The sequence below is a fragment of the Pseudonaja textilis genome, chromosome 6 (genome assembly GCF_049901715.1).
Source record: "Pseudonaja textilis isolate UNSWEBS1 chromosome 6, rPseTex1.2, whole genome shotgun sequence".
Taxonomy (NCBI): domain Eukaryota; kingdom Metazoa; phylum Chordata; class Lepidosauria; order Squamata; family Elapidae; genus Pseudonaja; species Pseudonaja textilis.
Genome location: NC_141995.1, coordinates 41,747,195 through 41,891,373, shown reverse-complemented (window position 1 = coordinate 41,891,373; position 144,179 = coordinate 41,747,195). Strand labels below are relative to the sequence as shown.

Sequence of the window (144,179 nt, the reverse complement as noted above, 5' to 3'; positions counted from 1 at the left end):
AGTGTATACATAGTTATGAATACATGAAATGGGTACATATAAGAAAAATAAAATAAAAATAAAAGAAACAATAGGACCAGGACGGTAGGCACGTTGGTGTGCTTATGCACGCCCCCTAGAGACCTCTTAGGAAAGGGGTGAGGTCAATAGTAGACAGTCTAAGGTTAAAGTTTTTGGGGTTTGGGGAAGAAACCTTATATGTTCCACCAAAGTTTCACCAGACCAGTGGTCCAGAAATTGGAGTTGTCTCATCACATTTATAATCTGGCCATGCTTCAATTTCATGGGGTTGGCTGGTACCTAGATGCTTTTTGGGGAAAGTGTCCACTGATTGGTAACGGCATGTGGTGTTGTTTTTGTAGTTCTGTTCATATCGGATTGCTTTGTCAATCTGATATGAATGGCTTGGATATTGCATCTGATTGGTTAAAATTGAACCAAATCCAACTATTCTCTTAATGGTGCCTTCATCTGAGTGCTGGTCTTCCAGGAATTCTCTGCCTTTTCTGCATTTGTTTGACTGTAGTTCTGTATTATCCCAGTCAAAGAGATAGTTCATTTGAGAAAAGTCATTGATTGCTGTGTCTTACTTTCTCCTTTTTTACCAGCTCGCAGTCCATAAAAAGACAGGTGATCTCGTCCCATGGCTATTAAGTTATACCTTTGAAGAGAAATTATAACAAAGATTTTTGGAAGTCCAAATATACAATTCATTCCCATCAATATGCTTGTTGTCACTTTCAAAGAATTCCAAAAAATTGGTGAAGTATGATTCATCTTTGCAGAATTCATGCTGACTTTCTTTCAGGAAAGTTTGTTTCTCTATAGTTAATTTTTTTTTAAAATTACTGTTTTCACTAATTTGCTCAGAGCAGAAATTAAGTTGGCCAGTCCCAATTGTCTGAATATTTTCCATAGCCATTACCATTTCATCAAACTTTTAAAAGAAGCTTTCAATTAAAGACTGTATGTTTCCAGTCTTTTCAGTCAGCTCTGTTTATTTGCAATTCAATCCACTGTTGCTATGTGTAAGTCAGTCAGGAAACAAAGAATACTAAAGCAAAATGAAGATATAAATTAAAGGAATAAGGAAGATATTTTCTGGTTATGCAGATCCAAAGTTAAAATAAAAATAAAAAGATAAGTTCCAAATATTTTACAAGTTAATACAGTACAAATACCCTGTGATGAAAATCTAGCATTGATGTAAATCAAATAAAAGCACTTTACCATCCAAGGACAGGCTATATTTCCATATGAAAAAGCAAAAGTTATTCAAAACAACAACATAAATCAAAAGGAAGAGGAAAAAAACAGTTAAAATGCAGCAAGGGGTTAAAGTACATCAGCATTCAAGCAGCCAATCAACTTCAAATTCAATAGTAAAAGTTCAAGAAATTCAAAAAGTGAAAGTTAATACTGAGGCATGCTTTGAAAATGAAAAGCTGAAAGGAACATGGATGCTCTACTTTCTGACAACTCCCAAAGGGGATTGGAATATTCAAGATTCCCGTTCCCAGATGGGTCCACGGCCATTCAAAAGGCATCTGGGTCATTCATAAATGCTCCTATTCTAATCCAGGGAGCAGCGCTGACAGAAAACCAGCTCTGACAGCAAAATCACAGTTAGCAGGAAAGAGAAAAATTCATACTGTTCAGCAGCCATCTTGGGTGCGCCCATGTCCAGAAAATTCTTCCTTTGTAAACAAAGGAGAATGTGTTGGTGCTAGTTGGTAATTTCCAATTTGCATTTATCTAAACATAGTAGTATTATGGTCACTCTTGCCTATTCATTATGCATGAAATCATTTTCACATAATTTTTATCAGCTTTTAATAAGTTTACATGAGTTTTGGTAACTTTTAAGGATCCAGTCTATTTCTGTAAATATTCTCCATGGTGAACTTGAATGGTATTCATTAAATCTTCAATTTTCTGATTTTTTTTTCAAGTCATTAGTTCTTGACAAATGAATGAGAGGTTCTATTTCTCCTTTTCAGGAAAAAAGAATAAACTTTGAGAGCTAGTGAAGTATAAGCTGCTTTTAATCTGTAAATACTATTGTACCACTGAGCCATAGAGAAGACAGTAGGGTTTCAGTTTCATTTGTGTTGTCATATTGATGGATTAGCAAATATTATTCATGGTTGCATGCCAAATGATGCCTTTTGAATTTGAGTCCAAGGAAAACAGCAGGAATTCCACCTGATGAAAGGCCTAAAGGAGTTGTTAATTCTGGCTATTTTAGAGAAGTAATGGGTGACGGCAAAACTGAAACATATCAAAATATGGAACCATTCCTTTCAAAATAGCTTGCCTATTAGATTGAGTGTGATGGAGGAAGTAAAAAAATGTGTTTAAAAAGTTTTCATTGCATCATGGACATCTCAGAACATTTCTGTAGATAAACCCTTTGAAAGACTGCTATATACAAAAGAAACTGAATAGTAATATGAATGGTAATTTACAGTACAGACAAAGAAACCTCCTCTCCCCAACTTGTTCCACAATTATTGAAACTTTCTTTCTGTAGTTTAGTAAGATAAATTAGTTCTTGGTAATTTCTATACAGCTTTATGATTAAATGCAGACCATGCTAAGCACATTTGCTGGCAAAATTGTAATGATAGTGCAAGGCTTTTTATTTTGACATTACAATTGCCATTTTTGATTAAAAACAATAAAAACGATTCCCTTTATAGAATAGCTTTTGTATAGTATTAAAAAGCAGTTGTGGGTCTTTATTAGTACTTGGATCCAAGCATGAGAGAAAGGGATTAACCATTTTCCCCTATGGCATTTTCTTGATCCAGTCCCTTAATCTCCAGCTGCTAATAGCAGCAGGGAGAAAACAATATAGGCACAATATGCCTCTCAGAACTGGAAGAAAAGAGGATAAGAATTCTTTTTTCTAAACTAGGGAAAGTTTCCCAGCCTCCTTTCCTCCTCCCCAATATCCTCTCTCACATAATTCAGGACAACCCCCTATGCACCGATCAGAATTTTCTGATCAAAGAAAGAAACAAAGGAAGAAAGATGATTACAGGAGAAGTGGATAGAAACTCTCTTCCTACCTATGTCAATTAATCCTTAATTAATGGGCTGCTATTAAGGTTTCAGGAAAATTCTATCTCCTAATTTGTCTTTCAACCAATGATGTGTTTTGTACCATAGAATGCATAATTTTTGCAGAATATTCTGTAATTGGTTTCGGAACAACAATAAGCTAAAGAAAATGACTGAGGAAATAGAAGTTCCTTCTCTAGTGCCTGCACTTAAAAGAACCAGGAGATGAGTAGCTGCTGAAGTTCAGTTGAGAGCTACAGAGTGCTGACCAATTGGCCCCCATCTTCACTCGAATCTTCAATAGATTACTAGAGATGTGCTATGTTCCTTCCTGCTCCAAATGCTCTACCATCATCCCAGTGCCAAAGAAGCCCTCCATCAAGGAACTGAATGACTACAGACCTGTTGCTCTAACATCTATAGTTATGAAAATCTTTGAAAGGCTTGTGCTGTCCCTCCTGAAAACCATCAGGGATCCGCTGTTAGATCCCATGCAGTTTGCATACTGAGCAAATAGATCGACAGATGATGCTGTTAACATGGCTCTTCATTACATCCTACAACACCTCGAATCTCCAAATACCTATGCAAGGGTCCTCTTTGTAGACTTCAGTTCAGCATTCAATACCATCATTCCAGACATTCTTCTAAGTAAATTAAACCAACTAGTGGTACCTGAACACACTTGTAAGTGGATCATAAGCTTCCTAACAGACAGGAAGCAGCAGGTGATGCTAGGCGGAATCACATCCGATACCTGTACAATCAGCACAGGGTGCCCCAAGGCTGTGTGCTAATGACTGCATCTCAAACGATCCATCTGTTAAAATATTGAAGTTGGTCTCATTCGAGACAACGATGAATCTGCATACAGACAGGAGGTTATACAACTTGCCTCGTGGTGCAACCAGAACAATCTGGAACTGAACACACTCAAAACCGTAGAAATGGTAGTAGACTTTAAAAGAAACCCTCCCATACTACCACCTCTTACAATACTAGACAACACATTATCAATAGTAGAGACCTTCAAATTTCTAGGTTCTACTATATCACATGACCTAAAATGGACACCTAACATCAAAAACATCATCAAAAAAGCACAACAAAGAATGTTCTTTCTGCACCAACTCAGAAAGCTCAAACTGCCCAAGGAGCTGCTGATACAGTTCTACAGAGGAATTATTGAGTCTATTATCTGCACCTCTATAACCATCTGGCTTGGTTCTGCAACCCAACAGGACAGGCACAGACTTCAGAGGATAATTAGGACTGCAGAAAAAACAATTACTACCCACCTGCCTTCAATTGAGGACCTGTATACTGCACGAGTCAAAAAGAGGGCTGTGAAAATATTTACAGTCCCCTCACATCCTGGACATAAATTGATTCAACTCCTTCCCTCAAAATGACACTATAGAGCACTGCACACTAGAACAACTAGACACAAGAACAGTTTTTTCCTGAAAGCTATCACTCTGCTAAACAAATAATTCCCTCAACACTGTTCAATTATTTACAAAGTGTACGCTACTATTACTGTTAATCTTCTCACCACTCCTTATCACCCATCCCCTCCCACTTGACTGTTTCCTAGTATGATTTGATTGTTGATTGTACCCTATGACTATCATTAAATGTTGTATGTTATGATTCTTGATTCTTAATGAATGTACCTTTTCTTTATGTATACTGAGTGTATTTACACCAAGACAAATTCCTTGTTTGTCCAATCACACTTGGCCAATAAAGTATTCCATTCTATTCTATTCAGAGCACAGTAATAACCACTATCACTCCCAAGTAGCATTGCTGTCTGTCCTTCCTGGGGCAGATGAACAAAGAGGTTATTGAGGTCAAATGTGATATACACTCTAGGTCTAAACCAACCAAATACAAAGCAGAGGTTTTACTTTTCAAAGATGACTGCTGGTCTTCCAAGGACAACCTGCAACTTTCCAGCAACTCTATTAGGCACCCAAAGATGCTTCATCACCTCAGTCTTTCTTCTGGCAGATTTCCAAACTAAGCACTAAGTGAGAGCTAGCCACATTTCAATTTCCAAGAATGTGTATGCAGCCCATATAAATGTGTATGCAGCCCATGTAAAGCCCAATTCCATATTTGGAAATAAAAGTAATGTTAGAGGGTGACACTTTTCTTGGCCTCATGCTTATTTCCATTCATTGTTTTGAACTAAAGGAATCTCAGAAACAAAATACAATTCAGGCATATTGCATAGATGCCTGCAGACTCCATTTTAGGGACACAGAATTTAGACTAAGCACTTGTCCAAGAAAGAAGAGAAGGGGGGAGAGAAGGAGGAGGAAGCAATCCAAGTATTTATCTTGCTTTACTTATGCTCTTCCATCTGTCTTCCAGAATTTTTTTTGTTTCATACAGTATCCTGCATTGCATTTAGAACATAGAACATGAGTGTCAAATTCAAATTCATTGAGGGCTGCATCAGCATTATAGTTGTCCTTAAAGAGCCAGTTGCATGTAAAACTATGACAACGCACAGTGGCAGGTGGGCATGGCTGGGTAGGCGTGGCTGGGTGGTCATACCTGGCTCTTTGTGATTAGGTGGGCATGGCTGAGTGAATGTGGCTGGAATGACACCGCTCACTGGGCACGGCTGACTCAGGACAGCAATAAGTTGCACTGGATAACTTGACATGGGAACAATCCACAAGCTCCTTGCCTCCCCAAACTGCTGGCAGCCAACCGTGTGCGCACACACAGACACACAGATACACACAGATACACACACACATGCACCGCATTTTAAATCTGGGGACTTTTATTCAGAGAAAGGAGAGGGCCTTCTCCCCAAGCCCAAGCATGATTGGCAGTGGTGGAATGTGTGTGTGTGTGTGTGTGTGTGTGCACAGCACACCAAAGGAGACTTTCTTCTCCCAATCCCAGACATTGCTGGCATTTCCCTGTCTGGTGCCCTGTCCGGTGCCCCCTCCCAGCAGGCGGAAGATGACATTGCTGCATATGGAAGTGTGGAGGAGAAAGTTTGCATGAAGCAGTTTCCTCCGAGTCCAACTTCTTCCTTTGACAGATCTCTGGAGAGAAAGAGGAGGAGGCTGGAGAGCAGAGCTCCCTAGTCCTCCACGCGGGAGGTTGGCCCTTCTCAAAAGGACAACCCAGTTTCCAATAGTGTGTGGGAAGGATGATAGCTTGTTGGGGTAGTGTCCTTAACGCAGCGTCCACCATCCCCTCCTCCACTCCATATATCTGTCAAGGCAGAAGTTGGACTTGGAGGAAACGGCTTCCTGCAAACTTTCTCTCCATGCTTCCACCTGCAGCAGTGTTGCCTTCTGCTGCCTGTGGGGGGTCAGGTAAGGCTCGGAGGGGGAATCTGGTGGTCTCCAGTGGATGAAAGTGAGACCATGGCAAGCACCAAAGCCTTGTCCACCAGAGCAGCCTTGCCATTCCTCTCAGACCATGTAGAAGACCTCTGGACAACATCATGGGCTGCCCAGAACCCTGGGCAGCAGAAGGCAAATGCCCAGCCTGGACCTTGAGCTCCCAGGGCACCAGGATCCTGCAGCCCAGCCCAGCCCAGTCCCGCTTCCCCGAGGGGTGCCCTAATGCACTTATTTCCTCCTTGAGGTTGCTGCTGTGCTCGGTCTCTTGAGCCAGGTTGCTTGTGGTGGGTATGGTAGGGCAATGTGCATGGGTCAGAGGGAGGCCCACTCCCTCTCCATGTGAGCAGACCCAGCTTTGTAATCAAAGCATTTTCAATGATAGCTTGGGAGAACAACAGGAGAGGCTAGTAGGAGGGGAGAAGGGGGTGGCAAAAGGGCAGCAGGGCTGCTGGTCACCAAGTGCTAAGGCAGAACTTCCCTCAGACCCTCCCTCTCTCTCATTTCCACCTCCTTCCTTTCTCACCCTTACCCTCCCTCCTTCCTTCTGTCCCTCCTTCCTTCTTATTCCCATCTCCTTCCTTCCATCTTTCCTCCCCCCCCCCCTTCCCTCCCTCTGTGCTCAGGAAGAGATGAGGGGAAGGGGAGAGAGTGGCAGCACTGCCAGTGGCCATGGCTTTCCCACCAAAGGGTGGGAGGTGGGAGAGGGGCCATCCCAATAAAAGGGAAGTGCTCATGGGCTGCATGGACAACAGGCAAGGCTGTTGGAACTCTACTATGCACTGTTTTACAACAACTTCATGGCAGCTACCCGGGCCAGAACATGGTCAGCCTTGCCAGGGCTCCAGGGCTGTCCTGGAGACAGCGAGGGGCCAGCCCCTACTCCCTCTGCCCCAATCCATCCCTGGCCAGTTGGGTACTCCCTTAGGGAGCACCTACAGGAGGCCGTGAGCATGTGGGGTCTGGCATCCCTGGTGATTGTCTTGCTCTTGCTGCCTGCCGGCTGACCACATTTTGAGTGCTTCCCTTTCACCTAGGATACCAGCCAATGAGTAATCCGTTATTTTCCACACAATTATACTTCTTTCTAAAAACAAGCATTGGCTTTAAAAAAAAAAACTTGTATTTTAACAGGTCTCTATGAGGAAGCTAATTAAGTGTTTTCATGTTCGTCCCCAAACATGGGCTAAGACATAGGAACCTGAAGTGATTGGCAGGATTTAAAGTTGAAGAATTTTTGAAAGATGTAAGTTTTTAAAAAATTGTTTATACCAAAGTCTTTCTAAGATTATTTTAATGGTTGATCTTTCTGTCTATCATCTCTCTCCCCCCCTCTCTATCTATCTATCTATCTATCTATCTATCTATCTATCTATCTATCTATCTACCTACCTATCTATTTATTTGTTGTCTCCATCCCAAACCTTTTCAGTGATGTTACATAGTTTCTGGCCAAAATCCCTGAAGCCATCAGGAAGTTACAGAGCTGCTTCCAAATGAATATTGCTGCTCATCTTAGAGATGCAGCCAACATCAGTAGACAGAATGTGGGGGTGGGAGAGACATAATAGAAGTTTTTCAGGGTAAAAAGAGAAGATACATAGAATATAAGTGCATGAATAATTCCTGCCTGGGGTGGAGTAGGAAATTTACCTCAACTTTAAGTTAAAAGTTTATCTGAGGTCAAGGAATTTACTGCAGGACATTTGTCAGAAACTCCCACAAGCATCTCTTTTACAATAGTAAGATTCTATTTGCTCTCCCCAGTCAGCTGCTGAAGAAGCCATCTCCTTCTCCAGGTTGCAAGGCCAATATTTGACTAATTCTTGTAAGTATTTTGCCTTATTTTCTACAGATTGAAAGTATTCAATGATCATGAAGTCTATGTCTATGAAGCACGTGTTGGGTATTAATTTCTTTCCTGAAGAATGTATACCCTTTAAAATAAATGGTTTAGAATGACACAAAGAACAGCTCCGCTTCTGAAACCTAGGCTTAGTAGACTAGGCCATGCTTTCTTGTAGCTATGACAACACAACATTGCCTTTTCTTTTTCTTTTCAAGTTTCATTTCAATATTTTTCCTACCAGAACAAAACATTGCCTTGGTCCCTAGTACAATTACAAAAATGGAATGAAACAACTTTTAGGCAACTGTCCCAATAAGCATATATTAGTAGTAGTAGTAATAGAAGTTGTTTTGATAATATACTTTTCAATTAATCAATTAATTGAGGTGCCATCGGATTCAAAACCAACTCTGAGTAGCTCACAATATAATAAACTACAAAACCAAATATACAATGAAAGTAAAATACAAAACAAAGAAAGATTGCTCAATACAAAATTATTGACAAAAACACATCCAGAAAGAGGCTCCATTCATCTTAACACAAGATCTGGGACAACCTCAAGCAGGAGAACCAATACCATTGCAGACAAGTGACTGTCTAGTCTCTTCTTAAAAATTTCCAGTGATGGAGTGCTCACGATTTCTGAAGGCAAGCTGTTCCACTGGATAATTGTCCTCACTGTTAGGGAGTTTCTCCTTAATTCCAGGTTGCTTCTCTCTTTGGTTAGTTCCAACCATTGTTTCTTGTCCTGTCCTCTGGTGCTTTGGAGAATAATTTGACTCTCTCTTCTTTGTGGCAGCCCCTCAGATACTAGAATACTGCTATCACGTCACCCATACTTCTTTACTTTAGATTAGCCAAACCCAAAACTTGCAGCCATTCTTCATAAGGTCTAGTCTGCAAGCCCTTGATCATCTTAGTTGCTCTTCTTTGAACTTTTTCCCAAGTCTTTTTTGTAGTATGGTGACCAAAATTGGCTGCAGTGTTCTAGGTGTGGTCTTCCTAGGATTTTATAAAGTGGCACTAATATTTCATGTTATCTTGATTCTATGCCTCTGAATATACAATCCAGGATTGTATTAGCATTTTGGCTGCTCCTCCACACTGCAGGCTCATATTCAAGTGATCATCCACTAGGACTCCAAGGTCCCTCTCACAGTTACTGCTTTTGATCCAGGTCTCATATAACATGTACTTATACCTTTGAGTTTTCCTGCCTAAATGTGAAACTTTGCTTTTCTCCACATTAAAATTCATTTTGTTGGATAAGGGCCATTGGTCAAGTTTGTCAAGATCTTTTTGGATCCTGAACTTGTATTCTGGGGTGTTGGCTATTCCTGCCAGTTTAGTATCATCTGTGAATTTGATGAGTTCCCCTTCTATTCCATCATCTGTCAAGATAATGAAGAGTACTGGGCCTACGACAGAGCCTTGTGGTACCCCACTGCTTACTTCTCTCTATGTGGACATAGTACCATTAAGGACTACTTGTTGAGTCTGGTTTGTCAGCCAGCTACAAATCCATCTGGTGGTGATGTTGTATATTCCACATTTTTCTAGTTTACCAAGAAGTAGATTGTGGTCTACTTTTTTAAAAGCCTTACTGAAATCTAAGTATACTATGTCCAATAGCATTTCCCCAGTCTATTGATTTAGTGACTTTATCAAAGAATGAAATAAGATTGGTTTGACATGATCTGTTTTTAACAAACCCATCCTGACTACTGTTTGCTTTATAACTTTAACTTAATTTGCTTCTAGTTATTCACATATCTTTTTTTATTATCTTTTCCAGGATCTTCCCAGGTATTGATATTAGACTGATTGATCTGTAGTTTCCTGACTCTGTTTTTTTTATCTTTCTTAAACATGGAAACTACATCAGCCCTTTTCCAATTTTCAGGTACTTCCCTGGTGCTCCAGGATTTTGGAAGATATGGTACAGAGGTTCTGACATAACCTCTGCCAGCACCTTCAGAACTCTGGGATGTATTAATATGTTGAAAGAAACTTTTAAAATTACCTTTGACTTTTGTAACAAGCCTTAGTTCAATCTGAGCCTTTGCTTTCCTGACTTCATCTTTGTATGTTCTGGCTGTCTGCTGATAATCAGCCTTAATTATGTTTCCTTTTTTTCCATTTTTTGTGTTTGTCCTTTTTGTCTTTCAGTGTGTCAGAGAGATCTTTGTGCAGCCATCCTGGTTTCTTTTTGAATTTCTTGTTTTTCTCATTCAGTGGTATTGTCCTGGACTGGGCTTTTATGATCACATTTTTCAGAGTTTCCCATGCTTCTTGAGTTGTTTTCCCCTTTAGGATTTTCATCCATGGAATCTTTCCTACACTTTCTCTCAGTTTATTAAGATCAGCTCTTTTAAAGTTTAAGATACTGAGTCAGGTCCCATCCCTATAAGGATGCAGCCAGGTCCCATCCCTATAAGGATGCAGCCATTCTGGTGGTAAGGGGACCTGCTTTCTTTGTCTTGCTATCACTTTCCCTCAATAAAAGTTTCCTTTTAAAATACCAATTGTTTCAAGAGTTCCACTTTCTTGAGCCATGGTGGTACAGTGGTTAGAATACTGCAGGCTACTTCTATTGACTGCTGGATGCCTGCAATTTAGCAGATCAATTCTCACCAGGCTCAAGGTTGACTCAGGCTTCCATCCTTCTGAAGTGGGTAATATGAGGACCCAAAATTTGGAGGGCAATATGCTGTAAACCACTTAGAGAGAGTTGTAAAGCACTATAAAGCAGTATATAAATCTAAGTGCTATTGCTTTTGAGTGGAGAGGAGAGGCAAGGATTTACACACTGGTTGAATTTTTTTCTATTGCTTCTGTTTGCATTATATTGAATTCCAGTATGACACAGTCACTTTCACTCAAGGTTCCAGCAACTTCTACTTCCTCTATTACTTCTTTTCCATTAGTAAGAATTAGGTCCAGTATAGCTTTACTTCTAGTTCCCTACTCTAGCTTTTGGATGATAAAGTTTAGGAATCTGTTTGATCTCCCACTTGCTACAGAGTTGGTCTCCCAATTGATATCTGGATAGTTGAAGTACCCCATTACTATTGTAGTATGCTTCCTAATACATTTGTTAAGAGGTTGGCAAAGAGTTCGTCTATTTCTTCTGATTGATTGGGTGGCCTGTAATATACACTTATGGTAATGATCCCTGTAATCTGTGTGATGATGGAATGGGGTGGGATGCATAAGTTACCTCTTGGCAGCTATGAAGAAATTCTCTGCCACATGCCAGGCCTTAACAGTGTCATATTGTAGATATTTTCAAAACCCAAATAAATATTGATGAATTATATTTCTTGCATTTTTAAAACCAGCATTTATTGCACAAAATACTTCCTCAGGAAGATGGTGGACTGAAGATGTGTCCATGAATACAGAGCTGAAGATTACAGCTACAAAAAAGAGCCAAAGAGCAGATCAGCTTCTTTTGACCCTTTGTGGAGAAAGGGGGGATGTGAGATTGCCCATGTTGTTCTCCATACATTTGTTTCTTGTGAGAAGACTGCAAGGCAGCAGTTTTCACAGGGTGGAAACTTGGATATGAGGAAATTTACCATCTTTCCCCACCCGCAGACAGAGGTTTGAAAGGACACAAAGTTTGTACTTCCTTTGCTAATGACTTTAGGAAAGTGCCTATTAACTGCTTTACAGAAGTTTAAATGATATGGTTGGAAACAGCCTGACTGCTTTCAATCCTTAATATAAGAAAAAGAAACCATATCTTCATAAACTCTAAGGATTGAAAATACAGAGCAAGAAGAAAGACAAGGTTTTAGCTACAGAAAGTTTTAAATGGATTAAGAGCCCAGAAAATGTGGAAATATTTGAGTTTAAATATTAACTTTGAAATTATTTTTTTTATCAATTAAATGCATTTTGATGAATTTTCAACATTGGAGTTATAACAAAATGACCATTTGTGTATTCTTCTAAACAGTCTGTTCCCAGAATAAGATGTTAAATAAAAAAAATTGGTATAAAACTTATTTAACTTAAATATGGAGAACAATGAGAAAAATAATTTCTTACTGGATAAACATATATTTCCCTCCCTATCTCTATCATATCTACTGCTATTATCTCTATTATCATCTATCTATCAACTATCTGTCTGTCTGTCTGTCTATCTATCTATCTATCTATCTATCTATCTATCTATCTATCTATCTATCTATCATCTATATCTTTCATGTATCATCTATATACCAACTCATGAAATTTTAAAAATTAAGAATAAAATTAAAATACCAATCCTAGAGAGCAGTTGGAATAATTTCTTCTTGCTGAATTTACAAAAGAGGTTTGTTAAAGTTTTGAAGAAATTTGAGGCAAGAGTCAATAATTATTTACATTAATTAATGAAGAAGACTCATCTCATCTTCCTATATATCATATGAAAAAACATTTACAATATGAAATAATAAAGGAAAAAGATAGAGGACAGTAAATAGAACATAAAGACAATAATTGTAGATCCAGTCTGGACTGGCAATTATGGGATCCTTGACCCATGTCTAACCCACGTCTATAACTAAGCATAAGCTATTTATTTTGACTTTTGTTTTGCTTGATTTTTAACCACCTTTGGATAGTTTTGTTTACAATTCACTTGGGTGTCTTCTTTTGGTGAGATATTGGTTCCAAAATTGTTCATTTTGAAATTGTTCATTTTTGTTCATTTAAAATTTCTTCTATTCAACTAATATGTATGGGTACCTTATGGTACCTTACTGAAAGTTACAATTGAATCTGGTGAGAATTAGCATCCGCTTCAGTTAAGTTTATTTTGGCACCAAATTCAACAAAATATATGTCTATTTAATGATTGTCAGATGTGGAAAACCCAAATAATCAAAACTAATTAAACATTTTCCCAGTGCGTGTGTGTTTTTTTTCCTTTTAATACAATGATTACTAAAACTTGGACATTTGAAGCAAAGCCAATATAACAATTAAAAGTAATGGCAATACCAGGACCACATACTTCTTTTATATAAGGATTTAATTCTACAGTTTTCTTTCCTTGTGACTAATAGAGCAAAATATAAGTAGATACTTGAGAACGTGGATATTAAACAGAACATTCATGGAGAAAATGTGATTTCAGAGGAAAAAAAATATTTCCCTCAAATTATTTTGATATGGATTTTTCCTTAATATAGTTTCCCTGAAAAATAAAAAGAAGAAATGGAAGTCCATATAAGCAAGATGATTTGGGATGACATTTGGATTATGAAATGGAAGTAGAGCTAGGCTTTTAAAAATATGTTATTATCTTTTTATACAGAAGAGTCAACTGTTGATCAAGGAACTACTGTTGAAATCAGGTGTGTCCAGTCTTGGCAACTTTAAGACTTATGCACTTCAACTCCCAGAATTCCCCAGCCAGTCATGGAAGTTGAAATCCACAAGTCTTAAAATTGTCAGGGTTGGATATTCTTTGTTTAAATCATGACTGCAAAATGCTTCCATTGAAACCAGTTAAATGGAAACTGACAAACATTAAAATACACAGACATTCTCACAGGTTCTTTGCTTCTGAATAACTTCAATAATTGCTTCGAAGCCTGGTCTGAAATATCACTAAAATTTCTATTTCCCAGTAAAATGTTAATACTTTTTTTTGATAATTTCTGCTGATGACCATTACTAGATCAATAATGTTCCTGATTGTTAAAAACAACCCTAAATTTGTGAGACATACAAAAGTTGATCCAGCATCCCTTTTCTTTCCTTTAAGAGGAGCACAGTAGCTTATCTTATGTCTGAAGCAGCACATGGTGGGTGCAGATACTTCCCAAAAAGGCTACTTTGAAATATAATTAAAAAATCAAGCAGGGAAGATTTCCATTTGTTCTGTCTCACATCCAATATTCTAAAACATCAGAAAGCCTGTAGCATTTTTATAAATATACTTTTCATTTAAACAGTGATAAAAAAGGATTTGATATATATTTACTATGATTTAAAAGTACAGGGTAGGATAGCTGTATGTTAAATTATGCAAATATAATCTAACAAAAACAATAGTTTCAATTTCTGTTAGTAGAAATAGCTTAATTGCTATTGAAATTTCTGTGCTTTTCTTTTCCCCTTTTTCAATTTATTTGGCACAGCGTTTGCTGTCAAAGGCCCCTTGCCTAATCTTATTCTGTTCTTGCTGCTCCTGTACCGCTGAGCCAATATCCAAGGCCAGCAACAAGTTAATGATAACCAAAGACTGGCTCCCTCCCTCAGATCATCTACCAGCAGTTTGGCAGTTTGAGTCTCACCGGCTCAAGGTTATCTCAGCCTTCCATCCTTCCGAGATTGGTAAAATGAGGATCCAGATTATTGGGGGCAATAGACGACTCTGTAAATCGCTTAGAGAGAGTTGTAAAGAAATCGGATGGAAAAGTGAGCAAGCCAGCCTATCCTATGCAGTCAAATAGGCCACCTGCTCAAATCCTTTTATCATGGTTTACCAGGTAGTTATATTCTCTGATAGTCAATAGTTGCTGTTGTTTCCTTTTATAATCCATGAGCTATCCTTAATTTAGTATGTTATGCTGCACCCAACCACTGCACCTCTCAATAAGCATACTTTTAGTTTCTGTCCAGGCTGGCTGCTCCCTTGGTTTTCCACTCACTGTCCATCCTACTTTTTCTGTTTTTAAAAATATGTTTTAAGTCACAATATTTTGCTACATTATTTCTATGGAACTGAACTATTGGTTCTTTCTTGCTATAAGGTTACAGTGGACCTACAAAACGATTAGCTTAAAAAAACGTCAGATTAATTATAGGAGAATTGGAGGATGGCAGGATAGAAGGATGGATGGAGTCTGTATTAGTGTCAAAAAAGATCATTTGGGGATGGGATATGAAGGCATTCTTGTGTGCAACCCTCTATGAAAATAAAGGAGTGGCATGAAGAGTAGTGGGAAGGGAACAGTGACATAAACACAAATGGCAGTAGAATAATTCACACAGAAACCAGCAAATTCGGCTTCTCTTCCCTGCAACAGATGGAAAAAGCAAGAAGGAGGGCGATGACCAAATGGACTAGCCGTGAGCTGAACTGGACCAGTCCCTTTGTCAGTAAATTCACACCCGGGCTGCATATTCTCAGGTTGGTTTAAGAAATGAAAGAAGTAGCAGAAGAGACAAACAGAACTGCCTGGAACTTTGCAGCATGCTTTCTTTCTATCTGAACGTCCTAAAAGGATGGAAACACAAATAAGAATATATCTAGAAAATGAAAGACAAAGAAAAATCAAGGAAGTCACAGAAATGGTAGGGACTATATCAGAAAGACTAAAGTAGAGTTGAGATGAGATGACCAAAACAATAAAAATTGCTCTGATTTCTCTCTCTCATGAGAAATAAAAGGAAATGTTACAAGTATGTTGGGATGAAAAATATAATGGACACATCTGATGGTGAGAAGGCAGAATGTCTTATGTCTTATTTTATGTCTCAGGACAGAAAAGAAGAAGGTAAAAGGACATTTAGCTATTCAAATTAATTCAAGTTTTGAGGACCAGACGAATTACATTGGAGGGTATTGGAGATATTAGTGGAGGTGATTGTAGAACCATTGACTGTTATCTTTGAGAATTTCTGGACTACTGGCTATGTCCCCAGGGACTGGAGGAGAACATATCTTCCTATCTTCAAAAAGGAAAGGAGGATCTGGGAAATAGCAAGCCTGTCAGTTTGCTGTTTATGTTGGCATGTTGAGATTATGAAGCAATAAATTTCTTAGCACTAAGATGGAATGCAACAACTAACAATAATCAGTACAAGTGAAATGTGTTACAAATAAATAATCCTCCTCCTCCTCCTCCTCCCTCCTCTCCTCCTCCTCCTCCTCCTCCTCCTCCTCCTCCTCCTCCTCCTCCTCCTCCTCCTCCTTCTTCTTCTTCTTCTTCTTCTTCTTCTTTTCCCATTATAACATCTTTCATGATAATAACATTTGATCATATTATTTAGATTCATAACTGGATGAAAGACACTGGAGTATGTTCATAAGTATGTTCATAAAAGGCTCAATATCCAAAACATGCCACACTGTATTCTATGCTATTTACCTTTTACGTCAACATAAATTATCTTGATAAAGAGCTTTAGAGAGTGATATTTGGAGAATATGTAGAATAATATAAGAATATGAAAGGAGAAACAGAAATCGAACCCTTAACAAGGATCAAGAAAGGCTTGAAGAAACTTAACTGGAATGAAATTTATCAGGGAAAATATCTGGGAATAAGAAAGTAAATGCATAGCAGAAATGAGTAAATTGACATTAGCAATTAGAGAGCAAGAGGATAAAGAATATTACAAAATCTGGGATCTATTTTATCAATGGTTAGGTAAGAAAACAGAGAAGTAAAATGTGTTATAAAAAAGGAATGGCATAAAATGCAAGATAATATAATGTAATGATATTATACAATTGAATACAATGAAATGAATTGTATGTTCTCAGATTGGTTAAAACTGAGATCTTTTCGATAAGAACTATGTGAAATTGTAGTTGAGTCTAATAATTATATAATAATAATATAATACAATATAACATGTATAGTTGACTTATATAATATGAATGTATGTTTGGAAAGGTAAGACTGCTGATATTATGACATTGCACAAAAGAAATGTACCAACCGAAACGCTATATTTTGGAAGACGGTTTTATGTTGATGTTTTATATTTGTGTTTGTTAGTGTTTGTCTTAAAAAAAATAAAAAAAAACTTTTTTAAAAAAGAAAGTAAATGCATAAACATAGGTCCATATGAAAGTAATAGCAATAGCACTTGGGATTATATATGCTTCATAGTGCTTTACAACCCTCTCTAAGTGGTTTACAGAATCAGCCCCCAACAATCTTGGTCTTCATTTTACTGACTTCAGAAGGATGGAGCCTTGAATAAACTTTGAGCCTATCAGAATTGAACTCCTGGTAGTTGGCAGAATAAGGTTGCAATACTGCATTAACAATTAACCACTGTGCCACCACAGCTCTAAAAGAGACCATACTTCACAGTTGTATTTGTAAAATTGATCGAGCTGTTCTAGTATATCAGAAGCAGAACATGAAAAAACAATAATGACAATGCTGTAAAGGTAAAATGTTCTTTGGAGAACTTCAGGCAAAAACTGTATAATAAAATCCTTTAGCAGAGCCTGAAATGATTAGGGCGTTGGGCTAGATGACCTCTGAGATACCTTCAACTCTAGATAATAGAATAGAATAGAATGACAGAGTTGGAAGGGACATTGGCAGTCTTCAGCTCCAACTCCTGCCTAGGCAGGAAACCCTATACCACTTCAGACAAATATTATCTAACATCTTTTAAAAAAACTTCCAGTGTTGGAACATTTACAACTTCTGGAGGCAAGTTGTTCCCCTGATTAATTGTTCTAACCGTCAGGAAATTTCTCCTTAGTTCCGTTGCTTCTTTCCTTGATTAGTTTCCACCCATTGCTTCTTGCTTCTTCACACACACACACACCCAAACATAATATGCACATGTGTGTATTTGTATGTGTTTGTGTGCCTGTATATAGACATGTATTTCTATGTGAAATGTAGTAGAAAGTCTTGTCAAAAGCCTATCATAAGAATTATGGACAGATTGTTTCCCTTTTGCATATCTCTTTGGGACTTGAAACTTAATGTATTGTGTGAAACCAGCCAACTGTAATTGATTCAAAAGTCTATTATTTAAGCACACTCTGGCTTAGCAGAACATGAAAATTCAAACCAAGTAAATATAATACTATTGGACTGTATATTTTATTTTGTTTATTTCAAAATATTTACACTGACCTGTTTTTATTGCTATGTAACCAAATTGCCTACTTTCTGCCTGAATGTTTAGCTTTGGTTCCCACTAGATCATCTTGGGTTTCCTTGTCATTTTATAAACTACCACCCAGGAGCTTAAGTTATAAAAGGAATAATTCTTTAAGATAAGTTAAAAAGAAACAAAAGACATTCACAACTTAATATTTTTTGGCTCACTGCACAGTCCTTAGTGATGAGGCTAGCAGGAAACATAGGGAAAATAATACAAGGAAACCTTTTCATCAACACCCATCCCCAAAGCTACGTCTCATAGGTCTTTGTTTGGCTTTTTGAGGTGGACTCCTAACAACCCAGCCAATGTGGGAATTACTGATCAACCACTCAGCCAAATAATATTTTTATCATATTGACATAAGTATGCTAAGAACTGCCAAGCACACTTCAATTAAAATATAATTTTCCTTTTTCAGGAACTGGATGTTTATACGTAAGTTTCCTATCTCAGCATACCACAGGCTACATAGCATTCTCCTTTTTCTCCTTCTCCTTCTCCTCTTTATTCCTTTGAATTAATAAATACTTAACACTATGATTTATCCAATAGCATTTACTACATCATTAACTTATATTGCTCGTACAAAATATCCATTTATACTGAAGATAACAGACGATCAGTTTTAGGAGTTTGAAAAAATGGGGATGAAGTAAGTGTGTAGAAAGTAGAAGATTGGCAAAGATGCTGATTACTTTTGCAATCTCAAAGTGAATGAACCTTAACTTTAAAATATTTATAATGATTCTTCTAATTAGAAAGGAAATATAAAAATGATTCCAATTAACCTTAAGGGGTGTAAATCATTTTGTGTTCTTTGTTTAGATAGGAAATTACATGATAGGAGGGAGGCAGGATATCCTGTTCATCATACTTTCCTCTACAGTTATAAGCCCTAAATTTCTCATTTCTAAAAAAGCCTCTATTGAAACAGAAGGAGTTTTTTCTGTAAGAAATACTAAGTTGGGTTCTATAATACCATATAAGCAAATTTATATAGCCACCCCTCTCATGGCAGTGATTTCGGAATTCTAATTAGAAATATTAAAATATTGTAGTCTACCTGGCATTTTATTTTTTTAATTAATCAACCTGATCATAATAGTAAAGTAGGATTTTTTTTTTATTATGACTGTGTCCATGTGGCTCTTCTCAATCACAGCCAGCAAATTCTAAGGGTAATTCCTTCTCTTCAACAAGCATCACCTATTTTATTACCTATCTAGTCATCTGGCTTTTATAAATACTGGTTGAATATCTTTCTGAAATTCCCATAATAATGCTGTATACATTTCATTTCATACCAATTAGACCTACTTTTATAGACTAGTAATCTTCCTTTCTCCTTCTGTACTTAATTAAGAAAGAGACATGATTACATACAACTCTATTCTATTTAAATTCGATATTAGTATTCTTTCCGGATATGACTGTTAATACAAATTTTTACCAAATTCTACTCTTACATCTATACTAATCACAATTTTCATTTTATATTGCTAATAGATTTGAATCTGTTTGCTGAAATTTCTATGCTAGACAGTAGTATGAATTGAAGTTCTGTTTTAATTAATATTGCTCTAATATCAACATCAGAACAAGCTGAACAATTTATGATCTGGAATGATTTAGACCAGGCCTGAAGCAACCTGTCAGTCTTTTGATTAATCTTGAGGTTTATGCAGACTATAGTTATAATGCATATGAAGAACCATCACTATATCTGTGTTATTTAGGTAGTTCTAAATTTATTTATTAAAGAAAAATAAATAAAACAAGGTAGTTCTAGATGTCATAGTTATGTCACTGACACCCAGAGAAGGCTTATGCTAGCTGAAATGCTGGTTTTTTTTTTCAGCTGCTGCACACTCTGAAGATTTATTCGAGGCCCCTTAAGCTTCAGAATTTTTGACTATCCTCAGTATCCAGGACAACTAGACATCATAACATTTTGAAGAAAGTAAAATGGGCCTAATGATGAGAAGCCAATTGTCAGGATTTGATTGAAATACTAATTTATTCCAATCAGTATGTTTCCCTTCCAAAATTTGGATGATCTTCATGACTTAGATTTTGAACATCCCTTAGAAAGTTGGTGGTACCATCCCCTGGGGGACGGTGGGATGCCTTAGCAGGGTGCTAAGAGACAACGGGGCTGGCAGGGGGGCACTAAGAGGCTGCAGTGGGGTGCTGGAGGTGGGCCCCTCGCAGGGCACAATTCAGGGGTGGGATTCTACTGGTTCATTACCGTTCCTGGTAGTTTGGAGAACCAGTAAAATGGGCTCCTGGCTGGCCTTGCTCCTATCTGCCCGCTCCTCCATTCCCTGCCTAGTCAGTCCTTATTGCACATGCGTGACATCACATACTTACACAACAATTGATGATGGCCACAGCGGCACATTGGAGAAACAGAGCAAGCAAAGCTGGAAGTTGGTAACTTTTGCTGCAGAAAGCATCCAGGTGCCGTGTGTTTTTTTCGGTGCAGCTGGAGTCCAGCCGCACCAAAAAAACCCACGTGGTATCTGGAGGTTCTTTGCAGTGAAAATTACTGACCTCCGGCTTTGCTCTGCTTCTCCAATGTGCTGCCACCGCTGTGTCTAGGCATCGGCCATGCTGGCTTACCCCATTGACTGCTGCACTATTCCACTCGGACTTGCTTGGGCAAGTTCCTCTGGTGCAGCAGGCTCAATGGGGTGGACCTGCAGGGCCAGCGCCTAGAATGTGGCCACAGCAGTTTGTTGGAGAAGTAGAACAACAGCAAAAACATGCAGCGGCTGCAGGCATTTGTGACAAGGGCGACGTGGGCTGGCAGGGAGCCCAGCGACAACACTGGCTCAACCCTGGCTTTCCTTCCCTGGCAGCCAGCCATAGGAGGAAGGTAAAGTCATGGCCATGGGGTGACAAAAGAGGCAGTCATGGGGGAGGAAATGGGGAGATTAAGGGCCGGGGCCTCTGAAAGGGGAAATGGGGTGATGCAGGATTAGCCCAGGCCTTTGACAGATTAGGCCATGCCTGCATGGGCAGAAAATAGGTAGATAGGTTAAGGAAGGGATAGAGAGAGAGAGGAGGAAAGGAAGAGAGAGAACGAGAGAGAAAAGAGAGAGAGAGAAAGAGAGGGAAAGAGAGAAGGAACAGACAAGAAAGTAAAGAAAGAAAAAGGGAGAAAGGAAGAAAGGAGGGGGGATGGAAGTAAGGGGCAGAAAGAAAGAGAGAAGGGGAAAGAGAGAGAGAGAAAGAGAGAGAAAAGAGAGAGAGAAACAGAGAAGCAATGAGATAGAAAGAAAGAAAGGAAGAGGGATGGAGGAGAAAGTGAATGGATATGGAGGGAGGGAGAGAGAGAGAGAAAGAGAAAAAAGGGAAAGAGAGAGAAAGAGAGACAGAGAGAGAAGGAAGAGACAAGAAAGAAAAGAAAGAGAAAAGGGAAAGAAAAAGGGATAGAGAAAGGAAGAAAAAGGATAGACAAAGAAAGAGGGAGGATGGAAGGAAGGGACAGAAAGAAAGAGAAAGAAAGGAAAAAGAGAAAGAAAGAAAGAAAGAAAGAAAAGAAAGAAAGAAAGAAAGAAAGGAGGAGAAAACGAATGAGATATCTAGTCCACCTGCTCCAGCGGGGTTAGAAGTGTGTGTGTGTGTGTGTGTGTGTGTGTGCGCGCGCGCATGGCGGTCAAAAGTCCAAAAACAGGTCAAGTAGCTCTGGGGAGGTCAGTCATAAATGAGAACACTTACTATGCAACCTGCCATTAAGCGAGGACCACTTATATTTGGTTTGCCAGTCACCTGGCCATGCTCACCCAGTCACATGACCAGTAAACCACACCCACAAATTAGGCCATGCCCACAGAACCAGTTGTTAAGAAATTTGAATCCCACCCCTGGGTGGGGGGCACTGAGGATGAGTTTGTAGCACCAAGGGAGCGGTAGACTGAAAAAGTTTGGGAACCACTGCCTTAGAATATTCAACATTTGGCAGTCCAAGCTGATTTTTTTTGTGACTGAAGTACAATTTATGTAGAAAAACTTGAGTATTTTAAAAAAAATTATTCTGTATCACTCTTTGAGTTTTATTTCTGGTTCTTAAGATCATTCAAGCTTTTTTTTTAAGACTTAAGGGTCACAATACACACACACACACACACACACACATAAATCAACTGAAAATAGCATTAATTGCTCAAAGATAATTTTTCCATGAAATGCCAATCATGGCAAATCAAAGTAAATTAAATCTAGTTTATTTTTAAATAAGGATTTTGTTAAAGTTCTTACTGTTGCCTTGAAAATTCTCAAGGTTAGGAAGTGCTAGCCATTTTGTCCCAAGATAAATTTTGAAATCCTGCCACAAGATAACATACAAAATCAAAATGTACTTCCTTTCCATTTATGGATCTATTAACACTGAAATATTGCAAAAATAGTTGAGAGCTATTGTACATATAATGTCTGATTATATGCATGTTTCATTCACTCTTCATTGTCTCATTCTTTCAACTCTTACAATACATGTATGATACACTTGGAGAAAGTAATATATGTGGTTCCATTTTCCATTTCCACGGATCTCCTCAGAAGTAAACTCTATGAGTTCCTTATTACTTAATCTCAGAAAACTGGAGAATATTTTAAAGATCTGGTGAAAAGTGTTCTTCTGAATTATAAGATCTATGTTTCAACCGGGAAATGGCAATAGAAAAGATAATATAAACATATAACTAAATATAAGAAAAAGAAAAGTTGAGTCTGAAAATGGACTATATCTGGCTGTGGGTTGTGGGAAATACGTAAAAAAAGATTTCCCTGAGGTATTCCTCTTTGAAATGCAGGTGAAGAGTTGCTTGCAATGGTGCTGACTTTCCATTCTAAGCCCAACTTTCCTATCACATGACAATAAACCATGCTTTGCATATTTTGTCTATCTTGTTTACCTTTTGTTGGCTAAACAGTGACTTGAATTTAATAAGAATAGAGTGAGATTTGGTAGATTTAATTTTTAACATGTTTGAGGTTGCTATAAGATTGTGATGAAGCAATTAGGTACATACAGAAAAGTATTATTGTAAATATTAATGTACTTTAAAATGCTGCTAAAATGAAACTTTTGTTCAGTCACTGTTTCTTAATGTAAGTACTTAGATTCCTCTTTTTATTAAAAATGATTCTATTCCATTAATAATGACATTAATTTAATGTGAGATTTAAAATAATAAGATTCAATCAAAATAAAAAGTAAATGGATTTACATTATGGTTATTCTTATCATCTATTCACTTAGGCAAATTCTTTATTGAGGAATGTAGCTTTTTGTCTTTTGAACTGAGACTCCATTGTTAAGAAGCACATTTGGAAATGACAGAGATTAGCATTCCTTTCTTATTGTCAGTCTGCCCTAAGTATCATATCGTTACATCTTGAATTGTAGGAATCTAATGTCACTTTTTATCTTTCATAAGTTTATTATGGTTTAAAAAACTATATCATTTGTGTAATATGAAATCTACTCCTAACTGACTTATAATAGAATTCTCTTGTTTACAGTGGAAAGACAGTGTGGTGTAGTGATTAAGGCACAAGGATAGACATTGGGATACTGTGTGTTCATGTCTTACCATAGGCACAAAGCCAGCTGGCTGACCTTGGGCCAATCATTCTCTCTCTCAACCTAAGAAAACAGCTTCCAAAAATTTTGCCAAGAAAACTGCAGGGACTTGTCTAGGCAGTCACCAGGAGTCAACATTGATTTGAAGGCACACACACATTTATTGTAACTAGGCTGGTTGTTGTCTTCTCCACAGGCCAAATTATCTCTTGATCTTCAAATTAAGACAATCTTAAGTTTTATTTCCAGTTTAGAATCACCTGTATCTTTCTGATTATGTGACATTGGCTTCTTCTGAGAGATGATTTGCTTTGCTTTGTACTTCATTTGTTCATTGTTTCATCTGAGATTGGCATAAGGCTTTTCTCTTTAAGTTATGTGTCCCCCAATATCCAGCTTCTGGACATAAGCAAGTCTTCTCCTTTAAGGAAGATATGTCAATTGAGGGTCACAGAAACAAAGTTTTATAGGCAGGATAATGCTTCCTTGCTGAAGAGAAGGAGGAAAACACAACAAAATATTCATGTAGATTGCTGTTCACTAGGCTTAGGCTATAAATGCAGCACTGCAAGGACTCAGAATTGCTCAGATCAAGCCTGGCTGCCTTCATTGCAGAATAAGCCTATGTGCATTTTCAGAATTATCCACCCTGTCATTATAGCCAAGATGGTTAGAAATATTGGAGCTGCACTTGGTTGCCAAAGTAGAAATATGACATCACTTTGCAGTTTCAGTTGCTTTTACACTCAATCTAGCGAGGTGGTGAGGCGGCTCGGATATGTTATTATTTTACATATTGCAATCTCTCTCACAGTTACTTACAACAGCAATCTGGTATGGAAACATTTACAATTTATTTTAAGTGTGTGAGATAGTTCCTGCTAGGGCTCATAGTAGTTCAGCAGGCTGGGCATTGATTGGATGGCCTTTTTGGATTCTTTTCTAAGTCAGCAAGAGCAGCACTCATAGTGTTCTTCGAGACTCTACAGTGAAGACCATTAAAGCTAGTTTTTGAACAAAGTTATATTCGTTGTCTTTGACAATGAAATACTTGGGAGTTTATATATTTTATAATCTCTCAAGAATAAAAATGTTGGATTACACTGTGTGAATGTATTGTTTCATTAGGACAGACTTTATGGGAGCTAGAATAATAACTTTCTGGATTATTATTTTACAATTAATAAGTCAGTATCAAATGGAAAACAAAACAATAATTACAACTAAGATAGAAGGATAATATAGATTACACTAGGTGGTGCTGTAATCCTAATTGGAGTTTTGCAATTTGCAGTAATTGCAATGAGGAACATACTGAGTTTTTTTGAACATAAGAGAAAGCTCTTGGCTATATGAAGCAGAACTGGCTTCAAATAAAATATGTGCTTGATATCCTAATTTATTTAGTATATCAAAAAGAGTTTTGTAAAATTATAAATTGGAGAAAAAGCAGTACCATTTAATAATACTGATAATAATATTGATAAAAAGTGATAGTAAGCCTTATTACTACTATTAGTATTAGTATGTGTTAACTTGTTTCTTCTTTACTATGCTCATTACCTAAAGTAATTTTTTTTTATTATTGTAATTATTTAAAAAGCAGCCACAATTCAATAATGCATAATTTCTATAAACTTCTGAAAACCTCTTCTATAAACCTCTTCTATAAACTGAAAACTTCTATAAACCTCTTCCATAAACAATACTTGTGTAGTCTAATGTATACGACATTTTCAGGAAAGTAAAATAACACCTAATTTTAACAGTTGGAATAGCCCCCCAAATAACCTGAATAAGACCAAGATAATTTTATTAGATCTATCAATAATAGATTAACGATCCAGTTAATATGATAATTATAACTAAATGGAACCTTTATGATGCCATTCTGCCCACCAAATTCTGAGAAGATACATTATAATCCGCACATTATGTAGGACCTTAAAGACTGTTGGATATTGTTACGCTAAATGACACATTTATTTTTCAGCGGTCCCATTTTCAGTAGAAGAGCTCTGGTGGCACAGTGGTTAAAGTACAGCATTGCAGGCTAACTCTACCCACTAGAGTTTGATCCTGGCAGGTTTGAGGTCGACTCAATCTTCTATCCTTCTGAGGTCAGTAAAATGAGGACCTAGATTGTTGGGGGCAATATGCTGACTCTGGGTGTTTTTCATGGTTAAGTACTGGCTTTAGCACTAGATTGTACTCCTGGCAACTGATGTAATGATTACAGAGCAGTAGTAATGTGTGCCTGTCTTCCAAAGTCAGTTGTGTTATTAGCATTTAATCATGTGTAATAGAATTGTTGTTATCTGAATGAGATGCTACCAACTAACAGCACACTGAGAGCATGTAAATGCAGTTGTTAAAGTGTAGAATAGGAGGGAGAGGATTCCACTGTCCACTCTCACCCATAAAAGCTTACTGGATGAATTTCAAGAGTCACTTTCCCTCAGCCCAGCCTGCTTCACTGGATTGGTATTGTAAAGAAAAATAAGAGGAGTATATGGTACATTAACTAGATCTATAAATTAAAGGACGGCTATAGAACTTAGATGTTTCCTATTCACTTCAGATTTTATTCATTCAGTCAATCAATATTTAGGCAGATGTTTCAAAATGTTATTAGACCTAGCACCGTCTATTGTAAGAAACAGCTGAAAATCTTGTTTGTGCGCTTTTGGATTTTTTGACATATTGGAATGTCACTGAGTGTATTTCAGAGAAGAAAGAAAACTTCCATTTCAAATGAAAATTAGTTTCATGTTGCATTTTTCAGGCACTTATTCTAACTAAAGTATGGAGGAGGGAAATGAAAATTTTAAGCAATAATGTTTACAAGTTCAAAGTTACATTAGTTCAACTGCTTTGGCATATGCCACGTTTGCCTGTAAAGCCAGACATTTTGTTATTTCAGCAGGCGTTAAACATATAAATAAATTTCCACTGGGTTGGCATTTCCTTTTTTACTTCCTTGTTGCAGACAGATTGTTCCTTAACACTCTCTGGGGACTCCGAGGTTTCTCAGAATGACTAAAATGTTCAGAGGATTAGGATTCTCATGCCATTTTTACAAAAAATAAAAAATAAAAATCCAGCAAAGGATAGATTACAACACAACTTTGTGGTCAAGTGCATTCTCAGGTATAGGAAAGGCAGAGGTGGAATACATTTTAATTCTCTTTGGACTAACTTGTGAATTAATGAAAACAAGGAATAGCTGCTACTGCTGCTTTCCTGAAAAATTTCAAGTATACCACCAGACATGAGTCTCTTGGGAAAGATATATCCTAGTCAAAGATCTTTGTGGGAAACACTAACATTAAGAAAACAAGAACAGTGCTAGAGCTGCTTTATAAAGCTCTCAGTCTTAAATACAATGCCTTGAGCCCGATTTTCTACAGAAATTATCATTTAGCAATCTCTTTTTTCTGTTCTTTTCATTCCATACAATATTATATATGTACATCTATACTTTCTGCTCAGTTTTCATTGTTATGTAATTTTCAGCAGCTGAGAATATGATCAGCAATTGTTTTTCTTTTGCTATTTTGTATGTGAAACTACATATGTTTTTTCATACCAATTCCATTTACTATAGATTAGGGCAGACAACTTGGTGATTTCCAGATGATGTAAACTCCAATTTCCATAACCTATAAGCAATGTGGCTATAGATATGGTTACAGGTTATGACAGATATAGTTGATAATATTTTGAGGGGGCCAAGTTGCCATCCTTCTCAAGACCAAGTGATAACTATCTGGAATCCCAAGTATTGCTTTTATTTTTACTTAATTTGCTGCTCAACTCCCAAATTACTCTAGATGGCTTACAACTAAGAATCAAGACATATAAAACCAGATGAAATATACAATGGACAAAAAAACCAAAACCTAAGTATTCAGAACAAGATTAAAATAAACCAAGGGAATAGAAAAAAAAACCCAAGCAAAAAGAAGATTCCACAATCATCCTCTTGGCCTGAATAATTAGGTCTTCAATAGTTCCTGAGCAACATTAATAGTGGAAGCCACACAAATCTGTGAGGGGAGATCATGCAAAAGTAGGTCTTCAGGACCCTACCTAGGCCCTATAAGATGACATTCGATAATTAATGGGACCAGGAGTATGCCCATCCTGCTGGTTCATACTAGTCAAAAAAAATCTACTGGCGAGAGACAGTCCTTGTTGCAGCTATCAACAGTTTTCTGCACTGTTAGTTTTGAACTGGTATGCACAGTGGTATGGTAGGAATTTTGGGATTAAGTTCAAGATAGTTCCATAAAATGGCTGAAATTTGAAGCCACAAAAATGAAGTTAATGAAAAACCAAACTAGAGATAAAACTCTCTATAGCATCTTTATTCTGCTGGGATGCTTCTGTACACTCATTTTGGCTTTCTCAGGTAAGTGCATATGTTTTCAAGTAACGCACTCAGATGCTACAACTATTTGCTAAGAATGCTTTTCGTTTCTGGATGACAGTGGAATTTTGATTATTTCTTACCCAGGAGCCTGGCTGGTACCAAAGAAAGTTTCTTTTAGGCACATTGATGCTGAAAAGTGCCATTTTAGAATAATCAAGCTACATACCAAAGAACACCCAATTTATGGACATTATATGTATTATGGACATTAGAACAGGAAGTCATAATTTAACATTGTATTTCTGCAGAAAGAGAAGACGAGTGCAAAATTACCATTTCAGTTTCTTCTGTTTTCAAAAATAACAATTCAGTTCAATTCTGGGCAATGAGGGTCATATTAAACATTGCGCTGTTCCTTATTACTTTTTTTTTCAAATCAGAAATAAAGTTTTAATATGGATTTGAAGAAAGCAATGAGTGAGAAAAAGTGAAAAGAGGGACTTCTTAACAATTTGCCCCTCTTTGGTATTCTTTTTTTTTATAATTCATCTCCAGCTGCTCTTGTAAACTGGAGAAAGATAAATATATTTATGTGGTTTGAGTTTGTAGGTAGGAAAGCAACCAGCAAGCTTTTGAATAGAACAAAACCAGCAAGGCACTGGTTAAGCCACCAGTTTTCAAGAGTCTGCAGCTTAGAACTGCTATTCAATTATAAAACAAATAATGATATTTGTCTAATAAAGTGGATACATTTACCGTAGCATTAATCAGATACTGTAATAACAAACAATAGAATTAACTGTAATACAATAGCTCCTGGCAGCTCTCAACTCAATTATATATAAAATTTCTAACACATAAAAGTTTGTTTTAAGTTTTGTGATAATATTCACAGGATAGTTCGGAACTTTTTTGGGGTCAATAATTAGAGGGTTTTTTGTTACCTGTCAATTTAGAAATACGCTAGGTTACAAAGTTAAAAGCTGACTATTTGTTTACTAAGGAAAGCTGAAATTAATATTGTAAAACTGAGCTCTGAGTATATTGGCTTTACTAAAGTAAATAAACACACAGCTAGATTGAAATTTATACGTATATTAGGCCAAAGCAACCAGAACAGTTACCATCTTTCCTTAAGAAAAAATACTAGTAGAAACATTTTTGAATGCAGCCTGCAAAAGGTTAATTGATTAACCTTCTTAAAAAAGCTATCCTCTGCCATAGCCGAATCTCTAAGCATAATCTTTGAAAAATCCTTCAGGACCAGCTCCTTGCCAAAACTATGGTCACAAGCCACAGTCATCCCCATCTTCAAAAAGGGAGATCCCAGCCTAGTTGAAAATTACAGACCAATTTCTTTATGCTGCATCACCTGTAAAGTCATGGAATCGATTATTAACTATTATTCCTCCACTTAGAGACAATCAACCTACTCTCTAATAAACAATTTGGTTTTAGAAAAAAACTATCCTGTAATCTGCAACTCTTACACTGCAAAAACATAGAGACTACACAACTTGATCAGGACAAAGCAATAGACTTAATTGACATAGACTTCTGTAAATTCTAAAATCTTATGGTGTCTCTGGATACCTACATAACTGGATAGAAGCATTCCTGTCAAACAGGCAACAAATGGTCAAAATTGGGAGTGTCCTATCAAACTCTGTACCTGTCAACAGTGGTGTCCCCAAGGCAGTGTTCCAGGACCAGCTCTCTTCATACTCTACATAAATGACCTCTGTGATCATATTAAGAGCAACTGTGTTCTCTTTGCAGATGATGTAAAGCCATTCAACACCACGACAATACTGCTACCCTTCAAAAAGACCTCAACTATGTATCAGAATGGTCAAACAAATGGCAACTTCAAATCTCAACAAATAAATGCTCTGTCTTACATATTGGCAAAAAAAAATATCAGAAAATAAAATACAAGCTGAATAGTCAAGACTTTGTTGATGATCCAAACACTGTCAAGGACCTTGGAGTACTCATCTCTAATGAGCACACTGTAACTACATAGTCAAAAAGGTGTTAAGAGTTGTTAACCTAATCCTGCATAGCTTTTTCTCTGGTAATATCACACTACTAATTAGAGCATACAAAACATTTGCTAGACCAGTACTTGAATACAGCTCATCATTCTGGAACCCACATTACGTATCTGATATTAACACTGTTGAGAAAGTCCAGAAATATTTCATAAGAAGAGTTCTCCACTTCTCTACTCATTGCAGAATATCTTATGCCACCAGACTTGAAATTCTAGACCTAGAAAACCTTGAATTACGCCGTCTTCGGTCTGATCTAACTATAATATATAAAATCATACATTGCAATGTCCTACCTGTCAAGGAATACTTCAGCTTCAACCATAACAATACAAGAGCAAACAATAGATACAAACTTAAGGTTAATCGCACCAAACTTAATGGCAAGAAATACGACTTCAGCAACAGAGTGGTCAATGTCTGGAATACTCTACTTGACTATGTGGTTTCTTCCCCAAACCCCCAAAACTTTAACCTTAGACTGTCTACTATTGACCTCACCCCATTCCTAAGAGGTCTGTAGAGGGCGTGCATAATCGCACCAACGTGCCTACCGTCCCTGTCCTATTGTTTCTTTTTATTTTTCTTATAAGTATCCATTTCATGTATTGATAACTATGTTTATACTTATACCTGTTATCTCTTAATTGCTTGACAAAATAAAATAAATAAATACAAATAAAATAAATTGTACAAATATATACATTGTTGAAAGAACTGCATAAAATGCATCTGTATCTTGACTTGAACCAGTTCTTCCAAAACCTGTGGACAAAATCAACTTCTGGTATTTGTATGTTTCAGCAAGTAGAATTTGCTCTGTACTTTACTTTTTCTGTTTGGTGTAATATAGAGAACACTGAGATTGATGTAGAAAAGCTAGGATTCTCCATGACCTGATATAAACATTATATTCTCTATGAACAGATAAAGTAGCAGATTAAATCATTTTAGATATGCTGCTTACTTGCCATGTTTTTCACAATGAGCAGAACATCCAGAAATATGCAGAACCACTAAACAACTTTTCTTAGCCAATCTTAATTGATCTTCCTGCTTCCTGTTCCTGCTTTAGGGAAGAAATAGTCATCCAGGATTGGAATTTATGGTGCTTGAAGATTTCTCTAGAAAAATGGAGGCTAGACATCATTTGGATAATTACCAATTGCTCTGAATCACAATCAGATAACTGGTGATTTTCCTTCTGACATAATAATTGTTATTGCTGTATTCAAATACTTTGAATTAGTCATATACTTGGGGTCCAGTGCTGATACTTGCACAGAAATGTGGTATTTGCATTTGTACAGGTGGGGAGGAAAAAAAAAGCATATGGAAAATAATTGGAAATAAAAGAATAGGAGTAAAAATATTTTCATCATGAAAATGAGTTGGAACTGAGGCGTGAAAAGTATTTCAAATGCAAAGAAAAGGGAGGTCTAGTGCATAACCACCCTTCTATTCAAAAGATATTATGAGACAAATAAGTTGTGCTTGACTAATAGTATATACACAGTGTTTTCCACTTTGAAAATATGTTGTAATTGTGGCGCAGAAATAGGACTAATGGTCAGAACTGTCAAGCACTAGCTGAAGAGACACTGTTTATAGCAGTGTTTCTGAAAAGTGGAAACTTGAAGATGTGTGGACTTAACTTCAGCTGGGGAATTCTGAATTGTGAGTCAAAATTCACACATCTTAAAGTTTCCAGGTTCAAAAACACTGGCCTAGAGTATACAAAAGATACTGCTTTCTTTCTAAGACAAGAGGTACTATTTTTGTCTTAAATCAAAGTGCTATGACTATTATTTTGACCTCCTTCCAAAAATCTTTTCAGTTGCTCCTTTTAATTTGTCTCTGACAATAACCAGCCCCACCATTCCAATTTTAAGTACAGCAATAGTTGAATTCATGTCAAAAATTATGTGGTGAATAGCGGAAGAGATCTGGAGACCTTGTTTAGTATTGTTTTGACACTCAGCCTTTTTTATTACTCTGATCTTGGAATTCCGCTCTACAACCCGCATACATCGATCTCAGCACTTAAACCAAGCACACTTTAAGAATGTATGATGCCTTATCATATGAGAAAACATGCTTCTTCATATCTGAAGGCTTTCATTTTTTTTTTAAAGAAGAAAATGCATAAGCCAGTGGTCGAACCAGTCTTTTTAGAGTAACAATAACAAAAAAATAAAAACCAGTGAATTGTTTGCTGAAACTACAAAATGAACATGAAGTTGGCAGTTAATCTCAATATAGCATCTTAAAGAATGAGAAAATGAGGATATGATAATATCTGAATACCTGTACAGAATTTTTAATTAAAAGTCCATTTTGATCAGATTTACTGAGATTGGAACTTGGTTTTCTTAATTGATAGCAGCCAATCAAGCCATCAATGAGGGTTTATAATAGTAAGCATTCAGCTTTTATTAGTAATTCCCTCAAAGACACATTGAAACACCACACTAATTCCCTACTGCTGAGCATGGATAAGATTTAATGTCTTTTATATGAATATATAATAAGGCCTGACATACTTCGTTATGTTGGCTATTAGCTATACTTAAAAGAGCAGAGAAGGCCTGGTAAAAAATGTGCCATAAAAATGTGTATCTTTTGGAATCTTTGGTGGGAGGCTGTGATGTCCATACGGAAGAAACTGCGGCTTTTGTTTGAGGAGCCCCAGGTAGGCGGCACAATCACGGTAGAGCAGGCAGGACCCTGGACGCGGCCTGGCTGCCAAGCCCAAAAAAGTGCAACAAAGCAGGAGAGCCATGGGGAGCGAGTCCCAGGTGCTCGGGGACTCAGGCTGGAGGTCGGTGTGGTCTATGAGTGCCGATGCTGCCGGGTCGTATTAGGAGACTCTCTCCACATGTGCGTGCAGGAAGAGAAACTCTGGCTTTTTGTTTGCTTCAAGGTCACAAAAGATGTTGTTGTGGAAGACAATTTGATGGTCTGTGTTGAAAGAGACCTCATTGGTTGCACCTACAACACATTGTGTTGTCAGTCCTGTGAACTAGACATTGGCTTTATTCTCTATAGTTCAAAGTCACTGGCTTACCTGCCTGGCCTCTTCTGCCTTTTTAAGAACAACATCACATGTTACTTGCTACAAATTATCGCTACAATAGAAGCTTCAAAAGTAACCTGTCCTGTTGTGAGCCTAAAGGAACATGTATAAAAATTAAAAGAGAATCTTCTACAAGTTCATGTACTCATGGAATTGCTAATTAAGAAACTAGAAGAATTCAGTCAAAGGATTACATCCGAGAAGGAGATCTGTAAAGGAAGACTGTATGGACACACAAATAGAAAGTTGAACAGTTAACTTTTTAGAGTTGCCTATCTCAACTAATTGTTTTTATGTGTGTAATTGAAAATGTAAATTAATATTGCTTTAGACTGGCAAATTTTTCATACAAATTTGTTTTCTTTTCTATCATGCTCAAGGGCATATAGTGTTTGAGCATGAACAGCTATCCCAAATCATTTAACTCCTACATGTAAATATTTCTATATATTATCTAACCAAAATCTTTAAACATTGCATAACTATCATAAGATTGCATTGTGAACATATTGGAAACTAGATAGTCTACTTGAAAGAAATAAACATTTACTTTGTACATTCAAAAAATAAAAAATACAAAAAATGTATATCTTTTGTCATTTATGACCTTAGGGCAGCCGATGTGCAACATTCAAGAACTGATAAGGCTTTTTACCAAAAACTAATCCCTATCCTTGTAGACATCTTTAAGGTCCATGTTTCCATCTTTCCCATGTAGTTCTTCTATCATCATTGTAGCAATAAGGCTACAAATGCTATAAAATGTTGCTCATTTTACTGTCTTTGCAAGGTGCCCTTGAAGAATACCATGATTGTTTAAGCTGATTTCTATAGAATGCAAAAGATTCTATAGAACAGGACACAGAATTGTGCTTTTTAAAAAACCGTTTCAAAATATGCACTGGTCATAATTTGTTGTTACTGGTCTGCAACTTTTGTGATTAGAGCAGTTTTCATGAAATGAATTCTTCCATGTGGCATAATTACAGCTTTGGCTTTCTCATAATTAAAATATGGGTTGAATCTTGTGCATAACCTCAAATGAAAACAGAATGTTGGGCCTTGGTTGTTTCCTTAACCTACGTGTTTTATTAAATGATTACTGCTTTATGTCATATAAAAACTGAGAAGAAAGAAGTGAGATTATACAACCAAATTACTTTTGTCTAGTCTGCTCCATTTGGTTTTGGTTGATAAGCTGAAAATTGGTGTATGACTTCATATAAGGCAAGCTATCGGTGAGCTAAACATACATTAATGGATATGAGATTTAATTGTACACCTGTTAAAAAGCACACCATCCAATCAGGGACTTGCAGCTTTTAGACGGTGGGCAGGAGGAGGCGTTAGATAGAGATAACTAACATCCAAAATTACAATGAATTGGCCAAAATTTTACAAACCAAACTAAATTATCATGATTAAATAATTAGCAGTGAGATGACTTTGCTTAATAAAGAAATTAACAAGACCCTCAAGAGCAAGCTTCAAATACTGTAGCGTACATCAAAAACAGAAGATAGATTAAATTTGTTTTTTGTATGACTAAAACAAAATGGGATTTGAATTAAATCTTAAATATTTCCATTGATAAGAGCTGTTCATCATTAAAATATCTCTCAGGAAATTATGGTTTCTCGTCAATTAGCAAGGTTTGGGTGCTATGGTGGCACCTTATATTTTTAAGTATATTTGCCACAAATATATCTAGTTCAAGTATATTTATACTGCTATGTTCTCAGAGTCTTTCTTCAGTATTTTTTTTGTTATAACTGCCACATTTAGGACACACACACACCCAAGCCTCTTTTCCACCTTTAAAGTAGTGGTTAATGCACAAGACATCTGTATTCTTGGGTGCACAGAAAACAAAAAAGAGAGAAAAGATAGAAAGCGTACACAGAATAGGCTAAGTATGTAGTTAAGAAGTGTTGGAGTTGCATGCCATATTACAAATTGAGACTGCATCACATTTGTTATGATGGCACACTGTTAATTTGTAAAATGCTTCAGAAAGATTAAAGAAAAGATTAAAGAAAAATATGCTGTATTTATAAATGCATCAGCAAATTCAAGGTCATGATCTTTAACGTTAGTTTTCCCAACGTGCAATTAACCAAAGTACTAAAAGAAAATTCATTTTCTTTTGTTAAAACAGGATAAGTTTCATTGCATCTATATTTCTAAAATATCTTGAAAAATCTTGAAACAATAATGACAAAATATAAATCTAAACTTACTCTTAGTTATTTTCATTGATAAGTGAAGATCAGGTAGTTACATAACATTTGGCAGATACTTAGTTAAATTGAAGTCAATAGAAATAGCATGATTCAGAGAAAATGATATGAATTGTTCATAGAATCTGTATTATTGGTTTATTTTTAAGGACAGTTTTAAAACTTCATGATAATGTTAATATAGGTATTTAATATGTATACTGCATAAAATAATTCAAATATGGGCAGTATCTTTTTAAAATTCAATAACTGGTATGGATTGAGACTTAAGTCATGTCTTCTACAATTAAATTTCAAACATTACAGCAACAGCTGCACCAGAAGCAAAAGTATACAAATTGTGTAAAATTAAGGGCAAAACCTTAGAATGTCGTATGTTTTATGAGGGGTGCAAGTAGATTTAGAAGTTCTTGTTCATGGTACTAGCTGCTGCAAAAATTCATACATACATTACTCAGTTATGTGGAAATGGTAATTCAAAGATTATCTTTATATTCCAACGACTGGTGTACAAAACTGATATCGAACAGAAGACTAAACTATAGTGCAAAAGATTTAGAAATTATAATAGAAAAAAAGGTTATGTAACTAATTACTGAAGTACTCTGTTGCCAGAATTTAGGAAAAATGCACCCCTGTGACAGGCTTCTTTTTTTTGCTTTTTGTATAAAATTTTTATTAAAGAATTCTTTAATGTAATAAAAGCCCTGTAAAAAAATAAAAAGAAATAAAGAAAAAGAAAATAGAATCGGCAAAATAAAAGGAAAAGGAAGAAAAGGAAAAAATAAATATTGTAAAGAAGTGGCTTCTAATCTTCTTGACTGCTATTAAAATACATTTATATTTTCTCCTCTTTGTCTAAGGTAACATTTGTTACAGGGTTCTAGCTGTTCAGTTGTGCAGATTAGGAAAAAAAAAACCAAGGGAAAAATCTAGTTCACTGAACACTGAAGTGAAGGACATCTCTTCACTCCACACGATGATGAAAAAGCCTTTGAGAGCATTCCTAAAATTCAAGGCAAGCCAAATTTATCTATTTTATGAGTGGGAACCTATTTTCATTTAACTATATGACGATCATGTGCAATCTGATTGGCAGACAATTTTTAGCACAAACTGTTGCTGCACAACTGAAGAGTTCCCTGAGTAGGCCACGTTCTTTCTCTGTCTGAGTTCAGTCATATTGGTAATGTATCAGAAATGCAGACTTGTGCCACCATTTTTCTTATTTTAGTTATCACTCACTTTACTGCATAGGATATCTAAACAGGAATCTTAGAGAAGAACTTAGTGCTACATATTCACTTATAGTTTTTGGTTGCCACAATATAAAAAAGATTTTTTTTTGAGACTCTAGAAAGAGTGCAGGGAAGAGCAACAAAATCGATGAAGGTTTTGGAGGCTAAAACATATGAAGAACAGTTGTAGGTAATGGAAATGTCTAGTTCAGGGGTGTGAAATACAAGGGCCGCAGGGTTGTCCTGGAAAATGTAATGGGCCGGCCTGCGTCACTTTGCTCCAGTCTACCCTCATCGTTTCAGCCTGGTCTACCCAATGCAAACAAAGAGGGAAACATCGGGCCAGTGTGGCTTTGGCCCAGTCTATCCAGTGCGAAGAGGAAACATGTCAGCAGTTTGGGTGTGTGTGTGTGTCAAGCTGGCCACATCCACCCAGTTGGCCTTCTGAGGTCAACCACATCCTCAATGAAATTGAGTTTGACAGCCCTGGCCTAGTTTAATGAAAAGAAGGACTAGGAGTGATATACCAGTCTCCAAATATTTGAGGGGCTGCCTCAAAGTAGGGGGAAGGATCAACCTGTTTTCCAAAGCACCTGAAGGCAGAACAAAAAACAGTGGATGGAAACTAATCAAGGGCACAACCAACCTAGAACTAAGAACAACTTTCTTGACAGAACAATTAACCAATGGAATGGTTTGGCTCCAGAAGTTGTGGGTTTTCCATCACTGGAAGTTTTTAACCACTTGTCTGAAATGGTACATGATATCTGACTGAGCAGGGGCTGAACTAAAAGACCTCCAAGATTCCTTCCAACTCTGTTATTCTTTTACATCAATTATATTTAAACATGGTAACAAGACAGAATGCTGCATTTTCTCAAACAATATATAATACACTTCAATTTTATTTAAAACATGTTTTGCAAGATATAAAAATATTGATCACAGTGAAATTTAAAAATTGTTTCCGGTATAAAAAAAGGATTGCATACATTATCTTTAAAAGAAAATAAATTATGTAATCATTATCTTTTTTTAAAAAAAATCACAATGAAGAAAATTTAGTCTGCTTCATCACTGACAAATTATGATCTTCATAATGAAGAAAATCCCAGTTTTTTTTACAAAAATTACTTCCCATGTGTCTCAGAGTAAAAATGTGTCTGTTTCCAATAATGTTATAATGTCTCTTCTGCATTGTAAATCCACACGTTAGCAGTTTTTTTTAAAGTAGAAACAGGAAAAAATGTACATCAAATGACATTGTCTTTTCTAATTGATAAGTGGTAGTTTCCAGTATGTGGGTACACAGCGACAAACTTCTTCGCTATAATAGAATCCAGAATCGCAGCGTTTCTTTCGAACAGTACATGGTCGTCTGTAGCAACTGAGAGTAAACGGGAAAAAAAGGCATGTTGAAAAAAGGTATAATACAAGTTATACACATTTTAAAAATGGACAGAACTATTGAAAATAGTGAGTTGTAGATTTCAATTCATTTTGTTTTCAGGCATATGTTTTTATTTATTTTCTTTTGTACTGGGAATGCATATTGGCCTTTGCAATTTTGCATACAACCCAAAGTTATTTACTGTTTTAGCTCTGTATTAGTCATGGACATTGACACCCATTAGGTCACAATCACAATAATAGCCATGGGGGTGGGGTGGGGTTCAGTGATTTTCCTAGATCAGCCTTCTATTCTTCCTAAGAGGATGAGGAAACAGGGACAACACACTGATCTATAGCAAACTCATGCTCAGTGCCAGCATGGCACTGAACACGAGTGCTCTGCCGACTGTTGGATGGAGACATTGCTTTCATGTTTGCTTGTGCCTCTAGACTAGCCACTTCAGGGAACAGGACACAATATTCAGTGGATTTGTTATCTAGTTTGCAGATTCTCCCTTTTATTTCTCACAAGCAGAATACATTCCAAGGGCATTATTGCATCCCACAATTATTTATATCTGGAGCTGTTATTTTTATAGATACTTGATTTATATTTTGACTCTTTTTCCAAGGCAGTATGCAGGAGTTTCTCTTCATTTTTAAATTCACAGCAATCCTATAAATTAAGTTACTTGAAAGGACAGGACCTTTTCAAGGGCTGGATTCGCACAGAGGTTTAACCAAAGCAAGTAAAAGCATAGGACCTACATGCCAAAGTCAGATATTTTTTAATCTTGGTTAGTTTTTAATGGATAAGCACGTTATACAAATACAGAATATTTGGTCAGTATATGATTCAATGTACTGTGTAAATGTATTAATTCAGCAAATGTTAATATATATGGGAGGTAATTTATTAGTATTTATTAATGTTACACTTTCATTTAAGCATAAACCCTTAGTATTTTTTTACTCTCACTTATAAATGTTGAAAAATCAATCAAATCTTCCTGTATTAAACTGTACTGTAAGGTATTTCAGATAAAATGAAGGAATCCAATTTTAGCAATGTCCAAGTTGAACTCTATGAGAGGTATTTGAATTTTTTTGAAACAATACAGTATAAAATACTCTATATTAATAATTCAATCATTCATTTTTTTTAAAAAATTCCTCTTGCCGTGTTTGTTAAGTGACCATTCAAAGTTATAATGGCACTAAAAATGTGATATATGTCCAGTTGTTGCATTTACAACTTGCAGCATCCTATGGTCACATGATAAAAATTCAGGCACTTGGCAACAGGCATATTGCAGCATTCTGGAATCAGTCATGTGATCACCATTTGTAACCTCCCCAGATTGTTTTTGACAAGCAACGTTAATGGAGAAATTTGTATTCGCTTAATAATTGCCATGATTTTGTTTACAACCCTGGCAAAAGGCATAAAATTGGGCAGGAGTCACTTAACAACTATCTTGCTTAGGAATGGAAATTCTGGCTTCAGTTGTGATCATAAGTCAAGGACTACTTGTAGTAAGGTTGTAAGAAAGGAGCTGGATCACAGGTTGCTATGGTAGCTAAAAAAAACTCTGCTAACATTTCTTTCCCCAAGGAGCAGAGGATTCTGAGTGCTGACTCGTGCCACAGAAACATTATATGTATATGGGGACAAAAGCAGAGGCCACATATAAGTCACCATTTCTAATAACTGAGCAATATCAGAACTTTCAAAAATAATTATTAGTGTACCCCATTAATACTACCAATCCTAAATCATTATATCAGGTTATACAAAACAAATACTAATAAATATTGTTAAAATACATGTATACAGCGAATAATCATATTTATTTTCATTTTATGAGCTTTTATTTTCAGGATCTTATAGCCCAAATATTTCATTCTTAAAGAGAATGAGCTACCCTACCAATCTGAATTGTTTTATTTTCATGGAAATACCTAATTATAACATCTGGACAGAAGCCAATGCTACATATATATAGTTTGCTCACACAGATTTTTTTGTTTTATTAGAAGAACACTACATGTTCAAAGCTTATATATAGGGCAATCTGAAATGGAGATGAAAAGATAGTATTAATTTATAGTGTTATCATATACATTTATTAATTTTGGTCTAGAAAGTAATACGATATTTTACTAGCCAATAATTCATGCTTACAAGATAAATATTTTACATTGGTAGATAATTTTCTTCTAAAATGATTAGCATGATAATTTTGTAAGGCTGACTTTAAACCAAATTGACCTAACATAACCTGACACTGACAAAACCAAAAAGCCTCTGTTGTATAATGTAGACAAAGTTTAGTCTTTGGGTGTTTTAAACATTGGCAGTGAACCAAGAATGAAAAGTATATGCTTCAAGTTTCAACACAACTCTAGTTTAAATTCTTTTAATTTTGTTCTATTTTTATACAGCATAGTATTATAATGCTAATGGGCACGGCTCATAATGAATAACTCATTTATATCTTCCAGTTTGTAAATATTATTACTTTCATTCCGTGGTGGATAAAAAAAAAGTTGCTATTCTTCCTTTTGTTCCAAATTCATATCTGTATTTCCCTGTCTCATTAAACTTAATTCAGAATGCATCCTGTCAACAGAATTGGGATTTGACTCCAGTAACAAATACTATAACCCATATCTCAAGCAACAAAGATACTCCAGAAGGAAACCTTCTTTTCGGAATAAAAGATCCAGTGCAGATATGTTTGTCAAGTTCATTTCTTTTATCCTTCTCTCGAAGTTCAAACCACATGTTTTCCTTCTGGTTAATTAATTTTATTTGTTTACTTACATTGCAAAACATTATGATTTTTGACTATTTCATATTTGAAACATCACACTTTGATTTAAGACACTATTTCAAGTACAAAACACTTATTTTAACCTAGAAGCACTTATGAAATGATTTAAATATTATTTTTTGCATTCAAAACAACTGTTTTATACATATGAGATATTTTGTATCAAAAAGGGATCTTCACATTTCAAGTGGTTCCGATTCCATTAAGCTTCTACTTGTGCTTTAATTTTTACTGACAAATTTTAGAAGCACCACACAGTACTACGTGTTTCCATCTACCCCCTCCATTTTCTAAATTTTTAACATATTTTTGATGGGACAAATAATTGATAAATTATATGATGAATTTACAATACATTATTAATTTATGCAAGTTAGCAAATTCCTTTTAAATGGCATTTTAAATATAACTTATTATATTTCCATGTATATGTTAAACATTTCCTAGGAAGCAATGATAACCTCTAACTACATTCAGCTGGTCAAATATTTGCAGAGTTACCATGTGATTTAATACAGTATTCACTTATGAAATCTGTCTTTAACATAGAAATATCATAAATTTAAAGTAGCCATTACATTTTTTTCCAGTAAACTCTTACTTGCAGAGGTGATATTCAGCAGGTTCTGACCAGTTCTGGAGAACCGGTAGCAGAAATTTTGAGTAGTTCGGAGAACCAGCAAATACCACCTTCTGACTGGAGATTTTACAGTATCCTTCCCCTGCCACACCCACCAAGCCACGCCCACAGAACCGGTAGTAAAAAAATTGAATCCCACCACTGTCTTACTGAATTTCCTTTGCCTATTTATAAAGAGCTGCAAAATTATTGATTGTAGAATTTTAGAGATCCAGACATAATGAGTAACTGGAGGCAGGGAAATAAATCTCAGCAAAAATGAGACAAACTTTCGAAGACTTAATAATAAAGAGGAAACTTCAACAGTTTATACAGCCAATCTGTATTACTGAACATACATGGAAAATGATTCAGAAGAACTATTTTGGACCTTATGTAAGTGAAACGTCTCTCTGGATTCATGTACGAAGCCTGACCTTTTCAGAGACTTACTTGGAAAATTAATGAACAGCAGGGAAGTGGTGGGACTTACATGGGGTTTGAAGCAATTCTGGATTCTTTAGAAACTTGTACAACTCCACTACAGATGTAGTATGTGGAACAACATTATGTTATTATTATTTTTCTTATGACTTATCAGATTAATTAAATGTTATATAATGTTCAGAGTTTTTGGCTTTATATACACAGGTGGTATTCAGCATGTTCTGACCAGTTCTGGGGAAGCGGTACTGGAAATTTTGAGTAGTTCGTAGAACCGGCAAATACTACCTCTGACTGGCCCCAAACCCATCTATTCTCTGCTTCCCAAGTCCCAGCTGATCGGCTGGGTCTTCTTTTGTTGCCCTGCAAAGGAGAATAGATCTGAAAAGCAGGTTACTGAGGTGGGGAGGGAATGGGATTTTGCAGCAACCTTCCCCCAGGAGTGGGGTGGGAATGGGGATTTTGCAGTATTATCCCTCTAGGAGTGGGGTGGGAATGGAGATTTTACAGTATCCTTCCCCAGCCATGCCCACCAAGCCACGCTCACCACACCAGGCCACACCCACCCAGCCATGTTCACAGAACCTGTAGTAAATTTTTTTGAATCCCATCACTGTTTATAGCTGTACCTTATAGATATATGGACAGATTCTAGAAGAGGGTTGGACGATGCTAATATAATGACTTAAAGTATTGTATCTCTTTAAAAAGTCATTTTAATTTGGTGTCTGGATCTTTTTTCAGCATCAAAGTATATAAAATAGTATCAATATGATATGATATAATTCATTAATTAATCAACTGACCATATCAAATATGAACATCAGCCACAATAAAATGAGTCAAGAAAAGGTGGAGCGAAATGAAATAAAATAGCTTCAGTGAGATAAAATGCAGGTAGTCCTCAACTTACAGACTGTTTAAAGTTACAATGGCACTGAAAAAAATGACTTATGACTGTTTTTCACACAGTGCAACCATTGCAGCATTGCCATCATCACATGATCAGAATTCAGACACTTGGCAACTGACATTATATTTGTGACAGTTGCAATGTTCTGGGATCATGTGATCAACTTTTGTGACCTTCTGACAAGCAAAATCAATGGGGAAGCCGGATTCACTTAACAACTGAGTTACTAACTTAACAGCTGCAGTGATTCACTTAACAACCGTGGCAAGAAAGTTCGTAAAATGGGGCAAAATTCAATTAACAAATGTCTCATTTAATAAAATAAATTTTGGGCTCAATTGTGATCATAAGTCAAGAACCTTCTGTAGAATAAAATCTAGTAGCTAAGATAAAGATAAAAGAGTAAGATAAAATCTAGTAGCTAAGTTAAAATGATATCAGGCAAAAAGGGAAGAAAACAACATTACTGAATTACTGTACAAATTACTTCTGACAGGCTTGATAAAGAGTATCAAGCTCCTTACAAAAAAATTTTCAACAAAAATAACTATAAAGCAAACAGTCTTGAAGCAACAAACACACTTTAGGAGCTACCCAAATGAATTTGATTTAAAATGTTACATTATTTACAAAAACTGGTATATCTTCTAATATTTTTATAGGCGTTTAATGATGGCAGAGAGGACATATGACTCCTCCCCCAATAAAGAAAATTGTGTTCTGTGAAAACACATTGGTGTTCCATGTTTGCAGCGGGATTAAGGTTACATTAGAGCCAATTTGTTTTCAAAAAATCAACAGCGTTATGAGGAAATCACCAAAGAATGGGAAAGACACATGAGCTGTAATCATCTTGGTCTGGCCTGCCACATCTTGTGCAAAGACTTCTGTATAACCTGCCACACTAGCTTGACGAATTTATATGCTATACACAATTCTGAATCTCAAGTTACATCATGCCTTTGGAAATTTATAACAAAACTATCTGGCATAGATACAATCATTAAGTGTATATTAAAGGTCATGTTAAATGAGAAAAAAAATAAAACATGATGGATTAATGGTTCAGCCAGAACTTTTAATCCTGCAGTTTCATCTTATCCACAAGCACCATATAAGGATTGCTGTTCTCCTCTTAAGCTTTCTTCATTTTGAAACTCATCTTTAGGCAAGTTATTTTTGTTATTAATTATTTAATAACTATATATTTTCCACTTACCGATTTGCATAATTCAACAATACCTATCACTTGATAACAGCTATACATAGTAAGTATATTATCATATTGAAAGTTCAATTTATCCTATGTTTACTTCCTTGTAAACATCCTATATTTTATCCTTCATTTACTTCAAAGTCCACCTTCTTGTACAATAATCCCAATATAATCATAAGTATTGACAAATAATATATAACCAATGAACACATCATCTCTTTCTCTTTCACCATCTGCAAATTGTATGACATGTTTCATTCTGGGCTAGTGACACTATACATATATATGCACATATACATATACATATACATATACATATACATACATACATACATACATACATACACTACACACACACACACAAACACACACATAATGAAAATCAGGCAAACTATGTCGATAGATAGATAGATAGATAGATAGATAGATGATAGATAGATAGATAGATAGATAGATAGATAGATAGATAGATAGATAGATAGATAGATTTGATCTCTTTGAATCAGTACAACTCCTGGCAACTGCCTGGAATACCTGAAGTTTTCTTGGCAAGGTTTCTCCAAAGTGGTTTGCCATTGCTGGCTCCCTAGGGCTGAACATGTCTGACCTAACATCACCCAGCTGATTTGTGCCCAGTATGAATCTCACAGTCCTCCAGATTCTAACCTGATGCCTTAACCAATACACCAAACTGGTTCTCAAGCATCAGTTAGCTACCAGATATTTGAAAAGGAACAAGCTTAGAAAATACAAGAAAATGCAAGAAACTACACCCACTGTAACTCAAGCAGAATTATGTATCAAAGCTATAAAAATCTGTTGTTTTTTCTGGTTATATTGCTTACCTGCATGTTTGGTGATGAAATCTTTCTCCTTTTAAGAAGCATTTGTTTGGTGATTCTACACATTCACAAATACATTTTGTAGGGTTTAATGGCTGGTGTTTAGGGCATGTTCTTTTACACACACATTGGCACTTTTCTTCATCAAACTCTTTGTTGAGTCCACAAGAGCTGGGAAGCAGTTTATTTTTACATGTACATTGACATGATGTTCTGTCTAGTTCTTTGTGAATTCCACAGCTAGAAGGTGTCACTCCTCCCTTGCAGACACACTGACAGGTTTCTTCATCAAGTTCCTTGTTAGACCCACAGATATCATGGAATCCTTCAGCAGTATCTGAGCATTTGAAGTAAGAAAAATACGCTTCAGGCATTGCACAAGAGTAGAACACATATCTGTTAATTTTTGTAGCTAGTGGAAATTATTCATTTCTCCAATTCATTTCTATATCACTGTACTTATAACTATACAATATGAGTGAACAAATATTAATAGGTTGTTCCATAAAAATGAACTATAAAACTATAAAAAGATCTTGTGGGCATTTTTTTTTCTTTTCTATAAATTAAACTAAATAACTGTTTAGTTATTTAAACTAATAACTAAAGTAATCTTTTATTACATATTTCCTACCAGTATCTGGTGGATAGGAGGAGAAACTGAAGTCATGTTGTGCCAGACATCTGCATAAGTGATTATTCCAAATATGACTTTTTGGACAGGTTTTATTTGTTATTTGACACCTAAGAGTGAAACATAACATCAATATATATCAAAGATAATTTAACACAAGTGATAATACATATGTAACATAGGTGTTTCAGAAAACAAATAACATCTTTTATTGTATGTACACCAGCACATGTGGTGGAATATCCAGCTAGAGAGGGGGAGATGTGAAGAAGCTTTTGCACAGCAGAAAATGGTGCAGGCCTTACCTACTCCAAAGCCCTAAAGCCTTACTTGAGGCAGAAACCTGAAGCTAATCAACCAGTGGAACAGTTTGTCTTCAGAAGTTGTGGGTGCCTCATCGTTGGAGGCTTTTAAGAAGAGACTGGATAGCCATTTGTCTGAAATGGCATAAGAGTCCTGCTCGAGCAGGGAGTTCGACTAGGAGACTTGCAAGCTCCTTCCAACTTCGTTACTGTATTTCTGTTTGACTCTTATTAAGTCAATACAATATAATGAAGAATACAATCAGTCGGGCTAGAGCCTTGTTAAATAGGCATTGCAACGATAAAGTAACTTTGACCAATTCATAATGCAGGCCTGGTTCCTTGTGCCTGACCTGACGGTACATTCTGTTAAAAACTATTTTTCAAGCTAGAACAAATCTTTAATAATATATACCAAATCATGACCCCCAATTTATTTTAAACATATACTGTATTTTTCGCGCTATAAGACACAATTCCCCCCCCCTCAAAAAAGTAAGTGGAAATGTCTCTGCATCTTATACAGCAGATGTTGCCAAAGCCCCCTCCAAACCAGCCCCCACCCTTTGGCCTTTGCCTCCCAGCAATTTGCCTCCTTGCAACAAAGCCTGGTCAGCTTCAGCACAGCCTGATTTAGCACAAGTAGCTGATTGGTGGTTGCACTGGCCTCCTGGAATACTGCCAATCAGCTGTTCCAGGCAGTGGGGATTGCCACTGCCCATTGCTGCCATTGCTGCCCATTGCTACATCCCCGAACTGTGTGTCCCATTTTCCGCCTCTGTGTGCCCCATTTTCGGCCCATTTCAGCTGCCGCTGGTGGCGGTTATCCCTGCCGCCTGGAACGGGCCAAAAATGGGCCTTCCGGCGGCCGAAAATGGTGCACATGGAGGCAGCAATGGGCAGCGACCACTTTAGCTTGGAACAGCTGATCGATGGTATTCTGGAAGGTATCCAATCCAACTGTCAATCAGCTGCTCGTGCTAAATCAGGCTGTGTGAAGTTGACTAGGCTGTTTGCTGCAAGGAGGCAAATTGCTGGGAGGCAGAGGCAGATTTTTTTTCCTTGTTTTCCTCCCCAAAAGCTAGGTGCGTGTTATGGTCTGGAGTGTTTTATAGTGTTTTATAGTGCAAAAAATATGGTATTTACACATCTTGGTTTTGATCTTCAGAACACAATAGGAAAATTCATATTTTATTTAAAAATAGTTTTAAATAGTTGCAATTTCTTACTGTGCTTGTATCACTGGCAAGGAGCGTCGAATAATTGAATGAACTTGTCTGTAGACATCTAGTTTGGACATGCATCGGCAGGAAGTATGATTGGCAAAACTGATTGTTACAGGTTTGGGACCATGAGACAGGGGCACAGTTATTTCGAACAACTACGAAGAGCACAAAAAGAAAAAAAGTATAAGTTAAGACTATGGTAGTTAAGCTTTATTTTCCTTCTTTTTCCTTCACAGAGCTTTTTCAACAGTTAAAATGCTCAAAGCTAAATGGCTTCATCAATTAAAGTCTATTCCCCTCCACAAATTTTATACTTATTTGTTTTAACAGTTAACTCAATACATTGTGAATGAGCGGTATATTTTCCATGATTGAGATAATACAAGACTTTATGATTACAGGTTTTGAAAATGGGCAGAAAATTTATGTATATTTACAAAATACCAGTACATTTGTGTGCTTTGCTTATAAAATTCTTCTAAACAGTTTATAACCAAGAGGCATAGCCTTTTCAAGGGAGACCCCTAAAAGTTTCAAATAAATAGTAGGTAACATGATGAATAATTAATGTAGTCCTAATTTTTTTTTATTCTGATAAAATTTGTAATAAAAAATAAGATGTGCTGCATATTATAAGCCATTTTTCTTATATTTGGTCTCTATTTGGCACATGATGAAATGTATTTCTATTGAAAGTTCATTTATGTTGTAAAGCAACACTTCTAGCAGCTTGTATCAGTCAATGCAGTTCCTTTCTAATACATCAGCCAAAGGATTGCATATCTCTCTTAGAAATTTGAGTGCTATGCATGCAGCAACTGTTCCTTTTTCTTAACACAGCTGTCAGGAAGAGGAGTAAGAAACCTTTTCCCCAGTTTCCTCTATAAAATAAAAGAAGCCTAAATACTAAACAAATGCTGTGGTGATTAAGGTCCTGGTCTAGAAATCAAGACACCATGAGTTATAGTCTCTTCTTTGGCATGAAAGCCATCTGGGTAATTTTGGACCAATCACTCTCTCTTAGCCCAACAGGGTTCTGTTATGGGGAAAATAGGCTGAAGGAGGAGCATTAGGTATGTTCACTACCTTCAGTTACTTGTAAAGAAATGTAGGATAAAAATCCAATAAATAAATGAATATGAGAAGTGAGCAGGGGTTATATCAGGCAATGGATATCCCTGTGGGAAAAAAAAGAAAGCACATGAAAAAAGACATTGGAATGCTTGCACTATCTAATAAGATGCAGGAAATAGAAAACAAAAAAGTGTTAGAGCAGCCATATATTTAGCTACTTTCAATCTTGGTTTATAGCAAATCAATGTATTTGATGAAGATATATCATGCAGCAATCATAATATACAATGAGCGAAAACTTTATTACAGTATTTCATTGCTACATACAATTTTTGTTTGTGTAATGCCTGACAGATGAATATGTAAAATTATTACTGTATACTGAAAAGTTTTGTGCTGAAATTGATAAAAATATTCTTTCTAATAGCTCATTCAAACACATAAACTCATTTGTTAAAGTATGGTAAACTTTTAAATTCCAACAAAACCTACCAACTGGACTATTCATATATGCATACAGTAGATTAGGCTGAATAAGTCATGTGCATGGTGTGTGTGACAGAGAGAGAGAGAGAGAGAGAGAGAGAGAGATGGTCAGGGGTGGGATTATACCAGTTTGGGTGAACTGGATGTTAAATTTGCATCTGGTTCCCGAACCAGTATTTGAACCGACCAGCTTGCCCCTCCCGCCCCTCCTAGGAGTCTCCACGCAGCCCATTTTTGATGCAGGTAAGTACAGGGTCTGCATAGAGGCTCTGGGATGGGGAAAAACAGGTCTTCTGGAAGTCTGGAAATAGGCCTATTTCCAGCTTTCGGACGGCCTCCAGAGCCTGGGGGAGCCGGTTTTGCCCTTCCAGAAGCCCAGGGGAAGACTCTGGACCCTTGGGAAGGTGAAAAATGGCCCTCCAGGAAGTACTGGAAGTACCAAAATGGGCCTGTTTCTGGCTTCCAGAGAGGGCCTCCAGAGCCCAGGAGAGGCCATTTTCACCCTCCCAGAGGCTCAAGAAAGCCTCTGGACCCCTGGGAAGGCAAAAAATAGCCCTCCCGGAAATTCCAGTAGACCACACCCACCATGGCCACACCCACCCAGCAACTGGGCAGCGAACCGGTTGCTGGGATTTTTGAATCCCACCCCTGGAGTGGGGGTGGGGTGTATGCAGAATGCTTTCAGAATAATGGTCTTAGTAGTCAATAGTCTGAAAATAAGTTATTTTGATACATTGTGACTCCCAAATCAGGACAATTGTTTATGATCTTAGTAAAGAATACTATTGCTATGAAAATCACTCATTAAAAACCTGATTAAATAATTTATTCTTCATGAGAAATCAGCAACCAGTGTGTAGGACATAATTTCGGAAGCAGGGTGTTTTAAGGCATTTACTAGCTTTTTCTTAAAGGCCCCCAAATTATTACATCATTGACTAATGTGTGGCATATGACTTAGTGCCATTAAAAATTGTAGAAAAGCTGCATGTAAATCATTCTCAAAGTTACAAAAAGAAGGCAAGCTCCAAGTCAAGCAGATAAATAAATGTAACTAGTTAGATACTACTTGATTGAGGTGCGGTATTTCATAAGATATTTATTTTCTTTCTTTGTTTGATACATCATAAAATATGAATAATTTTTTAAAAACTGAAGATACTCTTTACATATATATTATACTATATTAAACCGGTCTTGTCTAGATTATTCTCCAAATCATGTCATAGCTTGCTGATATCATAAGAATGCTCTGATATCTAAATAATAGTATGATCTCAAATTTCTAATTATGTGTTTCTTTGGAATGAATACTTTATATATGTCTTCCTGTCTTCTTGCAATGTGTACCATAATGAAAATATTTTCCATCTGCTGACCTGCTACTGTGTCCTCATGAACTAGTGATCAGTATATTCAAAGAAATTCTGAGGTTTCTAGAATCCCAAAAGTCTATTAGAAAAGAGGGGAAAGGCCACTGAAAGAGATGCTATGATTCTCTCTACTATAACTGTCTGCTCAAAAAGAATGGGATTCCGGGAGCAATAGAATGGTTTGTCCTCACAGAAAGAAAGCTGGGTTTTTTGTGTGCATGACTCAATTATTTGTGCCAAAAGAAAGCAAACTGCAACAACAACAAAATTTTCTATCTGCTTTAAGTTTGAGCAGCAGCCCACTTGAGGGACTGTGATTAGTGAAGAAATTTTGTGCAAAATCAAATCATACATAAACAAAAAGGATATTTTTACATTTCTGATTCTATATACAGTAGTTTCCAGGAAATCACAGAAGCTACTGAAAAAGTTTAAACCAATCAAAATATGCAGAAATAATTGAATTAGAAGTGCAGGAAAGCAAACATGAAAGTGATTATTGATATATGGCTTGGCATCTCAAATACTGGCTGCAGATAATATTATATCCAAGGTAAATTAACAGGTGGTGCTATGAACTGTTTCCATAACTGAGGCGGCAACAGAATGAAACTGTTCAATGTAATTCACTGTATCAGGATTAAATCAGGGTTAATATAAAAGGAAAAACTATTTCTATGTATGTAAACATTATTCTTAATTTATATTTTTGGAGTGCACTCTTTCTTAGAGTCCTCACATCTTCTTAAAGTTCTTGGAAGTAAAAGATTATTATTCTTATCACTAATTAGATATTTTTGTTTGGGTGTTGTTTTTAAAAAGATGTTAAATCAATCCTAGGATTTAAATACCAAAACGATCAGTCATTGAGTATCGATAAGGTCTAGACTCAGAATGAGTTCATAAGCTCCGTTAGACTTTTGAGCCACAGATGTCCATTCTATCTTTTCATATGCTGTACTTAATCATTATATTTTTCTCATTTCCGTAGTTTATGCAGTTGATTATTGTCTATTTTACTGTTAACCCAAAGCAATTTGTGTTCTAGGGAAACTTTGTTACTATTTTATTTTAAAATATTGCATTTACTTTAAATTTATGCAAAAAAACAGTAGAGATCTAAATATTATGCAGTCAAAACAACTTACCGTTTTGCTGACGTAGCTTGTACTGATATTCATACACTGCAGCCCTTCACTATTGCAGCAACCTCCACATCTGTAGACGGATACACATGGAGGTTTAAAGAAGATGTTTGTTGTTGCTCCAGATTCTTTTCCCACATCTACAGTTACTTCACGTGGCATGCATTGAGTTTTTCTCCACTCATTATCAATACCTGCCAAGTCAGAAGCTTACAGTTTATAAAATAGTTCTTTTTAATAATATGCCTTTACAATTAATAATAATAATAATACTTTATTTGTGGTCACAGACCAAAACACAAGTACAACAAAAGAAGAACATGGGAAAATTAGTCATTAACAATTGGTCACCAAAAACTTGACTAAGGGGAATTACAGCATTCTCCTCTGATGGTTATAGCTCCCTCAAAATTTTTTGGAAACCTGACAAGTGATATATGAGGAGCCATACCCTAGACAATATAACAACAAATTACTAACGTTGTGTCTAGAAGGGTCTGTTTCAAGGAGAGACAGTAACTTAGATCTGCCTGTGTTATACATAGGACAATATAAAAGGACATACTCCACAGTTTCAACCTCAGCTCTGTCTCAGGGGCATAGCTGCTCGTAAATCGGGAGCCTCTTAAATCGCCCATCCAGTAGTGCTGAGGGCAAGACATTAAATTGAGCTAGGGAGAAAGCTCTTCTATACTTGGGAATAGTTAGAGTGTAAAAATAGGAAGCCATCCTCAGTCTGTAATTGTTAAATTGGCTGAAGATCAGAGGGGAGCAAGTTTTGTTAGCTCTGGCTCGTAGATATTGCAAGTCAATGTCCACAAACCATTGGACTACCCTAAATTGGGCATCCTTAAGGCCATAATCTCCCAGGGCATCCCCCGTAAAACCTAGCAGGTGTAATTTCTTCATCAGCTCCCTCTCCCAACAAGAAATATGAGAGTTAGCAAACGCCAGGGAGAGGTAGTACCAGGAACTGCCAGAAAGAGCACCCCAAACCACCATTTAAAGGTGTTAATCCACGCCATATATTCGACTGATCGAGTGCCCAGTTCCAGGTACATTGGAGCAAAACCAGCACAAGGAGGAAGACCCAGGAGTTTTCTAAGAAAGACAGCCTGGGTTCTTTCAATACAATCCCTGAAGCCCCGTATCCATATGGGAATTCCATGAAGAGTTTGAGCCAAAGTTTTGGCTTTGTAAATACGCAGAGCAGAAGGAATAAACTGGCCCCCTTGGGTATAAAAAAATCTTAAAATCTGCTGGTGACTACAGAAAGCCGAATTCAGCACCTGGGTTCGATGTCTAGTCCAAGCACTGGTGTTCTGAAATTGAATACCTGAATACTTAAAATGGAAAACCTGCTTAACAGCATTATCATTGATAGCCCAGTTATACACTTTCCGGGCTCTAGAGAACACCACTACTTTGATTTGTCATAATTAATGGACAAGTCGCTCTCAGCACAATAAGAGCCAAATGCAGAAAGTGATCTTTTCAGACCTGGCCTTGACAATGAAAGGAGGGCCGCATTGTCAGCATAAAAGAGAAGCGGGATCTTCGTAGTTGACAGCTTTGGGGCGTGGGACTCAATATGTCCAATGTGAAAGGCCAAGTCAGATAAGAATAAATTAAACAAAAGAGGAGCCAGAACACAACCCTGCCTTACTCTGTTCTTAATTGGGATAGAATTTGAAAGTTCTCCCTGCAAACCACACCTGACCTGACTAGAGGTCTGGTTGTACAAGGATCTAATTAGGAACAGAAGACGTCTATTGATAGAACTTTTGAGCAGTTTTGACCACAACAGTCCCTTAGGGACTGAGTCAAACGCTGACTTTAGGTCGATAAAAGCAGTAAAAAGTTTGCCACCTGGTATGGTAGTATATTTATCGGTGCGCTAAGACAAAGCAGTGGTCCAGTGTGGCATAGCCTGCTTTAAACCCAATCTCTTCAGCACCAATAATATTGGACTACTCAACCCAAGTGAGGAGTCTACGCTGGAGATATTTAGCATACAGTTTTCCAATGATGGAGAGCAGGCTTATGGGGTGATAGTTGGCTGGGTTGTTCCTATTTCCTCATTTAAAAACTGGAACAATAATTGCTAAGCTCTAGGAGGTAGGGATCCTGCCAGAGATATCGCTATGCATAAGGAGTCTTGCTAAGCGAGGAATCCACCACTCGGAATTGGATTTTAGCAAATCAGGGGGTATAGCATCAGGGCCAGGGGCTTTGCCTGACTTGAGTTCAGAGATAAGCTCGGTAATCTCAGCATGAGTCACGGGCTGCCAGTCAGGAACTGCAGGAGGCAGCTGTGGCCCAAGCATGGTCGAACTTGTTGATGCCTGGAAAATTGCCAAGAAATGGTTTTCCCAATCTCTGTTGGAAATACAGCAGAGTGGGAGTTCTTGATGACCCGGCAAGGAGCTGGCAACAATTTGCCAAAATAATTTTTTTCTCCACTCATTATCAATACCTGTCAAGTCAGAAGCTTACAGTTTATAAAATAGTTCTTTTTTAATAATTTAAATCAGAGTCATAATCAATCTTTGATTCATGGTGAAATCCAGACTTAATCCTGTTTAGGCAGATGTGTTTCAGAGAATAGAACAAATTAAGCAAGGTATCAGTGAGAGTATCTGCAGGATTCAGTCTGGGTTTCATCTAATTATTTATAGACATAGAGTTAAAAATGCTTATAACAATTCCTAAAATTATTTTATTCAAAGAATATTCTGCCCTTCTTATGGGAGATTTGCATCAGTGAATGGGTTTGTATCACACAAACCCCCCATAAGTAGGAAAAAATAATTTAACTTCTTTAAGTTAAAATTAGCATGTGATGTTGTAAGAAAGATAAAATATTTAGATAAGCTGTCTTATGCATCAGGTCATTATAGACCTGAAATGGTTGTGATGCCACTGCTGCTGGACTCTAGATGCAGCCTCAAAGTTTAATACTATTTGAGTAAATTAAATAACGCTTAATAATGAAACAGATATATGCCTGGGAAAACTGAAAACCTAAAAGTAGATATGGCAGAGTGTTATACATTTATTGGAGCTTAGCAGTGAGAATTCACAAATTATTCTGAAATAGCCAATGAAATGTTTCATCGTGTAGCATACTTCTTTTATTTTTAAATTGCTCTTTAATGAAGTTGTAAAATTGTTATAATTTCAAATGGGAAAATAGAAGTTGCTTACCTGAAACGTTCTAGAATTCAAAGCAAAATTGGTGTTTGTGTCATTAATTCAAAGAGATATAATTTTCTTTTGCAAGGACAGTATGCATATTTCCTACCTAGCTCCTTTGTGGATCTTATGACAAAGGAAGAAAGAAGATACCTCAAGCGGGAAAGGAGGACGGACTATGTGACTTCACAGATGGTCATCTGAAGAATTTCAGTTACAGATAAGCTATCTGTTTTTCTTCTTCATAGTCTCTGTGTAGGTACACATTTGGGAGACCAGAAATTAAACTGACAAACTACAAGCCAAATGCTAATGCAAATAGCATTTGCATAAATCTCCATAAAATCAGAATTGGGGGGTTGCTCTAAGTAGAGTCTTATATTTTCAGGAGACAAAATTAGAATAGAATTGCTATTAGTATGATTCTAAAGATCTAACTTCTATATCCAAATCAGACCAGTTGCTATACTTTTGTGGAAGGAAGGATAGATGGATTGATTTATTTTTGTAATGAAACATTTTTTAAAAAGTCCTGGAGAAATGAAGTTAAGACAGTGGGTTGCATATGAGGAACTTTAGCAAACATCTTACAACATTGAATTTGTAATAGTAGAAATTTCTGTTTAGCTAGTAGGTTATCATCTTCATAATCAACTTTTTTATTGAAAATAAAAGTAACATTTATTAATTGGACTTATTTCCTATTTCAGACTTCATCCATAGATGCTCTGTAGGCTAAGGATTTAAAATAATATAGTTTAGAAATAGTTCATGCAACCTATTTTAGATGCTCTTTATGAACAGCTGAGATTATGGGGAAATGATGTTTCCATCCTAGAAGAAATCTTAGTGAGTCTAATTTCTGTGATTTCTGAAATTTCCAGAAGAAAGCACATAGGTAAGATCAGTGATTACTATGAGTCTGCTTTTTGAACACATTTTAAAAGTGCAAATCTATTACATAATACAAATATATTATCTATTTTGAATAAAGAAGTAAAAGATAAGTACCTGATAAGTAAAATTATTGTCTAAAAGTGAATACCACAAGCACAAATACTAAATTCATTAATGTGGAATTTTCCCTAATAATATTTTCCATGGTGTCAACCAGATCTAACTAAGAAGGTACGTCCTGTTTCTCAAGGCAAGTATGAAAGAAGCCAAGTTGGAAAATGACCATATCTCCTTGGCTTGAGCTCTAGAAAGTTTCCAAATATTGTTCTAAACCCCATGTAAATGTACTTTGCACAGACTAAAAATAGGAAAAAAGAAAAAAAGACTAACCCAAACCGATCAAGTTAACAAAAACAGCACCAGAATGAAAGTACTTAAAGATGTGCTTATTTTCAGATAAACATTTCTTGTTGTTACTTTTGGTAACCCTAAAACTAGCCTGTCCTCAAATCAGGGGTATTCAATCCCTGATTTGCAATCCCCAATTTGTTCCTTTTTTGATAGCTTCATTAGAAACTGGAACTGTTAAATCTCTTGGATCAAAAGATTATTAAACTTATTAAAAGCGAAACTGCTTGTTAACACTGGTCTAAACTCTTCTCATTTCTCATGACTATACAATCTGTTAATTATGCCGAAGGAACTGGCATAGTTCTCTTTTTAGTTCTTAACTCTTAGCTTAGATACTCCCAGCGGTGGAATTCAAAAATCCCAGCAACCAGTTTGCTGTCCGGTTGCTGGGTAGGTGTGGCCATGGTGGGCGTGGCCTGTCAGAGCTTCCTGTTTCCATCTTCCGGCCAAAACAGCCTCCCCTGGCCTCTGGAGACTCCCCAGAAGCCAGAAACAGGCCAGTTTCCAGACTTCCAGAAGGTCAGGTTTTCCCTCTCTCAGAGCCTCTGCGCAGACCCTGCACTTATCTCCATTGAAAATGGGCCACATGTAGACTCCAGGGAGGGAGGGGCGGGGCCAGCCAGTTGGTTGAAATACCGGTTCTGCGAACCAGCTGTAACTTTCACATCTGGTTGGTCCAAACTGGTATAATCCAACCACTGGATGCTCCCTATATATCTTTTTGATATTTACCTACTTTGATTATTCTTGTCCTATAGTCCATTGACAGTCCAACCCAGGATACATTCATAACATACATATTTATATTTTAACATACTTTATCATAGTAAATTATGTTTAAAAACTATTAACATTTAAGTCATTAAAGCAGATGTATTATTCTGACCATGTTAAATCATATATGAATACACACACACACACACACACACACACACAATTTAAAAAGTATTTGAAAGAACACATGCATTTTTATATACAGATTTAAAAAACTCTGTAGACATTACATTACTTACTTTTTAAGATCTCTGTATTATAATGTGCTGCAGCAAATTTTATTGGATTTGAATCCCGTGTTCTTCCATCAAAGCTGGATTGTTCCCTGTGTGGCCAACCCCCTTTCCTCAGCTGGCATTTAAACATTTTCCAATATTCTGGATAAAGTACAGTCATGAGTTCATCCACACTTGATACTGATCGCAATTGCTCTTCCAACTCTTTATTTGCATAATTCTGGTAAAAAAAATAAAATTAAGAAAAAGCCAACTTAATGACTTGTATTTTTAGGGCAATATTGATAATATTAATCAAATTAATAGCTTAATTTACATAAAATAAAGTCATTCCTTTAAGGTTACATATTCAATGACAAAGAAAAACATTTATGTTATTAGTGTTATTATAAATTAACTGCCCTTTAAGATACGAATACAGACCACATATTAGATTTAGGCAAAAATAATAGTAGTGTTCCTCCTGTATATCTCAGGTTTCTTTTTGTTTTGTTCTGATGTTGAAAATTTATATGTGTTATTTACTGTGTATGAAATTCCAAACTATGTTATTCCAGTGGAAGGAATAACATTTACTGTAATAAAATGCGTCTAGCTTTTATGTTATTTAGACTTTTTTTAAACTGCTAACAATGCTTAGTCTTGTGTTGCTTCTGCTTCTGCGTCCTTGACTTATGACCACAATTGAGCCCAAATTTTCAGTTGCTAAGTGAGACATTTGTTAAGTGAGTTTTGCCCTATTTTACAACTTTCCTTGACACAGCCATTAAGTGAATCACTGGAGTTATTAATGTGGCAACATTAAGTGAATCTGGCTTTCCCATTGATTTTGTTTGTCAGAACATTTCAAAATATTATCACATAACCCCAGGACATTGCAAGTGTCCTAAATGTGACTCAGTTGCCAAAAATCTGATTTTTGATCATGTGACCATGGGGATGCTGCAATGGTCATACATGTGAAATATGGTTATAAGTCACTTTTTTCAGTGCCATTCAGGGGTGGGCTTCTGGGGGTTCACAGGGGTTCGGGAGAGCCCCTAGCTAAGATTCTGTGCAGTTTGGAGAACCCCCCAAATCCCACTCCTGGCTAGCCCTTACCACCCTGCCCCGTCCCTCCCAGTAGTCACCATGAAGCCTGTTTTGGCTGCAGGTAAGTGCAGGGCGTGTGTGGAGGCTCGGGGAAGGCGAAAAATGGGCCTCCCGGAAGTTCCAGAAGACTGGAAATGGGCCCATTTCCAGCTCCCAGAGAGCCTCTGGAGCCCAGGGAGTCTGTTTTCACCCTCCCGGAGGCTCGAGAAAAGCCTCCGGAGCCCCCCGCTGTGGTGCAGGAGGCCGACTAGGCCATGCCCACCCAGCGACCAGACAGAGAACCCTTTGCTAAAGTTTTTGAAGCCCATCCCTGGTGCCATTGTAACTTCAAACAGTAACCACACAAAATGTTGTAAGTCAAGGACTTCACACACACATACTCACATACACATACATTATGCATAACATAAAATATGTTACTTATACACGTTCAGGAGTCCTACTGACTCCTGAGAATGTATAAGTAACATATTAGTTGTGGTTTGTTTTTATCAATATAGAATGAACATTGTGAAGGTGCAAAATATATTTGAAGATGAAGAATACCTTTACATATTATGCTACAGGTTGAGGTCATTAATATTTTTATTTCATACCATATGGAAGCAAAGAAACAAAAGGGAAATTAATTATTTCAATGCCTCTTCTAGAATAAGTAAAGGAACTAATTGAAACTGCCTACTCTGAAATAACAGAGTGCTGAAATAACAGCTTCCTGCTGAGACTGGATGTTGCTTATATGCAGACAGATATAACAGTTCTCAAGGATATCAAAACCTTATTTGCTTTAGCAAGATTGGTAAGGAAGGAAGAAACAAAGGATCAGTTGGTGAAAAAAGGAAAAGAATCATTCACTGCACTTTGTCCTTCCATCAGTTAAAGACAAATTATTAAATTATTGTACATATTATTATTCATTGCTATAATAAAATGTAATAATTATATATTATTGTATGCATATGTCAAACAGAGATTGCCCGAGTCAACGGAAAAAGTCAAATGGGAAATTATCTGGAATGCTTGCATGGGCATAAGAAAGCAAAGTCTGACCCAGGGGCAAACCACCAGTCTGAGAAGGGGCGTTGGTTCTTACCTGATACGCTTCTTTTCGTAGAGCTGCAGAGAGTGTCCAGGTTGGGAGGTGCTCCAGTCTCAGCTCTCACAGGCTGAGCTTGAAATTGAGGAACACCTCTCACCATCACGTGGTCCTCTGGGCGCTCCCCAGTTTTGCGAAGACGAGAAGGAAGGCCCTGTTCTCATCCTAACTAAAGATTATTAGTTTGCTTGGTCGAACAGCGAGGTTCCCCACCAGACGGACTAATGGGTGGGGCTGGACACTCTCTGCAGCTCTACGAAAAGAAGCGTATCAGGTAAGAACCAATGCCCCTTTTCCATAGAGCTGCTCCGAGTGTCCAGGTTGGGACATACCAAAGCTTGGCGAGTCCTGCGGGCGGGCTCCCGTCTGGGACGGAACCTCCCCTGGAATCTCGAGGACCCGCTGAAGGACCCGCCTGTCAAAGGAAGCCTCGGCGGATGCAAAAACATCAATCTTATAATGCTCGACGAAGGAAGATGGAGTTGCCCAGGTGACAGCCCTATAGATGTCGAGTATAGAGGCTTGTGTGGCCCATGCGGCAGAAGTAGCCGCACTTCTAGTGGAGTGGACGGTGATGCCCATGGAAACGGGGAGGGGTTGTGCCTGGTAGGCTTTGGCGATGGCGGCCCTAATCCAGCGGCCCACGGTTGTGGGCGTCACCTTGTGACCGAGAGAAGCAGGATGGACGGACACAAAGAAGGCCTCTAACCTGCGAAGAGGCTGGGTGCGTTTGATATACACTCTCAAGGCACGCCTTACATCAAGGGAATGCCAATGTCTCTCCCTCTCTCGAGAGGGATTGGGGCCGAAGTTAGGTAGTATGAGCTCCTGAGCTCTGGGAAAGCTGAATTTATTTTAGGAAAGAAGGTGGGGTCGGGGCGGAGGATGACTCTATCAAAGTGAAAAACGCAAGATCCTGCTTAATGGAAAAAAGGCTGCCATCTCCGAGATCCGACAAGCGGATGTGATGGCCACAAGAAAAACAGTCCTGAGGGTGAGAAACTGTAAGGAAGCCTCCCTAGTAGGTTCAAAGGGGGGCTTGGTAAGAGCGACTAGGACCTTGTTGAGGTCCCAGGTCAGAAACGGTATATAATTGGAGGGAGCGGAGATTGGAAGCTCCCTTGAGGAAAGCCCGGACAAGGGGGTGATGGGAAGTGGAACCCCCAATGTCCGAAGAGACAACCGCTGCGAGGGCAGCGATTTGGCGCCTCAGGGAGTTGGTAGGCAGTCCCTTGTCAAGGCCCTCCTGAAGGAACTCCAGAATCTGAGCAATGGAGAGAGAAGGAGGGTTAATTTGGAACTTGAGGGCCCAGGCACGGAAGGCGACCCACTTAGCGTTGTATATACGGGTATCTATAACCTGGCTGAAACACTGTGCGCTTTTGAGTGGTTCCGCTCGACCCCCAGACGGCTGGTTGGGGCCATGGGGGGTTCGGATGTAGTAGAGGGCCCCGGGACAGGGGGCTCCTGTCTGGGAGGGTTCCCCAAGGAGGAGCCACCAAAAGGTTGCGGAAGATCGCGAACCAGGGGCGACGTAGCCAATAGGGGGTTACTAGGGAAATCTCTGCCTTTTCCGGAACCAACGTGTGTATCGCCCTGAGGATGATGGGAAGGGGAAGGAAGGCATAAAGGAACCCTGTGGCCTAAGGGCAACGGAGGGCATTGTGATTCCCCGCCCCTTGGAGGGGGGCGTCTGGGGAAGAATCTCGGTGGATGGGCGTTGAGGGAGGGTGCGCAGGGATACACCATGGGGAACCCGAAGATTGAAACTGCTTCCTTGAAGGGGAGGGGAGGAGGGGCCCTTCTGCTTGGGTCAGAATGGCCCTGTTGAACCAAGCTGCTTAGGTGTGCAATGTTCCCAATATGCGACCTGCCCTGATGTAGGCCAGATTCGGTTCCGCCCAACGGCAAAGGCGTTCGGCTTCCCTTATGAGCCCTGCTGACTGAGTGCCCTCTTGTCTGGGGATATGTCTGAGAGGACCAGAACGAGAGGTCCGCGTGCCTGGGGTAGAAGGCTGCGAAAAGGCCAGGTGCACAGCGAGGATCTCCAGCTAATCTATGGAGCAGGGTAGGTCTGTTGCCGACCATTTGCCCTGGGACAAGATGAGAGAAGCGAGAGCGTCCCAGCCGAGTAGCCTCGCGTCCGTGACGACGGATAGCCTGTCGGGTACCCTGAGGTAGAGACCCTTGTTGATAGCCGGCCCGGTCCATCAGGGGAGGGACATGAGGACTCTTAGAGGAACTCCGACCCGGAGTCGCAAGTTGTTCCTTTCTGACGTTGGTACGACAGCAGAGATCATTGTAGAGACCTGGTATGGAAAGGATCCAAGGGATAATACAGATATATGAAATAAGCTTCCCTAACAGCTTGGGCAAGCCTGAAGGGAAAATTGTTCCTGCCCTCCTAACCTGTAAGATTGGTGGATAGGAGACACCTGTCCGGAGACAGAGAAGCCGGTTCCCGGGCAGTGATATCACTGTCCCCAAGTGAAGGGCTCGAATGGGGAACGGAGGAAAAACCAAGGGAAGCGAAACATGAAGGGGGGGCGGTAGGGTTGGCCTCCTTTTTTTTTGTTTTTGTTTGGGGCAGCCGCCCAAGGGGCAGTTGCTTTATCGGGAACGACAGAACGGCCTGCTTCCGGATCCCCGGGAGGGCTGCTTGGATGAGGTACCTCTTCTGGGCCTGTCGGAGTCCGACCGGTCGAGAAGTGGAGGAAGCCTGTAGGAAGGGTATTGGTATCGGGGGAAAGGAGGAGGAACGGGAAGAACTTTGGCGAAAAGGGGGAGAGGGACCTCTGGAGTCAGTCCTCCGAGAAAGAGAGGGGAGGTACTTGCGCTTGTTAGGGGTCTCGGCCAGGAGTGGATCGAGAGCCGGTCCAAAAAGTTTCCCACCAGAAATGGGGGCTGAGGCTAGCTTAGCCTTGTTTTTGGCGTCCGCCTGCCAGTGGCGGAGCCAGAGCAGGCGGCGGGCGGTAACCTGGGACGAAATGGCCCTGGTAGAAAATTTTGCCGCTTGGAAAGTGGCGTCTGCCGAAAACTCGGCCGCGGCCGTGAGCTTAGCGATGTCCTGCTGGGCTCTGAGGTTGGTTGCGGGGACATGCTGTTTGAGCTGTTGGAGCCACTTGATAGAGGATCTAATGAAAAAGGACGTGGTAGTGGAAGCTCTGACTGCCCAAGCGTCAGAAAGGTGAGCGTGGCGCAGGGCCAGCTCAGCTCGTTTGTCCTCGGGCTTGAGTGCCTCGAGGGCATCACTAGGAGTTGAACGGGAGGCTAGGCCTACAATAGGCTCGTCCACAGGAGGGGGATCGAGCAAGAGGGAGAACTGCGGGTCAAGGTTGAAAAACCGCTTGTCCTGAGTGTTGGGAGGGGGCCCCGAGGAGGCTAGCTGCCTGGAGACCATGTCGGAGAAGATAGGTGGGACAGGGATCACATCAGTTTCCACCACGGGCTGGGAAAAAATGGAGTCGAGAGGTTCCCCCGAGGCCGCTGGCTTGGGTAGAGTGGGAGGGGTCAGGCCAGAGGTATTCTTGGCCTTGAATAGAAGAGACCTAAACAGGTGCGGCTTAAACAGCCCCACAAATGCGGGCTGGTCCGGAGTTAGGCCCTCGTCCTCCGACATGTCCCCCTCCAGTGGGTCTGCTCCCGAGAAGAGCTCATTGCGCATGATGGACCCCAAGTCGAGGTCTTCCTCGTCCCCAAAGAGAGCAGGTCCCCCGGGCTCCTGGGGCTCCATCTCCTCCATCCCCAAAGGCAAGGACAAATCCCTGTGGGATGCTACCTGACCGTGCGAGACCTCTGATCCGGAGAGCGATTGAAATGATGGAGCTTGAACCTCAGGGGCCGTGGGGCCGGACCGGCCATCTGCTGGAGCTCTTGCGCTATCCCTTGCCGGATGGCCAGCTCCATCCATTGTTTCAGGTTCTCAGGAATCTCCCCGTGGGGAGCAGATGAGGCTCCTCCGGGTGCAGGCCTGCAGCAGTGGGAGTAAAAGTGGCCTCAGGGGCCTGTCTAGGCTGAGAGGAAGAGGAAGGAGCAGGGGAGGAGGGGAGAGGAGGATGGGTGGAGGTTGAAGGAGTGGGGGTGGAAGGAGCCAGGGGCACAGAGCTTGACTCTCTGGACCGCCTGTCAATCTCCTTCTCAAGAGCCCTGTGCCGCCTGAGGGCATCCCTCTGGGAGGCTTTGGATACCTCCTGTGCCTGTTTGCGCAGGTGGTGAGATTTTGACTTGGCCTTCAAAGAAATGCCACAAGATGCATTGTCATCTGCCATCTGGAGAGAGAGAAAAAAGGAAATTTGAATTAATGTAAGACGGTTGGCACGTCTGGATGCGGCCTACGATGAGGCCGGGGATCCCAGCGCTCATTTCGCACCCCCCTTTTGATCAAAAAAATTTGTAAAAAAATTGTTGAGGAGCAGGGCCTAGCCCAGAAGCCAATCAGCCGGAAAGTGAACGCCAAGCAGCTACCCCTGCCGGGCGGACCGGGGGAGGGGGATGGCGGAGCTGCTACCTCGCCTTGCTGGGGGAGGCTGCGGAGCCAACAGACCCTTATCTCATGAGGAGGACCTCGACAGATTTTTTTTAAAAAAGGAAAAAAAGGTACAGATTGAGATGTGGGCAGTCCGAGGATCTGCCCAGAGAATCAGAAATAACGCGGCCTGTAGCTAGGCCTCTAGCAATGTCGGACGGCCCTGCGGCCACAAACAAGATGGCGGCGACTCCTGGGGGCACCCAAGATGGCGGACACCACGCGGCAGCCAAAATGGAGGCCGCGAATTATTGGAGGCAAAACCCAGCGGCGGTAGTCTCCCAGGAAGAAACTAGAAGGCCAGCAGGCAACAAAACCATTGGGAGAGACAGGGAAGCAAGCTTCCCTGGACTAAAAGGCGTTCGCGGGGGGGAAACGGCGATCAGACACAAGGCAGGCAAAAATGAAACAAAGCGGCTTTGCACGGAGCGAAAAGCGGCAGACGGAGGAGGGGGTGGGGGGGAGCAGCACTCGAAGCGCTGGAGTTTTTCCCCTGTAGAAAGCGAAATAAAGTATCCCCCCTAGAAGAGAAGACTCCCCAGGAGTTCAAACCTCGAATTCACTGCGCTGCTGAGGTAGGGTCCAATTTAAATGAAAGAATTCCGAAGAGAAAAACTGCTGAAATGTGCTGAACGACCAGGGTGAGAGAAAAAAACAGCCTGACTACCACGAGGCTGAGCTAAAAACTGGGGAGCGCCCAGAGGACCATGTGATGGTGAGAGGCGTTCCTCAATTTCAAGCTCAGCCTGTGAGAGCCGAGACTGGAGCACCTCCCAACCTGGACACTCGGAGCAGCTCTATGGAAAAGATTTCTGTATTATAGTTTTGAGTAATAAAATTGCTAACTGAACTTTTCATATGTGACTCTTATTGTTCACTCTTGACAACATGACCCATAACCGATATGATTATATTTTGGAAACAAGAATGCTGGCTGGAACTAAACTGTGTAGTAGCAATCTATATCACATTCTTAATTATACAGTAGTTATAATAATGTTCCATGTATTTAAATATATATATTTTCATTTATTTTGACACCATTACATTCCAATTGCTTTGCTAATAAATGATATAAAGCAAAACAAAACTTTATTTCAATGTAATCTTTTTAGAAAATAAAACGTTAAATAGAAAGTACAGGTTACTTTTTAACATTTGGAAGTAATTAAAAGTATAAATATGAAACCAGATGCTGATGCCAAGTACAGTTAAGAATTTAAAGTGGCAACAGAAATAAAAAAGAAATTGATAAATAAATAATAAAAAAGTTAGTCAATAAAAGAAGACTTAAGTTTACAACATTATACATTTCAGTCAAAGCAATCTGTACTGCTCAGAATGATTATTTATTTTGTAGAATTATGCATCTGAAGTGTTATTATCTGCAGATATAAACAATGATGGCAAGCAAATTAAGGCAAACATAGATTAGAAAGCTGAATTTATATGCCTTATACAAACTAGGCAGTAGCAGGCAGAAAGCCAAATTGTCTTATAACCACAATTCATTCTTCTACAAAGTTGCATGACATGGATTTCTGAACAACTATGAGTTCACATTTTTGCCTTGATCACATATGTTGTAAAATCTTTTGGCCAAAAAAGTTACTAAATGCAAGAGTAATCCCCCACACAAATAAAACTAAATATAGATAAAGAGAGTAAGAGGCAGAGCCTGTGCAAAACAATCATTTTATTTTTCTATGAACATTTCAAAGATAGCAAGACTCATAACTGGGAATGTTAGAGTTTTAAAGAGAAACAACGTAGAATTAAATTTTTAAGTTGGGGTTAATAGATTATTGCTAATAACATAAAGACAATAAACATTACAACAAACATAGGCAAGGATTTAATCTTTTGTCTTTTCTTTCAAAGACAGCCTTTTAGTATGCAAAACACTCACTTTTTTAATCTCAGTAACAGATTTAAGTATACTGGTAGCAATATCTAATCCTAACCCTGCCTGTCCATCCATCTGTCCATCTACGCATGCATGCATGCATCCATCCCCATCCATCCATATCTTAAACTATAGCTAATTAATCCAACAAAAAAGGCTATTCACTTAAGTGTCTGATCATACACTTCAGAATAATAATTTAGAACTGTTTCTGATAAAATGTTTTATTAACAAATTTATATCTACACTTGTACTCAGCAGTTTATTTTTTTCATTAAAAAATCGGTATTTATTTGAAGGGAAAATACCACTAGCCACTATTTCCATAGCACTTCTACAAAGTTGAGAGTCAAACATCTACTTGAATAAGAATTCTCCATGATAGACAATTGTTGTCTGAAGAATAACATATCCTTAATGAAGCAATTTGACAGTCTATATAACCCTAAATTACAAAGATTTGGTAATTTTGAAGTTGGGAGTTTTGAAAAAGTCACATACCATAATTTTATTAAATGAACAAATTCATATTCCAAATCAAACACACTTTTAAAAAACTGTCTACTTTTCTTCAAGAATAGCCATACTTGAGATCCTTAGTGTTCTGATCAATGATATTGAATGACACCTCCCTTCCTACTTGAGTCAGGAACTAAATGATTATTGGAATAACAATGTTCATTGTTTATTGTTTATTTATAAAGCAAACTATCTTGTTGAAGTTATTGTTTGTTCTTTTAAAGTGACATTTTTCAGAGATATGGGTGTTTGGTGATCCTGGCCAATATATTTTTTCTATCACCTTTGCAATTGTAGTAGAACTCCTAAAACATAATTCAAAATGTGCTACAAATTGTATAGAAGAAATTGAGTTGGGCCTGGAGGAGGCATTAAATATGGCTCATGTCCAAAGTCTAAAGTGCTTTTTGTTTTCTTTATCCATTTTAGAATTAAAATGCAACACAAGAACAAATGAAGATAAAGAATCCTTTGAGTCAAGCTCGATTCCTGAGGGTTTTAGAAACCTGCACCAACTGCTTCTAGGATGTTTTTTTTTTCAGGATTCCTTATCTACTGTATTGTTATTAATATCTAAAAATACTATCAAAATACAAAACAAGTTCTGTTGTTAGCTTTCATAAACTGTGATTAATTATAGTCAGCCCACATAAGAATAAAATACAATAGAAAAACACTAGTTGGTCCAGATGTCATGTGGTATGTATATAACAGGAAAGCCATAGTTATGATTGAAATGCAAAGTGTCCATTACTCAACCTACATGGCTGCTCTACATCTACAAATTACTGCATGGCCAGTCATGTTCCATGTTCCTAGAAAACATTGGAAGGGGGAGTGGATGGATGGAGAACAATCCAATTTTTGGATTTTACAACTTCGTTTAAACTGTTCATGGTGGGCCTGATGGCACTCTTTTCTACCAAACTGACCAAACTTGTATTACTCCTCAATCTGCTATGAAGGAGCAGCGAGATGGCAATTATACTCATTGAGAAAAACGCTGTCCTAGACAATTATCAAAATTGCTTTTTATGTATGACCAGGACAGTGATCACAAATCAGGAGTTTCATAATCTGAGATTATCTTCATGTTTGTGAGTTGATTTTCAGTTATGTGCTAGACATTCAAGACTAGAATGATCAAGGTATGATAAATCAATACTGGGAGGGACTTTCTGGTGAAATAACATTATTAAATTAGTAAAACAGGGCCTATAAGAATCTGAGAGAACTGCTGCAGTATTTCATGTTAATTGATGGCTGACTGGAAAATTGAGACATGGAGGAAGTCACAAAGGGAGAAAGTTTTACAGCCTTTTGTCACACTCACTTCTCTGCTTTCCTTTGCCTCCTTATAGAACGCTTGCAAATTGTCAGGCATCCAGGTAAGGCAGGCAGGAAACACAACAAAATGAACTAATTCTATTTTACTGCAAGGGTACATTAACAGACCCTTGCAAGCCTGAAAGTACAAACTTTCTCCTCACACACACACTTTTAATTGCCTGCTCGATTAGGGCAGCTTCTGAAGCTTCTTTCTCTAACTATTAAGACACTGGGGCTCCTGGTTTTCTTGTTTCGCTGTTTCCTAAGAAGCATCTCTTATTTTCATTCCCAAGTTCATCCATGCATTCTGTGGCATCAATAGACAAGGCAAAAAAGTCCTTGTCTGCAGTAGAAAAACGATGAAGTTAGGAACTTTGCTTTATGTTTTTACTGTGGAGTTCTTGGATACTTAGCTTTAGTTGATCTTGTTACTTATTCTTAGTGACCAAGATTGTTTTCGTTTCATCCCAGAGGTTACCAAAGGAAATAGAATGTTTTCAGTGCTATCCATAAAATATTTTAATAATAGAAGTATTCCAGATGTGCATGGATACACAACAATTTGGTGATACCAAACTCCTTTGCCAAGGTCTGTCATGTTTTCATCATCCATAATTGAATGGACAGGCAGATGGAGAAAATAAATGCATTACGCAACTAGTATTGCACTGCTATATCACTTATAACAATTAATGTATTGCCTTGCAATTTATTTTATAACAACTTGCTGCATTCCTCCAATAGCATGTCTTCCATTCAAGCATTCTATCATGAAACCTGCCTTTCAAAGGTCCTGAGTTCACTGTTCCTCGATTCTCTGACTTTCTCATAGTTCCATCTTAAAGAACAGTGGTTATATACCTCTATGAAGCTGACACATCTAGGCAAGATGGCATTAAGACTGCAAAGGTGGATTTAAGGTGGTTTTCTATCATTTCTTTTGCCAGTCTCCTGTCTATTCAAAAAGCTTAATAATATTTGATTCTTTTCTTGTTGGTTTGTTTGATATAAAGTGTGATACATTATTATTATTTATTAAATTTATTTGTAGTCCATCTTACTACAGGGTAATAGATAGAAACTCTATCAGATATTTAATATTCCATTGATTTACCATATAACATTGAGAGAATTTCTGAAGCCCTTGCTACTTCTGTTTCTTTACTGTGCCAGCTTCAAAGGATTTCTGCTTTTAATGCAAGAAAGTAACTAAAACAACAAAATCAGTCTACTAAAACTCTTACCACTTTTACTGTGCGTTCTGGAGTAAAATAAATTGCTGCGGTACATTTTAATTATCTAAAATAAACTCAATATTTTGAATAAAATTTAAGCCCAATTAGAAACAAAGTAATATTTTCTTCCTGTTGTATTACCTTATATGTATCTGATATTTGTCTTTTAAGTTAATGCTTTATTAAACAGCCACATTTGGTCTAGTATCTACACATTTAGAAACATAAAGTTAAATTAGCATGCAATTAAACTTGAAGAGAAATATATTTCAGTGTTGACTTTGCTTGAAGTAGCAATGAAGGACATAATATAATCAATACAACTGGCCTCTGAGAATAATGCATGAAAATTCTTGTGACTAATTTTGTAGGAACCAAGTGACTTGAATTTAAATATCTGTATTATATTAAACAAGGAATCAAAATGCACTGCTTACAAACATGAGGTTTTTAAAAGTTTCTAGCTGAGAGACTGCCTTGTCAATAGCATGAAAGAAAATGATTGACAAAAGCAAGACCCCAATTAAGGTGCTTCCTTCCACTTGTGGAGCTGTCCAAAGTATAATAATATTGGACGACATAAATGCAGCATAAAATTCCTTATGAACTTATGAATTCCTAATTCCTTATTCCTTATAAAATTCCTTATGATTCCTTGATTCCTTTGTCCTAGCCTACATACTTCTAAAATCATACCCTTATCTTTCTTGCAATGTTCTCAAAATGATGTTGCCACTAGTAGATATAATACTAATTCTTTCCATTAAAAGATTCTACCTACTTTCCCTTTTTAAAACATACATTAAATATACAGTACATATTATACTTTATGATCCCAACTCTCCAAAAAGAACAGTTACATTTTTGCCTATCACAGTGGTCCTTCAGTGCTAATGTCCTCTGTTGTTCTCCAAAGAACTCATGTTCTCCATCTGCTGAAAGTTATTGTCCACTCAATCCTTTTTTTCTCTATTTTCCTAATTAGAGGACATTCTTCTGTGCATTTTAAACAATATTTTTAAAATTATTTACACAAATTGAATTACTATATGCCATCCTACAAACAATAATCTAATACCTACTCTAAACAACCATCTTTAAACGCAATACTTCCTTGTTGAACAATTTAAATAGCTTGACATAGAATTGTTGTTTGATAAAACAATGTTTAAAATTGGATTGATCCATTTTTGATGGGTGATTATGCCACATGCCAGTCTCATCATGTCTTTCAAATTTACTGATTGGTTTATTTTTAATCAATTTATATGATGACTTTTTCCACATATATCTAAGAGCAGGATCCATGAAAATTTAATGTTTATTACAAAAGTTCGACAACTGAAATAACTGGATAGATGCAAGCATAGACACTTAAATACTATTCATGTTTTTGATACAAATATATTATGGAAGTGACAAATGTGAACAATCTCATTGGAATTTAATTCTTATAAATTGAGAATATGTGAAATAGTAAAACAGGAAGCACACAAACACAGGAAAATCTTTACTGGATGTACTAATATCTCGATTTATATATCAAAACTTACCCATTTTTCCTAGTTTTTGTTTTGTCCCATGAAGGTGCAGGGACCAAGAGAGCAGCAATTGTTAGATACTGAACCAGAGAATTATTCCAGTTATTTTATGGATCGAAAGCCAAAAAGTACTGTACTGGATAAGGGGTCAAGGGTATGAATCACTGCATCTAGGCAGCTTGATATATCCAAAAACTAGATCACATTAATATTTTTGAATATGGGAGTTCAATGTAGGATGAAATGAACATTGACTCTAATAACCATTTCAGTCTTTCATATTGACTTACATACAGTAGTCCACAGCAACCTACCTCTGTCAGGTTGAGCTGGAACTCAACATGGCTTTGAGTTTCAAGAAGGCTATTGTCTCAGATGCCTGACCCTATGATTAATTAGCCCTTCACTCAGTAGTGTGGCACTCCTTAGGCTTGGAACTGTTTGTCTAAGAATGTTGCAAGGCCTGATTCTACTTCAGCTTTTATCCCTAAATGAGCTGTGAGCTGAAACAGACATCTATTCTCATCTCATGATATCACCACATCCTCTTCTGAAAAAGAACCCAGGGCTAACATAACAGCTATGAATAGCATATTACCAACAATCTAAAATAATATTTTCTTTGTTATAGATAAGTTGTCAACATTATGACAGTGTTCTCTTTGTGTCAGAATAACATATATAGTATTTTAGATAATGACTCCAATGTTTTAAACATCATTCTCACAACAAATGACAGTTGCAACCATAGCATCTTCTATAAACAGTATTTTTTTTTCCGTTTAAGGAATTCAATTATTTTGATACTATATTTTTATTTTACAGACTGAAATAAGCAGAAGGAAATCTCCAGGGGGAGACCTAAAGTATTTTAGTGTTCGTTTAGTTATACAAATGGCACTTGTCCAGAATTTAAATTGGATTGTTCATGAGGTGATGTCTGATTATTATAGACCATAAACAATCAACAAGAATTTGCAAATGATATATTATTTTCCTAAATTTATTATCTAAGCATGTAGTGCTAAAAAAAATCTTAAGAGCCTCATTTGTATCACTGAAAATTCAGAAAACTTAAATCCTACATTTTGTAATAAATCACCCTTGCAGCAATTTTATGAAAAAAAAAAATCAGATTGTACAAATCTGCTACTATTGGACAAAATAGCTGCATGTGTGCTAAAAAAGCTCTTGATCTACTATTTTTCCAGTACCTAGAATGTAATAATTTTTAAATTTGTTTAGTTAATGGAGGCTTCAATAAAATTTGTGTGAATGTTGTTTTAGCAGAAAGCAATAAGTGAAATGAATAGATTAATTTATCTTGTCGGAGATTTTATCATGGGTTTAGCATCTTGATTTAACAAAGCAGCTAGACAACTGAACTTTAGATTTAGGGATATTTATTAAGTTTTGGGATAACAATTATTCTGGATTGTTTCCATGTCAGGAATTGTACTATGTCCAAGAATATTACTCAAAAGAGACTAAAGCTTCTGTCTGTATTCCAGGATATTTGCCTGGTTTTAATCTCCTGTGGCTTCATTTCAATCAAGTGTCTGTATATGTTCCAAATGAAGACGGAAAAGAATCAAATTCAAATCTGGGTCAAGCCTGATTCTGGAAAAGCCAGATTTATTTCAGAGGGTTTTATTAATAAACACCACTCATGTTTCTAATGGCCACAAAAGTAATCCTACCTTTCTTTTAAAAGTCTATAGAATTATAAATTGGTAATTAAAATATATTAAGATGGCATATTATCTCTATTTAGAAATATGAGTTTAGTTTTGTTTATGTGAAAACTAAGTCTATTTTTTTCCTTTCAGGAATTTTATTGAAATGTTTTTGATTGGAGATTTCACCAATATTACCAAATCTCTTTTGCCTTCTCAACTTCACATTATATTAATAACTTAAGATCTTATTTATCATTGTAACATCATTCCTAAATCAGTTTTCATGTTTGTAAACTTTCAATCAAACCATATAAAAATGTTTATACAGTGCTACAACATATGTTACATTTGTTATAAAATCCTATGTAGTTTGACTTCATCCAGGAATTTTGTGCATCTTTAATTGGCTTGATAAAAGGTATTACCTCAATACAGATTTACAGGTAGTTCTCGACTTATGACCACAATTGAGCCCAACATTTATGCTCCTAAGTGAGACATTCGTTAAATGAGTTTTGCCCCATTTTATAACCTATCTTGCCACATTTGTTAAGTGAAATACTGCCATTGTTAAGTTGGTAACACTTAAATGAATCCAGCTTCCCCATTGACTTTGCTCGTCAGAAGGTCACAAAAGATGATCACATGACTCCGGGACACTGCAACCGTCATAAATATGAGTCAATTGCCAAGCATCTGCATGTGACCACAGGATTACTGCAATGGTTGTGTGAAAAACGGTCATAAGTCACTTTTTTCAGTGCCATTATATCTTTGAACAGTCATTAAACAAACTGTTGTAAGTTGAGGACTACCTGTATTTAGTTTTCCAATTGTCTATTTCTGCATTAGATTAGATCTATTGGCTCAGATATAATTTAATTTACAGTTATTTTTATTTATTTATTTAATTCAGCAAATTTATTTAGCAGCACATCTCATACATATAATTGTGGCTCATAATTAATTAAAGCAAATATAAAAACAAAGAGCAATATAGCATTTTACAAATAAGAAAAAGAAAACAACATAAAATCGTATAATAAAACCATCAGTAAAAAACAGAAAACTCAGTCCACAATCCAGTTCATCAAAATAATCACTACTGTTCCTGAAGCAATGGCTCACTTGCTTTTATATTTACACCTTTATATACATATAATAAGGCACATTTAATTATACTCCTTCCATGCTACTTGGATTTTATTTTATCTATTTCTTGAAATCCATCCACAATTATTTGATTTCAAATTTCATATGACACACATGGACTTTAAAAAAACTAACATAAAAAGGAACAATAAGACCAAAACACAGAAATATACTCTTTATCTAACAGCAGCAGCAGCAGCAGCAACAACAACAACAAAAATTGCTTAATAAGTGATCAATACAACAGAAAAAAACTTTTGTGGGAAATCCAAACAAAATATAAGAGACCATATTTGCCAAAAGAAACCTTCTGCTTTTCCTCCAACATACTAATTTCATTATTGGTGTAATGCCAAAAGAACAAAAAAAATCCAATCTTTTCTCTCATATGAATTTTTAAAAACCTTTTAATTTTTAAAAATATTTTAAAGGATGTTTTTATAAATTTATTAATTCATAACAAGCACCTCAATAGCAGATATAATATGTAACTTAGATAATTAATTTTACAAAGTTTTTTAAAAAAACATAAACTTGGAAAAATGCAAAAAAAAAATCTGGAAAAACTCAATTAGAAATATCTACAGTGATATCAATTTGCTTAACTGAATTCAATTTTGTTCTGTACAGATATTATTCATATTAAGATATTAAAGTAATGTATGAGTATATTATACAAAGGTAATACATGAATAAATAATATACAGAATAACTTTTTGAAATTTATTTAACGTTCATATTGCTGGACTGCCAGAATGCTGTTAAAAATTAAAATCAAGGAAGTTCTATAATTCAGAAACAATTTATTTTCCCTTCCCCTAGTAGGACAGAAATACAGACATATTATCAAAACTACATTATTATTATGAAGAAAGCAGATTTTGATCAATCAGTCAATTTTGGCTTGTTTTATATAATTAGCTTATGTTTTTTGACAATTATGGATTGACATATATACCATGCCAGATGTCAAAAAATAATTCCTAAAGATTATGTAGTTGTTTCTTTTTTATTCCTTATGAAGCTTTGCTTTTAATTTGCAGCTCACACATTTTAGGCTTAGGCATATTAAATGAGATCTGGTGTAGTTTAGTGATTAATGCACTGAAGTATGAAAAGGAATGAAATGTAACCCACCCTAAAGTTGCAAAATGATTGCAATACCCCTGTGATATATTTTGAGCATTTGATAAAAATTCTGTATAACTATTTACAATAGTACTCTGCTTCAAGCACTAGCTACAAAACAAGTGCAATAAGCCATGTCAGGCAGTGTTTATTGATGTCAGAGGTCCAACCAGACCTTCATTTTCAGATTGTGAATAATTTATATATTGCAGAGAAGAAAACAAACAAAGTCTTGGCCTTGATGTATTATTATTCTATTGCCTTGGGTTTTTAAGAAGAATTCCTAATTTTGAAACAACTGACAACATGACATATAAGACAGGGGTGGAGTACAATTTAAAAGGATTTTTAAAAAATAAAATGTAGAAATCGTCACTTCAGAAATGGTCTGCTTATAGTCATTTTTACATCTGTAATGTGCCTTTCTGGTGCACTTGTGAATAGTGCTCCAAATTTAGTAATGTTATAAGTCATTATTGTAATCAGAATGCAAGAACTCGAACTGAGTGCCAGATCTATTAAAAAATAGCAATAACTGTTTAATAGACAATCAACTTTCCTTTCTTTCAGTAGTATAAGTGCTCTCCAAAAGGAAGGAAAGATTCCTAAACATTATTACAAAGGAATGGGGAGAGACAAGAAAAGAAATGTCTAAAGAAAAAAAGATTCCTTTTTAGATAAGAGAAGACATTGATTAAAATAGTTATGCTCAATTTTACATATAAAATACTGAAATAAAAATTTGGGTTTTTTTAATTCTAAAAATGTAGAGCTTGAAAAATTGCCAATACAGAGATGCTATTAGCCTTTCTATACAGGTAGTCCTTATTTAATGATTGGATCTTTAATGAGTGCAGTTATGACATTGATGAAAAAGTATTTTTAAGATCCATCATCACATTTACGATCTTCACAAGTGTGTAAAAAAAGGAAGATCAAGTTACTACTCCCAATTGTGGTAACTAAATGAGAGCTGCCTGTATTCCCTAAATTTAAAAAATAAAAAGAGGAAGAGGAAAGTATCAGGCCTATTAAATACTAGGACCCAAGAAGCAATGCACTTTTAAGGCAGGACATAAAAATATATTAATTTCAGAGAAATAATGATACAAGTTTTATAGATAGTGAAATATGTGGTATTAGCAAGAGAAAGAACAAGGAAGTGTGAAAAACCAAACCACAAGGATCATCTATCGGTGACATTTGCCAAGAAACCTAGTCTAGTTTGTAAAAAAACCACAAGCTAGGGAGTTTAGCAAGATGGGTTTGTGCCATCCAGCCATCCTAGCCTAGCAACAGGGGAGGGGGAAAGCTGTGTTTCAAGTAACCAATGAATGAATGACTGTGTTTTGCCCCTTCTGAAGAAGTATATAGGCAGTGCTGTTCTATAAGAAATTTGTTCAGAAGTGACTCTCACTAAAATACTCTGAACCTGTTTGCACAAATAAAACCAACTTATTTTTGGATTCCAAGGTCTGAGTCTTGTAATTTCCTGCAACACTTTCAATGTGCATGGAGGAACCCATGCAGAGTTGTAGTTATTTGAAGAGAATAAGATATGCTTTGTAATTGACAGTGGCACATATAACCATGAAAAAAACGATGCTATAAATACACATTCGATAAATACAAGAATGAGATACTTTCATTCCAATAGCATTTGTGTCTTTTCCTGCAATCTTAAGGAAAGAGATAGGAATGGGCGTTGGTAGAAGTTACCGTGAATGCTGCGAGAGAGCTCAGGATGGGTTGACTCCTTCCTATGACATCATAGCTGAGTCTGTACTAAGATATAAAAGCCAGTCCCCGGGAGAGACCCCAGGTTTGGCGAAGATACTTGACAGACTGAAAGGTGTCTGTGAAAGCCCCAAATAAATACAGAAATATGTCTTACCCTCTCCAGACAAATCAAGGGAGGGGCTGGGCTCTCTTGCAGCATAGATAGATGTTGGCATGCAAACACTTTTCTTGAATCGACTGGAAGCTTCTGGATGCCCTAAGCTCACAAGACTTCAGGCATCCATTCTCTGCAAAAATGGCGTTGATTCAAAGAAGCCCATAGGGCTTGAAGAGGACTTTGCCAAATACAAGAGCTCCCAGAGGGAGCATGTGTCACTCCGGGACTCTGTATTAGCCAGGAAAGGCCTTTCCTCAAGGCTTTTGCTGAAAAGAATGGAGTCCTCGGAGGGAGCACACATCACATTGGGACTGTTTTCACCGGAAAAGGCCTTTCCTCAAGGCCTTTGCCAAAGAGAATGGAGCCCCTAGAGCAGGGGTGGGATTCAAATTTTTTAACAACTGGTTCTGTGGGGGTGGCTTAGTTGGTGGGTGTAGCAGGGTGGTCATGTGACTGGCTGGGTGTGGCTTGGTGGTCATGTTATTGGCTGGGCATGGCCACCTCAATATCACTCACATCGAGGCACACATCTCCTTGGCTGGCCTTTCATGACTGTGGGGATGCTGCAACAGTCGCAAGTGTGAAAAATGGTCATAAGTCACTTTTTTCAGTGCCATTGTAACTTTAAATGGTCACTCCACACAAGCAAAGTACCAGCAAAGGAGAGGAAAAAAACTCCAGAGAAGTTCCTGAGACAGGAAGTCTAGTCCTGCCAAGAATGCAATAAGGGTTAATGGAGAGGCAGTTTCTTTAAGCAACACCAGAATGTTTCCTTCCTGCCTCCTTACAGGATTAGGCCAGTAATTTCTTCTAACAACTGGTTCTCCAAACTTCTTAGAATGTTAACAACCGGTTCTAGCGAATAGGTGCGAACTGGTAGAATACCATCTCTGCCCTGTAGGAAGCATGTGTCGCTCTGGGGCTCTGTTTTCACTAAGAAACACCTTTCCTCAAGGCTTTTGCTGAAGAAAATGCAGCCCCCAGAGCTTTTTGCAAACATGGCAAGAGGCTTTGCAAATGAAGGAAAAGCTTCAATATTTCAGGCATTCCATTTGCAAAGCCTTTTGCTGCAGATCTTCTCCAGGCCTCCATTTTTAGAGAAGAGGCCTAAAGTATTGTGAGATTACATGAGATCAGTAGCGTGAGATCTCGTCCTACTGATCTCGCATGATCGTGTAGTACTTTAGGCCTCTATTATTATCTCTATACACACCGAAGTCCTGAAGTACCAAAACAGGCCAAGAAAATGAAGGTTCTCTAGATCTTCACAAGTGCCTGTGGAGACCTGGTGCGGTGGGGTGTAATTAGGCAGGATGAATGTTGTAGAGCCACTGCGGTCGTTTATAATGGCGAACAACAGCTGTGGTGCTGCAACATTCATAATTTTGGCACTTGTTCGTAAATTCTAGGGGGTGCTTATTTTGTAACTTTGAATATTTGCTAAGGTTACGTTCATAGCTTGGGGATTACCTGTAAAAGATTCATGATAATTGAAATATCTTTTTAAAAAATATGGAAGCATTACAAATTTTTAATCTGAAGGACAGCCTTAGTTTAGTTTAGTTTAGTTTTACTTTATTGTCATTGCACCTCATACAATGAAATCAAACACCATCTTCAGTGAACATCTTATAGGTTTGCAGAGGATATATACGCGTATATCCTGTACACTATAGGATAAAAGTAGTTATATATTTAATGAAATGTTATTTCAGGAGTGAAAATGACAGTGTAAAATATTCATAGTTTTTCCAAACAATTCTATTTTCTTAATCCATTTTCTTTCTATAATTTCATGATTCAAACATCAACATTTGGAATATTCAAGAAGCTGTCTAACCAGAAGTGTTTTATTTTCTGCAAGGGGAAAAAAAAATCTTATCCTACGTCATTGTCTACCCAGATATAAAACTAAAACGAAGAGGAAAATCAAATATGTTCAAATATTTTTACTTGAATCAGTTGAAATAGAGAATATTTTTATTGAATATTGAAATCCTTGGTTGACACAAATCAAATAATTTATTGTCGAATAATCTATTTATAAATTTTCTTAAAATCTGAGAAGCATTTCAATAAAAAGCACATTGTTATAAAAACATTTTTGGGGAAAAACTGGTAAGGGCTCAAATATCTGTTTAAAATATTAAAAAAAATATTTCTCAAAAATGCAAAGAAAAAAATGTCAATTATTTATTAAAGTTATATATAAAACTTGCAATATCATAAATCTGACAAAAATATATATGCAGAGGAACTTAAAATGGTAATATTTTAAGATTACCAGTTTCAACATTAACTATTCAGTGTAAAAGAAGTAACATTTAGATCAGGCAACCCCACTAGAAAAGTTTATTTATTATGCTTTCACATGTGAAAAACTGAATAAAGTCTGTTAAAAAAAAAGTTTATTTATTAATGGATGTGTCAGATTTCAATCCCACCTTTTGCTCAGTGTGCAGGAACCATATTAAGTTTCTCTGTTCCAAAAAAATTGTTCCAATTTTTTCTATAAAACTGTTCCAATTTTAATACATGTGTTGCTGAAGTAAGTATTCAATGCAGTACTGTTGGGCTGTAGTGCAGATAAGAAGCCCAACTATGAGTAATAATTCTACCATTATTATACAGCTACATCAACAGCATCTTGCAAGTCTGAAAGTACAAATCTCCTGCTTTACAGTCTGAAAACTTAAACGGCATCCCTTCTGAGTCTCTTTCTCCACACATTATGCAACCGTGGGGCATGTTGTCTCTTATTCAAATATATCCTAGGCCAGGGGTCCCTAACCTGTGGACCATGAACTATTTGCAACTGGACAACTGGCCCATGTGACTGGCTGGCACTGACACACACAACCCTACTTGCAACACTGCTCACACAAATGAAGCTGTATGCACACATATACACTTGCCTGCCCCTCACAAACCATCCTCTTCCCCACTCTGCGCTAAAAACCTGCAGGGAATTTCATTTTGAAATATGAAAGTTATATTGGGATATATAGCATTTGTACTGGTTAATCTCTATTAGGTCCCTGCCATTTTGGTCCTTTATCATGCCGATGTTTGCAAGAAACATTCCCTTCATATCTCCAATTTTCTTGAAGAGATCTCTGGTCCTCCCTATTCTATTGTTTTCTTCTATTTCTTTGCACTGTTCATTTAAGAAGGCATTCTTATCTCTTCTAGCTAATCTCTGAAATCCTGCATTTAATTGGGTGTATCTTTCTCTTTCTCCCTTGCCTTTGGCTTCCTTTCTTTCCTCAGCTATTTGTAAAGCTTCCTCAGACAGCCATTTTGCTTTCCTGCATTTCTTTTTATTTGGGATGGTTTCAGTTGCTACCTCTTGTACAATGTTGTGAACCTCCGTCCATAGTTCTTCAGGCACTCTGTCTTTCAGATCTAATTCCTTAAATCTATTTGCCACCTCTACTGTATATTCATCATGGATATGATTTAGTTCATACCTGAGTGGCCCAGTGTTTTCCCTACTTTATTCAATTTAAGCCTAAATTTTGCAATGAGAAACTCATGATCTGAGCCACAGTCAGCTCCTGGTTTGTTTTTATTGACTGTTTAGAACTTCTCCATCTTTGGCTGCAGAGCACATAGTCAATCTGATTTCTGTGTTGACTGTATGGTGATGTCCATGTGTAAAGCCGTCTCTTGGGTTGTTGGAAAAGAGTATTTGCTATGACCATGGTTTCTCTTGACAAAATTCTATCAGCCTGTGCCCTGCTTCATTTTGTATACACATACCTACCTACAGTCAGGTAGGTAGGTGTGTGTGTACATGCATATATACATGCATACACACACGTGTATGTATATACACGCACTCTCTTTCTCTCTCTCACACACACACACATTTATACACCCACCCCTACTATGGCATAATAGAGCCAACATTTCAAATGGGCACAATTCCCCATATAATTTATAGGACAGGGCTACTGATTTACCCATTTCATCTAATAAAAGATTACCCTAAGGGTACATCATTTCTATTGCTGAAGCCCAAATCTGTGAACTCAGTTTAACATTTTAAAATTCCACTATCAGATGGTATTTTGCTAAGTTTTCTTGTTAGCATAAGCAGAGCACAACACTATGATGGTCAGGCTTAAACTTCTTTCTTCCACCACACATATTTTGCTAACAGTTTTAGAGAAAGCCAAAGTTGGTAACAATCACTGCATTACACAGCCTGGACAGGAAACCTTAGAACAATGTAGTAAAGATTCCTAAACTTAATCGAACAGTACAATTGTTCCAGCAAAAGTCATTATTTCAATAATATTAGATGTTATTTTTTCACTTTAACCCCTATTGGAATAAAACCAGTAACTTATTTTGATTATATATGTTACATTCCAGAATGATGATATTAAGATATGGTTTATTATGATATTATTTTTTATTATTATGATATTATGACAGAAATCAAAGATAAAGGCAAAATATCTGCTAAACATTTTAGCTAAAAACCTGCAGATTTCATTTTGAAATATGTTACAGTTATATTGGAACATATAGCATTTGTACTGGTTACAACATTTTTCTGCTACCATAAATATAGTACAAAACAAAACATATTTCAGTAAGAATAATCTTATGTAAAAACACCAAGACTTAAAAATTCAAAAAGAATATCTGTTATATCAGAATTTATGCACTGTCATATGATGGATTTATCTAAACACAAAATTTAAAGATGCATGTGTATGTAAATATATTCCTATAGGACACAGCTACTTTACAAAACATAGTTGGCATTTCCCAAAGCAAAAGAAAAAATAATAGAAAATATTTATTTTAGCAGGATACTGCAGGACTAGGAAAATATGAAACTAGTAGACCTTTTGATGATTTATGGCAGATTGGCAAGAATCTACTCTTTTAAAATTATATTGCTGAAATAAATACATTTGTGGCAACTGGAGCAGTCATATATGGAAAAGAACTATGAGTCCCAGTCAGGTTCTGATTCTCAAAATAAATTCCTATAATCCTTAACTTTAAATGAATGTTTTATGCACTAGGGACCAGTTGATCCTCACAGCTAAGAAAAAATAAAGTTGCATAAGTCTGTGCAAATCCTTTCAAAGAAGTGCTTTACAGGAATTTCAGCATGTGCAAAGTACTTTTCTTTGAATAATTTAAATAGTCATGTTTTTTTCTAGTTTCTTCAAAAGCTACTCACAAATCTCTATGATCTATGTAACTCTATAAAGTGAAATATACACACTAAATGTGCTATGGAAGTAGATACCAATCACAGCACAAATAAGGGAAGTTGAGATGAGCAACTACAAACAAAATATATTTAAATTAAAATGGATTCTAATTGGATCCATAATGTACTAGGCATAATGTAATTGGCCCAGCTTTTACTAAATGTGTTATGTAACACTCTTCTCTCTTCCCCATAGTGATTCAAAGCTTCAATTAACACAAACTACTGGCATTTATGAAACTTGGTGTTTGGTGAAGCAATAATTGTGAATTTGGCCAAAGTGGCTTGTTAAAATGAATAACATACATTTCTGTTCAATGTGTGATTTCAGCCTGAGATTATTCAATCCTTAGATGAACACAGAATCAAAGATGACAGAAAAGAAATAACTATGTTGTAAATATCAAACTTATTTTCTTGTTAAGAATAAACAAAAAAAAAGATGTAAAAGGTGAAGGAGATATTGTTTCTTTTTTAATTTCAGGAAAGCATATTGGGAAGAAAACCTTACTGGAATATTAAACAATAACACGTAGCTTGAAAAGGTTCAGCCAGATAATTATATTTTTGCATAATTTATCATTTTTGCATGCACTGGTGTGATATAGAGAGACTGACAAAATATTCACTGCTTAAATAGCACTGCACATATTACAATGCATTAGGATTTAATGAACGAATATACAGGCCTTCAGTTGGAATTGATAATTTCTAAACATCGCATATTATTTATGTAAAAATGTATACTATTCTTTTAACATGCATATTTCACTCAGGGAAGGTTAAAATCTATGAAATCAGAAGTGAAGTTACAAACTAAGAAGAAGTAATTTCAGTACACAAGAAAACAATCACAGTAAGATTTATTTGGAAATGTGATATTAGTTATTAATTGATATTGGCTAGCATGCAGGATCTAAACTTTTGCTTCTATCAACTCCTGAGAATAAAGTATAACACTTTACAAGTTAGGCCTAAAGCATGTAGCAGGACCTGATTAATCTCAAACATCTAAATCAACTTGTATTTGAATGTATGGTCACTAGAAAAATCAAGGCTAGGAACCTGATAAGTACATTCTATATTGCCTACTTAGAAGACAATGGCAAAATATTTTCACATAGTTGCCAATGACAACAATATGTTCCTGAAATTACTATGAGTCAAGTTGGACTTAAAGGAAATATTTAATTATCTATTAAAGTCTACTCACAAGTCAGCCACTAAATTTAATGAATTTATTTTCAGATGTTGTGTACAATTGTAACCTATGTAAATAATAGAATTGCTCTTGATTTCTCTACACAACCCCACAGACACTCAATCTTTAGCTAATGTCTCATATCTTTATTTTCAAATGATAAAAATTGTCAATTGATCCTCAGTCATCCAGGTCATGATTGTTCTAAGGGTGCTTTTCAAATTGAAGAAGCTTCTTATATGAAAAGAAAACATATTAAAACAAAGAACATCCAGTTGCCTTTTGAAAAAAACGCTATGGGACATAAAAGTTGTTTGCATATTCCATTCAACTGTTCAAAAAAATTACATGGATGCTTGAAGTGGAAATTTTTTGATACAAATGTACACAAACAGCAAAATTTTCTTACTGAAGATGCTGGAATTTCAAATCCTAGTACTAGTCCCTCTCAAATGTTCCCTCAACAGGATGGCATATCTCCACCTCCCTTCTGCCTTGAAAGAAACACAGGGATATCTATGAACCTTCACATTTGTCTAAACAGTTGTAAGCAATGAAAACCAAAAAAAAAAAAAAAAAAAGAGGAGAAGAGAGGAGCTTTTCATATGTTTGCAACATTCCTAAAAAAAGAAAATCACCTTTACATCTTGCTTTCATATACACATCAATGTTTGTATTTTCTTTTGAAACATGCAGTGCTATAATTTGTTATAAGAACCATTAATTCATACTTGGATAATAAATAATTTGGAGGGGAGAATCAATTAACTTAAATTTCTGACAAGGTTTTAATAGAAAGTTTGCTGGTGGTTGAATATCACACCCTCCAAGTCATTTGTTTGAAGAAAAGTGTTTACACTTGAACTGATAATGAATTCAAACAGAATCAGAAATGCCAAACATTAGGATATCATTATTGTTGTTGTTGTTGACATTATTAGGATAATATGCAGCAATATTTTATGGACTGACTACAAACGTTGCAATGAGAGGCATGATTTGGCAGTGGATTCTCCTTTCTTCAGGGGTCAGTCCCAGACAGTACTGATCAGGTGGAAAGGAATTTGACTCTATCTCCTTAGTATGTGTGGCAGCAGGCTCACACATACTTTTCCCTGTTTACATGACGCTATGGATGAGATTACTTGTCAGCACAGGGTCAGTGTCATTGGTAAGCTGATGTACTGATTGTATGTATCAACCTGGTTGACTGAGTGATATTGTCAAAATCTTGCCTTAGTGCCAAAGCATCGAGGAGTGTCTGGATAGGGAAGGATAGGCTCAACCCTGACAAAACCCAGTAACTCTGTGTTCATAGTCGTTCTCACACTGTCAGGGTTTTTCTATCCTTAAGTCTAAACATAATCACACACATCCAAACCAAACAGGTATGTATTTTGAGGACTTTCCTGGATTCACAGCCCCTGCTTAAAGAGCAAGCAGGAGCTGTGGCCAGGAAGGCTTTTGCACAAATCTGCCTAGCGGATGGATAGCAATGCATCAGTGTACCAACTGCACCAGTCCCTAGATTGGAGGGCATACCCACAATCATTTATCCTTTAGTCATTAATTTTCTTGATTACTGCACTGTGCACTCTATGTCACCTTTGAAGACCACTTGAAGTTTCATCTTTTTAAAGTATCATTATTAGAAAGTAAGATAGTTGCAGTGATCCAGTATTAGTATATTCTGATGTTTCCAAAATTCCACCGGACAGTACAGAAGTGCTGAAACAACATTTGCTACCTTTCCTGAATTTTCTCTCTCCAAGAAATATATTCTACCTGGTTGGAAATCACATTAAGTTCAACCTCTATGGAAGATCATGAGTTGCATATCCTGTATGATAGAACAAGCCTTAATGTTACATGAGATCAGCTTCTATAATACATAAACAAAGTATGAAGATGCCTTATTGAAAAGCAAAAATACATGAGTTGTTCCAGATTATTCCATTGCTCTTCACAGGCCAATCCTTCCTGTTTTCCTTCCAGATTGTCTAGATAAATGAAAAGTACTTGGGCAAAAGGAAAAATAATTAGGTGAGTATCACTGCAATTGTAAAAATGTGCTAATGTTTTATAAATGTAAAACCTGTTAAATTAAATAAAAGGAAAACTCAGTGGAATTATAAAACCAAGTGTAGTTGATTTTAGCTTGGTGTTTGTTTGCTTGTTTTATAAGAACACAAAGTTATATATAAATCAATACTTGCTTCTTGGGCCTTTGATGCATAATAATTCAAACAAGAGATTAGTCCCAAGATAAGTCATCTGCTAAAACTCAATGTACCAGGAAAAGCAAATGTATTTTCTGCTCTCTTCTAGGTTATATTGAACGTCAACTCCTGAAACATGGCTGGTATGATGAGGTATCATGATGAAGTATGCTGAGAAGATTTGGTCAAATATACCTCAAAGACACTCGCTTTGACCCTTCCTGAGCTACAGGTTTTTTATTTGTTTCCTATACTGAACCTACTACGGAATAAAGTTTTATATTAGGATAAAAACTTCTTTAGTTCATGCTATATAATCACTCGACCTATATATCCACAAATATGATTAGAAGGCATTCTGCTACAAGACAACAAAACAACTGAAAATAAGACAGAAAAGGTCCATCAATTGGCTTGTGACAGTCTTTATACAGTACCATTGCTGAAGCTTATAAAGCATGGATCATATTAGTACCAGAATGAAATTATTGGGAAATCCATGATTTGTGAGCTTTCTTAAGGAAGCATGACCTGAAAGTACAAAAAATAACACACTCCAGAGAAGAATCTAGTGACTCCTGCATTCAAAGTATCACACAACGCTGATATCTTACAAGAGAGTCTTACTTTATTTTAAATCTTAAAAATTGATTAAATGAATGTGGTACTGTAATGATAGAATTTGGTATTATAATTTGTAAGCTATCCTTATGAATATGATTTACATTCAGTATATACTGTAGAGGCTATGCAAAGGTGCTGTCCAATGAGTATTTAACATACCTAGTAGTTACAAATATTAAGAAACAACACAGAAACTCTATAATATCTTATATAGAAATAATATCCATTTATGGAAGATACAATGCAATTAAACACAGTCATATCTATTTTAAAAAATGGATATATGAAGAGAAACTGGTAAGGAAAGTATAAACTCAACAAAAGATGAAGACCAAAGCATTCATTTTTATTATTTTCAAAAAAGAAATTATTACTTACAGTGTACTTAGCTAATCTTTTCTAATACCTTCAGAATTTTTCTTTAGTCATTTCTCATCTTAGAGAGGCAAATATGGAAAATCAATAAGGGCTAATTCTTCAAATTATTTTCATTCAAATTCTACTTAAGTCATTGATATGGGCAGTTAATAGATGGAAAAAGAAACGGCCTACTAGAAAACAATTGAAAAAAATGGGCATTTAATCCCTCAAACACATTCCTCCTCTCTCTGGATTCTAACCATTAATTCTTATCCCTAACCCAGGAAATCTGTATGTTATTTTAAGTCTACCATTCATCTTCCTTCAGTGTCTTTGATTAGCCTAAATTTATTGCAGTCACTTTAGTACAGGGCAGATTATGGAGGAGATTTTCTACAATATTTGTTGACATAAATTTATGATATAACACCTTCTTCCTCTGATACTTTTCAGCTTCCAATTGGTTTTAAAAATTCCATAAACTATATAATTTTTAAAAAGATAATCTCTGATTAATAATTAAACACAATCTATGTCAACTGATTTGTAAAATTATGTAAAAAAGAATTTATTTTTAACCCTCAAGATTTAGGAACTTGGTAAATTAGATTGATCATTAACTAAGTGGATCTGTTCAATTATTAGAACTGAAATAATTTAAAGTTGTATAAAAATATCACAATATCTCTAGTTCAGAAATCACCTTTAAACTGATAGCAAAGAGCAACAGCAAATGAAGTGTCCACAGGTATGGAAATGTTCTGTTAAAAGAAAAGCTCTGTATTCATGAATACTTAACAATTGTAACGGGCCTACACAAACCATGCCTATTTTATAAACATGGAGGGTTATATGCAAAATATGTACATTGAAAAAATTAAACAAACTTTGATAATAGATTCCTTGGATGGTTATTTTTATGTAAATATGAAAAGATCATTATCAGTCTATATTTAAAGTTAATATCGGCACACGATCTAATCACATTTTAAAATGTACTTATATAATTTCACATCTTTTTATCTTAATGTCCTTACATGTTCAATGAAGTAGAACTCTTTATCTAACACCAATAAACACCAGAGTAACCAAGAATTAGATGGGTATCACTGTCAAATGTACAGGTCAGGTTAACCAGCTGAACATAGTTTTGATTACATTCTGGAAAAAGTGAAGGCCAGTATAGGACTGGAGTACTTTTTCCTGTTTGGAAATTGTTACTGAAGTTGCAATATTTAGCTTTGTATGCTAGCTGCCAAAGCTTTTACAAATTTAAGTCAGCAGCAGCTACTGACTTTACTTTGAGGAACAGCATGTAATCTTACAGCTTTGCCCTTGATAAAGACACTAGAAAGTTATCATCAAGCAATTACTTCTAGCAGAGAGGTATCATTAGTACATTCCCAGACTTTTACTACTGTAAACCATCTCATGCATACTTTGGAAAGTAATGGGACTTCCAAGACTTTATCTGGATCTTTAATACTTACAGTCTTATGCAAACAATAGATAAGAGAAAAAATAACTAGGGTTACTGATCCTGACATCTTCAGGAACTGTAATGTTTGTTTGCTTTCACTGAGCATACCTTTATGATCTCCTAACAAAAACACAGCAAAGAATTACCAAATTAAAATATGTGGCAAATATTGAACTCAATATCAAGCCAATGTGAGTAGACTCAGACCTAGGAGCCACATTCAATATCTGTGTAGAGGATTCTAAATCTTAATTCCACGTTCCAGCAGGAGTTGCAACCAACAGATCATTTGTGGTTTTAAAACAGCTGTCAGAGCGGGTATGTATTGGAAAAAGGTGCTTAATCTAGATCAAGTGATCGCATCACATGATTCTTGGGGAGCTAGCGCGAAGTGAAGTCATTTCGTCCTGGGGCAGGCCAGTAACTGGGGGCCCCCGCTTACCTTTGCCTCCCCCAAATCGGGCTCCTCCTCGTAGTAGCCCTGCCCGGATTCGTAGGCAGCAGCTATCGCAGGCTCGCGAGCGACTAACAGCACGACAGCAGCAGCAGCCAGATAGCAACCCAAAGAGAATAATCCCAGCAAGTGCATTGTGCAAAAGGCGGCAAGCGCGACCGCAGAAGCCGTAAAGACAGCGTGTGGTTGACGCTGTAGTGCTCCCCTCCTCTCCTGGCACTCCCTTGGCAGACCTTTAAGCAGCGGGTTCCCCGGGATGGAGCAAAGGAAGGGGCCACGAAATCCCCTCCCGCCCCTTCGCCTGCTGGCTGGCCCGCTCGCTCGCTTGCTCGGCGGCCGCGTTTTCTTTTTTTTTCTTGTCCTCCCGTTTGGCGTCTTCCAAAGTTACGTGGGGTCGGTTAGGAAAAAAGGGACCTTAAGAAACCGGACATCCGAACCGGGCTCCGCCGGTAGCTGAGGGAGGTCAACGGAGTTTCCGAGGCAAAAGAAAGGTGGGAAGGGTCCTCTTCAGCCCCCCGGCCCCGCCAGGGGGCTCTATGCCAGCCAGCTGGGTAGGGGCAGCAGCCGGCTTTCAGTTACCTCCTCGCTTCTCCGGGTGCCTTGTCAGTGGCAGCCGGGCTAGCAGAGGACGGGCAGCGGGAGCCTCTCCAACGCGTGGAGTTGTGCGGCAGCGGTAACCGCAAGGGCGGGCGGGCATGGCTAAAGCGCCCTCTGCCTGAGAGCGAGTGGCTGGGGAGGGAAGGAAAGGGAGGGAAGGAAAGAGAAAGGACGGAAGGCGCCCGGGTCGTGTGTTTCTTGAGTTCTCACCCCTCCCTGCCTCAGCCGCCTTTCCCTCCTCCTCTTCCTTCGTCTGTGCTGCACTTTCCCACAAGTAGCCGCTCGCCTCGTAGACTTTTCCCCAAAGACGCGAGGAAACGCGAGACGGGAGGCTCGCGCGCCGGGCCCGGGCCAAGGCTAGTCAAGAAACCCGAGCCACGCGCTGCTGAAGTGCACGCGCTTCCTTCGAAGCTGCTGCTGCTGCTGCTCCTCCATCTCTCTCGACTGCTCAGTCTCCGCCGGTTTCAACTTATTGGGACCTTAAAGAGCGCCGCCGTAAAGGAGGGGGAGGAAAGAAGAGGCTCGCCCTTTAGGCAGCACCTCTCCCAGGCCCAGGATCCAAGGCTTTCTTCCGCTGGACCGCCTGGCGCCGCCCGCGGCAGAGCTACCTGTACCTTGGAGCTTAGCAGAGGAGTGCAATTTCAGAAGATGCTTCTGCCTTCTTCTGTATGTCGTTCCAAGGTTTTGCTTTTTAGCGTGGCCTTGAAGGACACGAGTTTTGTTTGGTTTTAGGCAAGAATAGTCGTCTTCTGCATTGTGCAACAGTGAGGGCGCAGGCTATAGCTACTGTGTTGTGCCAGGCAAGAGAAATTAGAGGACTGGTTAAAAAATCTGGTGGAAGCTTCTGCATGTTCACTTAGTAAGATTTGAGCAATGAACCATTTGGGACAGCGATTTTTAACCTCTATAATTTCTAATAGTAATCCAGTTTATTCATGCAAATAAAGCTCTGTTGGATCCAAACTCTGCAGTCCAAACATTACACTTTAAAGGGTGTATGTAGACAAACATCACTTGCTGAGATCTTTTTAGATGCCCACTCACAACTCCCCTTACCGTCTTCACAGGGAAGATCTTAGCTGCAGAAATGGCAGGAGGTGATAGGCATGTGGTATAATGAGGCTTTCTAAAGATCATTCACACTTTCTGTTTAGATAGGATATTTGGTCCATTAGGCTGTCCAGAATATTTGACTTAGTGGAAGGCATGCTATTATCTCTGCTCATTTTTTTTTCTTTTTAAACTGCAAGGATTGTATAAAAGCAAAAAAAATCTCTCACTTTGTCCTACATGAAATATGGGACTTGTGGATTTACAATCACAATTGGGACTGGGATTTCTGTTGTGAATCATAATTGAATTAGGCCCCATTTTATGACAATATTTATGGAAGATGTTAAGTGAATCATGTATCCATTAAACAAATCCAGCTTCTCCAATGGGCTTTCTTTTGACAGAAATTGGCAAAAAAAGATCACAAATCACATGGCTGCAGGATGTTACAATCCTTTTGAATGCAAGCTGGTTACAAGTGCCCAAATTGCAGTCATGTGACTGGGGGGGGGGGACAGTGCAACAGTCATAAATATGCATACAACTTGTAAGTCCCTTTTTTGCAAGGCTATTGTAACTTTGAACCATTTAAACAAATGGTCCGAGGAATACCTATAGTTGGTTTGGTAAAAGGTCTCCTCTTTGGGAAAAATGCACACTGGATTAAACAGGAGAAATTATTCTAATCATCTTGGATTGAGGAACATATATGGCAGCTCCTGAAATGTTTGGTAAGGAAATGTACCTTTCCCATCAGAGACAAACAACATAACAAAAAGCAATCCTGCCAGACTTATTTCAGAGTCCTCTGCTCCAATGTAAGGCAAAGGTTGTTCATGTTTAATATTCTAAGCATCATCATTTAAGTTATAAGTATCTGGGTTCCATCAAAGTAGTATTCAGTTATAAAACCAAATTATAAATAGAGTTGTTGGCAATATTTTCCACTGCCGGGCATTCAGCAGTGATTGAGGTTGCGAAGGCTCAAACCAGAAATATACTCCAAATAATTTATACAAGCATTTATTTATACAAACAATGTCTTGAGCCTATGCAATTCAGAGGCTGCTTCAGTTCTGGCCTCGGAAACCCATTGCTGAGATGTTCAGCTCCATTTGCCTCAGTGCGCTTAGCATTGAGACTGGCATGTCCTCTTTCTCTGCTGCCCAGTGCCGGACTGAATATGCGCAGAGGAGTTGTACATTATGTGATTTTTTCTGTGTACCAAAAATACCAATCTTGGACACAACATTTACAGCCTAATGATAATATTTACATTTTAGTGCTATTCTGGATCATAAAATTCTTTGCATAAAGTTGAACCACAATCTTATAAACAATGGATGTTTTTATCTATCTGGCCTAGCTCAGGGTCTAGTTGGCTCATTTTGGAAAGAAAGCACAGAGCTTCATAAGAAATTATACCACAGACGGTATAATTTTTTTCCTTTAAAAAAAGGGGGGGGGTGTTGTTGATTCTTTTAGGAACCAAAGATTTAGGTAACAGATCCCGTTAGACAAATATATGGGTTCATGCATTTCCTTAGTGATCGGATTTAAAGAACCACAGGTATTTGGCACTCTAATGTTCTTGCTAGATGAGAAACATCAGCTAGCACAAAATCCTGTTGCTTGTCTCAGAAGGAGTGGGATCACCAGATAATTTTTATCTACTTTCTACCATTTGCACTCAAGATTCAATTTGATGTGCTGGTTTTGTATAATAAATAAAGCCATAAATGGTCTAGGGCCTAGGCTTAAGTTTTCTTATAAATTACTAATTACTTCCATGCTTTAATACTAATTGCAATAGTGAAGTGATAAAGGTTTGGAATGGGACAAGAAACTATACCAAATAAGTAGATACAATCCAGACTAATTTATTTTGATGGTATGTGGTTTAAGATTTTTAAAATATTTTTCTTTTTTAATTATTTTTTTAAAAACATTAATTTCATATTGTTTTTGACAAAAATAGATATCACAAATAAATCTATTGTTAAAATAAAGCATTTAAATAGTCCAATAAGATTTATATATTACTGTACAAGAAGATAGAGCTATATCAGTCAAACTTAACCTATATAATTCAGAGAAAGAATGTTGTTTCAAATAACAAATATTTCATATTTCAAGTATGGTTTGGAAAGAAACATAGTTATTGTCATAATTCATAAGGTGAATATCTAATCTATTTACATATATATAATGATTTTTAAGATCAATGGAAGTTAGTAACACATGCACACTTTGGTACTTAAACCAAATAAATACATTTCTAAAAATACTGTGTATATGGTGTCTTACTTTGCTTAATATAAGATTTAACCATTCAAAATATTTTAAGAGTTTATATCAATGAAAACTATGAACCACTACTGAAATCCAAACTTTTTAATCATGTTACTATTGTATTGTACAGTAGGCATTCTTCTGTACCAGGGATGGCCAACCATTTGGACCTCAGGGACCAACAAACTCATACTTTTAAATCCCAAGGACCACTAATATGATGGGTACTTACATGTATGGTATTCAGCTTTGTTCGGGTATTTTCCCACGTCATTGTAGTTGTGCTTTTAAAGTTGAGGGGCCTCGGGGCAACTGCCGCTGGGAGGCAGAAAGGGGGCTTTGCTCTCCTTGGGGGGCAGCACCCCTTGGTTGCCACTCCAGGGGCTTCTCAGCACACATCTGCCTACAGAAGGGCTGCTGCCCTCGGTGATTAATTAGGGGAGGGAAGGGGGAGAAAGTGGGAGCTCCTTTCAGAGAGAGCATCTCTTGTATTAGCAGGTGACTCCATTGGTCTGTTTTTAATAGTCAGAAGTCAGCCAGGACTGGCGTTTGAATAAGCCTCAAAGTGGCAGGAGGAGATTTTGATGAAGAAATCATCTCAGTGGCTGGGTGCCCTTCTGACCAGGCAGCGTTTGCCTTTCCCTCTAAAGGAAGACGGTGGGGGAGAGGAGCCCCTCACTTTGATCCCTATTCCTCTCGCCCACTTGCTTATCCAGGGGAGCCCCCCCCACTCGCTTCTCTTCCTGCTTCCTGCTGCTTCTGGGCCTCTTTCCAGCCGTCCATGTTACATTGTGTTTCCTCGGCAATGCCCCTTGCTGGTAATTGCTGGTGTTTGGTGGAGACGGGCTTTCACCCAACCACGAGGCACCCGAGGGCCCAGGCTGGAATGGTACCAGGCCCAGCGATCCTTTGGAGGAGGCTCCATTTCCTTTGCTTTACTCTCCCCTGGAGTCACCTGGCCTTAAGTGCTCCCACACCTGTCACCAATTGGGAGGCACACAGAGCTTCTTTCTGGACTTGGTGGCAGACGGTCTTTGGTGCCTTCGCTCCTCTCACAGAGCCAGGCTGGGGCTGGGCTCCTTCGCATTCTTCTGCTCCTTGCATGCCCCAGGCTGACCAGCCTCTCCCGCCTCCTCTCTTTTCACCTCTCTCTCTCTCTTTCTCTGCCCCTCCCCCCGCTTTTTGGAATTCCTAATCGTGGACGGCCTCTGTGATTGGCTGTTCCATTCTGATCCCTCTTGGGCACCAACCTCGCGCAGCCCTGGACTCCTTACCCACCAGGCACCTGCTGGCGGCCTGCTCTGTCCTCATCCCAGGTGGGGTGGACGGCATGGGCATGGGCTTGCTCACCACCAGCAGCCTCCCGAGTTTCTATGTGCAGCAGAGTAAAGCCACCACAGTGGTAGTGCCCGAGTTGCCTTAGCATGCTCAGTTAGTCCAGAATTTCCTACCCAGAGAAGGAGGTGCTGGAGGAGGAGGAGGCAATAGTGGAGAAATAAGCAACTTAGGGTGCTACTGCTGCGGCAGCTTTACCTGCATCTCTGAAGCTTTGATGTTGGGAGAGGCAGCAAGGGCTGGAAAAGCGGAGTGCTGCACATGGCTCCATCTCTCTTTCCTTACCTGCCTGCACTTGGGCATGGGGGGGAGGGGGAAGCAAAGGAAGAGAGGCAGGAGCAATTCAAAACTAGAGATCTAATGGGGAGAGCTAACAGTGGGTGCCAGGGGAGGGGACTGTTGTGTGTGGAAGCTGATTGGTGTGTGCATCTCAGGGACCTGACTTTGGGGTCCCTTGAAGAGCTGGGAGGCAGGAGAACTGCATAACCCAGATTAATTGCTTTCGGGGGCCATTTCTTCTGTGGCCCATCAAAATTTTGCCGTGGCCCACCGGTTGGCAACTGCTGCTCTGTACGGTCTAGTCATATTATCTGATATGGCCACATTTTTGTTTAAATGCATGAAGATAGAAAATGGTTGTTCAAAAACATGGCTATTTTGGAAGCAGGATATATGAATTATGGGAAATGTTTGATTAGCAAAAAAAAAGCAAAAGCTGAAAAAGCAAAGGAAGAAACAATTTTAGTAACACTACAAATATTGTTTCTTTTTTCATTTTCACTTCACTTAGTCAAAAATGAAACTAAATGCTTTAGGTATAAGACCCTTTAAAAAGTATTTTGGTTATGCTAAATATTAAAAAAAATCAATTGTAGCTGAATGCCTAATCTAATATAAACAAAATAATTTGCTTAAATTTCAGTAGAAATTATTTGGGATTCAGGTTATCTAAGATGTTCTTTAAGCTGGTCCAAAATAACAATAGTGTTAGGATGCTTTTTAAAATTGGCAAGAAAAGAGTGTAATATATACAAATTCAGAATTTCTGCTCTCTAAATTTTGTAGGTCAATTCCATAGTTCTGAGCAATTTTGTATATTACTTATAATAAATATTTACTACACAGGTTGTTTAAATTGAAGAAAATGGATCAAAATAATTCTTGTTTTCTAAATCCAGTAATTGAACAAATCAAGATGCTTTAGAACTACTGGAAAAAAGGAATAATGTATAGCAGTTTTGAAATTTTACACAAGTCATAATACATTGTTAAGATTTCACTTTTTGAATTAAAATCAACCAGGTGGTTATTTAAAAGTGTTTAAAATGGCAGTACTCCTTGAGGAATTAAAAATGGAACTTAAAAAATGAAAGAAAAGTTGCAAGAGGGAAGAGGGCTTTGGTTTCGCACTTCAATTTTTAGAAATGGAGATTTTGAACTATGAAAAACAACAAGAAATGCTTGAAGAACAAGAAGGGCTGGACAAAGAAGAAGCCATCTTTAATGACCAAACAATGCAATATAGGGTAAAATGCAAAAAGCGGGGAAAGGAGTTAAAAATTTAAGCCTTGGAGAAACAACTAAAGAAAGAATAGTTTGAAAAGTAAATATAACATTAGGAACAAGCAGAAGAGGGGATTCCAGAAAGAGAATCAGTGAGACAGGGACAAAAAGGTGGAGAGAAAGAGGAGAAAGATAAAAAGGAAAAGAAGTTATAAGGGACAGAAACAGGAAATAAAAAATGGGAAACATACAAGGATTAAAGGTATTAGCCTACTTAAAAGACAGAGATAATGGTTAAAATATAAATTAAAAGAGGATTCTGCAAGGGTACAAGAGATAGTGTTGTTATGAACTTCCAGTTTGAGCTTCTTTGGCGACAGACCAAAACCTCGTCTGTGAGGCTTCGATCCGTGCTCGCCGCTGGAGTGCCCCGAGCCAGCTGGTTTTGGGGCTAAGCCACCCCGTAGAGGGGGTAAAGAAGAGGGAGACTGCCTGCAGGGTTGAGGAGAGCCGCATCTCTCCTCCCCAGCTGGCCATTTCTCCCTTTCCCGAAGGCAGTTGTAGCAGTGGTCAGAAATGGCCACCGCAAAGAAGAACTCGACAGGAAAATAATGTGCAGGAGGAAGATAAGAAGAGAATGTTTTGGTTGACTGGGTCAAACAGCAAAAGCAACAAATAAGGTACCCTGGAATTGAAACTATTAAAAAAAAGAAACAATAACATTGTTCCCTAAGAAGATTTTTAAGCTGCGAAGGAGAGAGAAAAGGGAAAAGATTTGGTTTTTTCTTCTCCTTTTCCTATACTGACAGCTAAGAGACTTAAGCAAGAAATTGGAAAAAAATCCACTTTGACATTAATAGGCATTTAATGCTGAAAATAAATAGTCAAAGGGATAATAAAGATTTCTGGATAATCAAAAGCTTTTGAAAACAGGAAAGGAGAGAAAAAGAATAAAAGGGCAGGATCTGGAAGGGAGGAGACTGCCTGGAATTAAAAAGAACTGACAGCAAAATCTCAACAAGACTTCCAAAAGATACATTTTAACTGAAATATTGCAACAAAAACCCCAGGAAGAGAAAGTGGAAAAAAGAAATAAGAAGAAATAACTTGGGACTATTTGGATTACTTGATGATTTCTGGATTTTTGGTTATTGTATTTGAATGACTAAAATCAATTGGGTGGTTGTTTAAAACTGTTTAAAATGGCACCACTTTTAGAAGAACTGAAAATGGAACTTAAAAAGTACCAAGAAGACACACAAGAAGGGAGAGGTTCTTTTGGCTTCATATTTCAGTTTTTAGAAATGGAGATTTGGAATTAAGAGAAACAACAAGAAATGCCTGCAGAACAAGAAGATTGCGATAAAGAAGAAGCCATCTTTAATGAACAGGTAATCTTAGGTGGGGGGAAAAAAGGAAAGGGGGGGGAAAGAGAATGGAAAGTTTAAGATTGGGAAAAACAATTCCCCCCCAAAAAATAGAATGAAAAATAAGTATAAAATCAGAAAGCAACAGAAGAGGGAAATGCAGAAGAGAGAATTAGAAGTAGAGAGACAAGGCAGTAAAAAGGGCAGAGAGAAGAAGAGAGGGAAGAAAGGAAAAGAAGTTATAAAGGACAGAAATAAAATATAGAGAAACAGGTCATAACCTGTCATAACAGAAACTATTTAGAGATAATGGGTGAAAACTTAATGGAAAAAGGGATTCTGCAAAGGTACATAAGATAGTATTGTTATATTAGAAACAGGTCATAACCTTGAGGTATATATTGAAGTTTAAATAAGAGTTGAATGGATGTAATTAAAGGTGTCATACTCCAATTAGTAACTACAGGAGAAAATTTGTTTAATGAGAAAAGATAATATGAAATTGAAACAGAACAGACAAAAGTATAAATATAACGATTTGAATTGATATGAGATAATCAAAATAAAATTGAGAAAATTAAGAGAGGGGAAAAACTATATAGAAAATGTAGAATAGTATAAGATATGGACTAGAACACAAAAAGGACCATGAAATTGAGTTTTGTGTCCGTATAAAGAAGTTCAACCTGGGACCATGCTATTTTCAAAAAATATGTTTTATTTGTATTTTGTATGTGTGAAAACCCAAATAAAACTTTATTTAAAAAAAAGAGATAGTGTTGTTATATTTGAAATAATAATGAGCTAGAAAATATGAAACATAGGTGATTAAAGTGAAAGATAAAACTGGTATTGTGATGTAATGGAATGCTTGCTAGGAAATAAGAGGAATGAATGAAAATAATTTAATTGTTTTAAGGATTTATAAAATACAATTGAAGGGAAATGTGAAAAATTTATAATGAAATCAATATCAGCTGTCAGGATGAATTTGAATGGATTAATCATTTTATTCATTATTTTTATATATTTTTTCTTTTTTTAGAATTAATTGTATTGTTAAGGGAAAGTACCAAGTGGAATCACTTAGCAGGAGCAACTCTGAAAGACAGTTTTTCTGCTAAATAGATGGCTGGTTTAGCCATTAGGTTAAACACACAATGGATTAAATTGTAGCCAAACTGGAACCCCTTCTTTGTCGATTCATATGTGAATGTGTCTTTACACGCACAATTGCATATTTTAAATGTAAATTAAAATTAGTGTTGTTGGAAGATTTCCACTTGATCTAGGGAACTTCTGCTTTATACCTTGCATTATGGAATTCTATAAGGATACATTTTATTTTCTTTAATCTTTAACTTAACTTTAATCTATGAAGCCACCATAAGAGTCTAAACAATGCAATATCTCCAGCCCTATTCAGATATAAATGTTTAATTCTAGGGAAAGTGGTTATCAAGAAGCTGTTTTCAATGTATTTATTGTTGTTTGAATTATAGTTTTGAACTGTCCTGAAATAAATAATAAAATAGTAATATAGTATTATTAATATATAAACTGATGCTTGATGCTTATTAAACCTGGTAACACACTCTTAAATTGATTATATGCATATCCAATATAAAAATGAGATCAATAAGTCAGGTGTTCTGGAACCAAATATATAATCTGGTTTGCTAGTTAAGATAAAGTTATGAAGTAAAATATTTTATAATCATTTTAACAATTAATAATGAATATTAAGATCTAGGTATTCAAAAAGACTTGAGAAGAAGAATTTTTGGCAGGAACGAGAATTCCTTGTATAATGTGTGTGGTTTTTTTTTTTTTTTGACATAAAGTACATTTCCATTGCAATGTAGTTTTTAATTCTCTCGCAGGATTATTTTATTTTTAATTTTGGGAGCTATCAGATTCATAAATAATACAACACTATTTATACTACATACAATTTAAACAAAATCGAAATTATAAGTGATTAATCACATTTGAAACTATGACTGCCACACAGATCTGTTTTGCTAAATATGTAGATATAGAGAACCTTAATATCAATTGTTTGGGGGGGAAAGGAAATTATCAGAAATAATTAGAAAATCTAATGTCAGTTATAATTTTTAAATAAGAGAATTTAATAATTTTGAATATTTCTTTCTATGCATGTTGACTATTTATAAATTGTTTAAATGTTTATTTGGATTCATAATAACTAGAAACCTGACATATTGGGTTCCACTTCTTTTAGTATAGATTCAAACATCTACTTTAAAGAAACAGATTATATTTAAGCAAATGTTTAACAAATGTGTAACTTTTAAACAAATCTAAAAAAAAATATGTCTGGAAAACTAGATTAATTTTTTTCCATTTTATCTTTGGTGGAATAACATTGAACTGAGATATTTCCCAGCTGACAGGTCCTGGTGAATTCCATTTTAGCTCTGTATTACTGAATTAGGGAGCAGAGGCCATGTGCCTTATAGCCTCTTTATTGTTGTATGGTTCCACTAAGTTGAGTCTTATGTGAGAATTTCTATGACGTATGACTATGAAAAGCCAAGGCCTCACTAATCGTTTGGCAGTTGATAATGGCTCTCTGTCAATCCTATAGTTTCCTTCTTGTTATTGGTTAGAGTTAAGTCCCTTAAGATTAATAGCATGTGACATTTGGATTTTATTTTAACTTCAGAGAAAAAAGGAACATATACAGCAAGACACAGTGGAGAAATCCTTTAAATATGTACTTTATTTCAGCTACCCGAATGCTTCAGGCTTTTATCTGAAGCACATCTATCCCGAGAAAATCCTATTAGGGCTTGAGGCTTATGATATTTCACTATGAAGTGAAAGTTAAATGATAATTCAAAATAAAAATAAGATGTTACTATTTCATATAAATTTAATTCAGATATTACAAAAACATAGTCCTTCCATCAAGTTTATTTTTTACAGACAGCAGTGAAATAATAATACATGAGATTTCATTTCCTAGTTCTTAAGGCTATAATGGAAAATATAGTATTTGTAGTATTCTAATATAGTAATATTAAACAATTTTGTAATAATTTCCTATGATTTGTTGCAAGTCTAGCAGTAATCTAATATTCTGCCAAATATTTGTTTAGACCAATTAAGCCACTAAGACCACTTTATTTCTAATTCAAGTATTCCAATTTAAAAATGAGATTGTCAAATTACTTTAACACAAAGTTAAACAGGTATTATAGATTAAATTCTTTATTAAACGCTACAAAAACTGCACGTTTTAATGTTTATTTTATACCTATGCACAAATTTAATTTGTCTACTGCTCTTCACCAGTGTCTAACAAATAAGATAATTAATTTTGTGTTTTTTGACAAGATATTTCTTCTCTATTGTACATTCATAAAAATATTACGAGGATTAGGAATATCTTTAATTATAAGCAAATCATTGCATCCATTGTAACAATGAGCAATATTAAGCTTTTCAAACAGTTAAAAATAATTAATGTTCTCTGATACTATAATTCGCTTTAATAAGTATATCAGGGAAGGGAAGTAGTAATAAATGTCATTAGTTTCTCAGCCCAACTCATTTCACAGGGTGGTTGTGGAGAAAATAGGAGAACAAAGATAAGTTGGTTATGTTCACAGTCTTGAATTATTTGCAAAAATAATAAAGGCGAGATGTGAATAAATAACTTCTACACCTATGCTATAAACTAATTGTTACTCGAACCAGAAGCCATTGGCTAAGCAGGGATGTGGACTAAAGAGAGTAGAAAATTCACTTTATTTGAATGAGAGCTAAAAGTTCATTAATAAGAGTGCTGTTGTTTTTCCACTTTCTGTCTTAAAGTATGTAGCCGTAGGAAATTAGTTAAGCATTGATGTAAGAAACTCCAGAATATAAAATGATCACCCTGTGACTCCCAAGTTCATGATAAATCTTCCTTTGTGTGTCTATGATTCTATCCTCTTCTCTGGAACATAGAAAACATTAATAATTACCTAATTACTATAACTTGTGTATAGTAACAGGAAAATATCCCTGAAAACATTTTTTTTCATTTTAAGCCATTTAAGCCATCTTTTTTTGCAATTTTTATCTATTGGAGACTAGCTTCATTTATCAAGAAAAATGCTTTCATGTATCTTTACTATGATTTGAATATTTTAATACAAAAATATATGTATATACCCAGCCCTATGCTGCATTAAAAAGAAAGCTGTGTTAAAAGGGAAGTAGTTATAATTCAACTTGGAAGAGATTAAAATTAGACATGAGCAAGTTACTTTTGCTAACAGAAATCTTCTGCCAGGAGAAAATATTTCTGCCAGTGCAGCACAGAGATCTGCCAAAAGATATTCTACCATTGCCCAGTTTATTTAAAAATTATAGAGGATAAAAAGTGCCTTCAGGGTATAAACTATCACTTTAAGTGATATGAATACTTGAATACATATAATTGAAACTCCCATTTAATTTTGTGGAATTTGTTTTTGAAGTAATGTATAATGGCTCCATATAACTTTGTGTGTGTTTGTAAGGTTTAGTAGAATTATGTATTTCTTTTGGGTTTCAATCTTGTATAGAAGTAGGGGGCTCAATGACAAATGTATTTATTTAATTCAATTTCACCACCGGCCAACTCTAGATCAATTGCGGGTGGCTCACAATGTAAACAAAACAAGATAACAATGTAATCTAAAAGACATACTGGGGAATCCATCCATACAATATCAAGAAACAAATCTCCAACTCACTATTCTAAAGTCTGAAGGAACAGCCAGTTCTCTAAATCTACATGGAATGCCTTCAGGGTGGAAGCCACCCAGATCTAAGGGGACAATTATTCTAAGGACAAGCATTGTGCCAAAGAAGACACACTTCTATAATTCTGATGTTTGTTCAAGAGAACTTGGAGCATACCCAATCTTTTGGCTCTAACTGACCAGGCAGAAACAATGGAATGTAAGTTGTCCCTCAAATAATGTGACCCTATATCACTAGGGCTTTATAGGCGATAACTAAAATTACAACTGCAGCTCATAGAACATTGCTGTCATGTGGGCATTCAGAGACATGCCCACCAACGTCCATATTTTGAATCAGTTAAAATGTCTGAATGGTCTTTAGGAGTAACTTCATGCAGAGCACATTGCAATAGTCAAGCTGTGAGGGAATAAGGGCATGAGAGACTCTTTGAAGTGCCTTCAGATTCAGGAAAGATGTATTAAATGGACATGTGTATATATCTTGATAAAAACTGCAACTGCTATTTGACTTTTTCAGCTTTAGTTGAAAAAGCTGTGAAGTCCAGGACTGAAAGAAATCTATTAAGATTGTACAAATAGAAATCGTTGAAAAGAATTAATTTTGCCCTGGTTTCCAGATTGCATGCAACAATAATAATTTGTGTTAGGGTAAAAGAAGAATGAAAATAATTTGGATTCATGTAAAATAGGAATAAAATATGTTATAGGTTTATTCAACAGCAATAATTGGTCATAGAAAAATGACCTGTGATGTTGTCTTCTATCTACTGAGCTGTAGAGAATATGCAACCTGAAAGGCAATGATATTTGAAATATTTAAGAAAGAAAGCTAAATAAATTTATATTTAATTTATATTATTCTGTTGATTTATTATGCAAAGTATATTATTCATACTTTGTTTTCCGTTACCAACGTGTAAATATAAGTAAAGATATTTTTACTCTGTATGCATTATACAATGAAATCTGTAATAGTGAAATGTCAATCTTTGGTGCTGACGTGTTATTATGCTTGATTCCTGATCAAGTTCAATCCTGTAAAGCCCAGGAAATAGTACTGTTTTCCCTTTATATTATCTGTTTCTTCATACTAAAGAAGTATTCATTTATTAAGTGAAACCTACACATGCTGAGACATATTGAAGTTCCGTTCTATTATTACCCAAACAACTTCTCATTTCATGAGGAATTTGGATAGGAGTAAGCCAAGAATCTGTTAAAATGTTTTGAGTGTTGTAACCCTTTTCTATGTGATGGATTATACAGTATGTCCAACAAACTGAATCCCACATATCTGAAAGAAACAGTTTCAGAGAAATACTCTTTGATGTATGTTAAATAGTCAACAGTTACATCATGGAATTATGCCATCTTTATAGAACAAGAGGGAAAGAGAGATGAGAATTGTTGGTCCATTTTGGATGAGTAACAGTGCATCAGAAAGGCAATACTTACTCTTCCTGAAAAGACTTTGATCCTGAAATAATTTCACACTGGGAAAAACCTGGGAATGTTAGTAGTGTCAGATATACCAGAGGTGGTATTCAGCAGGTTCTGACCAATTCTGGAGAACCAGTAGCGGAAATTTTGAGTAGTTCGGAGAACTGGCAAATACCACCTCTGACTGGAGATTTTACAGTATCCTTCCCCTGCCACGCCCACCAAGCCATGCTCACAGACCCAGTAGTAAAAAGAAAATTGAATCCCATCACTTAGATATACGCATAAAATCAGGAAATAACAATCATAAATATAATGGTCACAAACATACACATATCCTGCATAAGGCTTACTGGGAAAATTGACTTATTCATAAGTAAATTTAATCCTTCATTGCTGAGTGACAGAATTGGGTCACTCATAACTGGATCGTTCATAATAGCTGAAGTTTATGTGGATGTTTATTAACTTATGATGCTACTTATTAACATAATGCTACTTCTGAATGAATGTTTCTTATAGCTGTTAGAACATTTCCAGACCCTTGCAACTCTATAAGTGCCTTCTTCTTGTTCTTCTCTTTCCCATCAGTTCTGGTACTGTAATTTATTATCAAAGACTACTTCTTGCTTGTAGACTTTTGGAAAACCTCTGATGATGGTTTTGCTGAATGTGGCTCTGCAATGAATAACCTTAGACTTAGACAGGTGGAATATTTTTGGATTATCTGGATTATATTTAAATAGCTGTCTCCAATCACAGACCGAACAAGTGATACAGGTTAAAACTGAATTTAGATTACAGAGAGCATTTCTTGATTGGAAATACTGCAGTACATTGATTAATCTAGTATCTGTTCAGCTTGCTTTAAATCTGGTTTAAATATAAAAAGTAAGATTCCTGACATTGCTCATTCTTTGAAAATAATTTGGAAGAATTACTTCAAATCATATTAAAACATCTTTTTTCAGGGTTTTAAGTGTGAAAAGAGAAGCTCTTAATGAAAAGCAGAGATGCTGCCTTTGTGCATGATTGATCAAGATCTTGGTGAGATTCTGAGGCACTTTTGCATCATTAGTAAAGCATACACAGTGTTATTGAATATAGTGTCCAGTGCTAACCTTTGATAGCTAACCTCAAGACTACTTCCCAGAAGCTACATAGGTCACAATAGTATACACTATTTGACATTTTTATTTACTTTTGGAATTAATTCTAATGTGTATTTATTTGTAAAGAAATACAGTACATTTATTCATTTGATAAATGCATATTTATCTAAATAGTTATTTTGTTTTTGCACTTTGGACATGATTTCTTTTCTTTTGTTAATACATAAATATTTAGCCTAAGGAACACTATGTTTAGGTGAGGGTACTACTACAAATCAGAACAACTTCTCACACGTTTTTATTCATTGCTATTGCTACCTGTTCAGGTGGTAACTCTAATCCTCTAGGAATGTGTATGAGCCACATGCTAGGAAGAACAAGATGAAGAAACTGCAATCTACTTTCTTGCCTGTTCTTAAATGCTAGAGAGTGCTGAAAAAGAAACCGAATTAGAGGTCAAAGAAGATGGATCCTCTTAGGAAAGATTGAAGATATTTTATCCAACTGCCTGCCAAAATTTATCTAATTGCGCCTGAAAAACCTACAACATTGCTTCAAAAACATAAGTAACAGAAACATTTTTAAAAAATCAGGTTTGAGAAAATAATACATTAGTAGTATCCAATTACTAATGTTTGGTTTAATATTTTAACTGCTAAATTAAGTCATTTATAGTGTTTCTAATGCTATATTAGATAGGAATCTAATATTTACAGAAAACTGCCATTTCCTATTCCTGAGAATAGCATTAATTTACTTTCACTGTAACTTGGATATATTCATACTAAGTAAATTAGTAACTCCTGGAACCATCAAGCAAAATGTAACATTTGGCCACCACACATTGAACTATCTTTAGATTAAATACTTGTACTTCTAATACAAAATCAACAGCGTCATTAGCATAATCTTAAACTATTTATCTGCATAGTAATATGTTCCATGTAATGTCTAAAACCATTGTGAAGGAGGGAATTGACTGATACATCAGGTTTTGGTTTTATATTCAAAGGAATTCACTATGCATGCATTATTGTGATCTAATGAAGAATGACAAATCCAGAATGTAATAAAAAGCTGGTAAAAGTAGGAATTTATACAATTGAATCTGCATAATAGTCTATGAGGTGTAGAGTAAATCTGAATCAATATGATTTTTACTGACTTTTGAACCCAATTCTATTTGAATTTTTAAAAAGCATTAAAAAAATTACATTCTTTTTCTCCCAAGGTAAGCAGATTCTATCATTTCTGTAACAACTAAGTTTGTCATTTGACCCTTGGTCTGCTGGTTGAACTTCATTGAAAAATAAAAATAACTGATGAGATACTTTTAGCATCTAGTACATTTCACAAAATTCAGCTCTCTTTCTCTCCCTCTTTCTCCCCTCTCCCCTCCTCCCCTTCTCTCATAGAAATCTTTATTGGCCAAGTGTGATTGGACACACAAGGAATTTGTCTTTGGTGCATATGCGCTCAGTGTACATAAAAAGAAAAGATACATTCCTCAAGCATCATAAGTTATAACACTTAATATAGTTATAGGGTACAAGTAAGCAATCAAATCATACTAGGAGACGATCAGTATAAATCATAAGGATACACGCAACAAAGTTACAGTCATACAGTCATAAGTGGGAGGAGATGGGTGATAGGAACAATGAGAAGATTAATAGTAATAGTAATGCAGACTTAATAAATAGTTTGACAGTGTTGAGTGATGATGTACAGGAAAAAACTGTCCTTGTGTCTAGTTGTTCTGGTGTGCAGTGCTCTATAGTGTTTTGAGGATAGAAGTTGAAACAATTTATGTCCAGGATGTGACAGGTTTGTAAATATTTTCACAGCCCTCTTTTTGACTCGTGCAGTATACAGGTCCTAAATGGAAGGCAGGTTGGTAGTAACTGTTTTTTATGCAGTTCTAATTATCCTCTGAAGTCTGTGTTTATCTTGCTGGGTTGCAATTTTGCAAATACAGATTCCCTCTATACTTTCAGGAAGCAATTTTGTGTATGTCCAAGCTATACCCCAAAACTTGATGGAACGTGAATGCTTCACTCCTCAAAAAACCCTTCTGGTGTCACACTATCAGCCTAAAAGATACAAGATTTAAGTGTCTGTAGAACTAAATACTATTTTACATTTTAGGCCTTTATTTCGAGTGAGCATACAATTACTCTTAATTCCAAAAGTATTGTGGAAAGGGAACTTCACCAGGACAGGGGTGACACCCAAGCAGGAAAAATGCGAGGGGAACATCAGGCTAGCCATAAAAGCAAACTTGCATAGGAAAAGAGATTTGATAAAAGGTATTGAAAGAAGCCCCCTAGACAAAAGCCAAAGTAATTAAGAAAACTAGGGAAACAAGAAAAAGAAATCCCTTACAAACAAAAGGTCATGCCAAATCAGCAAAACAAATAGACAAAAGACACAGAAATAAATTCCATAGCAGACAGGAGATTGCCACCAAACAAATATAAGAAAACATTAGGATGAAACTGATAATCCAATCAAACCACCCCACAGAGTTTACCCTCTGGCGGAAATGAAGACAACCCCCTGATAGGATTTAAAACATTAAGAAATACAAACACAAGCACTCACACACAAAAGGAGAAAAGGTATAAAAATCAGGAGTTTATTACACAAAGCTGGCTAGCCCCAGGAACGCAGACTTCTTGCTATCTCTTGCCTTCCTGAAAATTAAAGAAACCTGCTCCCAAGTAGTTGCCTCTGTGTATTGGAGCACTCCCAGCAGGAAAACTGAATCCTCAGAAGGAAAGGCATTTTTCAGCCTTTCAACAGTATAAAGTACAGAAGGTAGTTATTATTCTATTGAAAAATAATAAAGTGTGTTTGAAATTTCAAAGAATACTAAATCTATAGTGAGGCCTGTAGCCTATTTCCCTAGTAAAAGTGAGGGTTACAGTCCTTTTCAATGGTAGTGCAAAGGCCTTCCCTTGTATTCAATTTCTAGATGACAGCCAACGAGTCTTGAATGTAATTTTATACTGTGCCCCTATTATTTCTCAATTATTGCTTCTTTTAAATTATATTCTCCAGTATAACATGCCACACTTCCCCCCACCCCTTTATTTTTGTATGATTTCCAAAGAAATATGTGATCGGAGAATGGACTGGACTACTACTTGGTTACTTAAAACCATTGGGGTCCCTGCCAAAATTAATCAGCATATAATTTCCCTCAGAAATTGCTATGCTAAAAATGACATTTATTTCTTCACAACTGCATCCTGAAAGATGTAACAGCCTCTGTGAGAGTTAGGGAACAAATATGACTGAGATGCCCAAAGCTGTCAAGACTGAGATACATGAATGATATTCAAAAAGAGTTGAAGTGGTCAAACTTTATGTACAGACAAAAGATGAGCATTTCTTGTTTCTGGGTCACAGGATAGCAGGACCTTTAACCTACATGCCATAGATCTCCTACTCAAGGAAATTACTTACACTGGGCTGCTTCATAAACAATAGCAACTTTTAAGTGCCCCACCAGCATTACAAATAAGGCACAGTCAGCTTGCACAGGGTTCCATTGGAACTGAAATGAACCTTCTCAGACGACAAATTAAATATTTTAAATAGTGCCTGAGTAGTAGCCTTGGAGCTAATGTTCTTAATTAGAGATAGACACAAGAATTTGGATAGAAATAGAAATAGCACTTAGACTTATATACCACTTTACAGTGCTTTAAGCCCTCTCTAAGCAGTTTACAGAGTCAGCATATTGCCCACAACAATCTGGGTCCTCATTTTACCCACTTCGAAAGGATGGAAGGCTGATTCAACAACTGTGTAACTGAAAACAGTATGAAAGAAACAGAGGGAAACAATAAGATCCCTAGCATATATACTGTACAAATCCACAGTATATTTGTTGAAAACCATAAAAACCTTTTGCAACCACATACGGGCTGCAAAATTCCTGAAATTTTCAGACATCAGCAAAGAATTATAGAGGTTTTTATCTATCTCTACCATCTTGGAGTTCTGCAGCTGATAGCCAGGGCCCTACTACTATGGCAAGATGTTTTACCCATTATTCCTTTGTATCCTGATTTTATTTTATTTTTTGCAAAACATTCTAGTTTAGACACTAAGAGAGAACAAATATTTTTCTGAGTACTCTGTCTGAGCTGTAGTAATATCTTATTTTGTACAGCTGCATTTGCAAATGCTATACCACATAAGGTGTACTTATTAAATCATTCCTCAACATAAAGTCTTCCTTGGATGGGAAGTTGTAAACTCTTTTGTGTAACAACTTCTACTAATTAATGTTTGTATCCAAATTTTAAAAGTTTCTGAAAAGAATTAGATAAAACATAAATACAACAATAGCAACTAACTGTTTTACAAGGCAGTAGATTTTCATTATTTCCCTGCTCAAATATCGTACTTGATAGATGTCTCACATTAAACTTAATAACAAGCATGTACTATCGTACCACCTATTCCTTTCCAAAAAAGACAATGATGTAGTGCTAGAAATGTCACTATCATTGTTTTACCTCAACTTTTTTTTCACATTTTTTATCACCGTCTTTCCTTTCAGTTATAATCATGTTTTCCCCATATGTTTTTTGCCATCTCCTTTAGCCATAAAATGTATCACCAAGCAGCAAAGTCATTGGGATCAGTGATTTATTATATGGAAGACACTGGCTATTGGTAGTCATTAAGGAGAAGTAAAACAGACCAAGTGCTTTTAAAAACTATAATTACTTGGTAAATGGGGGAGAGAGAGACTACAGGAATACATTCTTGAGAATTTTAAAGCTGAAGACAGGAGGAAATAAACCCATTGTTGTGGTGAAATGGCTCTACTTCTGACAATGCATTGCCCTTGTAAAGCAACTTGGTTCAATAGCTTGTTTGTCTATTTAAACCAACTAAAAAAACATAGAGTAATGAATTGTTGTAAACAAGTGGGAACATTGACAACGCCTGACAGTTAATAAATCAAATTTCTCCTGATTATTTTGAAAATACAAAGGGCAGCTTTAGAGGCTTAGTGTTGTAGTTTTACATCTACAAGTAGTTAAGACATATAATTTTAAACATGTTTAAATATTCCTCCTAATAAATAAACTGAATCTTGTAGCACTATCTGTGAAAAGCTAAATTGTTTTACCTCAATTGATTTTTAGCCAATCAGTAAAGCCCACAGTATGAGAGAAAAAAAAAAATCTTCATTATTATTAGTAACTAATTCTATGTATTTAAAAAAAGAACATTTAAATATATATCATTCTTCAACTGAAATAATTGAAATCTAAAGCTAATTGATTATATATTTAATTTTAAAAAGAATTAAAAATCAATTTATAAAATGTACAAATTATAGTATTGGATATATGGATCTCCAGGTATCCAATATTAATCAGGTATTGTCAGTGCAATGCTTTTTTTATCAGTACTGTATATAATTATGTCTTTTTAGACATAAGCATGTATCTTGGGGCAATCCTTCTTAATTGTCTCTGAAGCAACTGCATTTTGATTCTTGGATATAAAGCCATGTAGAATCACTCCTAGGAAATTTAGCCATACAAATGAAAAAAAATATTACCAAATACTATTGTAGAATGTTATAGAAGCATAACATTGTAATGATGTAACTATTAGATTGTAAAGGCAATCTAATTGTATTACTCATATTTTAGTGTCATTGAATATTAATTTATATAGACAATGTTGTAGAATTATTGAATATGACCTATTTTATGAAGTTCCTTAATAAATGTAGAGAATAGTAAGCATTATAGAGTATATATTAAAGCATAGTAATATTATTGTGGTTAATAAAAGTAGAAATGGAAATAAGAGTTATTGTAATAGATGACCAGGCTGAGTCTGTGGGCAGGGTCACAAGCAGCATCAGTTTGGAGTCCTTATACCCTCCCTGTAAGAGACCTAAGTCCAGCTGTCCTTGAAGTCTGTTGACTCTTATCTGGTGTCAATTTGCCTAGACCATTAGTAGATCAAATTCTTGTATGTAGGTAGCACAGAATAAACTAATAGTGTTTTTGAAATGTATCTTGGCTTCTTATTTCTTTTGACTGATAGGTATGTTATGACAAGGTTCAGTCATATGTTTTAATAAAAATATTATAAACTGAAAAAACGTATGTTTTTCTTCCTGTTTAAAATTCATATTTTCTTATTTATAGATGTTTATGTAAATTAATTTAATGTACACGCATAGAGACAGACATATATTTAAAAATGGGGAAAATGGATATTGTAGCTGAATATCAACTTAATCACCCAAAGTGTAAATACTAATATAAAATAGGGTTGCTAATGAAAGAAGAGTTTTATATAATATGAACATGTATTAAAAATGTATGTGCCCAGTGTTATGATTCTACACATCAGTGTCTTCCTCCCTCCCTATATTTCAAATGCATATCTAAATGTAGTCAGCACAAATTTCTTAAATTCTACTGCAGCATTCCAAGTATTAGTTTTTAAATATTCTTATATCCTTTTATGGTAACAGAATGTCAGAATGACATTTGCTGCATAGGAATGGCTCACCATGTGTTAGCACTGCTACACAGAACCATGGCTTGTCATTGTGGATACTTAAGCTCAGGATCTGCTGATACAGTTTTACAGAAGAATTATTGTGTCTATTATTTGTACCTCTATATATGTCTCGTTTGGCACAGCTACCAAACAGGTCAGGTACAAACTTCAAATGATAGTTAGGACTGCAGAAAAAACAATTGTAACCAACCTGCCTTCCATTGAAAACCTGCATACTGCACAAGCCAGAAAGAAGAATGAGAAAATGTCTACAACCCTCTCACATCCTGGACAAAAACTGTTTCAACTTGTCCCCTCAGGATGCTCTATAGGAAACTGCATGCCAAAACAGTTGCATACAAAGATAGTCCCCCCCCTCCATGCTATCACTCGGTTAAACACCTAATTACCTCAGAATTGTCTTATGCCTAAAAATATTTACTCACATAGTAGGACTGTATTGCTATTATCCTTATATTCTCATTTTTCTCATCTTCTTATCTTTCCTACTACCTTCTCCTATTAGTATCTTATGATTATTGTTTGTTGTTTGTATCTTATGATTTATGATTGTATCCAATGATTTATGATCTATGACTTACTACTTAGTTGTTTGTATGTACAGGAGACAAATTCCGTGTGTGTCCAATCACATTTGGCCAATAAAGAATATCCTATTTTATTAATGCTGAAGTATAATCTGTTAGCATTGTTATACCATTCTTTATACTTAAAAGTGGTATCATTTATTGTTGTGTTAAATCTGAAATAGCAGAATGTAGCTTGCTTCTGTTTGTTTCTTTCTTTCAAGGAGATAAATGATTTGTTTTGTTTCCATATAGAAAACAACTGAAGTTTTCCTTCTATGCCATGTATAAGACTATGAAAAATATTTTTATTTATTAAATTTGTTTGCTGCCCAACTTTCTGTAAGTTATTTTTTTCTGCCCTCTTTCAGTAGATAAGTGCACTGGCATCTTAGTAGAAATCCCTTTCATATAATCTCACAAATCTGTTGCTTATTATAGAAACATTGGTGAATTTATACAAGAATTTAAATGAACCTTTGACATTTGACATCTTGATTGCCTGGTATTTCAGCTGACCTATAATTTGCTGTTTATTTCTGTTTCAAAGCATTTTAAGATGGTGACAGCATTGGGATTTTGCATTTATGACCCATCTCTAAGCAAAAGTGGAAGGATTTGCTTAGAGGTATCCATAACATGTTAGCTTCAAAAATTACTTCTCAAATTTAAATATGTGCAGCTGGTCTGTTACCATACTATATTTCATTGTATATAACATAGGAACAGACTTTCATCTCAATTTCAGCCTTTACCATATTGGTCGAGCTAATGTGAAATAATATGAATAATTACTAGCAGTGAAAATGCCTGGTTATATTAACAGCAAAATATGCTGTAATATGGCATTTAGCTCCTATTGTTTACATCAAACAAAAATAAAGTTTCATATCATGCTTCTGTTAAATTTTTTTAACTGGTTAGACTCATTGAACTTAACTTGAAAAAGAAACCAGCAAATGTGGTTTATGAACAGTTTTTGAAACTAATCTGTGCCTGTTTGTTCAGAAGAACATTGCACTGAATTCAATTTTGCAAGTAAGGGAATATCTCTTTGCAATATTTTTGTACAACAAAGCCAGTTTGGTGTGGCCATTAAAATATTGCACTAGAAACTGAGACTGTGAGTTCTCTTTCAGTCTCTTCTGAACCAATCCACTTCAAAGGATTGTGCTGTTGGAAAAATAAGAGGCAGGAACTATATAAATTACCTGGAATTTTATTATGGGAAAGGAGGGGGAGGAGGAGGGGGAGGAGTAAAAGGAGAAGAACTGTGGCAAAAGGAAGAAAAGATACTATCAACAGGTATCTTGGCTGCAATCGCAAAACACCTGGAACACCACCTGAACACCATTGACATTGACATAATCACCATCAGTCAATAGCAAATGCAGCTTTTCATGGAACAGCTTTCATCCTGTGACAACATCTTTAGCAACAGCAATCAACAATACCTACTTATCTCAGCAGAGATAAGGGAGATAAAAATGCAAAATCCAGTATAAACATCTGGCTGACTATGCAACCAGCAGCTATCAGTAAGTTTGCAACTAGTTGAAAGCAAGGTCTATAAGTTTTATTACAGTTGTAAAGGGATGGGCTATCACAAAAGATGTGTGGATTCATCACAAATGGGCATGTGATGGTTTCTAAAATTATTTTAATAGAAAAATTGTATCTGTTAAAAGTGTATTAAACAGTTAAATAACTAATGTTATTTTTTTTAGCTTGGTATTTAAATTACTGAGAAATCCCACTGTTAATTTCCTATAAGACCAGAACAGAATTTAAAGTTTGAAGGAAAGAAATTCCGATGTCCGCCCCCTTGACTCCTTCATACACTTTCCATTTTAACTGAGAATTTCACTAGGATATTTATGGTATATTTTCCCTTATTTTATTATATATTTTATTTGTATCTTATCTTTACAGTTGTGAACTTTCATGCAATCAGATTGTCATTTTGTCATGGAAGACTAGAATTAGTCTTATTAATACAACAATAACCATAATAAATAAATAAATAAATAATATCTTTGAAATGCGAATTTCTTAAGAGCTTGTTGAGTTGCATCTAATATTAAACTGAACAGGTGTGAACTGGCAGTTCACAAGCATTGCAGAATGAACTTGTATAACATTTAGTCTAATAAATATGTCTATAAGCCTCATTTAATCTATTCCTGATAGTTAACATATATATAATTATATATAAAAGATATATAATGATGTGCCAAATACATGCTGAAAATGTAATAAATCAATCCTTTTGATGCTCTTTCTTACATGGTGGGCATGTAAGAAAGCTAATAATTATTGGGAATATTAAAAGAAATGTACAATTACAGAGAAAAACTAGAGGTTTTTCTTTTAGATCTAAAGTATAAGCAACTTTATTTTATTTATTTTATTTGGTTTGTCAATTGCTTACAAGATAATAGGTATAAGTAAAAACATAGTTATGAATACATGGATACATATAAGAAAAATAAAAGAAACAATAGGACAGGGACATAGGCACTTGAGACAAACCATGGGACTATGGTTTTATATATGATAACAGAAGCAAGACTTCTGTATGCGTAGAGATGGAAGGAACCACAGATTGTCACAATGGAAGAATATCTAGTAAATTTAGTGAAACTGGCTGGGATGGCTAAACTAACTACTTTGATTTAAAAAAAAGACTGTCTAGCTTTGTTTCCAAGTGAAGACCACTTTTGGACTTTTTTCTTAAAACTGCACAAATGAAATTTTAACTTTGGAATTTGATCATTAGATTAATTTATGATTACAGAAAAACTGTGTACAATTTGTATTTTACATTTATATTTGTAACTGTATTGAAGAAAGTCAGATGTTACTATTTTCTTATTTTTTTTTTTCATTACTTGCACTTCCCAGCCCTTACTCTTTTCCCTTTCAGTTCATTTTTTTCCTGTTTTTATCTTTTATCTTTTGTAAATTAGATGATGCAGAATACACACACACAATATAATCTACTAAAGATTGGTTATGAAATTATAAAATGACTTGTGACATATTTTTGCAACTGTGCTTTTGAAAGAGTTTGTGCAATACTTTATGAAATAACTTGTGCAACTGCTTGAGTAATCAATGTTGAGCAGTTTAGACGACAGATTATAAATTTGCTTGTACAAGTGGTATAAAATGAAAACATTTGCACAAAAATGAAAACAGGCTTTCCATAAATAGAAAAAAATATTTTGCTATCAAATAAGCCTTTGCTGTGTCCAACACTAAACTCTATTTGCATATTACACTTGATCTAGAAAAAGAGCCATCTAATATGTAATACAAAATTTACAGGAATCTTAATTTGTCATCTTAGAAGTAACAGTAAATAATAGTTTCTCCAAAAGCAGTGAGATCTGATTAAAAATAATGAGAAGAGGATAGTCAGGTACAAGGCTCACTCATCTACATTGCTTTGTGTTACATGTGACTCAGGGGTGAGATTCTACCAGTTCGCACCTATTTGCTTGAACCGGTTGTTAACATTCTAAGCAGTTCGGAGAACCGGTTGTTAGAAGAAATTACTGGTCTAATCCTGTAAAGGAAGGCAGGAAGGAAACATTCTGGTGTTGCTTACAGAAACTGCCTCTCTGTTAACCCTTATTATATTCTTGGCAGGACTAGACTTCCTGTCTCAGGAACTTCTCTGGAGTTTTCTTTCCCTCCTTTGCTGGTACTTTGCTTGTGTGGAGTGACCATTCAAAGTTACAATGTCCCTGAAAAAAGAGACTTATGACCATTTTTCACACTTACGACTGTTGCAGCATCCCCACAGTCATGAGAGGCCAGGCAAGGAGATGGTGCCTTGATGTGAGTGATATTGAGGTGGTCACACCCAGCCAATAACATGACCACCAAGCCATGCCCACCAACTAAGCCATGCCCACAGAACCGGTTGTTGAAAAAATTGAATCCCACCCCTGATGTGACCCATTCTGGTGACTGCTTACATAGCACATTTGATAAGAAATGTAAGATGTTGTAAATGTTGAATGATCAGGATCAGTGCTCAAACTTATGAGAAGAAAAACTTTCTAAAATCATGTTGTTGAAGGAGAAATATAGTTTTCACAGGAAGATCTGATTTCTTTCACTTTGATGCCTCAATTAGTTTTTTTTCCTCCAGTTACCAATTGTTACTTCAAGTAAACAATTTCATTCATTTGATCCAGTTTTGTAACCTGTTTTGATGGAAATTGCCTTTCATATAACTTTATTTTTATACTGTCATAGGAAAAATCAATCACTAAATAGTAATACTGTACATCAGAGAGGTCAAACACAATTTAACTGAGGGCTCGATCAGGATTGTGGTTAACCTTGAGGGACCAGGTGGGCATGGCCTGGTGGTCACAGCCGATTGGGTGGGTATGGACAGGATGGGCATGGTCAGCTCAACATTGCTTGTGTCGAGGGACACTTATGGTGGCCTGGGTGGGGCTGGGTGGATCCATTGTCTCCAGCGGAGAAAGGCGAGCACCAAAAACTTGTTGACCAGAGAGTCTCTCAGTCCCACTCAGGCCATGTGGAGGACCCCCTGATGGTGGCACAGGCTGCCAGGCTGCCTTGGGCAGCAGAGGTCAAGCACCCATCATGGTTCTCAAGCTCCCAGGGCACCGGCATCCCACAGCCCAGCCCCATCCAGCCCTGATTCCTTGAGGGGGCACCCAGCTGGGCTTACCTCCTCCTCAAGGCTGCTGCTACTGTGCTCGTTCTCCTTAGTCAGGTTGTTCATGGTGTGTGCAGGAGGGCAAAATATGTGGGTGAGAGGAAGGCCCACTCCCTCTCGTGAGTTCTATCCAAGTACCAACACATCCAGGAATGAAGCCTGCTGGTACATTATCATGCCCCTTTTTCAAGAATTCCACACATATACAGAGATGTCTATCGGATCCCAGGCTACCCAAGGCATCAGAAAATTGGGAAAGTGGAATTGGTTACTGTACAGAACCTATCTTGTTTTTGCAGGAACTCTTTTAGAACTACTACCTTTGCATATCTGAGTGTTGCTGAGTCTTTTATTTGAGAAAATGCTGGATACTTTCTTTATCAGAGCCACTGTGGCAAAAGAAAGAGGTTTCCGGGAAAGATGGTGAGTAGCACTAGATGGAATATTGGAGTGATGAGTAGGGGATGGCAGGCAGGCAGCAGCAGCAGCAGCTAGTGTCAAAGTTACGTAGGAAAGAGGAGAAGCATTGGATCCACCACACTGTTGCTGTTGACTGCCAGCCAGTCCTGGACTACTCAGTGCTCCAAAAAGTACCCATCCTGATGAGCAAGTCTAGTAGGGAGGAGAGCAATACTATTGGTTTCATTCCTTAGATAAAGTAAAAGGCTGTGAGTGGAGAATGTTATAAAAACAAGAGAAGTTCATTCTGTCTTGAGGAAAAGAGCAAATCACCCAGTGGTATGGATGAGCCACAGTTGCAGCATAACCCACATGCATTTCACTAGTTTAGATGCGGTCCATTCTCACAGACATTCCATCAAAAATAGTGGAGGTTCCGTTAAAGGAGCTGCTCATTTCAGTTTCAAAGCTAAGAATCTTGGCTCTGAGCTGTCCTGTGTAAATATCACCTTTGATTATTCATTCCCAGAAAAGCATTAACAACATTGTTATTTTGTTTCTATGTGGCTACAACTATTGGGGGTGGGGGTGGGTGGAAAATAACAATACTGCTGCTGTTATTAGAGTTCAGTTCAATGGAATAAAATGGAGTCAAATTAATTTGGAATTCATGGATAAAATATTTGGAAAAGCTCTTACAGTCTCATTTAGGAAATCTCTCAGTAAATGGAATTTAGTAACAATAATTTAAAGCATTGATTATTCTCATGTGTTAGCTTTGGTATATACTTTGGCAACTCTTCCAGTATATTAAAGGCACATGCAAGAACAATAAAGATTTTATTTCATAGGATTTTTTTTTGTTTTTTTTGTTCTTAAATTTGTTGCTGTCTCCAAAGTTTATCATTGCAGTTCAGAATATTGCACATTTCTATATATTATTTCTATACAGAAATAATTCATCAGCCAAAACAGGCAGCGTTTCATATTATTTTTCACCTGCCAGCTTTCCAGAAACTGCAAATTTTCTCTATACAAGGGTGAAAAGACCAGTGTAACTGTTCAATGTTTGAGTATTTTTAAAAAGAGTTTGGAGCCATATTGCACTGCGATCTTGGGAGAAAAAATCCTATTATCTAATAGTTAAAAGTGCATGGAATGAATAATCAAGAGATAACTAGACACACATTTAAACATTATATATTCGGCTTTGCTCGGGTATTTTCCCATGTCATTGTAGTTGTGCTTTTAAAGTTGTAGCGACGTTTCAGCAGAATCTCATCTGCCATCATCAGGCTTCTAGAAGAAAACGTGGGAAAATACCCGAACAAAGCTGAATGCCATATATATATATTCTTAAGTGAATCTTGACTTTGCTTGTCAGAAGGTTGCAAAAGGTAATCATGACCCCAGGATCCTGAAACTATCTTAAATACCGGCTAATTGCCAGGCATCTGAAGTTGATTACATGACTATGGAGATATTGCAACAGTGGTTAGTGCGAAAAATGGTCATAAGTGAATTCTACAGTGCCATTGTAACTTTGGATGCTTACTCAAAGTATAGGTGTAAATCAAGGACTACTTGTACATGTCTCGTTTGAAACAAGACAACACACACACATAAATATGTATCCTAAACTTACATCACACAGTTAAAACTGAAACTCTGAAGAGCTACATATCCCTTAAAATTGCCTATGAGTACTATTGTATAGAAATGAAGGAATTGAATAGCATTTATTTAATTTATTTAAATTGATTGATTGATGCATAATATAAATTCCCTATATACAATCCAATAGAACTCTGTGACGTTACATGAAGTCTTTTCCTAACTATTGTAGTACTTTTCATGTTCTGTTATTAGGCTCACAGTCTCACAGCTTTGAAGATATCAGGAATTTTCTATTCACAAATAGCGATAGAGCAGAATGCTATACATGCAAGCACACTCATAAGCAGATCTCAATGTAAGCAAACAATGGTCTTCATTATAAAATGCCACGGTACATTTAGAAAAGGTTTGTATATTGTTTCATTTTCATTTTATAAAGCACAAAAGGAATCATATGTAGCCAAAAAAACCCTACCCCTTATTAAATTAACCCAATGAGGTCTGATTACTTTAGGAAACACTGTTGAATTTAATAATATTTTTTTTTCTTTTTGCAATTTTGTAATCCCTATCAGGGTGGAGTCAGGGCGTCTGAATGGAACTGAACATTTACTGATCAGTTGCTCTTCATGACACCTACACGAAGTTCACAGCAGATATTTTCTCTTTGTACCCTGCTAGAGAAACATCTAGGTTTGAACTTTCAACCTTCCAAGTGGGAGCCAAATATCTTCACCTCTAGGCCACCATGCCACTCCCTGAATATTGTGCTTGTATAGAAGAGCAATGATGATTAAATTTTTATTCTGTATCTCTCTCTCTCTCTCTCTGTGTGTGTGTGTGTGTATGTGTGTGTATGTGCAGTCCTTGCTTAACAACCATTCATTTCATAACCATTCAAAGTTATAATGCTGAAAAAAATTGACTTACGACTGATCCTCTACTTATGACCATTGAAGCATACCAGGGATCACATTATTATGATGGTAACCATCATGCAGTTATCCTGGTTGCAGCATCTTGCAATCAGGTGATAGCTGTCCTAGCTGTCTTCTGATAAGCAAAGTGAATGGGGAAACTAACAGGGAAGGTTGCAAGTTCACCTGATGCCTCGCTTAATGACTGCACCATTTAACAATGAATTTTCTGTCCCTATTGTGATCTTATGTCAGGTACTGTACCTCTATGCGCACATGTGTGTGTCTGTCTGCATATATATGTATGCTATCTAACTGAACTCAAGGTGGTGAACCTACCTATTTCTACCTCCTATTTTCCCCTTCAACAAAAACCTTCTGAAGTGGGTTAAGCTGATAAACTGACCCAAAGTCACCCAGCCAGCTTTCAGGCTTTAGGTAAAATAAGCTAGAAAGGTAAACTGAGCTGAGATATAAGTATCTCATCACAAATGTTTTGCCAAGCTCTTTTCATGATAAATTGTTAACTGAAGAAAATATTCAATCCCCACTTTATGAATTTTGTTTTCATGGATTAGTTCATAAAAAGCAAGCACTGTGACTAATCCATACAGTCCTAACAGCTAAAGTAATCCTTCTCATTTAAAATGCCTATCATATGTTAATTCCACCTCTATTGGCCATTAGCCACGACTATCACTCTTTTGGCCCAGTGTAAAATTCAGAACAAAACTTTTCTTCCACTTGCTATATGAAAATCTTGAGACAAACTCCAGGACAATTTAAAAGTAGCAATGTTGGTGTGTTTCATATACTGTTAGACTCTACATATTCCTATATATACATCTCTACATATGTGGAATCAGCTCAAGATACTGAAATTCTGGATGGTATGTATTCTTTTCATTTTATTCCACTGTTTATTCCACTATACGTAAGGAACTTTTCTCATTTTTGTCTAGACATTCCTAGGGTAGGCTATCAATTTTTTAATGTTATATGGTTATGCATAAAAACATGTAACACTATATAAAATCTGGACAGCTCATGAAATAGAAACCTGAAACCAGACTCTTGTGATTTTGTTAGTATAGCTTTACACAGATTGGTACAAAAACATTGGCTATCAGTAGTAATTCTTGTTAACATATTAAAAAGTCTGTATTAATTTATAGAGAAAATAGAGAAACTTGGACAAAAATAGCTGAAACATTAACTGGCTCACCATTTCAAGGAATTATGAATGATAACATATTTATGGTTTGGAATTCAAAGTAAAAATATTTTCATTTACTGTTAATATCTAAGTTTATTATGGAGTCAAATGCTTTAAAAGTGCAGCCTTGTTTTGTATAAAGAAGAGGATATAAAACAGGGTGGGCAAAAAAATCACTCTTGTGAAAACTTGGATAGTTTGCTTTATCTTTTAGTGCAAGGATACCAAAATTCTTTAAATAAACACCAACGTTTTATGGATAATGGTGAGAGAGACAACTAACATTGCCTGATACCTTTTAAAAGATACTTTAGAAGTGCATTCTCTTCTCTCAAGTACTGTTCAAAATCTGTTCTTGGCTCTCGTGCCTCAGAAACTCTCATTCTTGCATTACCTCTTTGCAGGTCAATTGCATATACAGTATAAGCAAAGTAACATTTCTCAGTGTTCCAAGAACAGAGAATGATGCAAATGAAAGGAGAAGGAGTCTAGCAGTATGTTAGTCATGCTTTTAAACCAAATTTTGTTCCTTTTGTTTTTGTTTTACTTATAGGCACCTTACCAAGCATTAACTTTAATCGCAGTGCACATTCTCTCTTATATGTTTCTGGAGTGCTATATGGGAAAAGCCCACATAGAGGGTTCCTTCCCACTTATTCCAGACATCTGACATTTTTGCCTCTGTGTGATTTGGAAAACAGCCACCGCCACCCTGCATCACCCATACTATAATGGCAATCTGAGACAAGCGTTGCTGGTAGCATGACTTTACTTGTTCAGAGGTAAAAGTTTAACAGCACTGTGTCGGGGTATCTGAATATAGCCTTTAGATAAATGAATAGTTTGAGAAATATAAATAAAGTTGCATATAGGAAAAAGACATATGGTTTCGGTTGTTGAATCTATTGTATCTGAAAATCTTACAGCTATTTGCAAGCTAGAATGCTTAATATATAATCTTAAAATTGGCAGTTGACATACTTTCATAGCTACTTTTATAAAACTGTCAAGGTCTTTGGCAAAGGCTACACTGAGGGAAAGTTCATCTGAAGATGTTGGTGTACTTTTTTTAAAATTTATTTTGAGCTTGACTAAGCTTTGGACCATGAAAACAATCAGCAATTCAATAAAATCCTTAATATAATCCTTTGACCAAAACCTTTCCTTTTTATTTTTTACTTATCTGTTCTCCCCATCTTTCTTCTACATGACCTCAACATACTGCAGAAAGCTTGTCTCTTAGCTTTCAAGTTAATAAGAACTGTTGATAATAATAAACACAACATGATTGTGGTTTATGAAGCAAGCACTTTTGCTATTTCCTGGAAAGACAATCATTTTTGATGATTTGGGACAGAATACAATATTCAAGGCAAATCTGCTAGAAATTATTTCTTCAAAATCTATTTAATATACTTTGCTATATATGTTTCTCACTTAAAAATATAGCAATATCTTAAAGGTAGTCTCACAGGGCCATGATTTAGCACCACTCCTGAGTTTCACAATGCCAACTTGTCACAGAGATATAGAAGGATCATGACTAGCAGATACTACAGTCTGATGTCAGATCACAAACTCAAAGCAGATCAACACATTCCTTTCTGTTGATTTCATATGTAAATCAAAGTCTTAGGCTAAAAAGTTACTCATGCTTACTAAAAGAGAACAAATTGGAAATGAGTTTAGGATAAAAAATAGGTTATATGAAAAGTAGAATGCTCATTCCTGCAACAGGGATGAGAATTTATTCTTCACTCTCAAGGCTTATTTTGTTCATCTATGGAATCAAATGGAAGTGGCAAATTCTGCTTATTTTTAAATGTGTGGATGGATCTAATACTTGCATGTAAATTTTTACCCTTTTACAGGATCAGCATATGGCTTGCACCTTCAAAAATACACTCTTGGGGTGAGGAGTTGTTTTGTTTATGGACTGGAAGTCAGTTGGAGGTCATGCTAAACCCCTGTTGTAAATGAATTGCCAAAGGTCACATTCTAACTGAAAAAAGAAGGAATTATCTGATTCTGAAATCTTGACATTTAATCCCTTCATTCATTAATTGCTTTTTCTGTTGCCTGTGTATACAACTATGTGTTAGAAAGAAATAGGAAAAAATGTCAGAGAAACAGAAGCTTACATTCAGTAATACTCTTTCATGTCTAATTCTGAGAAATTTCTTTTTAATCATAAATAAGGAGGAATCAGCTTTCTTACAATGAAAAAAAAATACAACATTCTTGGGACTTAAAAGTTTAGAAGGTGATATTTGGGACCTGATCAATGTCTCAATTACTGCAGCTAAAAAACAAGATGGATAACTGTACCTGGTTTGAAGCATTAGTTAGACTTGATCCTTTCACACATTCCAGAAATACTTTTAGAATCAGTTCCCATTAAATGTTTTGGGAGTACAACATCTACAAAAGCCAGCTTTTAGTGACCAATTCCATTTTAAACAGGCTTGTATTGTCTGTTTTCTAAAGCTATGAGTGGTGCAAAGATACATGTTTGGCATCACAAGACAAGATAGAAGGACCTGCACACCGATTAGAGAATAAATGAAAATATACAAAAAGAGTAAAAGGCTGAAATGGAAATAGGCTGGTCACATAACAAGAAGAACTGATGGCAGATGGACTAAGACAGTCATAGCATGGATTCCACTTGATAAAAAGTGTACTCAAAAGAGACCTAAAACAAGATGTAGTGATGATATCACCAAGTATTGCAGGCCCAAGTGGCAAAGGAAAGGTCAAGACCGTTCTGTTGGAAACATGCAGAAGAGGTCTTTATCCTGCAGTGGATAGTATGATAATAATGATTGTCTGTGTAATTGATTTCTCCCCGTCCTTGTCCTCCCCCCCACCCCCTCCTCCCCCACCTCACAAAACTTCATCTATACTTAAGCATGTCAGATTTTTATTCATGCTTTCTTTCTCTTCAAAGTATTGTTTATTGTGCTAATTGGTGGGTACAGTGAAATCATGGAGCATATCATAACTTTCACTTAATGAACCAGAACTGCATGTGATTGAGTTAACAGGGAATGACTTTTTTTCAACCTTTGCATGGCAAGTGCTTTAACGTTACTTTATTTGTATGTAAATGTAGTACCTGTTCCAAATACACCAAAAAGACAAATAAATCTATGTATTTTGAACATTGAATAATCTTCTTGTACTGAGACAATGCAGGGGTCTCCTCTTGATTTAGAAATCTGCCCTTGGTTTTTAAAGCTTAAAAAGGTTTTTTAAATTGGTTTTGTGAATAAAAATACTCATGCAAATTTTTCTCCAACTCTACATAACTGCTGGAAAGGACAGTATGCAAATTATTCTTAAATGCTGAAATGAATGAATGAACCAAAACTGCAATATCATATTAAATGCCAATATCATAGATTCTCCACATACTGGACATTGGTACTCTCACAATGGGACTAAAAACTACTCCAAAACTTTCAAGTAGTAGTTTCAGGTGGAAACTTATATGATTATGATTTCATATTGATTTTACTGTACTTTATTATAACTACCTGGAAGACTTTTCTCTATAACTACCTGGAAGTTTCAGTATTTACTAACATCTTTGCTTTTGGAACAGGCAAATGAAGAAACAAAAATGTATCAATCTAGTGGTTAAGGGTTGGAGATAGGGAGACTGTGAATTCGAGTCCCACCTTAATTATGAAAACTAACTGGATAACTTTGGGAAAGTCACCCTCTCTCAACTCACACAATAGACTTCTTGTTATGGGGAAAATAGAAGGAAGAAGTGGTGTTGGGTATGTTCACTGCCTTGTTATTTGTAAAAATAATAAAGGTGAGATATAAATAAATAAATAGGAAGTAGCTTATTTTTATGTTTTATCTTATTCTTTGTCTTAACAATAAGATTGACAATCAAATTTCATTGTACTCCCCACACCTGTCAGTTTATGTTGAATAATAAGTATTATCACAATACATTGTATAATGTATAAACAGCAAATAGGAATATTTTAAAAACCACCTTTGTGTATCTAGATGTCAAGCTATTACCACAACTGTTATAGATAGTCCTCTACTTACTTCCACAACTGAGCCCAAAATTTCTGTTGTCAGTGAGCCATTTTTTGAGTCAGGTTTGCCCCATTTTATGATCTTTCTTGCCTCCTTCGCTTGTTAATACTGTGGTTGATAAGTTATGGTACTAATCCGGTTGTTAAGTGACTCTGGCTACCTCATTAACTTTGCTTGTTAGAAGGTCACAAAAAGAAGACCAAATGCACCTGGCACACTGCAATTTTCATAATATGAACCAGTTGGTAAACATCTGAATTTTGATCACATGATCATGGGGATGCTGCAAAGTCATAACTCTGAAAAAGGTTATAAGTCACTTTTTTTCAGCACTGTTGTAACCTTGAACGGCACTAAATGACCGGTTGTAAATCGATTACTACCTATATTGTATTCTATTATTACAGTGCACCCTTGATGAATGCAAATATGACAACTGTAATTAGTGCTCTTAATTAGTATTTTCTAGTAGGGCACTTTTGCTTTATAAGTAAATGTCAGTCTTGTAAGATAGAGTAATAGGCAGTGCTACTTTTATTTAAAAAGTTCCAGTAACGTAGATTTTCAAACTTGAGTGTGTACTTCCCTTTATCCCTCTTTTATCTTTATGTGAATTTAATCTGAATGTCTGAGGCATTTTCACAAGCCACATTCTTGAACTGGCCTCTTGTTTATTGACTGTTACCTTTCTTCTGTTCTTCCAAGACATTCTGTATATTCACTATAGAAAATAGAAGAGATGGAATACTGGAAGGAGCATTTAAGAACTACGAAATGATACTTTGAATTATACTGGCATGATAGTGAGTAGAATTGATATGGGTGCTGTAAATGTGTCTAGGACCCCCCCAAAAAAGTCCAAGAGAATTCTTTACAAAAATGAAGTGAAGAATGCAGTGAGAATGTTGAAAATGATCAATCAGCTGAGCAAACAAGATCTTTATTCTTAAAGGGTTATTGAAGAATGAATAAATTTAGACAGCATTTCTCTGTACATTTAGATAAATCCTATGAGTTATGGAATTCTTAGCCTGAGCTCAAAGGTTGCTTGCAAACTGCAATAACAGCTATGAAGGATGAAAAGAAAGGATTTGGGAGAATAGCAAAGTAATACAGGTATATGTGATGCTCCTAGGTTGTTTAATGTGCTTCTGGATAAAAGAATAAGAAATCCATGTGATTTAATTCAGTAGATCTGTTAATTAAAAGGTTGTATATACTTTATATGAAAAAGATTTAACATTGTTGGTTGAGAACTCAAATGATATACAGCAAATATTAAATATACTGTGTGAAGTAACATACAATGTGTATGATGATCAATAAAGTTTTATTTGACAAGAGAAATGGGATTAATCATTGCATCATATATAAATGATGAAAAACTAGAGCAGAAAGATAAATTTATTTACTAAGATGTGGGAATGGATGGTGAAATTTTAAAATGCAGAAATATTATTAGAAAGCTAGTAATGTATCTACTGAAAGGAATTATTATTTATCCAAAGGAACAAAACTGGATATATTTAAGATTTCTGTTTACTTTATATGTGTAAATAAGAGTTGGGTATACTGAGAAAAATATAAAGTCAAACTGGTACAGTGGGAAAGAATTGTTTATTATGGAACAAGAAGACATAGGATCAAGGATGAATGAGTATTGAATTATCATGGATTATTATAAACTGAACAATATGGAATATATACAATCAAATTTGATTATTTGGTCAGACCTCCTTTGGAATCAATTTTCCAGGATCCAATATCCTTTCTTCACTGTTTAAAAAAATAATGAAAGCTTGCTTATTTAAGGAAGCATTAAAGAACTGAGATGTGCAAGATTTATGAAAGTTGGACAGCATACAAATTTACTATAACAATTATTAAAATTTGTTGCATCATCAGCCAGATGTTCAGATTACATTTGGCTTTTTTGTATACCTATTGAGTCCTCCCCAAGGATCTGGGATAGGCAAATGAGGATGTTTGATGGTGTTACAGATATTGTCACAGACATAAGTAGTTCCAAGTAAAGTTGCCTTTTGTAACTGATGGAAGGTGAATTTGTCAATGTTGATGGTATTCAAGTGGTGCTTTAATTGTTTGGGATTGCACCCAAGGCATCTATTACTATTGGTACTACTTTTGCTTTCTTTTGTCACAGTCATTCAATTTATGTAGAAATATGTAGCTCTTTAATAGATACTAGTATACAATAACACTTTATTATTACATTATAATATTTTATAATTATTATAATTATAACAATTATTTTATAATTATTATAATATATATTGTAATTATTATAATATTGTTATTACATTATTACATTAATGATATTTTATTATTAATCAACAATTAATTGTATAATTAATTTATTGTTAGTATTATATATCTATATATGTTGGGGTGTTGTTAATATTGTTGTTGTATTACTTTTTAAGTTAATATTGTATGTATTGCACAATCTTAATTTAAAAAGCAGTACTTCTTAATTCTCTACTATGAATTCAAGGATTATTTTTCTTTAGTTTGCAATTTTTTAAAAAAGATCTTTTTCTTTAAGATTTAGATTAAAAATTAACTTGTTAATTGTTCATGCATTAAATAAATAATTAAAAAATAGTGACACATATACCACATTTTGTCATTATTAAGATTTGGTGTGAATTTAGCTTAAGGGAAGCCTCAAAGCATAACAGCAATAGCAATAGCACTTAGACTTATATATTACTTCACAGTGCTTTACAGCCTTCTCTAAGAGTTTACAGAGTCAGCATATTGACCCCAACAACCTGGGTCCTCATTTTACTAATCTTGGAAGGATGGAAGTCTGAGTCAATCTTGAACTGGTGGAGGGAACTGAATTATCTTGCAATACTGTGTTCTAATCATTGTGCCATTATGGCTCCTAGTCGGATGGGGCTAAAAGTAACATACAAAGTTTAAAGAACAAAACAGTGCATGAAACTTATTAAGAATACAAAAATTGCATAAAATATATTCTTACACATTAGCTGGACCAGATATAATCATGGAGGCTTTAGCACTTCCAGAACTAATATTAGATCAACAATAAGAACTAAAATAATAAGAATAAACAGTAATTTATAGTTAAACTGATGCAATCTATACTTGACTATCAGATGCTATTCCTTATTGCTTTTCTGTGCTATGCGTAGTGCAGTGAGTACATATTGTCTAAAATAGGCTTGTCCAACCCGCGGCCCACGGGCCGCATGCGGCCCAGGTCACCTCGTAATGCGGCCCAGTGCCCACCCCAACCTTCGTGCCAGAGCCAGCGAGGAGGAGGAGAGGCAGGCGCGAGGCGGGGCGAGGCGAGTGCCAGGCCAAGCAGCAAGAGAAAAGGCGGGAGCCGTCAGAACTCCACCTCCTGCTGTTGCCGCCGCCGGCACCGCCACCGCTTCTGCCCCCACCGCTGACGCTGCTGCCCCCACCGCCGCTTCTGCCCCCGCCACCGCTGCTGCTTCTGCCCCCGCCGCCGCTTCTGCCCCGCCGCCGCTTCTGCCCCGCCACCACTGCCTCTTCTGCCGCCGCCACCCGCCGCCGCTTCCTCCCCGCCACCGCTGCTGCTTCTGCCCTGCCGCCGCTGCCCCTGCCGCCGCTGCCCGGCGGCGGGGCAGAAGCGTGGTGGGGCGGGAAAGAAGCGGCGGCGCAGAAGCAGCAGCAGGGGCAGAAGCAGCAGTGGTGGTGGGGGAAGAAGTGGCGGGGTGGCAGCGGGGGCAGAAGCAGCAGCGGTGGCGGGGCAGAAGCGGCGGCGGCAGCGGGGAAGAAGCGGCGGGGGCAGAAGCAGTGGCGGGGGCAGAAGCGGCGGCAGGGCAGCGGCGGCGGGGGTGGGGGCAGCGGGGCAGAAGCAGCAGCGGCGGTGGGGCAGAAGCAGCGGCGGCGGCAGGGGCAGCGGCGGCGGGGCGGCGGGGGCAGAAGCAGCAGCGGCGGCAGGGCAGAAGCAGCGGCGGCGGCAGGGGCAGCGGCGGCGGGGGCGGCGGGGGTAGAAGCAGCAGCGGTGGCGGGGAAGGCTTCTGCCCCCGCCGCTGCTGCTGCTGCTTCTGTCTTCCAGTCCTGCCTCATCCAGCCGGGCCATTTGCAGGAGGAGAGGCAGGCGTGAGGCGGGCGAGCTTTCTCCCCCCCCACTCCCCCCCCCACAAAATTTGGCCGGAAAATAAACTGTGATAAAAAAAACTGTGATAAAAAATAAATATTTTTTAATAAATAATTAATAATAAATAATAAAAACATCTCACTAATTTCATTTCCAAATAAATTTAATATGTTAACTATGTTTTCTATGGTTTTTTGGGATGATCAGGTATCGTTACTGTTATTTTATTTTATGTGCGGCCCAAACCAAATTTTCATCTTCTAATGTGGCCCAGGGAAGGTGAAAGGTTGGACACCCCTGGTCTAAAATGAGATTGTCCAGCAGAGAGTGTGAGAAAATAGCCATTCTTCTATGCCTCTTCATTCATGTTCCTATGAAGCAACTATATTAATAATTGTTTTATTGTCAAATATGTATTACATTTTTTCCTAATTATGTATTTAAAGCATTGTAAAGAAGCATTGTTTGAGTCCTGAAACATCCTTATTAATTCAAATAAATTACTGCAACATGCAGTAAGCAACTCTAGAATTTGTAGCTTATCAAAAGCAGTTTCAGTTACATTTTCCAAATGCACTAGAATTTGAACTTTCATAGATAAAGCTAATATTGTTAACTTTCAAAGAAAAAGAAAATCATCACTCCATTTATGAACTCCTCACTGAACTTCAGTTTTCTAACTACCTTAGAAAGATAATAAAATTTTACAACTCTTGAAAATAGCCCTACATTTTCTCTGGCTATTCCCAAGATATGTTTGTAAAAAAAAAAAAAAAAAGTTAGACCAAACAGAATTCCATCAGGAAATTCCTCAACTCTAACCTTTAAGGGTCAGAGAATGCAGCAGACAGTTTGTTGTCTTGAAGAGTGACCTCAGTTGTTTCTATTCCAAACAAACATTCAGATGTTATCTATTGGCCTCTCAGGAGACTTCAACACTAAACCTCTGAGATCAACAGTAGCACTTTCTGTACTACTTTCAATAAGGAATGATTTTAATAGGGAAGTTATCCTTCTCACTATTCATTTAGTAACAATTCATTAAACAGATTCAGTAGGTGAACAGATGTTCTCTGAATAATTGTGTGCAGTGTTTCTTCATGCATTCAGTGAAAGAACACTAAACACCTATTCCTTCAAGACCATGGTTAAAATACATTTTATTTTAGAAAACATACTTTCTCAATTATGCACATATATTTACTATAATGGAAGAATACATTATTTCAGGAGTTTAAGTAAGAAAGAGAGAATGGGCTGGGAGGAGAGAGAGGGAGAGATCTTGAAAGGGGATCATATAAGAAGGAGTACTGAACTAGACCTGTTCTACAGTTCTTTCACACAACCCATTTTGACTCCCTTATTTCAAACCTTACACTTGTCTGGGACATTGTGAAAAACAAGTTACGAGACATTGAGTGGCACAACTGCTGTTTAATAAAACTTGTTCTTCTAATATTCTTCATTCAGTGAAAAGAGACTTCACTCTTTCTCTGGGTAGTTGATTTTACTATCACACTGTTCTCATTATTAGGAACCCTTTCCTAATATTCATCTGGAAGGTATCTTTCTGTAACAGAAATACATTACTCACATATAAAGAATATAAGTATTGATTTTCTTCTACATGACATCCTCACAGAGTGCAATCATATCTCCTCATTTATCATCTTTAGTTAGAACTAAATGTATTAGTTCCCCCAGTTTTCATACACACACTCTGAAAGGCCAGTAGCAAAAACTGATTTCAATATTCCAGGGGACGCTATCATTATTGTAAAATAAAGTGAAATTATTATTCCTTGATACTACTTTTGTTAGTACAACCTAAACTTGCATTTGCATTTTTGTTGCAGCCACATACATTGCTTAAACTCTGTTGCTAGTCCAGGTATCCTTTAATTCTGCATTTGATCTGTTTCTCTGTAATTAACTACTCAAATACTTCCCATTGGTTTTTTGACAAGATATTACTAACTTTGCAGTTTTTGAATCAACTCTTTATCTGTTTAATTATATATTCTCAGTACTAACTTCACAAGCAAATTACAAATCAGAAACAGTTTGACAACATTTTTTTGAAGTTAAAATATATCTATTTTTTATCTATAGTACTCTCAAAACTTGAAAATTAAGTTAATGACCGCAAATAAGCTATAGTTTTTTAAAAATTCACGCATACTTTTATGATTTTCTAGATTTTGAAGATGTTAAATGACCAAAAGTGTTAATTGTACTCAGATTATTTTTCTACGTATTTGTTTATCATGGATGATAAAAAACTAATGAAAATTATTTCAGGTGTTTATTCAGTAAAAACTAATTTGAGCAATTTTATTAAATTAAAAACTTTGCAGGACTAGCTGGAGATTGAAATATGTTATAGTTGAAAGACTAACTTGGAAATTAAAACAATTTCTCATAGAAGCAGTATGCCCACATCTGTAAAGTACCAAAAAAAGAAATAAATTAGTAATTGATTGTACTTTTATGTCATGCAGTTCAACTTCTTATATAACAAGCAACATATTTCAATTTTGTTGCATAGGAATTGTAATTTAAAATTAGATTCCTGAATCCTGACTGTAGTAAAAAGCTTATCAAGCATTTTCCCAGAAATTGTTGCCAAATATGTCTGCATCCTTTAAGACCACTCCCATAATGTCAGGGAAGCATTAATAATATCACACTGTTGAACTGTCAGATTATTTAGCATTTCACAAGTGCAAAGGTCTAGCATATTTGTTACCTTCCAGCACATTTGTTACCACCACTATGTTAATGAACATTTCTTGACGAGGAATAATTGTATAGAGATCTAAAATCCCCATAGTATTTGAGTTTGGAAGTATGAAGCATAAATATTATGTGATTAATGAAGTCTTTTTATAGGCAGGGAAAATTGAAAGAGGTGATGTTTTTAAAAGCTACGCACAAATGAATACTTCTATATATCTTTAACTCAAAACTGCCCATTTGCAATTTTGCAAGTTATCAACTTTGTAACCAATGGCTTGTTCTTGTGGGTATTTATTTCTCACTGCCTGAATTTGTTTTACATCAATTTCTTCCTTGTAAGACAATATAAGTTCTTGTGCAGAAACCCTCTCAAAATAGAAAATATCTAGTTCATTAAAACTGGGCAGAATTTACTATTTCTATGGAATAGATTCCAATAGGGAATTTTCCTCAGGTGCATTTTTGACAATTTCAATCTTCTTATGAACTTTTATATAATATTTATAAAGCATATAGATAATTATGTCTAAGAGAAGAACCACTTGATCAAATATTATCTATTCAGTGTAAAATTAAATGGTTCTTCTTTATTTCTCTCTTTGTTACAAATTCGTTGTGTATAATAATAGAATATCAGAGTGGTATGGTAGTAAAGATGTTGGAGTACCAAAATAGAAATCCAGGTTCTATTCTCTCCAACAACATGAATAATTATAACATCCTTATCCTTCTCTGTTTTCTTTGAAGGCTGTGTATGTTCCAGTGGCTGTTTTGGTCTGGCTTCAGCAGGAATTAAAAAACAGTGGTTCATTTTATACCTGCTCTGGGCAAATTGGATTTAATTTCAAGTTTATATACATGTTCTTCAAAAAGGCAATTTTTTTCCTTTTCACTATTTTGGGAGACTAATAACCCTCCCAATATGGGAAAGAATTTTAGTCGAGCATAAAACAGAATAATTAAAAATGGTCACATAAAATGGCAAGCAATCATACCTCGCAACAGAGATACACAATACTGTAATCATAAGAAATCAAATTGGGCAGAAGGACATTCGATAAACCTTATGTATAAATTGTGTATCAAACAGATCTTGAGTGCGGATGACAAAATGCAGCAGATAATAACAGCTCCAACCAACCTGTCATGTGGTGGCAGTGTCTTGCTAGTGGGAGTATAGGATTGCAACATGCACAAATGAGTGTCTTGAAATCAGTTTCAATAGAAAATTAGCGTTATACATTTGTACAATGATGACAACAACAAATGCTGTCTTTTCAAAGAATTCAACATCCACGATTATTCAAAGAATTCAGCATGATTTTTCTTGCTGTCTTGTGACTTTTTTAAGGCAGGCCTCAATAATGACCATAACTTAGATTATTATTTGCTTCAGTTCCATACTCTAAAATGTAAATGAAATCTGTAGCCTGCATAATGCCTTTATGGCAAAGCAAGATATAATCTTAGCCACTATACAGGTCGTCTTTGACTTACTACCACAAATGAGCCCAACATTTCTGTTACTAAGTGAAACATTTGTTAAGTCATTTCCCCCATTTTATGACTTTTCTTGCCACAGTTGTTAAATGAATCACTGCAGTTGTTAAATTAGTTGTCAACACATTACAGAGGTTGATCACATTACTTCAAGGCACTGCAACCATCATAAATATGAGTCAATTGCCAAGTATCTGAATTTTGATCAGATGGCCACAGAGATTCTGCAATGGTCGTAAAAGTAAAAAGTGGTCATAGTCTACTTTTTTCGGGGCTTTTGTAACTTCAAACAGTCACTAAATTAACTGTTGTAAATTGAGGACTACCTGTATTATCCCAGCAACTCATTCCTGTAGCTTTTCCATAGTAAGGTAAAAACAGCTTCTTTGGGCCAGCCATAGAACTGTTGATCAAAAGTTTTTAGCTAGCACAGAATTACTTTACAGCTGTAAAAATGTCAGAATTCATTTTATCTACACTGTATATGTTTCAAAGGCAAAGGTACGTAAAACACTTCCTGTAGTACTAGCATATTTGATCCATCCGCATATTTCAAATTGCGTCCACTAAATTCACTAAGGCATTATGAAATGCATTCTCTTGAGTGCTATATCTTTTTTGTCTGTTGACTAGATAGCAGTTGACTGAGAAAGGTCAGTCACCAGGGCAATCATTAAGGCCAAAGTGAGATTAATATGGGAAATGCACAGCAGTTCTTGTAAGCAGCACTGTGTGTTCCTGCTATTCATATATATATGAAGATCATTACCTGCTGTTATAAACAGCATATACATGTGCAATAACTCCCACTGAAAATGATTTGCTACAATGATTTTTAAAGTAAAAATTCAACAGTACAGTATGAAAGGACCTAGAATGAACTGTTCACAGTAGTGTTCAATGACTAGTTCAGCTATTAATGTTACCTTACTGCAATATAAAAGAATGAATGTGATGTTTCACACTTTCTGTGCTGTTGAAATATGATCAAGATCTCTTTTCACAAGATATTCTGTTGCTCTTTTTGTTCATAAGAAAAATCAAGAATCACTCTGAAAAATATGATTTCATATTTTTTCACTCTAAAAACATAACTGCAAGAGCTTCATACTTTAGAACATATTTATTTATATTTTATTTATTTTTACTTATATCCCATGTCCATGTCAGTTATTTCCATTACTACTGTCAGGCACAAGAAATCAGGAACCAAACTGTTCAAATGAGTACAAGTTTCTTCCATTCTAGTTCTCTATAAGAATCTGAACTACTAACAATGAAGACAAATGGAACTGGCAGAAGGTAAGACTCAATGGAATTCAAGGAGAACTAGATTTAGATCTCTTGTGGGCACAAAGGGACTTCAAAATAACAATCCATTTGAGCCCTTTTTTGGGCCCAACTGGTCATCTCCCATACCTACGTTTCTATTTTTAATTTATTCTGAACTTAATCAATTGGATTATTTATTTTATTTTCCTAGGCTCTAAAATCACTGCAGATGGGTACTACAGCCAAGAAATTAAAAGACGCTTACTCCTGGGGAGGAAAGCTATGGCAAATCTAGACAACATACTGAAAGGCAGAGACATCACCCTGCCAACGAAAGTGTGTACAGTCGAAGTTATGCTCTTCCCAGCTGCAATATATGGCTGTGAAAGAAAGGCTGAGTGCCAAAGAATTGAGACCTTTGAACTTTAGTGCTGAAGAAGACTCCTGCGAGTCCCTTGGACTGCAAGGCAATCAAACTGGTCAGCCCTAGAGGAGAACAACCCTGCCTGCTCTTTAGAAGGCCAGATCCTGAAGATGAAACTCAAACACTTTGGCCACCTAATGAGAAGGAAGGATTCACTGGAGAAGAGTTTAATGCTGGAAAAGATTAAGGGCAAAAGAAGAAGGGGACAACATAGAATGAGGCTGGATGGAGTCACTGAAGCAGTAGGTGTGAGCTTAAATGGACTCCGGGAGATGGCAGAGGGCAGGAAGGCCTGGCGGAACATTGTCCATGTGGTCGCAATGGGTCAGACATGACTTTGCAACTAACAACAAAATTGATGGGAAATCAGGGTGATGAAATGTATTGTCTTGGATGTCTCATATAGAGAATTATTTTATAAAATAGTAAGGCATTGTGTAACACCATTGTGCAGTAACCACAAAAGTGACTATTTAAAAGAAATCAGTAAAGTTATTACTTTGGAGAGGAAAAATAATAAAGATACATTTAAGAGCTTGGGAGACTAGTCAATACTCACAATTAATGAAAGACTGTTATAAATATATCATCTCTAACAATTGTACGTACTTTCATTTGATAAGATAATTTTCCAAGCACAGATTTATTCTTATGTCAGATATTTTAAATCAATTTGCTATTAGGTATAATTTTAACTGAATTAGGATTCATTCTAGTTTCTTTCATAACTAGAATATGTAGCAATAATAACATTCATTTAACATTGGAATAACTCATATTATGTCTTTATCTCAACAGTTTTATCTAATAGAAATAAATAAATATTCAGAAAGGGGTGTTCTTTCAGACGAAGTGATTTTTGTTGCTTCTCTGTTACTGTAGAACATCAACCTGGGATTTCATTAGAAACATTAGTGCTGCTAATGATCCACTAAAAGAATGCAAATGACCAGTTGTCTGCAAGGAGTATAAATCCTTTCATTCCGCACCATCCAGTCAGAGCTGAAGAAGCTTCTTGGATGAGAAGCGAAATGTCTTCAAAGAAAAACCAGAAAGTCCAGTTGCCTCTTGAAAGATCCACCTTTGGGATTTACAGCTATCTGTAGAAAGCTCCTTAAGAGTTAGCAAAAGATTCTACCTTGCATAGGATTATGAGCTATGTTTAATCCTTATTGTTTAATCCTTACTGAATAAAATATGTCAAAATTCACAAATAATATTGTTACTGTTAGAGAGGAATATTGCATGTGGCCCAGGTTACAGCTAAGGTTGGTAATCTAGTCTACTTTTTCTCTACCTTACTACAAAGTATTATGTGAAAGCCTTGATTGATTAAAGTTATAATAGGTGGCAGAAATTGCAGAATATGATGCGTTCCATATGATGAAAGTCCATATGACGATCATGACATATAAACATTACAATTCGAATGTTAGATACTTAAATGGTAAATAGTATGAATCAATGAACAAAATGAAAATAAATAAATTGTGAATCTGTGAAACTAAGAGGAAGGAAAAGGATAGGATACATAGGGTTAAATAAAAGTGGTTCTGATTTCATGGACCTCATGGATGAATGTTGAAGAATGAGGTCATTTAATTATTAATGATAAAGCAAAACATATTCCAGAAAGTAGCAAATGGTATCATCTTGATTGCTGTACATGAAAACAGAAATAATTTGGGAATAATTATATGTTGCACTCAGGTGAAAGGTGGTAATTAATGTTGCCACCTTTGCGTTTCTAGTAATGCTGCCACAGATTTGTTTGAAAATTTGAAAATTTGTAACTTGAAAGTTTGTAAAAGTATAGTTTTATATCCTTGAACTATGATATAAAACCAAACTTGAAATACAGACAGTCCTCTATTTATAAATATTCAAGTTTCAAGCTTTCACTGTAGCAAACAAACCTATCTATGATTCTGACCTAGCAGGTCCTGGAAGTAAATGAAAAAATTAGTTTTGACTGTGCTGCATACATATGCTTGGCAGCATTGTCACACATTGGAAAGCTGAGCGTACACCATTTAGAATACAATCCTGTCTTGCTGTTCACTGATCTCTTAGTTATAGTTTGCTTTCATCACCTTAACTTGTGTCATATAAGAAGAAGATCTTGCAAACTGTTAAAATAAGAATACTTTTAATCCTGTAACCTCTTTCTTTCTTTCTTTTCTTAAAATTCTTTCCCTCTCTTCCTCTTCTCTCTTCTTTCTTTTCTTTCTTTCTTTCTTTTGCTTATTTGTGTATGTATTGTGACTGGTTTTAATTGTAAAAATTAATAAACTATATTTTTTAAAAAAAGTTATAGTTTGCAATATTCTTCCTTTGTATTCTGATTCTGAATTACAGGAGGTTTGGGTAAAGTATAAGCACCCTTTGTGTAAGGTAAGAATACTTTATACTTGGTTGGACTTATAAACAAAATCAACTCATGAAATGTGCTTTGGAATGTAACCTGTTCATAAGTACTGTCTGTAGTGCAAAGCACATATTTTCTCTTTCAGAAAATTTTGAAACCACATTCACAAATGTGGCAACATTAATCTTCTAGTTTTGGCAACTACTAACTTAGTAATAAGCGGAATAGTCATTTTTTCCAAAGTATTGTTATAATTTACCAAATCTTTCCTCCCAGCAAATAAATCTAAATGAAATGTCTGCATGTATTACTACATATTTGCATCTGGTATGGTAATGTGAACTGTAATTTAAAAACATAAAATAATAGTAGAATAATATAGCTTTGGATAATTTCTATTTGCAGTCTTGGCAGTACCACAGTCTCATGTTCTTGCTTCAGCAACACATTGACTTGGAAAAAGAATTCATATCACATTTTTAATATTTTGATTGTGTTAGTACCTGAATGAAATTGTTTTAGGAATCTGTCTTAGCTAGAAGACGTAGATACCAGGCCTTCTCCTAGACATCACAGGAAGGCTTGAGGTGATGGTGTGTTTCTGTGTTTGTATTATGTGTCAGGCCCCTGTCAGAACCTGAATAGAGGAGGAAGACGAACAGCTGACAGGGAGTGGGAGTGTGGCTTCATTTGCTGTGGAGGAGACTGGGGAAGGGCAAAGTCTAGCTGGGCAGAGCAGGGAAGAGGTAGAACAAGGGAGAGGGAGTTCAGAGAAAGACCCAGGCCCATTCCCTCTTCATCCTAGGGCACGCAGGGAAGAACGGAGAAGTGAGCAACGTGGGTTGCATGACTTACGGGGGAAGAAAGGGCCCTGATTCCCTTCATTAGCCACAGCTGGGAAGGGGGGGGGGGTAAAAGAGATGCATGCTGAGTGGTGCATCTTCTGGGAAGAAACATGAGTTTATCTTATGTGTACTTTGGTTATCTGCGTTCCTGGCATCCTCCCAAACGTGTTGAGTTATTGCCGTATTTTCATGTCTGCAATTCCTTTTCCTGCCCTGCTGGACTAATTACCTCATTTTGCCTTGTTTGGACTTAGTTACAGTTTTTGTTGGCCACATTTTGGACTTGATTCTCTGCAGCCCAAGGCTATTCCTGGGAGAGTTTTTTTTTCCAGCCAGACACTGGGGGCAAAGTGGGAGCTAAAAAAGGGACTCCTACTAATTATCTTACTGTGTTGCCATGCCCCAGGTCATCACATTATACCCACACCCATATACACACCCACACACCCCACATGGAGACACAAATTGTTGAGAGTGAGTAGGAAAAAAACAACAAAAGATCAGTGACTTTTCAGAGACTTAAAATATTTATTACAATAATTAATTGCAACCCATGGGCCAATTAATTGCATAAAGCATTATCCCTAATTTGCAGTTATACAGGAGCAAAAGTGCAGGAAAAAATTAAAACTCTATTCACTCTTATTTTTCCAACAGAAGCCCATTCCTGCTTCCTTTTGAGAAGCAGATAAAATTATTTTAGAATTAAGTTGCTGCTAATAATAAATTCAAGTGAATATGAAGCACATAAAGTGCACTCTGTCACAATTCATTGCATTAATTAAGATTAAAAAAATAAGTCTACTATTCATGGCAAAAATAACTGAAAATACACTTATCCAAGGTTTTCTATCCCAATTAATACCTAGGAAATTGAAAACATGTCAGAAGAATGAAATGCCAAACCATGAAATAACAGGAACCAAACAGATACCTGGCTTCTGCTTCAAATTCATAGTAGAATGAAGTTTTTCTGTTTGGAATTTTAATCTGAAATCTGAATGAAATAATTGATGAAACTATAATATCTGTCTCCATCAGTCAGTGTGTCGCAGCGAGCGACCGGTCCGTTGTTCCATCTGCGTTCTTTCGCTGCCTATGGAATTCCCCGCAGGGAAGAAGTTTAGAGGGACCCTCGCAAGGGTGAATACCAATAACAGACACCAGACATCCGATTGTTTTCATAGGAGGGAGCACTTCACACCCGGGGAAGATGGATTGACCCAGGCAGCAGCAGCCGCAGCAGGAGGAGCAGGAGGAGCCCCGAGTGCTCTGCACAAACCTCATTTATTATCCTCTTTCAAGCGGGTGGGGGAGCACACAGGGGGTAGCAGAGTTTTACCTTATATGGAAGAAGATCATAAACAAAGAACAAAGAACAAAGTATGTGATAGTTTGCAAGCTTGCAAATATGCTTATCATCCTGAGCTAGCGTGTCTTGGGATGGAAAGTAACAACAGTCAGTGTTTCGTGATCATATTGAAACATTTTGCAGTTGGCTAAAACAAGGTCATTAGATACGTGCAAACATCCCTGTATCCGTGTTTGACAATGTCTGCTTAATGGTGGAATAGCCACAATTCCTCCTTTTTTATTATTTTTGTGATGCTGTCTCCAGGTAAAGTCCTTTTTCCTCTGAAATGGATTCAAAGGGTGGCAACAAACCCTTTGGTTTGTTGAGACCCTGTTGTACCAATTCATACGAGAAGGAACACTCACCTTCTGACTCTTCATCACTCATATCCAATAAGGCTCCTTTGGGAGCATAGGAGGCATTTGTATCTATTTCATTCTCTGACTCTTCGTCAGAAGACCATTCCAGCAGAGGCTGTTTAACAGAATCTTTGGATACAATAACAGATGTGAGAAAACTGACCGTTTTTTGAGTATTACTGATTTCACTATCAAGTGCTTGTAAGCGACCCTTTAAGAATTTTAGCAATCGTCCCATAACACATGGACCTATTAAACAGGCAAGGCATAGCAATATCAGAGGATCGGCTACAGCAGACAACAAGGTAGTTAACCATGGAGAATAATTGAACATGTCTTGATACCATGCTTGATTCTGCTGTCGCTCATTTTCTCTATCCTTCAATCGTTTGCGTAATTCAGCCATTGAATCTTTGACAATACCTGAGTGATCAGCATAAAAACAGCATTCTTCTTTTAAGGCTACACATAATCCCCCTTTGTTTAAAAATAGCAGATCAAGACCTTTTCTATTCTGCAAAGCGACCTCAGTCAGAGAAGTGAGCGAGGCCTGGAGTGCAGAGATCGAGGTCTCAATACGTTTGAGATCTTCATCTACTTGTAAACTAAGTGTTGCTACTTGTTGATGACCAACAGCCAGAGCTGTGACCCCAGTTGCTGCACCAGCAGCACCAAGGCCCAACAACACAGACAATGTGAGAGCTGTGACAATTTCTCTTTTTTGACAAAGTGGAAATTTTGGGGGTTCTAACACATTAACAAGTTCCGGCCCTGGGTAATAAGTTATCTTGGGGAGCAATTTTACTTGTATGCAAAAGGATTTTTGATCAATGAGAACGTCCCCATGAACACAGGCTGTGGCTCCCGTGGAGCATGCCCAAACAGAGTTGTTACCCGGAATGAAATACTGACCCTGGAGGCGAGCAGTTATGTTGTTTCCAGAAGAGGTATACAATGGGTTATATCCACCATGCCCGGTAAAGGATGTGATGGCTAACCGTTCTTTGGTCAAATAGACTTGGCAATGATGACCTAATGAAACATTATGACAATACTTGGAATAATTAGCAGGGATATTTCCCAAACAGCATCCCTGACCTACTATGTCAGTAACCGTGATGGAAGAAGTATTCCATCGGCATCCGTTATCTGAGGTGGCATTGTGAATGGGTTCATCTGAGGCTACTGCATCATAAAAGGGTGGCAGGTCAGATAGGCAGAGCCAGCATTGGTCCGTTTTGGAGGAGTCATTAAGGGTGGCTTTTAACAATGCAAAAGAAGAATTAACCAATTGAATTAATGGATTGGCCTGAGTGTCAGATTTTTGTAAAAAGGCAGACTTCAAATTTTGATTTGGACCTATGTCATACGTGGGCAAAGACATTGTTAAACGAATAGTGAAAATGTTGCCTTCATCCTTTTGACCTTCCCATTGGCGTGCCCCCCATGTAAACCCTGACATCCATTGTTGTTGAGTCAATGTCTTCCCTTTTTCGGTAAAGGTAATGGTGAGCGGGTTCAGTCTCTGGCCACAACATGGCCACGAAGAGCAGGGAAGGTGCCCACGAGTGCGGGTAATGTTGATATAGTCTCCTTTGGTAGGGGGTGACCACCGAATGTGGCCAGTGGACACACAGTTCCATTTTTTACAATACCTATCGATTGGACCACCACAAGCAGCGCGGGATTCGCCGGTACTGTGAGCAGGACAAAAGTACAAAGGAAAGTTATGAGCAGGAGCTGGAGAGCAAGAGCCCTGTTTGTCCCATTTATCAGCTTGCAGTTTTTTGTCAGCAAATTTCTCGACCCCAGTACCCATTTCAGCAAAGTCCATGGATAATGGGGGAAACCATGGCCACCGAGTGTAATTGGTGGTGCTATTAAGAACTTGTCCTTGAAAGTCCAGGATAGTCCAGGTATAGGTATGTGGCTGATGTGCATTCGTGGAGACTGCTCGAGGAGATCGACGGACACGATGGGTGATGTGTGGAGCGTGCTGTTGATACAAAGTGAGAGTCAATCGGGTGGAAGTAGCAAATCCATTGACCATTTTTGTAATTTCACACTGGTACTGTCCATAGTCAGCCAATCGCACGTGGTGAAGGGCCAGAGTTGTAGCACGAAAATGAGAAGTGATGGAATATTGGGTGTCATCTGTCAACAGAGTGTCATTTCGAAACCACCTCCAAATAGTTCCCTTCTTTTTTACCGGAGAGCGTTGGACACATTCCATGGCGTTGGAAATGGAGCTGAGACCCGGAACCGCAGGGTATCTGAGGCGATGCGTCCGGATGAGTGTGGTTGTTTTGTGAGAAGTGCCATCGAGGATGAGGCGATGTCTGCAGTCCGAGGGTGGCTTATAACGGCCTGGCCAATAAGATGGAAGAGTGGATCTCCAAAGGCAGGCAGCAGAGTCGCAGGGTGGAATGCAGCAGTGAAGGTGTCTCTCCAGACGTTCTGAAAGAGGAGAGACGTTGGAGTCAAGCAGCTGTAGCCAGGATAGAAACGGTGGGGATAGGGGAGGAAAAGCAGAAGAGGGGGTAGACAATAAGAGAACAGTATGATTGAGGTAAGTATGATTAAAAGAAAAGCCTAAACAAGAATAGGAGCCAATTGTTTGCGAAGTTACCTGTATAGTCAGAGAAATGAAGCAAGGGAAATAATAATATGAGAGAGTGATTTCTGAAGCAGGCAGAAGAGGGAGGCCATTATGCTGAAAGGCATAATTGCAGGCAGGAAGAGAATTGTCTTCATAAGTAAAGGTTACTGTGTCATCTTGTAATGTTTCCGAGGCTTATGATATCCTTACAATGGGTCATTTTCTGCCATTTTCAAAGGAATGCTGTGGGCCTGTTGTGGGTATGTGTACCCATTTAAGAAAAATAAAAATCCAACTCAAATTCAGAAAAATAAAATTTTAAGTTATTTTTTCTTTCTTTGAATAAATGTAAACCAGCTTGGATAATTGCATTCATGCAGTATTAAAGCTGTAGGATCACAGAGAAATAAAGAATTGTTAAAGACCCTATAGAATTAGAAAATAGAGCATTAATCTAACCCCTTGATTTTGATTTTTCTGATTTTAACTTGTAGAGATAATGAGTATCTCTACAAAGCAAATAGGATACCTGTATAAAAATAGTTAAATTCAATACGAAAAAGGATAATTATAATTCTATTTGCAAGTGGATAATTTGTGAAGTTAATTAATATTTTCTTGTCCCACAACATATTTTTACTTATTTATTATGTTTACCAGAGCTACAGAAAAAAGGCAGAAAGAATTACATAAACATGGCAATAAAAGTAATTCTACAAAATATTAAGGTCAGTGTTTAAATTATATCTAGAAATTATTCAAGAACTTGAAGAACTATTTTGTTGATATACATCACGGGTTGCCAAGCTTTTGGATCTTAGGGACCACCAAATTCATAATTTTAAATCCCAGGGACCACTAATATGAATTTTGATTGACAGTGGCTTGCTGACATTGGTGGGAGAGAGAGAGAGAGTATCTGATTTAACCTCTCTCCCTCCCTTCTCCCTCTCTCTCTCTCTCTCTCTCTCTCTCTCACACACACACACACACACACACACACACACACACACCACACAAACACACAAAGGCAGGGGTGGGATTCAAATTCCTTAACAACTCGTTCTGTGGGCATGGCCTAATTTGTGGGTGTGGTTTGGTGGTCTTGTGACTGGCTGGGCATGGCTTGTATGTAAATATTATAAATATTTATATAAACATTGATTTTTTTATTAGAAAGAGCAACTTTTACCCAAAATCAGGCAAAGCAGGCAGGCAGATTAAGTTGCTCACAGAATCACAGATTCATTCAGAGATCTGTGAGATCGGCTACCGGAGCCTGTCACAAAAAGTTTGCTTGCAAGCAAATCCATAAAATAGTAAGCAAACTCACAAAATTAACTCACAACCCACCATGTATGTAAATATTGAATTTTTTTTTTTATAAAAAAGAGCAACTTTTACCCAAAATCAAGCAAAGCAGGCAGGCAGATTGAGTTGCTCAGAATCACAGATTCATTCAGAGATCTGTGTTTCTGCCATTGGCTAGCTGAGTCTGCACTGCTTCAGTCCTAAGGAAGGTTCGGCTCTGCTTAAAGGGCTGAAAAGCTAAAGATTAGCTAGAAAGAAAGAAAACCAAGATTTCCTGCTTTCTAGCTAATCTAAATCTCCCGGCACAATAGAGCACCTGATGGTCGGAAAAAGGAAAAATAGCAATTTAGCAGGCAAGTTTGCCAGGTAAGGAGTGAGTAGGCGGAGAGGGTTCCCACGGGCCATGTGGGTGGTGCAGCCTTGTGTTCCTGCACAGCCTGGATTAATTGCTTTGGGGGAGTGCTCTGGGGGATGACATTTCTCTGTGGACTACCAAAATTTTCTCACATGACCGCTGATATACATTAATATTCAGCGGCCTAATAGTTCATTAAACATTAGATAACATTTCTGAAAGGACATATCTAAGCCTTAAGAGGCAGGATGTTTAAAGCTGTTTGAAGATGCAGTCATAGGCACAATTAACTGAAAATAAGACTCCTAAAATTCAATCAGACTAATTTTAAGTAGGATTATAACTGACTTTGCTACTTAAATTTCACCCAAAGTATGCAATTTTGAAATGATATATTTTCTTTTTTTAACTTTTTTTTCAAAACTCCTCTGTGAAAATAGGCATTTAAGGCAATTTTCAGCTCTATTAAAGAAATAGCAATGGCACCTCATTTAACTAGATATAATGGAATTTTCAAGCACTCACTTATAGTGTCAATTGCAAATTAAAACTCTGTACAGTTCTGAAGAGAGTTTTAAATAATTCTAAAACAAATGAACTATTAATTCACCCAGTCAAACAATTGGTTTATGGCATAATTGCAATTCTAAGCTTTTTTACTTGCTACTGGAGGACAAAACACTATACTGGCAACATTAATTTATCAAGTTATGCAATCGTTAATTTAAATAACAATGTCAACATGACACTGGCAACATGAAAAATAGATAAGAAACTTGGAGGCTTGGAGTTAAAATGTTAAAATGGCCAGAGGTCAGTTCTATTTCCTGAGATTGGTAAATATTGTGGTAATAAAAATAAATAAATAAACAAATAAACAAATAAAGAAAGAAAGAAAACAATTGTCACTGGACACAATGAAAAGCTCAAAATATTTTTTGTTTCTAAATGCTTCTCCTTTTTAATAGTTTCTTTCAACTATATTGTAAATGTTGACTAAAATATGTTTTACTCATCTACCATATCCTAGAAGAGGTTATAGGTGGACTAAGAATGACGGGCGGGCGAAATGCAAAAAAGAATAATATTGAACACAAATGTTGAAACCCTAATGAACATCTAACACAGATTTTATCTGTCATGGTTCCTAGTGGATTTATACTTATTTACACTAATAAGAACAGGGAAAGATTTGAAATCATGTTAGTTATAATGTTTGGACTTTGAACTGCCTATAATTTCTTGCTGATGGTTGCTGCTTCCAACGGTGACTCCCGTTTTACTGCAAATATCAGCTACCTATAGATAGGAAGCAAGAAATTGTGCTTATACTATGTTATTATGATCCAAATGAAGGCATTGCTTGAAAACTAAGATTAATCTATTATTTACTAGTATAGAGAAGATTCCTGGGAGAGGCACTTTATAACAAATGGCAGCACAACATGTCTTTTTTCCAGTTTCACCCAGATACTTCAGTATACCGATTCCAGTTATCTACACATATAGATGCCTCTACAAAATTTCCCTGGAAGTTACTGTACTAGTTGTGAAAGTCAGAAAAAAGATATGGCTGATTTATTGATTCAGTAAGAAGTACATATTTCCATATGCTGTGTAACATTTTAAATGACTTACATTGCTATATTATTTAGGCTCCCAACTTTCTATTTATTCACAGAAAGCAGCCAACTGGAATGAAGAGATGTTGTGCTTCCAGCTTCTTATTTCTCACTAAATTCATTTCTGTTCAGTTTTTAGAATATCATTCTGGCTGGCAGGCACACGGATAAACTATTGAAGAAGTTTTGACCCTCATTAGATTTCTACCCAGTACTCCATTGCACTAGACAAAATAACAAGAATGGAGCTTAAATTCATAGTATAAGAACTTACATTCAGAATGACATATTAGCTTTAGGAAATAAAGATTTGCTATCAAGTTTAATATCAGTATATGATAAAACATAATAA

At 36.7% G+C, this 144,179-nt stretch overlaps 1 protein-coding gene, 1 long non-coding RNA gene and 1 pseudogene across 3 annotated transcripts; 2 read left to right on the top strand and 1 right to left on the bottom strand.

Annotated features, from left to right (window-relative positions):
• Nucleotides 1–25,750: 25,750 nt before the first annotated feature.
• LOC148125458 (uncharacterized) lies at nucleotides 25,751–30,053 on the top strand. The gene is made up of 2 exons (XR_015744146.1): nucleotides 25,751–25,878; nucleotides 29,913–30,053. It is a non-coding gene; the product is annotated as an uncharacterized LOC148125458 (long non-coding RNA).
• A 2,520-nt stretch (nucleotides 30,054–32,573) lies between these two features.
• LOC113435706 (protein Mis18-beta-like) lies at nucleotides 32,574–33,740 on the top strand (annotated as a pseudogene).
• A 3,888-nt stretch (nucleotides 33,741–37,628) lies between these two features.
• Nucleotides 37,629–88,708, bottom strand: VEGFC (vascular endothelial growth factor C). Of its 2 annotated transcripts, none has more exons than XM_026699674.2 (7): nucleotides 87,422–88,708; nucleotides 56,761–56,977; nucleotides 51,248–51,438; nucleotides 47,170–47,321; nucleotides 45,639–45,748; nucleotides 45,008–45,341; nucleotides 37,629–38,128 (listed from the first exon to the last, which is right to left on the bottom strand). In XM_026699674.2, the coding sequence occupies exons 1-7, from the start codon at nucleotides 87,566–87,568 to the stop codon at nucleotides 38,014–38,016; spliced, it is 1,266 nt and encodes a 421-aa protein (XP_026555459.1). In that variant the 5' UTR covers nucleotides 87,569–88,708; the 3' UTR covers nucleotides 37,629–38,013. The 2 variants fall into 2 exon arrangements, with proteins under 2 accessions (XP_026555459.1, XP_087792505.1); XM_087936379.1 differs by having other exon boundaries at nucleotides 87,667–88,156.
• Between the last annotated feature and the right edge of the window lie 55,471 nt (nucleotides 88,709–144,179).

What these genes read in the sequence shown, in the direction of transcription:
- VEGFC (XM_026699674.2), bottom strand. Translation starts at nt 87,568, where the DNA reads ATGCACTTGCTGGGATTATTCTCTTTGGGTTGCTATCTGGCTGCTGCT. An exon ending in CCGATTTGGGGGAGGCAAAG is followed by an intron (nt 56,978 to 87,421) that starts GTAAGCGGGGGC and finishes TTTTTTTACCAG; the next exon opens with AATTATGCAAATAAAGAGTT. An exon ending in TTTCATCACCAAACATGCAG is followed by an intron (nt 38,129 to 45,007) that starts GTAAGCAATATA and finishes GTTTACTCTCAG; the next exon opens with TTGCTACAGACGACCATGTA.